At 38.6% G+C, this 124,587-nt stretch overlaps 10 protein-coding genes, 2 long non-coding RNA genes, 1 other non-coding gene and 2 pseudogenes across 14 annotated transcripts; 7 read left to right on the top strand and 8 right to left on the bottom strand.

The window, feature by feature from the left end:
* The first annotated feature begins 9,046 nt into the window (after positions 1 to 9,046).
* LOC133742696 (12-oxophytodienoate reductase 3-like) lies at positions 9,047 to 10,437 on the top strand. The gene has a single exon (XM_062170377.1). The coding sequence runs from the start codon at positions 9,181 to 9,183 to the stop codon at positions 10,369 to 10,371; it is 1,191 nt and encodes a 396-aa protein (XP_062026361.1). The 5' UTR covers positions 9,047 to 9,180; the 3' UTR covers positions 10,372 to 10,437.
* Positions 10,438 to 13,050: 2,613 nt separating this feature from the next.
* LOC133725634 (uncharacterized) lies at positions 13,051 to 19,153 on the top strand. Of its 2 annotated transcripts, none has more exons than XM_062152972.1 (11): positions 13,051 to 13,258; positions 14,036 to 14,136; positions 14,501 to 14,657; positions 14,737 to 14,970; positions 15,063 to 15,156; positions 15,325 to 15,776; positions 15,970 to 16,087; positions 16,646 to 16,701; positions 17,499 to 17,605; positions 17,748 to 17,835; positions 18,531 to 19,153. In XM_062152972.1, exons 1-11 carry the CDS (start codon positions 13,124 to 13,126, stop codon positions 18,816 to 18,818), a joined length of 1,830 nt encoding a protein of 609 aa, XP_062008956.1. In that variant the 5' UTR covers positions 13,051 to 13,123; the 3' UTR covers positions 18,819 to 19,153. The 2 variants fall into 2 exon arrangements, with proteins under 2 accessions (XP_062008956.1, XP_062008955.1); XM_062152971.1 differs by having other exon boundaries at positions 14,734 to 14,970.
* A 6,181-nt stretch (positions 19,154 to 25,334) lies between these two features.
* On the top strand, positions 25,335 to 26,109 carry LOC133742688 (26S proteasome regulatory subunit 7-like). Its single transcript, XM_062170366.1, has one exon. It carries the CDS (start codon positions 25,401 to 25,403, stop codon positions 25,923 to 25,925), a length of 525 nt encoding a protein of 174 aa, XP_062026350.1. The 5' UTR covers positions 25,335 to 25,400; the 3' UTR covers positions 25,926 to 26,109.
* On the top strand, positions 25,935 to 26,956 carry LOC133742678 (26S proteasome regulatory subunit 7-like; annotated as a pseudogene).
* Positions 26,957 to 28,615: 1,659 nt separating this feature from the next.
* LOC133731312 (SNF2 domain-containing protein CLASSY 3-like) lies at positions 28,616 to 31,469 on the top strand. The gene is made up of 4 exons (XM_062158716.1): positions 28,616 to 29,773; positions 30,458 to 30,859; positions 31,086 to 31,244; positions 31,383 to 31,469. The coding sequence occupies exons 1-4, from the start codon at positions 28,616 to 28,618 to the stop codon at positions 31,467 to 31,469; spliced, it is 1,806 nt and encodes a 601-aa protein (XP_062014700.1).
* Positions 31,470 to 31,631: 162 nt separating this feature from the next.
* Positions 31,632 to 34,885, top strand: LOC133731303 (SNF2 domain-containing protein CLASSY 3-like). Its single transcript, XM_062158708.1, has 4 exons — positions 31,632 to 31,706; positions 31,964 to 33,873; positions 34,031 to 34,103; positions 34,761 to 34,885. Exons 1-3 carry the CDS (start codon positions 31,632 to 31,634, stop codon positions 34,032 to 34,034), a joined length of 1,989 nt encoding a protein of 662 aa, XP_062014692.1. The 3' UTR covers positions 34,035 to 34,103; positions 34,761 to 34,885.
* A 588-nt stretch (positions 34,886 to 35,473) lies between these two features.
* Positions 35,474 to 38,471, bottom strand: LOC133725633 (exocyst complex component EXO70A1-like). Its single transcript, XM_062152970.1, has one exon. The coding sequence runs from the start codon at positions 37,702 to 37,704 to the stop codon at positions 35,731 to 35,733; it is 1,974 nt and encodes a 657-aa protein (XP_062008954.1). The 5' UTR covers positions 37,705 to 38,471; the 3' UTR covers positions 35,474 to 35,730.
* A 124-nt stretch (positions 38,472 to 38,595) lies between these two features.
* Positions 38,596 to 42,395, bottom strand: LOC133731296 (coatomer subunit beta-2-like; annotated as a pseudogene).
* A 13,351-nt stretch (positions 42,396 to 55,746) lies between these two features.
* On the bottom strand, positions 55,747 to 57,450 carry LOC133731289 (uncharacterized). Its single transcript, XM_062158698.1, has one exon. It carries the CDS (start codon positions 57,448 to 57,450, stop codon positions 55,747 to 55,749), a length of 1,704 nt encoding a protein of 567 aa, XP_062014682.1.
* An 11,218-nt stretch (positions 57,451 to 68,668) lies between these two features.
* LOC133725632 (uncharacterized) lies at positions 68,669 to 71,874 on the bottom strand. The gene is made up of 2 exons (XR_009854511.1): positions 71,212 to 71,874; positions 68,669 to 69,161 (listed from the first exon to the last, which is right to left on the bottom strand). It is a non-coding gene; the product is annotated as an uncharacterized LOC133725632 (long non-coding RNA).
* A 5,092-nt stretch (positions 71,875 to 76,966) lies between these two features.
* LOC133725631 (coatomer subunit beta-1-like) lies at positions 76,967 to 82,370 on the bottom strand. Its single transcript, XM_062152969.1, has 4 exons — positions 80,222 to 82,370; positions 79,111 to 79,620; positions 78,103 to 78,188; positions 76,967 to 77,512 (listed from the first exon to the last, which is right to left on the bottom strand). The coding sequence occupies exons 1-4, from the start codon at positions 82,268 to 82,270 to the stop codon at positions 77,308 to 77,310; spliced, it is 2,850 nt and encodes a 949-aa protein (XP_062008953.1). The 5' UTR covers positions 82,271 to 82,370; the 3' UTR covers positions 76,967 to 77,307.
* Positions 82,371 to 82,862: 492 nt separating this feature from the next.
* On the bottom strand, positions 82,863 to 88,737 carry LOC133725630 (coatomer subunit beta-1-like). The gene is made up of 4 exons (XM_062152968.1): positions 86,557 to 88,737; positions 84,836 to 85,348; positions 83,804 to 83,889; positions 82,863 to 83,397 (listed from the first exon to the last, which is right to left on the bottom strand). The coding sequence occupies exons 1-4, from the start codon at positions 88,609 to 88,611 to the stop codon at positions 83,193 to 83,195; spliced, it is 2,859 nt and encodes a 952-aa protein (XP_062008952.1). The 5' UTR covers positions 88,612 to 88,737; the 3' UTR covers positions 82,863 to 83,192.
* A 1,184-nt stretch (positions 88,738 to 89,921) lies between these two features.
* Positions 89,922 to 91,527, bottom strand: LOC133742673 (uncharacterized). Its single transcript, XR_009862669.1, has 4 exons — positions 91,193 to 91,527; positions 90,480 to 90,615; positions 90,303 to 90,349; positions 89,922 to 90,225 (listed from the first exon to the last, which is right to left on the bottom strand). It is a non-coding gene; the product is annotated as an uncharacterized LOC133742673 (long non-coding RNA).
* Positions 91,528 to 106,493: 14,966 nt separating this feature from the next.
* Positions 106,494 to 110,012, top strand: LOC133725629 (protein MANNAN SYNTHESIS-RELATED 1-like). The gene is made up of 6 exons (XM_062152967.1): positions 106,494 to 106,923; positions 107,479 to 107,620; positions 107,731 to 107,801; positions 108,229 to 108,314; positions 108,535 to 109,111; positions 109,379 to 110,012. The coding sequence occupies exons 1-6, from the start codon at positions 106,822 to 106,824 to the stop codon at positions 109,655 to 109,657; spliced, it is 1,257 nt and encodes a 418-aa protein (XP_062008951.1). The 5' UTR covers positions 106,494 to 106,821; the 3' UTR covers positions 109,658 to 110,012.
* A 1,466-nt stretch (positions 110,013 to 111,478) lies between these two features.
* On the bottom strand, positions 111,479 to 111,551 carry TRNAK-UUU (transfer RNA lysine (anticodon UUU)). The gene has a single exon. It is a non-coding gene; the product is annotated as a tRNA-Lys (tRNA).
* Positions 111,552 to 124,587: the final 13,036 nt, after the last annotated feature.

Genomic DNA, 124,587 nt, shown 5'->3' with positions numbered 1-124,587 from the left:
ATCAAAGCAGGAATTCAAAGCCTGACTCTGTAATTGTTCTTGTGTAGTTCCCAAGCTTGTCAGCTTATTATGGCTGGGAAATCTGGTTCAAAAAATGAGGATTCTCTTCTAACCTCAAATTCTTCCGATGTTGAGTTTAATCCGAACCAACGTCTTAGCTCTGTTTTGTTGAATGAATTCAACTATCTTTCTTGGGCTAGAGCTGTTACACTTGCTCTTGGAGGAAGGTCCAAGCTTGGTTATGTCAATGGAGTTATACAGATGCCAGAAGCTGACTCCCCTACATATAATTCTTGGCTGTGCAAGGATCAACTTGTTATGTCTTGGTTACTCAATTCTATGGAAAGCAGAATAAGGGAGATTTTTAGTTTTTCTGAGTCTTCTATGCATCTCTGGAAATATGTTAAAGAGATGTATGGAAATCAGAATAATGCTGCTCGAGTGTTTCAACTCAAGCGAGATATTGCTGATCTACAACAAGAGGGTAAGCTCTTTGTTCAACACCTTGGTAGCCTTACAAGCATGTGGAATGAGCTAGATGTTTACAGACCTCATACCACAGAGGCCAGTGTTTTGTTAAAAAGAGCAGAGGAGGACAAGATTTTTCAACTCCTTGCAAGTTTAAGCTCAGATTATGAAGATTTGAGAAGCCACATTCTCATGAATTCTGAGCTTCCATCTTTCAACACCGTATGTGCTACGATTCAAAGGGAAGAGGTTCGAAAAAAGGTGATGAATATGGAGAACAAGTCTAGTCTGTCTGAAACTAGAGCCTATGTTTCAAATCATAGGCAAGTTGAAGAGAGAACATACAAAGGCAAGAGAACTGATTTGAAGTGCACTTACTGTGAAGGTGTTGGGCATGTCAAGGACAGATGTTGGGTTCTCCATCCTGAGCAGAAGCCAAAGTTTTCAAAAGAAGGCAAAATTCTTCAAAAAGGCTGGAGTACTCCATCACACAGAGCAAAACTTGCTGATGCTTCTTCTACTGGGAGTATGATGAATTTCACCTCCAATCCCGCTGCGCTTATTAATGAATTTGCTGCCTATCTCAACAAGAGGCAGATGCATGGTGGAAAAGAAGAACCAGCTATAACTGGGAGTGAAAGCCACATTGCACTCCTTGGAAAGTTTGCTGGCTTTCTTGCAAAAACTGATTGTGTCTCACATGAAGAAGCTTCAGGTATTCTAAAATCCTTCTCAACTGCTCTAAATGTTTGTGCTATGGATGATTATTGGATTATAGACTCAGGAGCTACGGATCACATGACAAATAAGCTAAAAAATTTACATGACTTTGAAAAATTGTCCACTCCTTCTAAAGTATCAGTAGCAAATGGCAAAGGTGTTTCTGTTTTGGGAAAAGGAAAAATAAAATTACTTTCTAGTCTCATTGAGTCAATTGCTCTTTATGTTCCTTCCTTTCCTTTTCAACTTCTGTCTGTTGGAAGAATTATACATACCTTAAAATGTCTTGTCATTTTCTCTCCTTACAAGGTTATATTTCAGGATCTCATCACCAAGGAGACGATTGGTGAAGGTTTCTTCTTGAATGAACTTTACTATTTGTCAAAAAAACCTTGTACCTCTAAGGTTTTTCAGACTAGTTCAAGTTTAGCTCAAGATCACCATCTTTGGCATCAACGTTTGGCTCACCCATCTGAGAAAGTGTTGTCTTTTTTGTTTCCTAATATGTGCAAGGCAGCTAATCAATGTGATATTTGTCATTTATCAAAATCCTCTAGATTACCATTTACTTCTTCTTTGTCTAGGGCTAATAAACCTTTTGAAATCGTGCATTCAGACATTTGGGGTCCAGTTCTTGAGTCCTATGATGGTTTTAGGTATTTTGTAACCTTTGTAGATGATTTTACAAGGATTACTTGGTTGTATCTTTTGAAACTAAAAAGTGAAGTTGTGGATGTTTTTAAAGATTTTCATAAACTTGTCATCACTCAATTTTCATCATCTATTCATATTTTACGATCCGATAATGGTTCTGAGTATATGTCCAATAACATGTCACAATACTTGAGCATAGAAGGCATTGTTCATCAAACCAGTTGTGTTGGTACTCCTTAACAGAATGGGATTGCCGAGAGAAAAAATCGAGACCTTCTTGAAAAAACCAGAGCCCTTATGTTTCAAATGAATGTTCCAAAAAAATTTTGGTCTCAAGGTGTTCTCACTGCCACATATCTCATCAACAGATTACCTAGCAGAGTGCTTGGTTTTAAATCTCCTCTTGAAGTGTTGAAAGGTAGAAAGATTGATTTGTCTCACTTGAAAGTCTTTGGCTGCACATGCTTTGTTCATATTCAAGCTCATCAACGTGATAAACTTGATCCTAGAGCTGATAAATGTGTTTTCCTAGGATATTCATCTACTCAAAAGGGGTATAAATGCTACAATTATGCTACTAAGAAACTCATTGTCTCCAGGGATGTGAGATTTGATGAAGATACTCCCTATTTCACAAGAAAATCATGTGATACTGGTCAGGGGGAGTATTTATCAGATCTGTTTCCAAGCCATTATCTTCCTATTGTTGAGGATTGCAATCCGTCTATCAATCCTGCTATTCCGGTTCAAGAAGTTCCAGCTGTCCTTTCTGATCCAGAGATTGATATGCAATCTGTTGATGAGCCCACTTCTCCATCTGCAATTGTTCTTCGTAGAAACCCTCCACGAGAACGAGGTCCTCTATCAATGCTCAATGACTATGTAACCTACAATGCAAGGTATCCGATGACACACTTCATCTCTTATAATAAATTTTCATCTGCTCATTCTGCATTTCTGAGTGCCCTTGATAATACTCATGAACCTCAAAGTTTTGAGGCAGCCAATCATCTTGCTGAATGGAAGCAGGCTATGTCAGATGAACTTCAAGCTCTCAATGATAATAATACTTGGAGTATTGTTCGAATTCCTAAAGGGAAGAAAGTTGTAGGTTGTAGATGGGTTTATAAGACCAAGTTTCACTTTGATGGCACGGTGGAGAGACATAAAGCTCGTTTAATGGCTCGTGGTTTTACTCAAACATATGGGGTAGATTACAAGGAAACCTTTGTTCCTGTTGCTAAAATGAACACAGTAAGAGTTTTGTTATCAGTTGCAACTAATCATGCATGGCCTCTCTACCAAATGGATGTCAAAAATGCTTTCTTACATGGTGATCTTGAAGAGGAAGTCTATATGAGGTTACCTCCCGGTCATTCTCAATCTCATGATCCTGATATAGTGTGCAAGCTTCACAAAGCCATCTATGGCTTAAAACAATCTCCACGTGCATGGTATGCCAAACTTAGTTCAGTACTTGAAGAAGTCGGTTTTCACAGAAGCAATGCAGATTCTTCATTGTTCATTCGCATTGGCTCAACCAGTAAACTTCTGGTGCTTATCTATGTTGATGATTTAATCATAACAGGTGACAATGCTGAAGAGATTGAGTTGCTCAAACAATCACTTCGAAACAGGTTTGCTATCAAAGATTTGGGGATTCTTAAATATTTTCTTGGTATCGAAATGGCTACTTCTCATAAATGCCTCTTTCTTAACCAAAGAAAGTATGTTCTTGATTTGCTGCAAGATGCAGATATGAAGGATTGCAAACCAGCCCGCACTCCCCTTGACAGTAAGCTGCAACTTGATGCATCAAGTGAGTCTCCCTGTAATCTAGCTGTCTATCAAAGATTAGTTGGTAAGCTTATTTATCTCACGATCACTCGACCTGACATTGCTTACGCTGTAAGCATTGTCAGCCAATTCATGCATGCTCCAACTTTGGCTCATCTTCACATTGTAAAGCGAATCCTTCGCTATCTCAAAGGTTCCATTGGTAGAGGCATTTTGATGAAAAACAATGGAAACACTCACATTATGGGATATATTGATGCTGATTGGGCAGGCAACTCCCTTGATCGTAAATCCACTACTGGCTTCTGCACATTTGTTGGTGGTAACCTGGTTACTTGGAAGAGCAAGAAGCAAACTGTTGTTGCTCGTTCTAGTGCAGAGGCTGAATATCGAGCTATGGCCACCACTGCTTGTGAGCTTATTTGGCTAAAAGGTCTCCTCTCTGATTTGGGGTTCCCTAGTAGTCAACCAATGTCTCTTTTCTGTGACAATCAAGCTGCAATGCACATTGCTTCTAATCCAGTCTTTCATGAAAGAACCAAGCACATCGAGGTTGATTGCCATTATATTCGAGCTCAAGTTCAATCCAAAATTATTGATACTCATTACACTCGAAGTCATGACCAGCTGGCTGATATTTTCACCAAATCTCTCTCCACTGCTCAGTTCCATCGAATTCTTGGCAAGCCTGGCTCAATAAACCTCCTTGATCCAGCTTGAGGGGGAGTATTGGAATATTGGAATATATCACATGTTGATCTACTTTGTTCACATGTTGATCTACTTTGTTGCTGTCCACCTTCTGTACATAGCTCCACACGTTGTCTACTTTGTTGCTGTCTACCTTTCTGTACATAGCTGCGGTCCACGTTCCAGTACTCATACCACCTTGCTGCAATCTGCTTTCCACCTTGCTGCAATCTGCTTTCGTCTTCTATTTATAGTTTTAGCTTGTAAAATGTTTACACGAATATGATATATCAGAATACATTCCACAAATATTTGTCCTTCATTTTCTATAAAAATATTGAAACAAAAACTAAAAATGAATGAAGCTAAGTATATACGATTCAATCACCGAAACCTCATCCACATCTTAAACTGAAACACACCATACATACAGAAATAAGAAAAGATACCAAATTAAAATTGGTACTTCTAATCCACTTCACTAAAGAACCCTAGAAACCAACTTTCTGCTCAAAAATTTCAAATACACGAATCAAAAACAAGCTCTAATCAACCAAAATGAAAGCTTTCCCAGTGAACTTCTATATATACATCAAATTCCAACTAATCCGAACACAACTGTACATTCAAAACCCAGATCCAAATCAAAATAAGCTTCAGAAAATATAGGCACTCACTGGAGTTGGAGTAACAGTCTTGCAAATGGGCATCGTGGCCTCCATTTCTCCAAAGCAAAGAGACCTAAGTAAACCCAGTCAATTCAAATCAAACAAAGAACAATATTAAAATAACTAACCATCACAAACAAGTGAATTCTTAGATCTTGAACAAAATCTTTCAGAGACTCTGAAAAGAAATAAAAATCAGAAGAGACGGAGAGAGAGCAGGAAGAACCGGGAATCTACAAACCCAGAAACAAAGAACAAAGTGTGTATGAGTGAGTACCTGATGCTTGTTGCACCGTCGTAATTGCGGTTGTGTTCGGTTCCTCCGTCGCTGGCATTTGGTGCTCGAAGTCGCACCAATCGAGAAGGATAAACTCCTTGGAGGCAGGTTGGACCAGTTGGGGTTCGGATCTCTGAGCAACGACGTGGTGGAGTTGGAAGAGAAGCACCAGCAGAGGCGATGGCGCCAGTGAGGGGACGGAGGCAGTAGTTCAATGAGGGAGAGACAGTAGCCGTGGAAATAGAGCAGGAGAGGGAGGAGAGCGCTAGGGTTTCAGAGAAGTGTTGGTGAAGGATTAAAGATCAAGGCAGAGCCGGCCCTGAGGGCTGCCAACTGAGGCAGCCGCCTCAGGCCACGGGCTGCCGGAGGGCCTCGGGAAATCTGAGTATCGATATAGTTCATGTATATATATAAGATATTAGGTTCTCCTGTGATATAAATGTAAAGGTTTGAGTTGTGGTTTCTCATAAATTAAGTAGTTTTTTTTTTGGGCAATTGATTGACCCATGCTTTTTATGCTTTGATTGATCCATTCTTTCAAATAAGAGTTCAGGTTTTGTTGGGCTGGTTTACATATCATCAACATCTTCATTATTTAATAAGGTGTGAGAGATGAGCCACTGACTAATGGTGCCAAGCCCACTCGGACTCACCATTTGTGTTGATTAGTGTTAGACTGTTTCTAAAACGCACTACTATCAAATAGTGTTCCCAATTGGTGTCCTAAGGCCCAATTTGTAATAGTGAATATTGGCATGTATTTTTTCCCGTAGGTCATGAAAACCTAGCTGATACAGAAGAGAGAGAAGAGAGAGAGAGAGTACTTACCAGAGCTTAACTCCTTCAGGCTTGTATATATAGCAACTTAAATCTGTGCTCGACTCAAAATTGATATACTATATATGATCAATGCTTTCAGACTCTTGCTTGTCACTGCAATCCAAAGACTCTTTCTTGTCACTGCAATCCAAATGATTCAACAATACATTTTCGATCGTTGGTTGTAAAGGAGGCCAAATATAAGAGCCTCAGTCGCACCTCGATCAGTTAATTGTACGTACAGGACGTAAAAGCATATATATGCATGATTCATGAACACATTCTGCATGCACTGAACAGAGCCGTCTCAAACTTTTCGGAGGCCCTGTGCGAAAGTTTAAGATGCGGCCCTCCAAGCTTCAATCTTATATGAAATTTATAGTTGAACAAACTCACAATGTAAAATCAAATAACCAACAATGTATGATCAATATATATCATTAGATGAGCCTACAAAAGAGGCTAAATATTCAATACAAACATAAAGTTTGCAGCAAAAAATAATTACAAAAAGATGCTTTGATCTGAAACCCTCAAAATAACACATTCTAGCAGTGTTGATTGATATTCATTTGAAAATCCATCTCCTTGCCTTCTTACGTGCAAACTGATCGATCAACCCATTAGGAATAACCCATCAAAGAATCATTACGGGATCGAGTAAATAACGTAGCAAACATTGATTAATTTGATTCAATCATACCTGAGTGGCTGGATATAGAGGTACTGAGGTCGACTGGTCGATGAGAATTGAGGAGAGGAGAGGAGAGACAGAAGTCACAGACTCACAGAACGCAGAAAAAAGAGAGTTTAATATTTTGGTACTTTGGTTGTGTTTGTGTGGCTGGATACAGAGGTAGGCATGTGAAATCTGAAGACTTTAATATTTCTTTATTAAATATAAAACCATTAAAAAAATTGGGCCCTCTAAAGAGGGTATCAGGTGAACGTAGCAAGAGGAGTAGAGGACCATGGGGGCCCTATTTTATATTATTTATAATTTTTAATATATATTAATATATATATAAAACCAAAAAAAAAATTTTGGGGCCCTCTCAATTGGGGGCCCTGTGCTGTCGCTCATGTTGCACGCCTTGAGAGCCGGCCCTGGCACTGAACGACAGACAACCCGTGTTTAAGAGTGACCCTATGTGATGGTTGGTTTGATCCTCAAGCTATACATTGTGTGACGGCAGTGACGCACTATAGAATTGAGGTTAACCATAAATTAAAATAAGATTACCAGCAGTTAATGATGAGGAGGATTTAAACTTTGATCTTGAATGATGCATGATTGCATGCAATGAATGCCTATATATGTATATATTATACTGAACACTGAATAAATAAATTGTTCTGTTGTTTACTTGTTTAGTTTTATGCCATACTGAAGTAAACATGCACAAACCACAGTGCATATATTAAATTCACTTTACTCCTAGGAACGTTAGTTAAAAGATTATAAACTGCATGCAGTTCCTTTCAATGATCAAGTTTCTTTAATTATCCCCTGTATACAGCAGATTTATAAGAGCCGATCGACAGTTTTACAGCTTTCCCATGACTCCCATCTATGATTGGGAACCCAAATAATGTCAAGGTGTGGACCTCTGTTACATACCCATGCAAGCACGTCAAGAGAAGGAGACATCTATAGTAAATTTTAAAGTAATATAAACGATGTTATAAGGATTAAAAGAATAGAAAAATCAAGTTTTTATTTCAGTTTGCGAGTCATCATTTTCGTCTTGACCCAACTCAATACCAGTGTACATAAATGCAGTAGGGCATAAACAATAATGAAAATGAGAATTCACGGCAATCTGCAGAAAGAAGAAGAATCGTTTTCTTTGATCGACAGACGACGAAATTTATTTAGAATAACACAAGTTCGAACTTGTGTTATTTCCTGTCTCCTAGCTAAGTAGCTAATACCAACTTTTGTACGACTGGTTAATGTAGTTGGGGTCCTTCACCGCCCAATCGGCATGACAGATCGAAGAAGATCCAGTAATATCTCTAAAATTGAATGATATACAGTCCTGGAAGGCTTAGCGCTAAAGCGCACACAACTGAATAGTAGTCCAACACCAACGCTCTGCTTTTGAAGTATGAGAAAGTATAGGGGGCGCGTCCCACTAACTAACCACACTCCGGCCAGAGGAATGGAACCCGACCAATATTATTTGCAAGCATGTTGGTCAAGCTGTCTGACCAAAGAGCGACTTCTCAAGTATGAAGGGACAGAGGCAAATCTATATATCTCCAAAAAGAAGTTGTAAGAGATATGCTTAAACAAATTCATGACCGTTTGTGATCGACTGCACGTAATGAACAAAATATTGATATGCATGCGTAGATATATCGGGTAATTCGACTTTTTAAAAGTATCTAAGGAAATATCAATATCTATAGTACATATATGAGAAATGTTAACATATCATAACCTTGTTATGTACCATAAATGCTTAAACTCATACTTTTCAACTCAAATGGTAACTAGAAAAAAGTCATCATTTAGGGAAGTAATTAGGGTCATCATTAGGGTAAAGTAGGGTCTCGATTGAATAATTAAGTTATAAAAATGATAATTGTACGCATATCTTATGTTACCAAATTGTAAAACTTTCAAAAATTATCTTCACACTTATTAAGAGTTTAAGACAAGAATTTATACATGCCACGCAATTCTTTATGCATGAGAATAAAATACACCACCTAAATAATTACTCTCTAAAGAGCTGAAAAGACGTGGTATAAAAAAAAAAAATCAAAGACGTCGGGTCGTGGTCTTACGTTGGAAATTCATTCCATGGAAAATTCAAAAAAGGTACAGTTTAAGACCCAGAAAACTTCATTGCGAGCCGCCTCTGTACTCTCCGCTTACCACCGTCGGAACCCACCAGAACATACATTAGAGTCATCGCTTACGCTTTTTTTTTTTTATGAAAATCATCGCTTACGCTTTTAGAGTGCCTCTGATTTCCTATATAAACCTCTATCATTTCTTTCCACAAACACAGCTAGCTTTACTCACCTGAGACTGAGATTCTATACCTCAAACATATATAAGAAAAGATATCAGAAATGGCGGATTCTTCATCAAAAGGACGCACCCTGTTCTCTCCTTACAAGATGGGCAGGTTCAATCTCTCTCACAGGATAGTGCTTGCGCCACTGACGAGGTGTCGAGCACATAACGAAATTCCGCAGCCAGCGATGGTCAAGTATTATTCTCAGAGGTCGACCCCCGGTGGCTTGTTAATCAGCGAAGGCACTTCGCCCTCCGACACAAGCGCTGGGTATCCACGTGTTCCTGGGATTTACACGGATGAACAGGTCGAGGCATGGAAAAAGGTTGTCGACGCCGTTCACGCCAAAGGTGCCATTTTTTTCTGTCAACTTTGGCATGTAGGTCGTGCTTCTCATCAAGTTTACCAACCTGGCGGGGGCTCGCCGATTTCTTCAACCAACAATCCCATTTCAAATGGATGGAAAGTTCCGATGCCAGATGGATCTCAAGAGACTAATTACCCACAGCCTCGACGCCTCGAAACCCACGAAATACCTCAGATTGTTGAGCAGTATCGCCGCGCTGCCTTAAATGCAGTTCTAGCAGGTTTTGATGGAATTGAGATTCATGCGGCACACGGCTACCTCATTGATCAATTCTTGAAAGATGGAATCAACGATCGAACTGATGAGTATGGTGGGTCGCTTGCAAACCGTTGCAAATTCTTGATTCAAATTGTTCAAGCAGTAGTTGAAGCAATTGGTGCTGACAGAGTTGCCGTCAGAATCTCACCAGCTATTGATTTTCATGATGCTACGGACTCCGACCCGATTGGCCTAGGCCTTGCAGTGATTGGCAGGCTCAATGAGCTTCAATACAACGTAGGTTCAAAGCTCGCTTATCTCCATGTGACTCAGCCTCGTTTAGCTACTCAAATGAACTTAGGCAGGGCCGAGATTGATCAAGACAGAGAAGCTCAATTCATGCGGACTTTGCGACAAGCTTATCAAGGTACATTCATGGCTAGTGGAGGGTTTACGAGAGAACTAGGAATGGAAACCGTGGCTTCCGGTGATGCTGATTTAGTGTCGTTTGGCCGAAATTTTATCTCAAACCCTGACTTGGTGTTGAGGTTTAAGTTGAATGCTCCTTTGAACAAGTATATTAGGGAGACTTTCTACACCGATGATCCTGTAGTTGGCTACACAGACTACCCTTTTCTGGAAACAGAAAGTGTGAAAGAGGATGACCTCTCCCCATTTTGATTGTGATGCTGTTGAAATTGTTCTTGTTCGTTTGGTTGAATAAATAAATCCTTATTGTGATTTGAATGTGATGGAATAAAATGTGTTTAAACAAATTGAGTAATGCTTAGTGAGCTGTGACCTGTTGGTAAGTTATAATTTCAACATTGTAAAAGTCATGAGTTTGATTCTCACTGGCATATGTAAGGGTGCCGGTGGGTTAAGAGTTTTCTATTTTTTAAATTCAGAATCTTCTTGAACTTGATACTTTGAAGGACCCAATGTTGTTACTGCATCTTTGTGAGCATTCACAAGCTTCGCAAATGCAGTTTCTGTTGTCAAGAGACTCTCGTAGCTTCCGGATTGAGTAATTTGTCCATCCTCAATTACCTGGAAAAGGAAATAGTGAAGAAAAAAACTGTGTTCCTTTTGTATCAAACACAATATATTGGAAAGAAAAAAGAGAGTAATTTTACTCTCATCCCCAAACCCTAAGCACAGCCGCCGGGGGCTTTCTGCACGATCACTTTCTTCGTCCGGTGGTGGCTCTAGGCTGGCCTTTGGGCCTCGTCGACGCCGCTGCCGGACGGGGATTGCATTATACGATAAAACTCTGTGCGGGGTTGCTCGAAAGTTTTTGCAAGTGGGTTCAGATTTCGGTTTCTGGTTTGCCTCTCGGATTCTGGTGGCTTTGTGTCTGCGGGTTTTGGTGGAACTCGATTCGGGCTTCTTCGACGGACGGCGGTTGCAGGGGTTTGAGATTCAAGATCTGCAGCGGCGTGGGTCGGCGGGGTACTGGATTGAGGTGGCTTCGGTGTGAGGAAGGTGGAGGTGGCATGTTCTGCGGTGGGTCTGTTCTGCGGCAGCGGGGATCACAGCGGAGCGGCCTCATGCAAAGCTTCACTGGAACTGTGTGAGGGGTTTCAGGAGCGGAGATGGCTGCGGGGCTGGAGTCCAGCCTGGCCTGCTGGGCCTTTGAGTGGGCTTTCCGTTGGAGTTCTTGGATCTTGGCTATTTTGGGCTAGGGTTTTGGCCTAAGCCCAACTCTATGTTAGTAGTTATGTTTACTTTCAATAATTCCCTATATATTTAGGGATCCTAGCTTTGGTACTTTGCCTACAGAATGATCGGTGATTCTACACATCTAAGTGCAAAGTTCTTTGGTGTACCGCAATTGAGCGCATTGGCACCGGGAACTTTGTCTGCTATTGTTTTTAGTATAGAATTATGTTGTTCTGCTAGGCTCCGGAAAAGGAGCGGAATTTTTGTAAGTGTAATGGTACCAATGTATCGTGCCATTCTGGCCTGAGCCTCCTATTAATGAAACTATTATCTTCATTCAAAAAAAAACACAATATATTGGAGGGGAAATAAAATTTGAATATGAGCTTAATTATAATAACTAACCAAAATCTTGTCAACTTGTGAGAGAAATTCAACTTGATGAGTCACCAGAATTACGTACAGTTTGCTCTTGCAAAGCAGACATGACACAATCCTGCGTTAAGTGAATCGTTCAAAATTGAATGAAGTAGTACTGGTTCTATAAATAACATTGAATTTGGTTATGAAGTTATGAGAATACTATGAATTTGTAACCTTTCTTACATGAAATAGAATTGCAGCTGTATTTGCATCCACTGCACTAAAGGCTAGGGGTCATCAAGGAGATAGATATCGGCATCATTATAGACAGCTCGGGCCAGCTGAATCCTTTGCTTCTGTCCTCCACTCATGTTAAGTTCCCTCTGCCCTATTTCAGTAAGATCACCATGATCAAAGCTAGTAATATCTTTATCCAAAGCACAAGCTTTTATGGCCTTCTCATATCTGCTCTTGTCCATTGGCTTGCCGAAGATCGAGTATGTTATCACGAACTGTCCCACTTTGTATCCAAGAAGTCTGAGAAACATAGGCTATGCTTCCAAATATATCAACCTGTTTGCACGCATTGAAAAGAAAGCATGTGAAGTAAAATGCAAAAATTTAATTAGTGCAGGATATTCGTATCCAACATTTGTCATCTACTTTAAATTGTCTCACCATTCCTGACATTTTTGGCATCTCTCCAAGTAAAGCATGCAAAAGTGATGATTTTCCAGCACCAACTGGTCCACAAACTGCAATTTTCTGCTCCCATTTTACTTCCAAATGTTGAGTAATGCTAGGTGATCGAACCATTTTTTAAATTGATTAATGCTTGGTGATCGAATCAATTACTCTCAATGAGAGATGAGACACCTACAACTTTACACTAAAAAAAATATAAAACTTAGGACTCAATACTATTGTTGTCGCTTCAGTACTCATCATAATTTTTGAGATTTTAGGCGCTAGAAACTTCATTGGAGTCTCACCTTCCTTGCATTCTTTAGGCTTGATTCATATTAAGAGGTCGGCCACGATGTTTAGTCTCTTGGTTTTAGGTACTTCGACCTCTTTGCTTCTTTAATTGGTCCACCTCTATTTGTCCCATGCTTTTCGACACCTAGTCTGGTTCTTGTTCTCGTTCTTATTACCTTTTATTTTAAATGTAGCTATGCATTTTATTATGTTTTTCGCTTTCTTAATTTTAATAATTGTTTACATCATCGCATTATACTCCTCAATTTCATTTATCATAGATTATCATCTTTCCTTGAAAAAAAAAAAAAAAAAAGGGCCTAGCTGGACCCCGTATATAATAGGGAGCGCACTTCATATTGATGAGCATCGTCACGAAGTTCTTCACAACGAAGTGAGAGAGAGAAAGAGAGACGATAGCACATTTCCGATGGATCAACTTTTCTCGGCGAAACCTAAACCCTTCCGTATCCACAGAAAATCACCTATCGCTTCCAAGATCAAATCCTCCATCTCCGTCAAGCTCTCTGAATTTCTCGGTGATTACACTGACGACGTCTTCCTGGTAATGCTCTTCTCCTCTTTCACCTTGAATTGCAGTTCAATTGTTGTTCCTTTCAACTTTCCGAGCCTAAATTGAAGAAGCGATTGATCTTTTCGGTAAAATGCGTCAATGATTTTCCTGATTACTCTTTCGCTTGGTTGCTGAGAAAGTTTTCCAAATAAATTAACATGTTCTGGTAGATTGCGCTAGTAATTTTGGCCGGAATTTCTTCGTTTGGTTCTGAGGAAATTAGACAAAGAAATTAACATTTAGGCTATGTTTCGTGCTTCTATTGCTCTCAGGTAACCAATTAGCACGATGCGATTGAAGTTATAGTCTCAGAGTTACATACTGTGTATATAGAATAGAAGACGTTTACTTAACATCGTCTAATTCGAAAGAAGTTGAGTGCACAAGAAGGAATCATGTCCTGATCTATTAGGAGTTAAGATATTAGTAATCACTTGATCAATGTGACTGCACAGAGTTTCTGTTTTCTTCGGGATTCAAAAGTGTTATGACAGAAGAGAATAGTTTAAGTCTCCACTTGTAAGGATTGTATGGCTAGCACACTCACGCGTGCACAGACGTTAAAAGGGAATTTGGATCGCTTTTCCAGCATTGATCAATAGTTGATGTAATACTGCAATATATCATATCTATCTGTTCATACAGTTGAACTTGATTTGGAATTATTTGTTGAAATGCACATTCACATTCTTCTCATTAACTATTTATTAACGCTGGATCAAATTACTGTTGATGAAGTATACTAAGAGTACTGTTTTATTCGTTTAGGAGTATATTACAGTGCTGGTTTGTAATGGAAAGGATCAATATCAGGCAAGAGATGACTTAGAGGCATTTCTTGGTGAGAGGAGTGAAGAATTTGTATCATGGTACCCTGTTTTCTAATCTATCTTTATTAATTCTAAGTTCATAACTATTTATATATAAAGCGAGCTCTACTTTGGAAACATGATAATTGTCTTCAAGACCATTGGTTATAATCTAGACTTCGTACTCTGAACATTATTTAATGGTAATAAGGCAAGTTATTCTTATTTTTTCTTATTTATTTCTCTTTTTCTATTGGCTTGTAATAACTGCCACTCATCCAAGTGGCATAGTTATCACAGACAGGAACCTGTCCATAAGTTAAAACGTTGGTATTGGTCTTGTTCTTGGAGAGTGTATTTCTTTGTCTTATTGCTACACAAGCGAGAACGGCCGAAATAAGTTTCAAGTTATCTGCCTATGTAGGTTATGGGACCTTCTCTTCAAACATGCTGGAAAGTTTTGTAAGGATACTGACTATCTCGATGAAGTTCCTGGCATTAGTCCCCCAAACAGTGATAGCAGCATTGGTGCAAAAGTTGACAGGTGTACAGACTTCCAGAGCCATGTTAACAAACTTTTGGTAATTTGAGCTATCCAACTTTATTACTTTATGCATGATAGAGTTCTAGGAGGAGTTTTAATATAGTTGCCTGCAGCAGATGAGGGATGATAAAATGCGACATTCTGCTTGTGATCCTGCTTCCTGTAACGATATGAAGCTTGCTAAAGGTTCTCAACATTACCCCTCTGTCTCTGTCCCTTCAACTGAGGTGAATACCAGGGTAGCGTTGTCACATGGACGTAGAAATGAAATTCTGAGAAGATATATGGCAAGTGGAGATATTGATGGTGAGGGAGATCGAAGAACTCAGTCTAAAAATCAGATTACCCAGGTTGGCTTAGTAGACTATTTAATAGGACTCTTGGTAATAATAAACAACCTTTCCTTTAATTTGTAAGTTCAAATTTACTTATTGTAGAGCAGATTGTCAATCATAAATGCAGTGGATTGCCTAGAGAGCGGTTACATTTACCAGAAAGAGAGGCCATGGCTAAGAATACAGAATTGTCCGTATCAGGTACATACTACATTATGGTGATTAACTACATACATGCTTAGAAAATACAGATATGCTGAATGTCTGTGTGCTTGGAAACTGAATTTCGCTATACGCTTGTTAATAGGCATCATGTATGTCTCCTTTGGCTACCAGACATGCTGAAAACTTTGATGGTTCCTTATGCAGGACGCCAATTTTCTGCACAGATTTGTGCCAGTAACAAGTTAGGAACTAGTCTGTCACAAAGATCTGTAGGTGCAGGATCCATACGTAGTAAAAAATCTCGGGGTAGTGTTTGGGATAGATTGGGCAAGCCATGTGAGGACATATCTGGGGGACTCAAGAGTGTTGATTTTTACGGTGCCGGGCATAACAAGCAATATGACAAAGTTAATCAGCTTGCATTAGTACTTCCGAAGAGGAATTCTGAAGTTCCTGCTTTTGATAAGAAGAGGTTGTACAGTAATCCTGTTGAGATGGAGAAACTGGAGCTTGTTGATAATGCAGTGAGTGAACCTCATTTTTCAAATAATATTGGGCGGAAGAGGCTCTTTGGTCAAATCAGTCCTGAATGCGAAGATACCTCACAGAATTTTAAGAAATCAGATGTGGCCACAAATGATTTGAAGACCATACAGGTACCTACTTGTCCTTTTCACGCTACATCATAGTTGATTGGAAAGAGTTACTGCTAGTCTCAAGCCTGGGCTAGCTATGAGGATTGAGTTTATGCAACAGATTTTACTTTAAGAATGAATTTCTCCTTTTCCTCCTTGACTGGGTACAAGTCTTGGCAAAATGTTGACCTGCTGAATTTTTTTTTTCCTTCAGGAATTGCTTCATGTGAAAGAAAAATTGAATCAAGTTGAAATCGAAATGTCAAAGCTTCGGTCAAAGCAGGTGGAGTTTGAAAAAAATGATGGGAAAACGAATCACTTGCTGAATTCTGGTAAAGCCTCTCTATCACTTGGACCAATTTGCCTTACTTTGCTTGCAATTTTGTTCAGAATCAGAAACTGATGTGTGTTTCGGGTCCAGAAAGGTATTGAGGGCGGATATGCTTGTGAAAGAATGAAAATAGAGTGATAGTGTTTGCAATATCAGGACACAGGAAAAACAAAAGTTTGTGATATCTTCATTCTTCTTGTCTTGTTATTAAAATCTTTTGTTCCTAAATCTTCTATGCAAGAGAGGATTCTCAATATATTGCTATAATTTAATAAGGTCTGTAAGTGTGCATGAGAGTTGTTGTGGAACTTCATGAACAGGGTCATATCTAATTGTGTGTGTTGTTGAGGATTCTTTAAAATGTTGTACAACAAAAAAAATTCTTGGAAACCTGAACATGTGATTGATATATGTAATCATTTTATTCATATTATAATATTTCTATTTTTTCTCATCCAAAATGTAAAAAATGACTGCTGTAATCTAGCTCTAATAATTGGCAATCAAGTTGTGCCCAAAACCTTTTCACTGATATTTAGTGAGCTTGTTACACTTGCAGGGGCACCGAAAGATTCAGAGGAAACTTTTGAGTCAAGAACTGTGTTGGTGACAAATGTAAGCTTGACGGAGTCATTGTATATCTTACTCTTATATTTCCTTTTTTCTCGTTGAATAACACATTAGTGACATAACTACCAACTCCAGAGAAAATTGCATCCTCCTTTTTCTCTTTATATATCTTGTTTCTCTAAATTCAAACTGTGAATTCTTCTCCAGAGTTGAGTCATTTGTTCTTGATAGCAAGGCTTGTTACCAGACAGTCTATTGTGACTATCATTCAACTCAGCCCTGGCCTTCTTTCCTTATTATTTCATCCTTTCGTTTGGTCATAGACAGCCTATGCATCAGAATGATATCATCTGATATTTTAGAAACTAAGATGAAGGCTTTTTTTTCGGACATACCATGTATTAAAGTTGTCATTGGAAACTAGGCACAATTAAAAAAAGAAAAAAGAAATACTAGATACAAGAGTCATCTGGAGTTCTGGACAAGTATTGCGTACATGAGTAATGCTGTACAGACGTTCCGTCATATGTAAACTCTCTATTGTAACTCATATGGGTGTTTACAGGCAGTATCAGGCGCAACTCTTTTCTATCCTGTCTAGGAGATTCTTACCTAATGTGTCAGCTTTCTTGCTCATTTGTTCATAAGTTAAACTAGAAAACAGGGTGAAACCTAAACTAGAAAACAGGGCATTGTAGAATTTGTTTAAATGAAATATGAAATGGTCACGGTTAACTTCCATGAGCCTTAATTATAACACTACTATATTGAAGTTCTTTTACTGCTGCTTTTTGGCTCTACACATTTCATAAGCATAGTTCTGATATACTACAAAAAAACAGGTACATTTTGCAGCAACTAGAGAAGCTTTGTCACTGTACTTTGCCAAGTGTGGAATGATTGTTAACGTAATGATCTTGACAGACACAGTGACTTCTAAGCCAAAAGGGTAAGGTTTAATTAGTCATGTATTCTATTGTGGTTCCTGCTTACTGACGAGTATAAATTCCGTTTTTGTGTTCTATCTTGGGTCTGGGGCAGTTTCATGAGAATTTTTATTATTAGCTTGCTTATCTTTTCTGTCTGGCTAGGTCTGCTTATGTTACTTTCGCTAGCAAGGAGTCTGTTGACAAAGCAGTGGCATTGAGTGGGGCGACATTCTTTTGTAGGACCTTGAAGGTAAGCACTTCCTTGTATCTCAAAGGATAATTAAGTTAATGGTGTGGCACTGCAAGATAAAAAGTGAGAACCAAAACAAAAAGTGAAATAATTAAGGACTATGGGAGGTCTAATAGAATGGAATTGGTTGAGAGTAGCAAACCTTTTAGTCGTATCTTCTATCACGTTTATTAGGCATGGCAAAAATAATACACTGGATAGCTTGGTAATCTTGAGTGTTTCGCTGTAGGTTAAAGGTTTTCTATTTCTTATTAATTTTTCATTCTTTATTACACTAAAAATTTGTCATCAGGGTGATTCTCGTTGTAAAGTGTTTGGTGAAGTCCTTGCCTGACATTGGCCATGTATCCTGATGAACATGAGGATTTATTTTGCTATAAATGAAAAAGAATCCCCAAGAAGTATTATTGTTTCTGTAGACGTTAATATTTTGTAGAGGATGCAAGCTTTCAGTCTAATAGTTGCATAAGTGAATCGGTGGAACTTTTATTTGTAATGAAAATAATGGTGCAAGAATGATAGATTTTCATATTATCTTGCATATGGCATTTGGTTTTGGGTTCTCTGCCTTTTGTTAGTTGTCCTGATTCTAGTTCCTCCATGAAGCTTCAGTGGTTTGTGAAGGAAGTATTGTTGAGGCTAGGATTTGAATATGGGTCTGTTTTTTTATTTCTGCTTGTATACTTTCTGCATAGGTTCTAAGGATGGCAGGAGCAGCTGTGGAGGCATCAGCACCAACCCAGCTTCCCGAGATGACTTCCCTCAATATTCCACATGGCAATAGAATTGCTTTCCCCAGCAAACCACATTATATGAGGTCTACTCTGCAGTGGAGAAGAGAGCCTGGCGCTGTCCCATCAGAACTTCCATGCCCAGCTAGTGTTGGAGTTTCCTCTTCTGCCCACGAGCAACATATTTCTATTTCCAACAAAGACCGGAAGACATCATCATTAGAGCCCCATGAAGCAACCACAAGCACATAATGTTCTGAGATAGCATACGGATGATTAAAGTAGATCCTGACTATACTAGAACACATGCAATATGTATGCAAGTTAGAAGGATATTAGCTTGATCTAGACATGTGCTGCAAAACATTTAAAGGCTGTTTGCTGCTTTTGTTTGCTCGGGTGGAATCACTCTGCAAATCTTAGCATGACTTCTCTTGTACAAGCTCAAAATACCTATATTGGCTATGTTGTTGCAATTTTCAAGGCTTATGTCCATGAAAATATTGCAGCAGTACACTACTGAGTACGTTCCACACTACCATGTGAAAATTATATAGTATCATCTAGCTTCTGTGAAACTTTTGATCTTTTGGAATTGTTTCAGTGGAGCAATGAGCAATCAGGATCATGGTTCTCAACAAAAAATGAAAAATAAAAAAGAGAATCCACAACAAAAAATGAAAAATAAAAAAGTGGATCGATCATGGTTAATAACCGAAAAGAATTATACCCCTTTTCTTATTTGGTTCTTTGGTTGGGTAATAATAATGCACGTAGTGTTTGTATTTTTCTTCTGAATACAATAATCCAAGCTAGACATGTAGCATCCCAAAAGGGGGATGCCAATTGTGCTGATCTATATAATATCGGTAGGCTTAGCTAGCTAGGTTTTCGCTGCTTGTATATAATTTATGTTCTGCATAGCAATCAATACTTTTACTGACCTTCTTTACTAGTGATATGGCAGAAAAGATATGGTATGGTAAATATCTTGCATGCTATAACTAGTAAAATAACAGTCTCGAAGAACCATATGACCTTGGAGTGCTTTAATTATTTTGGTGTAAGAATTTATCGTAAATTGTAGATAGATACGCATGCAGGTTTCCCAGCACGGGAAGCTAGCTAGGAGGTAACAGAAAACGAGATCAGATCAGAAAGATTGTGCAGGTGTCCCTCATACTCTATAGCTAGTAAAGACTAAATTTATTCCAACCAAGGTATATATTATATCTATAACCTTGGCCAACTGGCAACTCCGATTATATATATATATATATACAGTCCGTCTCAGGTGCGGACGTCCGTACCGAGCGGACGGTACGGATTTCCTGTTTTCAACCACTTTCCGGCCACATTTTTACATCTTAACCGTTCAGTTTTTAGGTCCTAGTGTATAGATCACCTCTGCAAAATTTCAGCCAATTTGGTGATCGTTAAGGCATCCAAAACTGCAATTTACCATTATAAATACGAACGGTTCCGGTTCGACAGATTCGGTCCGTTCGTGTAAAATGCAGTTTTGTATGCCTTAACGATCACCAAATTGGCTGAAATTTTGTAGAGGTGATCTATACACTAGGACCTAAAAACTGAACAGTTAAGATGTAAAAATGTGGCCGGAAAGTGGTCGAAAACAGGAAATCCGTACCGAAAATTCGGTACGGACGTCCGCACCTGAGAAAATTCCTATATATATATATATATATATATATACGGAGCGGTTTCAAAGAGGACGTCCACACTGTTGCTAAAATGCGGACGTTGACGTAGCAGCCTCGATCAAGCTTTGACGGCGCGGCGCCGCTTACCAGTAATGTGTCCTTGACCCTTGATTTCCCAGCAAAGCACCCACCTGTTACAGAAGGAGAGTTGGCTTATTAAGAGCAAACCAAGACCACGACATCTTACCTTGCTCAAGTTTTACTCATAAACCAATTGCTTTTTTTTTTTTTGAGAAGAAAACATAGTCCTTTATTCAACACCAAACAAACAGACTACAAAGTACGGGTGTGACAAGCTGCAACTCCATCCTCGTCCACAGGTCGAATGAAAGATGAGTCGCGCACAACCCCAGAAAAACCCCAAGAAACCGCGGTTACAGAGACCATCAGGCCAAAGGACCCAAACTCTAACCACCAAACGCCCTCACCTCGGGCTACAATATGAGACCACTTCCGAGAGTCACGATAAGACCCTGCATCCAACATAACAAACAGCCACCTATCCACCAACAACACCGTGTCCCAAACCAACCAGACCACGTGCATGAACAAGTGACAATCACGTTGACAGCAAGAGAACATCGATAGTAAACCAAATAGTCCCCGGAAAAAACACCATGTCAATGGCACAACCTCCATACTCCCCCAAGAGACAACGCACATCCCCGCGGCCAACCTCAAGAAGACAGCCACTCCCTCAAGCACCATGACCCAATACCGCCAGACCATGTGCGGGAGCTTCTCCCCATTACTTTGACCACCAAGATATAAATTGCAATCCTGAGAATAAAATAACACACCAAACAAAACAAGACCGAACCGGCCAAGACACCATAACAATGGCATCGACGCAGCACGGAAACACCCAAACCCCCGCTCAACAGAGGGGGGACTTATTTTCAACCATGAAACAACAGTAAACACACAACAGCAAACCAAATTGAAAACAACCAAAAAACTCCAACAAGGCCCAAGAACATTGGCCCGGTCCAAAACCCATTCTCCCCCGCAAAAGCCACGCGCTGCAACCAGCCACACCCGCCTCCGGCAAGTCCCATCGCCATCAAACCGCCGCCACACAGCAACAAGCCACCGCGCCGAAGCCATCCGTCGCAGCACCGCCCTGTCGCGCCATAGCCAGCCCCTACACCAGACAACCAACCACCAGACGAACCCAGACCAAATCGGAGACAGATCCGATCTGAATCGCCACAGCCCCAAACCATGTAGGATCGATGCCGCCAAAAACCTCCACCGGAACACCGAAGAACGTCGCTGCTGCAACGCTGCCTCCGCCCCGGATCCGAGAAGGACAGATCGAGAGCGATCTGTGCTGCCCGACCACGGAGAAACCACCACCCTCCCTGGACCACACCGCTGCCCCGAAAGCCTACTCCTCCTCTGAACCATCAATCCTCTCCCGGACCGGAACGCAGTGGCGGGATCGCCTGCCGTGTTCGGCCGGGAGAGGAACACACTCCCTCGGGTTTTTCCTTTTTACCTAGGCGCGTGAGGCGCGTTCCACCAACTTAAGCCACTCCCTGTGACCTCAAAATGTTTAGTCATAAACCAATTGCTTTAACATATAACTTAGTTACTAACTCGGCACTATTCTAATCTTATTGTCAAATCTAAATAATTTTTTCTCCACATCAGTAATTCCATGATTTCCATCCAAATGACACATTTATATGCCGATAAAATCATATTAAGGGAAAGACCTTCACTAAGTTTAAGATTAGGAGTCATGCACTATGCATATATAAATTTCTCATTCATATCTTTTTGCCAATTTTCTTTGCTACTGTAATTTCTTGGACCCTCCAATAGATGTCATTATGGCTAAGAGGGCCTTTGGATTAATGGAATCCACAAGTACTTAGCTAATTTTAGGACTTTGACAACTACGCTCTCACCCAAAAGCAACAAAACCCAACAACCCATAAAACACAAAAGGAGAAACTAAGAAATCATAGCTTTAGCTTTGAAGATGCAACTCATGGTAAAATACTAAAATGAGAGAGACATTTGCCGGCTCCCATGTACTTTTTGGATTCCGTTTGAAGATGCATGTAATCAATAGATCAAAGAAAAAAGGAGGAGATTTCCAAAAAACAGTAAACAAAAAGCTTTGAAGAATCATCTGAGAATTTTGGTGACGGTGAAAGTTAATACTTAATACATTGAATATATGAACTGTAGAGAGTAAAGCAGTTTGTATTGTGTATGCAGACTAGTAATTAAGAGCTAATAATAACACTAAGGGCACGTTTACTTACTTGGAATGGAATGGAATGATTACGGAGTAAAAATACCCATGTGTTTACTAACACATAAAGGAATCGGAATGATTCCAGGTAAAAGAATTCATGTGTTTACTAACACATGAAGGAATGAGAATTGGTGTAGGTCCCACCTATTTATCAGGAATCGATTCCTGAATACTCAGGAATTCGATTACGAAGGGGGGAGATGAGTTTAGGAATCATTCCTCCGGAATCAATACCGATTCATTTCTTCTCCCATTCCACTTGTCTCCGATTCATGATTATTTTCCATTCCAAGTAAGTAAACGTGCCATAAGGGAACACTAAGTACAGAGGTAATAAAGACTATAGGTATTTATTGAAGCCTTTTGACAATGCTTCACTGGTACTACATATGGATACTTTAAGTGAAATTGCAAATCTTGGGAGGTGATCGGTTGAAAATTTACAGTGGTTTGATGTTGTTCATGTAAATTTTTGATGTGCCATTTGGTTTGAAAAGTTGGTACTCAGTATTTATGGTTATTTTAAAAACGATTAAATCCGGCATTCAAGAGATTAACTTATTAAGTATTTGTATACTAGCGAGATTTTCTCTTGAAACCCTAGTGACTCTCTCTCCAAACCCTAGCACTGTAGTCGACGACTTTTGCCGTCTTCCTCTTGTTTCGACTTCTCCACTCCTCAATGGCTTCAATCGATGCTGTCACTGCTAGCTTTGCTGCCTCTCTGGCACTTGCTGAAGGGGGTAACGCCACGGATCTGGGAAAGATTGGAGGAGGACCCGTTCGTAAGTCTTCCCAGTCTTTTCTTCTTGGAAAACCGCTCACTCGCAAATCGGTCAACTCTGCTGCTTTCAAATCACACTTCCTCCGGACTTGGATGGTGGAAAAGATTTCAGGGTTGAAGAACAGGCTGATAATCGTTTCTTGTTCTCTTTTGATTCGATCCGGGATCGGAACAAGGTGCTTAGGGGTGGTGTGTGGTGTTATGATCGAGCTCCGGTTTGTCTGGAGGAGTATGATGGTTTTCTCCCCATCGCTGACGTCCCCATGAAGCACATCAGGATTTTGGTTAGGGTTTGTGGCATCCCTCCTATCTACGAAGAACTTGATAACTTCATACTCATAGGGAATCTTTTGGATGGTTATCTGGACTATGATAAGAAAGAATTTCATAAAGGTACCATTTGCATTCTTTTCTCTCATGACATCTCCAAACCAGTTCTTCTTGAGCGTCAGATTTTTCTGGCTCCAGGCATTGAGCCTCTATTGCAGTTTCAGTTTGAACATCTTAAGGGAAGATGTTCTCAGTGTGGACTCATTTCTCACTCTGGGGCTAAGTGTGAGGAACCCAATGCTGCTATATCTGCTCCTAAGGTTTTGAAGTTTGGTGGCGGCCCCTCTACTTCTGGCGGCACCTTCTCTTTCTCGACCCAGAATAGCCAGCACTTACCCAAGCCTTCTTCTTCCATACTGAAGAAGAAGAAGAAGTCGGTCATTCGACGTTTGGAGCGTTTGACTTCTGAGTCTGTTGCAACTGAGGATACTGTGCACACCACGGCAAAGCTGGAGGTTATGGACCAAGAGACCGTGCTGCAGGATGAGACCATTGGGTTGGCCTCAGAGGTACCTTTTGGTTCCAGAACAAAAGAACTAGCTGCTACCTGTAGAACTGTCATGCAAGCTGAGCAGAAGCAAACCCTGACCTATAAGAAAAGAGGCTGACAGGAAGCAAGTGTTCCTTCTCCTAACAAGTTCAAAACTATTTTGGGTGGTAAGCTCCTCACACTTCATGTTGATGCTCTTGGCTTGGTTAAAGCTGAGGATGATGTTGTGCTTGTGACATTGAAGAAGAAACTAGGCAAACCGCTTGGAAGTATGAACAAGAGTTCTCGGTCTCAAAAGAAAGTGGGTTTGACTCCATTACGCCTCACCTATGCTTCTACTACTACTGCTCAGGAAGTTGGCCCTAAAGATAAGGGCAAGGGGAAACTCTAAGTTTCCTGCTTCTATGCCTAGCATTTGATTTAGAGTTTGGTGCTATGTAAGTTTAGCTTCTCTAATTGTACACCAATTGAGGTCTCTAGGCGATTAGAGTTGCTATGGCATGAACTTAGATAGTTTTGGGTTTTGTTTCATTTGGCTAGGCATAATAATTGTGCGTATTTGTTTACAATATTAAGGTTACTTGTCATTTGTTTGGCGGCTTGTGCCATCTAGAACTTTTGGCATGAGACAATTTATGATGTACGTGCCTTCTGGCTATGGATAAATAATGAAGTTATCTATTTTTCAAAAAAAAAAAAACTGATTAAGTATTTGTATTAATAAAAAAAGCCACAAAAAAATGTAAATGGTTAACTCTTTTTGATTGAGTTGAAGAGAGTAGTGGGATTTTTATGGTTATTTTAAAAACAATTAAAATATGCATTCAGGAGATTAAGTATTTGTATTAACAAAAAAAAAATCAAAAATAATATAAATGGTTAACTTTTTTGATTGAGTTGAAGAGGCTAACGTAATAAATGGGACACCAACTCCGTAACAGGTAATTAATCTAAATAGCAATGTTTTGTTGTTCTTGGAACTCGAGATGATTATCGAGATTTTAAAAGATAATGTATCAAGCTAAACAAAGTTTGTTAAATGAAAAAGTCTAAAAAAAATAAACCAAACATATACTTTTCTAAGCGTTAAGTGTTATGTCAGGAAATTGATGTTGCATTGTCAAAATTCATTTGTTCAAGATTTACGTCTCAAATTGTTGCATTGGCTACTTAAGCAGAAAGAAGGTCGATACCTTTCAAGTCTCTCTCTTCTACTCCAATCTCTACTCTTCCAATGGCGCCAGAACCTGAAGATATCAAGGACGAGAAGAACCCTAGACTCCTCGATGAGGACGACATCGCCCTCCTCAAGACCTATGGATTAGGGTCTTACTCTACTCATATTAAGAAGGCTGAGAAGGAAATTAAGGAGATGGCTAAAAAGGTCAATGATTTATGTGGTATTAAGGAGTCTGACACTAGTCTAGCTGCTCCCAGCCAGTGGGATCTTGTTTTGGATAAGCAGATGATGCAGGAGGAGCAACCTCTGCAGGTTGCGAGGTGCACCAAGATTATCAGTCTCAATTCAGAAGATGCTAAATACGTCATCAACGTTAAGCAAATTGCAAACTTTGTAGTCGGCCTGGGTGACAAGGTTTCCCCAACAGATATAGAAGAAGGCATGCGTGTCGGGGATGATCGAAACAAATATCAAATTCAGATTCCTTTGCCTCCAAAAATTGATCCAAGTGTGACCATGAAGACTGTGAAAGAGAAGCCAGATGTGACGTATAACGATGTCAGTGGATGTGAGGAGTAGATTTAGAAGATGCAAGAAGTTGTTGAGCTACCCATGCTTCACCCTGAGAAATTTGTGAAGCTTGGAATTGATCCTCCTAAGGGTGTTCTCTGTTATGGTCCTCCAGGGACTGGTAAAACACTTCTAGCTAGAGCTGTGGCTAACAGAACTGATGCTTGTTTCATTCGTGTTAGTGGGAGTGAACTTGTTCATAAGTATGCTGGTGAGGGGGCTAGGATGGTTCGAGAGCTATTTCAAATGGCACGCTAAAAAAAGGTGTGTATTGTGTTTTTTGATGAAGTTGATGCCATAGGAGGGGCTAGATTTGATGATGGTGTGGGTGGAGATAATGAGGTCCAGCGCACTATGCTTGAAATTGTGAATCAGCTAGATGGTTTTGATGCGTGTGGAAACATCAAAGTCTTGATGGCAACAAACAGGCCTGACACACTAGACCCAGCATTGTTACGTCCTGGACGATTGGATTGTAAGGTTGAGTTTGGCCTCCCACATATGGAGAGCAGGACGCAGATATTTAAGATCCATACACGAACAATGAATTGTGAAAGAGATATTAGGTTTGAACTTCTCACTCAGCTGTGCCCAAATTCAACTAGAGCTGATATAAGAAGTGTATGCACAGAAGCCAGAATGTATGCCATTCGTGCACGAAGGAAGACAGTAACTAAAAAGGACTTGATGCTGTGAATAAGGTCATTAAGGGTTACCAGAAGTTCAGCGCTACTCCCAAATACATGCATGGTTTACAACTGAGCATATGATGTTCTCTTCTATTTCCTGAAGCCGTGAGACAGTGATACATTCTCAAATAGAGATGAAGATGGCCGGTGTGTGCCATGTTTCTCTTTTTAGGGTCATTTTACCAACTTTGTGCCCATTGTTTGAACGTTGTATTTGTATGTGTTATCAATTTATCTGCACGCATATTTTATAAGATCAAGCCTATTGGTTATGAACTTAGCTTTTGATTCCCAAAACACATTTATCTTGATGCTTGTCTATCTGAATCATTGTGAACTTGTTACTTGCCAAAACCACGAAATTGGGTTGAAAATTTTCAGTTAGGCAAGCGTGACAAATTTTCAAACAGCAGACCGTTTTGTAACGGAGATTATTCTAGTTGCAAGCTATCAATTTGACATAAAAAAAAAAATTTAAAAAAAAAAAGAGAGTCTCAAATCGTGCAATTATCATGAAAAAACCAAAGTCTCTTGAACTGTATGTAAAAAGTTAACATTGCATTAAAAAAAAAAAAATTATTCCACGGCGTGGAATATCCCCTAACACGAGAGAACTTATGTCTCTTACCGTGTTTAGATTTACACTCCTCTTTTTTCTTTAGACATGAAAAACCTCATTTGATTTATTTTAGTAGAAATAATAATAATAAATAAGCTTTTCTTGGAAATTGTTAAATTGCTTCTAAAACTTGCTTGATTGCGACGTTTAGTCCAATCAAATTGAACTCAGCTGAATTGATTAATTGAATTTCAATTGGATTCAAAGTATAGCAATGATGATAGACTGATAGTGATAGTGTGGTCTGTTTGGAGGAAAACCAATAGTCTGTAACTTGCAAATATGGTACTAATTTCCACTCATCCTCCCTTGACACGTGTACACCATGAAATACCAATTCTAACCTCACTATCCCACACCATATTACCATTGTCAACCCACTTTCAAGACCAGGACTTCAGAGCAATGAAGGGGTGTTTTGGTCAAACAAAGATTGAAGACTCCATTTGACTCAACTCTTGCTCTTCCAGTAAGAAAAGAGAGAGAGAGAAACACAGAACCCAGCTAGTACTCTCTGCATGCTCTGCATTTTCGTCTTAGCACCTATTTGTATACCCTGTTCTGTCTCTACTGTTTCTTCTCTCTACTCTGGTTTTATCTGATACAAAAGCTTGCATTTTGTCCGGTGCACCCATCTTTCTTTCTCTAAAGCAATGTTTCCTCTGTTTCTTTCCATGTTCATGTCTTCAATGGTGTGTGATCTTGGTGTAGCAGAGATAATTTTCTGATGCATTTTGGTTCTTTTCCGTAGAAAAGATTGACCCTTTATGATTATTTTGTTGTGTATGTAAACTATGATCGTGTGTGTGAGAGAAAGACTGACCTTAACCTTATATTTTTTTTCATCTTTATGTCAAAAATGTTGAGTCCCTGTGTTTAGTATTCAGGTAGGACAGATAATAACTAATTAGAGGGTAGCCGTCTTCTTTCTGATTGTTGGGAACTATCACTCCTCTTCTTGATCCAAGAAACAGTAGCGGTAAGTGAGTTGCGAACTAATTAAAGACAGCAGACAACTCTGACCAAAATTGGTGTTCCTTTTCCATCTGCTTCCAATAGTTCAACCTATCCAGAACTTGAAACTCTTTGTTTTTTTGGGTAGAAAAGTTGAATCTTAAGGTTTTTTGTTGAATGACTATTCTACAAGTGTGGGTTTTGGTGTGGAAGTACAGATTTTGGTAGTAAATGTAGAACCGTACCTTTGATCTGTTGTATGAACGTTCTGTTATTTTTTTTGTTCTGTGGATGTTTTGTGTAAAAGTGCTCAGTTTGTGTACCATACCAAAATTCTTGCTAGAAATGTAAAAGTTTTCTTTGCATCTTCATGTCCTGATTTTGTGATGATTTTTATGTTTTTGGCAGGAAAGTGTGGAGTCCTTGTAGATAAGTCTATGGATTATAGGCCTGTATCAAGCAGAACAAGGTCGAAGAGAGACAAAGCTATCATTGAACGTCATTTGGAAATGAAAATTAACAGTGGGGTGAGTCCAGCCTCAAGGGATAAGAAAATGAGGAGGTCCAACCAGGCTTCTGTTTCTCATATGGGTGAGTCCAGTTCTAGGAGACAGAGTTTTGAGTGGGTTGCTGATCATGTGGAATCCCTAGAAAACCAACAGAATGATGATGATTCAGAGAGTGTTATAAAAAGAAGTGGGAAACAGGGAAAGGGGAAAGGAGTTGCGGTTGGTGTGAAGAGAAAGAGGAGTTTAGGATTAGATGTGTCGGCTGATAGCAACAAAGATGGTTGCCATTGGAGAGCTGTTTCGGATAATGGTGTGGAAGTTGTCGATTTGGTGGATAGTCCTGATGATGATGAGGTACTAGTTTCTAAAGGTAAAGAGGGAGGAGTAGGAGTTGATGTTGATGTTGATGGTGTGAGTGATGATGAAAGTGATGAGGATGTTGAAGATGTTCGTGATAATAAGAGTGATGAGGATGTTTCATCAGCAGAGGAAGATGACAGTAGTGACGAAAGTGTGTTCTCTATAGAGGAGAAAAATGAATGTGTTTCCTCATCAGTTGAAGATAGTAGTGAGCAGGAAGATGAAGAGGAGAGTGAGGTGACGGAGAAGAATGAGAAAGCGTGCAAGGGAGAAAGTGTTGAGGTTGATTGGAAGGGAAAGATAAATGCTGATGGTGATGTTCTGCATTATTGTTCTGCTCATGATACTGATACTGATGTCAGAAGTGAGCAAGTGTGGAAGGAAGAAAGTCTTGGGATTCATCTGAAGGGAAAGATTAATGCTGATGGGGATGATCTACATTCTTCTTCTGATTATGATATCAGTGACAGAAGGGCAAAATTGGGGGAGGCAGAGAGTGTGTTGGTTACCTCCCGAACTGAAAAAAAGAGCACGAGGGTACCAAAACAGAAAAGATTACCTACTATTGCATTTGAAGCCCCAAAAGTTGAATGTCTCCCTTTGAGATTCAGTTTTGCTAAGCAGCCAACTATTCCTGAGAAGCCAGATTATGAGAGAGAAGTAGATGCCCTTCTTGCTGAATATAGATTTTCTATAGCATATGAGAATGCTTCTGCTGATTCTAAGGTTTGCATTACTTTATCTTTATATGCTCTGTTCTTTAGAAGTAAACTCCTAGTCCTTATAGTGTTTCATAACTATAGATATAATGTTTACTTGGGTGTCTGATATCATTGTAAGTCAGTATACACTTATACTGCAGTATTCCTATCATTTCATCCTGTATAGCTGAGTTCAAAAGCATAATTATGTTTTGCACCCTTGGTTTAGAATCATTAGCATAGTAGGCAAACATAAATTTCAGCAAAAATGTTTCTTATGCATCATACATGGAAGCACAAAGTACGAATGGAACTGCATCATATCAGTCAGTTTTATTTATTTGGTTCCTTCATTATACTAATAAGTTTAGCAGCTTCTTTATTTTTCACTTCTCATTTAATGCCACTCTGGTATCAAAATAATAATAAAAAAATCTCGTGCTTCTGTTGATGTGTCATACTTGATGGTCTATTTGAACTGAATACAAAGTAATCACTGAGGCATGCAAATAGACCATCAAGTATGACACATCAACAGAAGCACGAGATTTTTTTATTATTATTTTGATACCAGAGTGGCATTAAATGAGAAGTGAAAAATAAAGAAGCTTGGGAAAAGGAAACACAAGCAAAAGATCCTTCATCTTTTGTCAACACAAGCACATAATTGTTCAACTGTATTTTGACATGAACTTTCCTGATTATCCAGGCCAAAGGAAACAACTTTTCAAGGTCCTTTAATTCACGAAAGGATGACAAAGATGAGACATATGGTGGTAGTCGTCCAGAAACATATAAGAAGAAAGAAAGGGTGGGGAATCTTACCAACAAAAAGGGCATTACAGCACCAAAAGATTGCAATGCCTTTATGATTCTTGTAGATTCGATTTATGACAAGGGAGAAGTGTCAGGGGAACTACCTCCGTTTGGGGATGAATCCCCCCAAGATGAAGCTCCAAGAGATGAGCCTCTTCCATTGTTTTTCACGCTTGGTCATCCTCCAAGTCCTGCACCAGAGAAGTCAGCTTCTGAGATAGAACTAGAAAACCTTTTTGAAGAATATGACTTTGTCCAAATGTCTGAAGAGATTGGTTCCACTGATTCTAAACTGGTAGGTTGGCTTAAACAGCACTCCTATAAATCTACTCATTAAAATTACATTCCTAACTATGCTGTTTTATAGCCTATTAGTACATGCTTAATTATGGCATATTTTACTTGTTGGTCTCTGCTGTAATAATACGTATACTTGAAACCAGTTATAAATTGTACTGTTTCACATCATCTTATATTGTTTCTTCCATAAGATTGTTCATAGTTAAAAGTTTGGTTGGCAGGTTGAAACTAATGACTCAGTCCCTCCCGGTACGGAAGTTACTCAGTATATGCTTTGTAGTCAAGGGAAACACGATCTTATACTTGATGAAGAAATTGGACTCATATGCCAATTCTGCCCTCATGTGCATCGGGAGATCAAGTATATTGTACCAGACTTTGTGAGTCTTGCAATCTTTTATTTATGTTCCTTTCAAGTTTTAATTAAGATTCATCATGTTAAGTATTCAGGTGTTTTTCATTTGCACTAAAATCTTTTAAAGTCTAGTGTTTAAATCTGTTGATGATGCTGAATACAGAGCACTGTGTTGGCACATGCATCAGTATGCATCTTTGTAGGCTTTCTTTTAGGTTTTAGAGATGTAGCAAGGACTTACGGGCAATAAGTGGAATTCATTGTTTGGATACTGTATATTTCTATTTCGTTTTCTGTACCTTTAGTTTGCTTAGTTTGATTTGATTTCACTACAAACGGCAAGCTCAAGTGTTTTGATCCAATTGGTATTTTCAATTGTTGTTCTCAAGTTTTAGGTTTTATTGTATTGCTGATGTTGTTTGTGAATAACTCTGCCATTATTGGACTTGACAAGTTCTTTTCTATATCTTCTAATTTGACAAGTCTTGTTTGTCCTCTGATATTGGGAGGATTGAAGGATGACACTTCTCATTGACCTCATTGGTGCTTAATATTATTAAAAGCTTCAATTTGTTGATTTTAGTCTTTCAAATAGAAATATCAAGTTAGGTGTGCTGAATGTCCTTGAATTTTTCTGCCGTTTGATTACTCCTTTGCTGCGTCTAGCAACTTAATTTCTTATTGCTAAAACTTTGAAGTAGCTGATATTTATTTTTCCCTTGGTTGTGATTGTGATCATTCCAGGCTCCAAACCCTTATGGAAAAGCTGGCCGGAAGAGATTTTATGAAGAAGACAACCGGTCTATCCTTGATGATCTTCAGTGTAATGACCCTGACAATTGTGGCTTTAGTTCGGATGCTCATACTGAAGGCACGGTGTGGGACTTGATCCCTGGTGTGAAAAGTGATATGTACCCTCATCAGCGTGAAGGTTTTGAATTTATTTGGAGTCACTTAGCTGGTGGAATTCAGCTTGGAAAGTTGGCAAAACCTAGTGCTTGTGGCGGTGATGGATGCATTATATCACATGCACCTGGGACTGGGAAGACTCGTTTGACTATTATCTTTATCCAGTCGTACATGAATTTTAACCCATCAAGCAGGCCACTCATTGTTGCTCCACGTACCATGCTTCTTACTTGGGAAGAGGAGTTTAAGAAATGGGGTTTTGACATTCCCTTTCACAATCTTAACAATCCTGACTTCACTGGCAAGGAGGATGAAGCAGCTCGCAATCTTGTGAAGGATAGTAAAAGTTCAGAAATGATAAACTTGACCCGTATCGTGAAGCTAAAGTCCTGGGCAGAGAAAAGAAGCATCTTGGGTATTAGTTATTCACTGTTTGAGCAGATTTGTGGAGCTTCTACCAAGAAAGGAAAACATCCACTTTCTCCAAGACGAAAGCTCGAAGCTGAGCAGATGTGGAAAGTCCTTGTTGAATTTCCTGGTCTTGTAGTATTTGACGAAGGGCACAATCCTCGCAACGACCAGAGTTACTCATGGAATGCTCTTTTAAAACTGAAAACAAGAAGGCGCATTCTCCTCTCTGGTACTCCTTTTCAGAATAATTTTGAGGAGCTCTACAATACAGTCTGCCTGGTGAGGCCAGAATGGACCACCAATCCTACCTGCCTTGGAGCTTTTGACAAAAAGCAACGGACTTGGGGCCAAATGCGAAGCAGAAAAGGCAATGCTGGGAAAGGCCAATTTGCTGATGATAATACAAAACGAGCTAAAGAGGTCAGAGCTATGATTTCCCCATTTGTGCATGTTTACAAAGGCACCATACTGCAAGATAAGCTTCCCGGGTTAAGGAACTCAGTTGTTGTTTTACAGCCAACAGCTTTACAGCAGAGATGTTCTGACAGAATTCAGCTGATAAAGAATCCATTTGAATATGAACGAATAGAGGCTAAAGTAACTATCCACCCCTCTCTCTTGCTTAATGAAAAGCGCTCTATGTTTCTTGAGGAAGACAAGCATTCAGGTGACTGGGAAAGGCTAACAGAAATCAAGTTAAATCCTGAAGGTGGAGTGAAGGCAAGATTTGCAGTTGATCTCATTCGGCTTTGTCAAGCTATGAATGAAAGAGTTTTGGTATTCAGTCAGTGGGTTGATCCATTGCTCTTAATAAGGGACCTGCTCAAATCTCAGTTTCAGTGGGTGGAAGGAGAGGAGGTTATGTATATGGATGGAAAATGTGATGCAAAGCAGCGCCAATCCTCAATGAGTTATTTCAATGATCCATCCACCAAAGCAAAGGTTATGTTAGCTACAACAAGAGGTTGCAACGAAGGAATAAGTTTAGTTGGAGCTTCAAGGGTCGTACTGCTTGATGTTGCATGGAACCCTTCTGTTGAGAGGCAAGCTATATCCCGAGCATTCCGATTGGGACAGAAAAAAATTGTGTTCGTCTACCATCTCCTCATGGCTGGGGCAAGAGAAGAGGACAAATACAACCGACAAGTTGAGAAGTATTGGTTGTCTGAATTGGTATTTTCTTGTTCGGATACAGAAGCTGATGCCAAGAAAATCCCAGCTGCGGTCGCGGAGGACAAGATTTTGGAAGAGATGGTTCAGCACCAGAAACTGAAGCATATATTTCAAAAGATAACATTACTGGATGAAGCTTCATATTTGGACGAAGAATTTGTGTAAATCTCCTCATCTCTGAAGCTGAATTCGTAGTTGAAATACAATTGTTTTTTTCTACTATATCTTGCAGTTACTTCTTTACATTATCTAAGCAAACATATTGCCTCCATTTAATTCTAATTCATCTGTTCTTATCTTATATTTTGGGTCTGACAGATGAAGATTCTAAAGCCTCTGGAGCTTTTTACTTTATAGAAGAGGTATTTTGAGGATGGGGAGGAATTATGCGGTACGATATTTGATTAAATGACTAGTCCAGTAGTTATGTATATTCTTACGGTGTTAGATGATATCTGCAAATTGATTAATTGACATAGTTAATTGTGTTCTTGTTGGTTATATTCCTGTATGTACACATACAAAACGCTAGTGGTCAGTGTCTACTCTGTGCATTCTCACTTCATGGAAAGATCAAGAGAAAAATCCATGCATTCATACCCCTTCCATGTTTTTCTTTTTTGATCAGTCCATTCCACTTATTTATGCACCTGGATTATAGTTGCCAGTTATTTCCCGCTGTATATAGAGTTGAATTAAACATTTTATTCAAACTATAGGATTTGAACCTAGGATCTATTGTTTGATAAGAATGTCTTAACAGAAAATAAGGACTGGCATAGTATAAGGATGACTATGATGATGAATTTTGTGCTCTTGTCACATAACCGGCATGGTATGTTGTGATATTGTCAGGAACTCAATATATTGCATCCCAGTATAAGAAATGATTCCTCTAATGAATGACTGATCTTTTGATTAATCAAAGACATATTGAAACTCTGTAGTCTTTCCAGCTATAATCTATGAAACTTTTGCAGTTTTTGTGTAGCCATATTGTAAACTTGATAAGATTTTAATTGTTTCCTCCCTTATACATCTGATACAGGTTCAGAGAAGCAAAGCATAAGGAGGATCATCAACTTTCTATCTTCCAGTTTCTTCCTTGTGTTATTTTCTTAGTTGTCTTTAGGCAGTGTTGAAGATCACAGCATCTGGATTGATCACACTCTTAGCTGTTTATATCATGCTTGACTTGGTTTAACAGTACTCTTCTCTATGTTCTAGTGTATCTATATTTAGGTTTTATGGAAGTATTCAGATCAAATTCTCAGAATTTGAAGATAAAAATTTGACAATATTTGGGGAACTGTGGATCTCATTTCAATAGCTCAAATATGTATTAATTTGGTTTTTTGTCTGTCACATTAATAGCAAGGACACTTATATCTAAGCACATGAACTAGCTGCATAAAAATGTTAATTGAACATTACTTTTTCATGGAGTCTGTGGTTGAACTCCCTAAAAAGGTATCAGATTCCTAATTGGTTAACTGAAAGGGCTACAACTTGCAAATGTATATAATCAAAGAGAAAAAAAATTAATCAATTCCAGCATAGATTAATGCCAGTTTAAAGTTTAATATCTTCTTTAGCATGATCTTAGAAACAAGCGTACACATTACCCCAGTTAACTATAAATCATTTTGTCTACACACTCCTTATTTTCGGCTACTTTTGCCTACTTTCTTTCTTGTTTCAGAACCCAATTCATATGCATCCACCTGCTGACCTATGCCATCAACCATGGCTAAGTTACTCTTAAGGAAGAGAATGAACATTACCATTTTTTTGTGGGACTATAACAAGTTTGCAATACATAATTGGTTTTCATATTTCTCAGGCACAGATTGAACACAACTAGTTTTTTTTGCTTTATCGAACAACAGAAACAGTAGCATATATACAAGTCACATTGTTGTATGTTTTACTCATAACTGATTCATCTGTAGCGTAAGAATCCAATAATCAATACTAGTTCTACAATTTCTTTTAGACCACATCACTAATAGAGGTGATCACATAGCTGTAAGAGTTACACGAAATTGATTTTGCACCAGGTTTCTCAGCTTACCAAAGCGTATATGTTTGGTGCTGCAATACTTCTTGACCAGTGTAGGCTGAAACATAGAACTAAGCATAGTCTCCAAGCTTTGTGCTGTGTGCTTCACATATTTACTAGCACTTGCATCTTGTTCAACCAAAACCCCATACTTTTGCATGTAGCTCCTATAAGCTGGTACAACCGCCTGCACCAAAATCTGGCATACTTTTCTCCTCAAGTTTTCGTCACATATGACCCAATTGGACTGCTCCTTGTACAATTCATCAAAACGCTCATTGAATTCCTTCAGCGTCTTCTTTTCAGACTCCTGAAATGAATTTAAATCCTTTTGACTTATAAGAGGCAGAAGCTTTCCCCAGCATTGTCTCAAGTAGAGAGCTGCACAATTGTTCTTGTATTGCTCATGAGCTCCTAACCAAGAATCTCCCATTATATCGCCGAGCTTTGTGCCTTTTAGCTGACAGAAATGGCAATGATTGTTCATCATGAAAAGGTAGGAGAGGCAGATATCTTCATATGCCTTGGACCATGCATCCAGATTTAGCGCAACTTCCTTCATTATAATAATAATGTGGTTGGTAAGGAAACCATCTCCATACACATCTTGATTCCAGCTTTGATGGATCTTCAAGACCTGGGCCAATAGTGGCCTATAGTCATCCCCTAGTAATTGGTCACAGTAATTAGTTATAAAGCTTACTAACCCGGGAATGCCACCGTCTGGGGGAGGAGAAAATCGCCGCTGCATCTCCACTTGACAAGGAAGTTCCTGGAAAATCTCATAAGCACCATTCACTACTGTCTTCACTAGTTCCCTTGTCAGGGTCCGAATGTCAGTGCAGGCTTCTCCACCAAAAAGGCGGTTAAAATTTGATCTTAGACTTTCCATAAGTGCAAACATATCTAATAGCTTCAAGAGCTTGAGAGGGTTCTTCTTCATCTTGGTGACATTCCTTCCAAACTGAAGGAAATAAATTAGTCTAAACTCCTCAGCCAGTCTTGCAACACAGTGCTTCCAAGCATCTGATCCTATCTTCTCAAAGACATCGTTGCAGAGTTTGTACTCCAGCTCGATTAGGTCCTTCACAACCAACTCCAAATGCTTGCACCATTGATCAATATGAGACTCAATGCTCTGGATGTCATCAAATTCGGTGACTTGTATCTCAAGGTAGTCCAGATCAAGAGCCTGCAAGCTTCTTACCGCATTCAAACTCCGAACTTCAATGTACAAGACTATGCACTTTTCAAGCCGATAATCACCATCCAATCTCCCAGCTATGGCTTGAAGCTTTTGGACTACAGGCATAGTTAATGGTAATAAAGTAGCACAGGTTGTTGTTGTAACACTATTCTCCATCAATAGACTCCTGAATTCAGTCTCAAGATTGTTGATTGCAGCATTGAGAGCTCCTCCATCAAGATGAGCACGCTCCTCGATTTCATGCAACTCCTGTAAGATCCTCAGAGATTTCTTCACATTCAAAAGGCTTTGATCATTGGAAAAAACATTATCTTCCAAAAACTCAACAATGTCCTCCAGCCACTGAATGGCCAGCTCACAATTGTCAGCAAGAAATCCCAAAGCTTCTTCGAGCATTTTCATCGATGAAAGATAAGCAGAAAGATCATCACACGACTCATAGAGTAGTGACTCCTCGAGCTCACGGACGACGTCGTAGACTTTGAGAACAGCAGCAGCAGGGCCAATGGCACCATTGATTTGGTCCCTGATTGCAAAGTAACTACATTTTTGCATGGAGGAAGGTCTAATTGCAGCTTCCAAAGATGGCAATCTCTGCCTAATATCTTCCAATCTAGGCCCGATTTCATCTAGCTTTGAAGAAATAGCAGTAGATTTCTCTAGACTAGCCCTCAAGATTTTTTGTGCAGCTCGGAGATTCTCAACACTTTCAACATCAGCCATTGCCAAAAGTGGTACCTATCTCAGAATCCCCAAGAATTGACTTAAACTAACTTGAGTGCTTTTTTATATGCACTAAAGACTTGAGAAGAGTGGAGTAAAAAGTTCTCTCAAGGTTTCTTCTACACTACTCATTTACTTTCCACCAAACTCACCAAAACTAAGGAAAGGAATACCATTTCTTCAAACCAACCTTCACTTGCAAAACAGAAACACCACAGGGGCCTCAACTACCAAGCAATGAATCTCCTTAATTTTGATACTTACTGCAAACAAACAAACATAACATTTTAGGGGACCTCAACCACCAAACAATGGACTTCAGTTGCTCATGATTAAACCTATATATAGAAATACATATATGCTCATCTGCAAACAAAAAAAAATAGGGCAATGCCCAAAATTTGCTTTCCCAAAAGTCCATGCAGTCTGATCAGATTACATTTGACATAATTATTGGATGAAAATGACAACCAACCCAAGGAAAGGTGACGGCTTTGTAGTTGCATCTTCTTCTTTTAATCTTCATTAGATATGGTTAGAACAACCATGATGCTTTGGTCAAAAAAAAGAAAAGAGAGAGATCCAACAATTATGCTCGAAAAGTTCTCGGTATTATCCATAGTTTTTGGCGTATAAGTAACCAACTCCAATGCAGCAAAGTGATGTGACAAACATTACCATCCTCATTTCTTAAGCCTTCATCGACTAGTCACAAAAAAGGCCATTAGCATTTGGTTATTTTCTTTTTCCCCCATAAAAGCTGGAATACCCAGGATTTATTCAAAGCTTCGTAAAGAATTTGATTCTTTAAATAGAAAACAAGACAACTTAGAGGCAACGAAAGCCGGCTTGAATTAATAGCAAAGTCAACCTGAATGAACAAAGAGGGAATGTAAACATTACAACAAATTTACTTTCAATATAATGTGGATATGGCAAACGTAAAGTATCTATAACAACCTCGACAGGAAACATATAAAAACAATTACAAGTGAGATGAACAAAGAAAAGCCTCATGCTGCTAGCAGCCTAGTACTAACAGAAAAGCAATCAATTAACATCCAAGGTAAGGACAACATAAAAAGAATCTATAACAAACTCGATCCTCGGGAAACATGTAAAAGCAATTACAAGTGAGGTGAACAAAGATGGAGCCTTGTGCTGCTAGACTAGTACTGACGGGGTTGAAGTAGGTATACAATGCTGCAAAACTAGGCAAGAGGTCCTCCAATCAAGGGCCGCCCTTCTGTTTCAAGGTGATCTTGTCCCCAAGACTCAGGGCAATACCTTGAGTCTTGCTTCTAATTCTGATGTATCCACTTAGCTTACCATCTGCTTGTTTCTCAACACTCACATTCACCAAAGCATCCTCCCCGAAAACACTCTTTGCATACAGATTGGCAGCGAGGACTCCACACTCTCCTCCCAGTGCCGATCTAATGTCATTTGAGAAAAGGATGAGAGGAGCAAATGAAAATTGATCATCAACCAAGAACTCATGAGGGAAATACAACAGGATGCATAGGACATTAGTACTCTTACATGCTGCCTACAATGCACCTATGGAAAATGTAGCAAGAGCACCAATATTGAACTGTGTATCTTGTTTAAAATGACATATGTAGCTAAATATTATAAATGTGTAGGTTTTCATAAATGATGTATGCTTGTAGTACAAATGTATGACGCATGTATGCATAGGGCATTATAAAATGACATATGTAGCTAAATACTCTTACATGGATGATGCATGCATGTGTGCACCTATGGAAGATGTCGACAGAACAAAAATATTGAACTGTAAATCTCATGTAAAAATGACATATGTAGCTGAGTTTTCATCCCCCACTTCTATGAATTTGGTATAACCACGACCATATGTCAACTTCTCAAGTATTAGTTAAATATGATAAAACTGTACATTTTTTTCATACATATTTTATTCTTGGGACACAAATCTGATTATGTATGACTACATGTATGCATGGAATAATCTACTTCCAAATGCATCAGAACGAATGATAAAAACAGTTTATAAGAGTCCTGAACTTACGGTGGAGTCAGGCACTTCATGTTAGTTGCTTTAACAATGTGGTTCAGAAAGTCCTTCTCGTCTTTGATAACCGTACTTATAGCAACCTGGGAGAGAAAAAGTGCATTAACATATATCAGGATCCAAGTGCAAATACCAAGACAAAGCAGAATTCACAATAACACACAAGAAATGTTAAACTGACATAACGTATCCAAAAACAAGTACATATCAAAATCAGGCTTGCAAGAACTAAATTTCATTGAGGGCATGAGATACGCTTTGTTATTTAATGTGAGCAAACACGAGTCTACAATAACTAGACAGACATATAATGAGCTGTGTACATGTTGGTGCATGTGTGTGTGTATAGATGGAAAGAACCATCTGAATGAGCCTCTCTTCTGAAGATACTGAAGATAGAAAAGATAAGCCAATTTTGATATTGAACAGTTATACTATTAAGATCAATTTGTATCATGCATGGTGTAGCAACCCCACACCACAAAATTGTATATGTATCCACTATAGCAATGAAAGTGATTGCTAGGCTGGACCCGTATACTGTAAAGATTTTGATTCCAATACATGCAATATGCATGACATAGCCACAGATATTTTGAATTAGGAGAGTGCCATCTCGTGTTGCAGAAATCATCATTGGTGAAAACCTCCAAACACTAAACATATTGACATTACAAAACTAACCAATATCACTATAAGCATGATTGCAACTCCTGCATTATGCGTCACTAGCTTTATAACCACCACAGCATCCACATTAAATAGCCAATCACATCAAACAATTTAACATCACTGAACAGATTCATCATGAAAGTGAATGTCATGAAGGCCTCATCTCATCAGTATCAATATCAACATAGTACTACCAACCTTAAGGTTAAAAGACATTATATCATTTTGGGTCATTATGAATTAATTTGTTGCAAAAGCATCGAGTCATTAGTTAGTGAAACATAACAGAAAGAATGATGTGACACTAACGTACCTTATTTTCCCATTCAAACTCGGCCCACATTGTCCGAAATAACACATCAGCACATGAAGAAGGAGAGATGTAATCCATTATATCAATATGGATGTCATTAAGAACAATAACTGTTCTCTCAAGCACATTTGACGTCTCATAAACAATGTTACCAAATATAACTCCTGTTTCAGTTGAGGAGACCTTAATGTTTGCCTTTATCTGTTTGGTTGACTCTGGAGCTAGTGTATAGTTCTGAGGACGCTCAACAAGTTTGAGATCGCCCATCGTGGCCAACTCCAAGCACAAATTCTGAAGGGTTCCCTTGGTTCGGTTGATGACGGTAACATCGAGAACAATGTCATAATGATTAACTGTAACATAGGCTTCAGCATAAACAGGATCGCTGAATCCTGTGAGCTGAAGAATGCGGTTGAGTTTATTTGCATCATCTCCATCCTTTACAAACTCTCCAGTAGCACGTTTGAGATCATCTTGAACCTCATCTTCCAACTCAAGCTGGCTCATACCCTGAGAAAAAATACGCATATAAGAAAAGAGTTCAAAACTATGTGATGCAAACAAAAAATTTACTGATAGACTAGCTATTTCTTTTTAAATTTTTCTTGGCCAAAAGTTTATCTTGCTCAATTCAAAAATTATAAACCGTAACAGCATGTTTGTTTTTCCTTAAAATGTTTGAATTGAACTGTTGATTTAGAAACTATACTGATAAACACTTTATGTCTTTCTAAGAGAATTTACAAAGAAACAGAAGCATTGTGCCTCAACATCAAAAACAATTTACAAGATGCCCCAAATTAAAACCAAACAATGAAACTAAAGAGGGGATGCAAGAACAGTGCAATATGAAAGTAAAAAGATAAGACATCAGTGCCAGGAGACCCTGCAATTATTTCATCCTAATTTAAAGTCAACCTAAATTATATCAGCGTTAGTAAAGTATGCAAATAGAATGCCAAATAAGACCAACTATATTAAGTATAGTTTGAAGCAGTCTTAACCATATCTATGCTGAAAGAAACATCCTAGAGTGTTAAGTAGGTGTCTCTACTAATTCCTAATTACAAGGAAAAAAAAATAGACAAGAGAGGCAATGCGACATTACCTTTCTGCTCTTCAGATGGTAGAAATCAATAAGGTCATCTGGTTGTGCATTTGATATCTGCGCCATAGCTCTACTTTCCTCTATTTCCCGAAGCTTCTTAACAAAACTCTCTCTACAAGACTTTAACCATATCTTCTTCATCTTTATTGCATAGTGTACGGATGCAAAGAACAATTCTGTCATTATCAATTGGATGTGGAAGGACTGATGATTGACCCAGTTGCAGCATGGACACCATGATCAACAAAGCCTGTGTGGCTGCCTTGTTAACTTCAACTTTAGAAGGCTGGACCTCACCAGTAACTGCGGAAGCCTATACACAGGCGCTGACGGCGTTCCGTCGAACAAACGGGTGGCGGTGCTCCAGAATCGACGATCTCGGCAGAGGAATCGGAGCGGGGAATTGTGTCGCCGTTGAGCAAGATCATGATTGCCTTCTTCATGGCTTCGACGTCGTTTCCTTCCAGAGCTTCCTTGATCTCGTTGGCAAGGGCCGATGTGCCCTTGTCGAAGTGGACCAGGAGCGTGCATGACTTCTCCATGACCAAAGCGCTGAGGGAGAAGAAGAAGGAGATCTGGGTTTGGAATGGATGGTCATTTTTATGTTCGGCTCCCAAAATACGTGTCACTCTATCCCAACTCTAAATATTTTCAACATTAAATCAACTCATTTCTAAATTGTTTAGAGCAACTCCACTGGTGCCCTCTTGACCGGTCTCCAGCTGGGCAAGGTGAGATGGTGACCTCCATTTCAGAAAAAATGGCTTCCATCGGTTGAAGCTTGATTGGCTGAATCATGGCCTCTGGCATCCCAGGTGAAGAAAAAGGGTAGCTGCTTGACTGAAAACTTGACATTTCTTGGTCAACTGCCAGCTCGGCCCAATGGCAACATGGGTGACGTCGGCGTGATCGGTGGAGAGAAGGGACGCAAGAAGCAAGGCGCGTCTTCTACAGATTCTTGGCGTGTAGCAGCAAAAAGTCAGGCGCGTGATGGCAGCGTGTTCCAGATGTTTGGCTCCAAAACCAGTCTGGCTGCAAACAGTCTTTTTTGAGCGTGTGCAGGCGTGCCAGCACCGTGGGGTGCAGTCGTCGGGGAGTCCCTTGACCTGACTTCTTGATCAAACGTTGTGGACGAGGAGAGCACCAACCTCGTCACAAGGCTCTTTTCTATGCCTTACGGATAAGGACTTGTGTTGTGATCTCTTGCGTCACCCAGTCGATACTTAGTGTTGTAGACTAAGCAGAGCAATCACCGGGAAGTAGGAGAAATCACGGGTTTTGCTAAAGCGTGACTTTAGCTTCGCTGGGTTGCGAGGGCGTTACCCTTACTTCGCTGGGTTGCAGGTAAGTTTGCTTCGGAGAGACTTTGATAATCGTTAAGATTGATTGATTGAGAGGTGTTTCCTGTCCTTGAAACCTGGTATTTATACCTTAGGGTTCCGACTGTTCCTTGCCATAGAAGGATTCTTGATTGAAGTTTCCTATTCAATCTCCGCTACTTGAGTCCAATAAGGGCTCGTTTTCCTTATGGATCTCGGAATGGGTGAAGCTGTAACTCAAACTCAAGTAGACTTATTTTTGGGCCGCAGGTATCGGCCCGCTATGCTAAATCCCCTAAAGGGATCTTGCCAAAATTACTTTTGGGCTCAAACACCAGAATTGAATGGTCAGTGGGGCAACACGTGGAAGCTAGCCGTTGGCTAGTTTAGAAAATTGAATCCAACGGTCAATTAATCTGAACCGTTGGTTTCAATTAATGTGAGGATCCAACAGCTTATAATTAATATGTAGGAATATTAATGTAACAGTAACAAAAACGGTAACAAACGCTACCTAAAAATATTGTAAAAAATTCTAAAATTTTTCCTATAAATACCTATCATTTATTTTACCTCTCACACCCAAAAAATTATATTTCATAGTTACACAAAGTTGTTCTTCCTCCTCTTCCTATAGTTCTCTTCCTAGCGTCGTTCCCTTTCCGAAAAGTTATAGCAATCACAATTCTAACATTAATTATCCATAAATCTCCATTATTACCATCTATTTACATCAAATTTATTTCAATTTTCCAATAATTTTTTTTTTCAATGAACAGTAAATCTGACTGGTCAACAAACAGAACGGGTGGAAACTCATGTCCAGTGGCAGTGAACAGTTTCTTGATTAGTCGACCCCTTGACTTTTCGACCTTGTCCCCTTGTGATGGCCAGCTGGCGAATTGGAGCACGATGACCAACTATCGCCACTTATTCTAACACAATTCATAAAATATTCTTGTGTGAAGTCAGTTAATATTTTTGTTTATTTTAACAACTGACACATGAAGTGAAGAAATTTTCTTTTTAATTCCAAGAAATTTGGTTGTTCCATAATAGGCTCACTCAATGGGAGTCAATTTTTTGAATAAACCTTCAGTCAAAAATCTACTTTTACGACCGACACTTCATTGAACGACTTTTTGTGTTGTTTTAAAAATTTGTCATTTTATATTGAAAGACTTTTCTTATTTTTTTTGGATAGAAAATCAACTCATTTTCTAAATAATTAAATACTTGTTACTCTTCAAACTTTTCCCTGAAAAACAGTTTAGTCCTGAACCTTTTTAAATTAAACTGGATAGTCCTTATTCTCTCTAATTCTCACACAACAGATCCACACAAGGTCCAAAATGACTATAATACCCCTCACTTCCTCTTTTTTATTATTTCTCTCTTTTCTTTTTCTCTTTTTTATCTTTTTATTTTTAATCATTTTTTAATTTAATTTTTTTTTTGCCTCTCTCTCTCTCTCTCTCTCTCTCTCTCTCTCTCTCTCTCTCTCTCTCTCTCTCTCTCTCTCTCTCTCTCTCTCTCTCTCTCTCTCTCTCTCTCTCTCTCTCCCTCCCTCCCTCCCTAATTCTAGCTCCGATCCCATTTCCAACCAGGACCGAGCTCCACTCCAGGATTCAAGATCGGAAAATCCTCATATACGGTATCGTTTTTCACTTTTGCTAATTTTCTCAATTGTCCCTGATCCTCTCTACTCTAGCTTCGAATAACAGAACCCTAGATTTCTAGATTTCAAATTCAATCGAATCAATCCATTAGTCGAACACTCATACCCAGCCTTCAATCCCATACAAATGATTCAATCCCCCTTCCAGATTTCAAATTCAATCCCTTAGTCGAACATTCGAACCCATGCCAGCCTTCAAGTCTCTTCGTCCTCCTCCGCCGCCGCTGCAAGTCTCTTCCAAGCAATCCAAATCTCCGAGTAAGATAGCCGCCGCAAGTTCAAGTCTCTGAGCCGCGCGCGACCTTTCTTCTCTTTTCCCAGCAATCCAAATCTCTTCTCCCTTTGGTTTTTCAAAGCCAAAGATCTCCATGAGCACAGTAGAGGATGAGAGCGCAATGCTGCTGCATCTGCACATCAGTTTTTTTTATTATTTTTTTTAAAGGATGGGTTGGGCCCAAAAGTCTGAAAACCGACCCAAAAATTGGAGCAACTCCGGTGAAGACGATGGTGAAATTGCTACTTCAGGCGAGACCGACGGGATCCTCCTTCTTTGGAGGATGACTCTGAAGTTGAAGAAACACCAGTGTCTTCTTTGGAGCTTCCCTGCCTCATTTTGCTCTTGCCTTGCGTTGCGTGCAGAGAGAGAAAGAGAGAGAGAATAAACAAATAAAAGAGAGGAAAAAAAAAAGAGGAAGTGAGGGGTATAATAGTCATTTTGGACATGTTGTGTGAGAATTCGAGAGAATAAGGATTAAATTGTTTAATTTAAAAGGTGAGGAACTGAACTGTTTTCTGGAGTAAAGTACAGGGAGTAACAAGTATTTAATGCTTTTTTTTTTTTTTTTGAATAAAAATTTAATTCTTTTCTAAATTATCTAACATTCATCTAAACAGATTTTTTAGCACTTCAAAATTCAGTTGTTCTACATAACAACCATGGATGTTGGAATGTGTCAATCGGGTATCTTTACAGCAGTTTGAGAAATTCATGGTGTTCTTGTGGGCGCTATGGAATAACAGGAACGCTGCCCTATGGGAGGATAAGCCACGACTGCCAGCAGATATAGCCATTGTTACCATGAGTTGGTTTAATGAATATAAGTTGGTACATGCTCTAGCTCATGTTAATCGTCGAGCGAATAATGTAGCTCATATTCTTGCTCAGACGGCTCTTCACTCTGAGCTGTCTCATTCTTAGTTTTTGTATGCTCCCGAGTTTATAAGGGATGCCATCTTAAGCGATATTCATCGCTAATTTCAATGAAAGTTCGTTTTATCAAAAAAAAAAAAAAACCATGGCTGTGATTGAACTATGTTTTCATTTGTAATGTTGGCTCTTCTTTTGGCCTATTTAATTTGTTTTACACAAAACCAATTAGGAAATCAAAATGCAATATAAGGAATGAAACAGAGTCAAAAAGACTGGTCTTCATTCGTGCATGTCCCTCCCAGAATGGTGAAAGCTGAAGGACCCATGCATTGTCCATAGAATAACAAAGTGCCGCGGCAAAAAACAATAGGGTTCATTGCATAATATACAGAGAAATAGAGAATAAGTGGTGGCTCTGCGGCAGCTCGTACCGTGGTGGTGGCGTTGTTGCACCCAAAACATTACTCTGCTCACTAGTGCTCACTAGCAAAGGGATCAGCTAGCAGCACCCTCTGATCACCACGTAGTATTCTACCTTGTCTCATTTTACCTCCCCAAATAAAATACCAAACTGCCCTTAAAGCGTAGTCATTGTACTATGCTGCCATTGCCACCTTGTCTCCATTGTAATGGATGAAGCCCTAATCCATATAATTAACTCATTTGATTCGATTCCCACCCACCCCTTGTTTTTTTTGGCCAGTAGAAACAAATAACAAAAGAAACAGAGGGCCGAAGACCCAGAAAGCTGCCTTCTCACGACGGAGGAGGCGGAGCACCATCATAGAAGCGGATTTGATTCCCCTTTGAACTCATGTTTTAGGATTTTGGATTTTTTTTATACGATACAAAGCAATAAAACTCACCAACAAACAATAAACACACAAACACATCGATCCATTAATATTTTATCTAATTAACAGCAGGGAATTAATGTTTTTTTGGTTTTCTTTTCTTTCTGGTCATTTGGTTGTTGGGTTCGGAGCGGAATAACGATGACAGAGGAAGAAAATCAGTTTGGGTTGGGGTAAAACAGCTCTTAGGTGTGAGATTTTTACCGCGTTATTGGAGGAGGATAAAACTGAGTTTAGAGAGAGAGAGAGAGAGAGACTGGGGAGATTACAGAGAGAAGATAGAGAGATTAGAGAATAACGGCGAAATTTACTGTGAGAAGGACGAGGACGAGGACGAAGACAAAGACGAGGATGAGTCTACCAGACTGGAGAGAGAATGAGCGATGAGGGAAATTTCGAGGAAGTTACCCATGCATGCGAGGAAATAAAGGACTGAACCGGGTTCATACCCACTAAACCGATTTGGCAATATATGAAAAAAAAAAAAAAGGAATATTTCATCGAAAATGACCAAACACTTTGTAACCAAAAAAAATTCGTGCAGAGGCTATTATATATGTCAGCAGCAGTGTCCGAGCAACACATTGTTTTCAATAGCTAGAATTCCAACTTGAAAAACAATTTTCATAATAATGCATGTATTATAATTAATTATGCCCCTACATAGTTTTAAAATCATTCCCCATGATCAGAGAAACAGCTTAAAATAAAGGAGAGATGAAATAGTACAAAGGAGCAAAGTCACTTAACCTTATATTTGTGAGTGATCATGTTCATGAATGAAGCACACCTACAACAGTGATCACTTCACACATGACGACCTATCTATCTCGCAATCCAAGCTAACTTGTTTAATTCTTATCACAGTTGTGAATTAATACAGTAACTTGTCTAAAGTATTTCAGGGCATAAGTCGGCAACCTCTAATGGGTCACCTCATCATGTCCAACGCTGCAAGTGAATGATCATTGATTAACTAAAAATTTTATAAGGGGAAATTACTGGTCCCCCCTTTAACTTTTGGTGCGTCGACAGTTCAGTCCCTGTTATTCCAATTTTAACCGATAACTCCCCAAACATTCAAATTTCACACAATTTGATCCAAAATTACCATTTTACCCCTCACTTCCTTTTTTCACACACACACACACATATATACATATACATACATACATATATATATATATACACACACACACACACACACATATGTATAAAATCATACATATATTTATATATCTACATATACATATACATATACATACATATATATATATATATATATATATATATATATATATATATATATATATATAGATATACACACACACATTAGATATATAAAAGTTGTGAATTTTTTTTATAATATGAAACATAAACATAGTATATAGACTTACCAAATACATAAACACATTAGATATATATCCAAATACATACATATATATATATATACATACATATATATATATATGCATATGTGTATGTATATATCTGCATATGTATATGTACACACACACACATATATACATATAAATATATATAAAAAGAGAGAGAAGAATAAAAATATACACACACATATACATACATATATACATACATACATACATACATATATACTCACACACACACACACATACATATATATATAAAGAGAGAGAGAAGAATAAAAAATATATATACATACACACACACACATATATATACATATGTATAAAAGAGAGAGAGAGAAGAATAAAAACAAAAACAAAAAAAAATAAGTGAGGGGTAAAATGGTAATTTTGGATCAAATTGTGTGAAATTTGAATGTTTGGGGAGTTATCTGTTAAAATTGGAATAACAGGGATTGAACTGTCGACGCACCAAAAGTTAAAGGGGGACCAGTAATTTTCCCATTTTATAATTAAGATAGGCAAATCACAAGTTGCGGCTTAACAACAAGACTCATAATTAAGAAGTCTGTCACTCTTTCGTGATTTCAAACCATATCTTGAACTCCAATCGTCAAGAGAACGTTATATTTGTTAGTTGCTCCATCAATATTATTCGTTTTGCAACACACTAAAATGTTTATGGAATCAAAATAAGATTGATTTCTTATTCAAATTTCATATGGACTAAGTTTTAATTTCTCATTTTTGATCAGTTTTCCAAAAGTGATTTTTGGTTTCAAAAAAGTGAATTTTTTTTCCCTTTCTAAAGCCATAATGATTTGGTAACAACAAGAGACACAATAAATCATGAAAGACTTAATAATGAATTTCTTTTTATTTTTTAGTAACACCTGCCCAAGTTCCATACTTATATTGTGGATGTATGTGACATGCATGCATGCTTGATACATCATTGCAACGTTATTATTTTTTCTAACCCAACAATGATTGAATCATGTCCATACCAAAACGTGCCCGTTCAAACAAACACTGTACGGATTCCTATTCGTGAATTGTGATCATGCGGACAACCCCACAGCAAAACCGTCGCAGAATTCGCAGCGAGGCGGTTATTAGACCAAATTGCCGAAAATACCTTGTCCCCTGTAGAATCGCTGTAAATCTGTATGTAACTAGGATTCTTATTTATTTAGGTTATCCTGTAATTATAGGAAGGATTGTTTCCTATATATTAGAGTTAGACTACTCCTTTGTACTTGTATATATACCCCCTTTGTGGGATGAATAGTATCATAACATTACAACCCTAAATCGAAGTACTCTTTTCTACTTGGTATCAGAGCAGGTTCAATCCTTTGAACTTGCCCTGCATCCTTTGAATCCTGAAACCCAAAGCACACCACAAACCGCTGCGTACCACCACCATTAAAATCAAACCATCCCTGAATTTCAAACCACCATTTTTTGGAAACCCTAGAAAAACCAGTCCTAAAAAAATCTCAAATTCCTCCATGGCCGGACCTGTAATTGAAGGCGAACAGTCAAGTCCTGAGAAGGCAATGGTGCCATCCTCACAAATCATCCATCACCACTACACCACCCAACAAGACAACTCTACTTTCCCCACAAGTGTTGTCTTAAAAGAATCCAACTACACCATATGGGCTCCTCTTATGCGAATGCGCATTGGAGCACGAGGGAAGGTTGGTTATCTGACCGGAGTAAAGGCTGAACCCGCCATGAATTCTGCAGAGTATGAAGCTTGGGCCACAGAAATGAAAAGGTGAAAAGTTGGCTCATTGACTCCATGGAATCCTCTCTTATGAACCGGTATATTCGTCTTCCTACTACAAAACATATTTGGGAAGCTGTAGAGAAAACTTTTTATGATGATTCTGATGAAACCCGAATCTTTGAGTTGAACAAAAAGTGTTTTGAAGCAAAGCAGAATGGACGACCCATTCCGACCTACTACAATGAGTTAGTGGCAATCGTTCCAGGAGATTGATCAAAGGGTGGCCTCTCAGAATGATAATGTTGCAGCTGTAATTCAAGAAACTTCAGCGATGTCCCGGATGCGTGTTCACATGTTTTTTAGTGGACTTGACCTAGAGTATGATCAGGTGCGTGGAGAAATCCTGCGCAAGGAGCCTAAATTCTCCTTAGAGCAGAGCTATGCTTACATTCGCAAGGTGTAATTAGAGAAACAAGCTATGGGGCGTTCGGTACCTACCGAATCTTCTGTTATGGCTGTTCAATGCAAACCGGGTCCTCCTCCAGGCTTCTCAGGTCTTTCTCCCATTTGCAAACAAAAAATGCGTAATCTGTGGGGAATTAGGTCATAGCAAGGAGCGGTGCTATGAAGTGATTGGTTACCCTGATTAGTGGGACTTCACCAAGAAACCGCGAAAGAATCTGGGCAAGGCGGCCATTGGTACTACAGAGGAAGAGCATCTAGACAATGCCTCCGCTAATGTAGTGCAGTCAGGTATGAAGGGTAAGGTTACTTTGAATAATACATGGATAATTGATACAGGTGCATCTGATCATATGACCAATGGCCCTAATCTTGTGAAAAACCTTAGACATTCCTCTCAAAATGTTGTCTCTACTGCTGATAGTACTCCAACTTTAGTCACTGGAGAAGGTTCTATTGCTTTATCTGATACCTTAACCCTTGAATCTGTCCTAGTTGTTCCATCACTAGCCGTTGGTCAAATTATTTTAGCTCTTGCATGTATTGTGACCTTCTATCCATCTTTCTGTATGTTTCAGGACATTCTGACTCGGCGGATTCTTGGTTATGGTGTTAGAAGGGGGAAATTATACTACCTTGATCTGACAGAGACTGGAGAGAACCAGAAGCATCTTTTGGGGCACGCTAATCAGATTAATGGGATAGAGAATGCAAAGGAAGCTGTATGGTTATGGCATCGCCGTTTAGGTCATCTATCTTTTAGTTATCTTAAGAAGCTGCAACCTCATTTGTTTTCGGTTGTCAGTGATTTGGATTTCCATTGTGACATTTGTGAACTGGCCAAGAGCCACCGTATTTCATATTCACCAAGTCTTAATAAAAGCCCTGTTCATTTTATGAAATTCACTTTGATGTCTGGGGTCTTGTAAAAATTCCTTCTCTTTCTGGAGCTCGATATTATGTAACATTTATTGATGATTGCACTCGCATGACATGGGTGTCATTACTAAAGAATAAGAGAGAAGTATTTTGGGATGTTTACCGAATTTCACAAAATGGTGGCAACTCAGTATCAACAATCCATCAGAGTGTTTCAATATGACAATGGTGGAGAGTTTGTGAATGGCCTTATGATTGAGTTTTTCCGGTCACATGGGATTCGTCATCAAACCTCCAATTCTTATACTCCTCAACAGAATGGTTTGGCAGAACGGAAGAACAGGCAGTTGCTGGAAGTTGTTCGGGCTTCCTTGTTTGGCATGAATGTACCTCGGTCCTATTGGGGAGAAGCAGTGAAATCAGCAGCATATCTCATCAACCGTACTCCTTCACAGGTAATTGAGTTTCAGAATCCTCATCAAAAACTTCATACACTTTTGACCATCCCCTCTATGCCTAATTTGGAGCCCCGAGTGTTTGGGTGCACAGCTTATGTTCATATACCAAAGCCACACCGGAGCAAACTTGATCCCCGTGCAAAGAAGTGTATTTTTGTGGGTTATGCCGAGTTTCAGAAGGGCTACAGATGTTATGACCCGTTCACCAACACAGTACATATATCTCTTGATGTCTCGTTCCGTGAATCTGAGCCATATTACTCATGGGGAGTTTCTCAGTCTTCCCTTCAGGGGGAGAGAGGTTGTGAAGGAAATCCTTGTCCTATTGTTGATTTTGATGTCTTTGAAGACTTGGAAACTTTGGAGGAACTATTTGAAGGAAGAGATTATGAAACAGCCAAAAATGATCGATCGTTTCCTGAGGCAGAAGAAGACGACGCAAATGATCAATCATTTGAAGCTAACGATCGATCGTTTCAACAGGCAGAAACAGAGGACTGTAAGGACATGCTTGGCACGCGAGCCAATGACTGGAAACATAAATAGCAGTGCTGCTCTTCACTCTCTCACACTCCCTCTCACTCATTCCCAGCTCCTTCCTCGCTCTCACCCCCAACCCAGCAGACGATACTCTTCGTCTTCCTTCACTCTCGCTCAGAAACTCTAGACGGTACGACTCTCCTAACTCTAGCTCAGCATTATGCTATTTTTTTTTTCATGTTCTTCTGCTGCTGGCTTACAGCTAAATTTCTTTGTTTGTTATGTTTCTGTGGTTAGATTTTCTAGATTTTGTGCTGCTGTTCATCTTTTACATTTGGAACATGGTGTATATATGGTATGCTTAAGATGGATATGACGTGTTTTATATGAGATTTTACTCGGTTTAAGAAAAACAATTTACATTCTTAGCTTTATACATTTGGAAAATGATTAAATACTGGTTACTCCCTATACTTATAGGGTTTCATCGTTTCAGTCCATGACCTTCGAATTTCACCTAAAAAGTCTTTGAACTCTCAATTTCCTCCCAATTAGTCCCTGCCGTCAAGCTCCGTCCAAATTCTCAGTTAAATTGCTGACGTGGCAGCCATTTTATGCCAAAATGTCTATTTTACCCTCACTTAAAAAAAATACACTTTTTTTTTTTTTTTTCTCTTTACCTCCTTTTCTCCTTCCAGCTCTCTCTCCTCCTCTCCTCCTTCACAAACGCCAACGCCACCCACCACCTCCACCATCTGCAAGAGAAAAGTAAAAACAAGCTGAACTCAAGTCTATAACTTAAGCGCAACCAAACCAGTAAATAAAGCAACAATCATCTTAAATCTATAAAATGTAATACAATATCCCAATCGCAAATCCAATACCACACAAGAAGAACAAAGCCAAACAAATGCTTCAGATCACAAATTCACAAACCAAAACCAGTCCGGCCCTATAAAGAAAAAAACTATAACAAATTCATATTCATACAATACAAATTAACCGTTTCTGATTCACATCTACACAAACCAGATCCCAGAATCACATAAAGAAAGAGAAAACCAGAGAAATTGAAATGAGGAGAGAGGAAGCATAATTGAATTACCTGAGATAGGGACAGATGAGGTTGATGAATCCGTTCTTCTTATTCTCGCTGCACTAGATAGAAGCAAATGAAGCTTAGATCAAACGGCAATCGGAAACAAAAACGAAGATATATAGATACCTGATCAGCGCTTCGATCTGATGGCGGCGGGGACAATGACGACCGCTGTCGGAGCTGCTGTGATTATGTACTACATGTTTGGCTGAAGCTGCTCACAGACCTCCCAAATATTTAACACCAACACCACAGCTCACAGACCTCCCAAATCTTTAACACATACACCACTAAATGATCTCCCAAAACCAAACCCAAGATGATCTCCAATCCAAGAATCATCACCCAAATGCTCGACTCGTAATGCTCGACTCGAATTTGACCCTGGTGGAGCCCCGGATACACCAGCACCGCCGGCCCGTACTTTTGCTCGACCTCACACAGTCTCTTAGGGTTTTCCATGGTCACAATCGTATCAAACGACTTCTAATCGTTGAAATTGAAGACGACGATCTTCTGGAGAAGAACAACTACGATTTGGTCTCGGTGAAGCCTGACCGACTTGACCTCAGACCGAAACGAGCGCTCACTGACGCAGCGGGATTGGCGATCTTCATAGATCATGACCTTGTTGGGCGGGCAGAACGAGGAAGTCACCATTTGTTTTTGATCGGAGCAATGACGGGGCTCTGGGGCCATGGTGGTGGAGGAGATGATTCTTGGATCTAGGTTGATTAAGATCGGGTCAGATTGATCAACCCTAATTGGACACACATATCGGATTCTCTATTGGCGGCGACAAGCACGAGGTGTGCTCGTTAGAGGCAGAGGACTTGGGTGGCTGGCTTAGCCATGCAGATTGGGGTGATGGTGGAGATAAAAAGAGGAGGGGAGAGAGCTGGAAGAATAAGAGGTAAAAAGAAAAGGGAAATTTTTAAGAACAGTACATGAACTTAGGGCGACTCTAAATTAAGGTGCCCAACTTTTATATAACTCAACATAAGTACATGGGCTTTGAAACCCGACCCACCTTCCATACATGCCGTTATCTCCTCTGTTACGGAGGGTGCCACCTGTCATATTTACAAGGGCAATTCTGTCCATCCTGGTTTTCCCGCCATTCGTATATGTAGACATGGCCAAGTCAGATGATTTCCCTCCAATAACAGATTGTCCTCCAAAATCTGAACCGACACATTTCATTTGCAATAAAAGAAAGCAAAAAAAAAAAATAGTGTCATTAATTCTAAAAAAAATAATAATAACATTGTCATTTCCTGTATAACCAGTCTGGGTTCCTATTGTGAGCAAAACCTGGGTTTTTGGGATGACAAGGAAAAGAACCATCCATTTACATATTCTACACCATAATATCCAAACCATTGTTGTGGAAACACAAAGATTGATAAACCAGAAACCCAGAATTCATTACATACTGACTAATGACAATGATATTGTTCAAAAAAACAAAAAACCATCTGTTAAACAAAAGCTTCTAAAAAGCATGGCATTTTCACAGTTCAAACAACAACAAAAAGTGGAGCAGACTAATGAAAATGCCACCATAACAGCTGGTTAGCTTGCCACAGTCACAGCAGTAGGTTTCCTATCAATTGCAATTTAGTAGACAGCCTTTCAGGGTCTCCACAACCGCCTTTGAGCTTGACTCTTTGGATGCTGAACAGTCGTTTTGCTTCTTTCTGCCAGTCGGGTTGATTTCCTTGGCCTAATCCTCCTTGCTGGCATCTTGTATCTTTTGGGTTTAGTGCCAGCTCCAGATGATTGGCCATGTGACATTGCAGTAGTCTAGGAATGCCAAAAAAACCACATTCATTAGTAGTGTAACTTGTAAATCATTGACAGTAATAGTGTTAAACCCAGATTTCGAAGATATAATTACTTGAGAAAGCACTGAGCCATCTTAACCTTCAGATTGAACATTGACATTGATATCCTCAGTCTGAGACTCTGAGTGTGTTGTTGGTGTGCTTGTTGAAAGACTGACTCTTGGGTTGGGACTTGTGCTTCATTCTGAGGCAACTCTTGAGAAGAATTCTAGTTAATTAGGAACAGGGGGGTCAACATTTGGTTCTTGGACAGCAGGTTCATTTGCACCCTGCAAAACAATGTTGAACATCATTCATGCCATTTCCAACTCCATCAATAAAAACACCACAATTAACTTGGCAAACAAACCAAAAATGAAACATAAATGAAGTGGAAATAAACCTGGTTCCTCCTTGCACAACTTCTCATATTATGGCCCTTCTTGCCACATAGTCCACATGAGACTTGAGAATAAAAGCTCCTGGGCAATTTTTCAGTTCCAGCTGGGGGAGGCTCTTCACCTACATGGTAATTCATTGACAATAATCAGTACTGGGCAAGTCAAAACACATACAACACTTGTGAGCTATCATTCATAGAAACTGTATCTGGTTCTTTGGTCCTCTTTGTTTTGGGCCTTCCTGGTAGCCTCCTGTATAGTGGAGGTGCAATGGGCCTCTCAAAATGCTCCCATTCAGCAACTCCAGCAATTGGGTGAAGCATAACCTCATAAGCCTCCATAAACTTCTTCTGGGTGTACCAATCACTGACAAAATCATCCACATTCCAGCCCTTTGAGTAGATTGCAGCAATTGCATGTCCACAAGGGATTCCACATAGATCCCACCTTCTGCAGGTGCATTTCTTGGTATCCAATTGTACACTATGCTGAGCAATCACTCCAGATTGACATCCCACTCCTCTGCCCTGTAGTTTAAACCTCCATTGACTAGACTCTAAAGCTCTGTACTCATTGGCCCATGCAGCATTTTTCTTCAACAGTTTTTCTATTCTTGGTCCCATCTTGCACCTCCAATTACTAGCAGAGTTCCTTCTATTGGCAAGTCTAATCATAGTTGAAACCCTGATTTCCTCCAAGCATGGTATGATAGGCTTCTTTCTTGCTTCTAGTATACTCTTGTTGAATGATTCACTATGATTATTCAGCAGAATATCACACTTGAACCTTTCAGCAAAATGAGACCTAGACCAATGCACAGCAGGTAGATCATTGCACCACTTCCAAGCATTAAAAAAGGCCTTGGCCATGTCATCCATTGCCTTTGTGTACTGAGCCATTTTTGTTGCTCTTGCCACTGCCCACAATCTTTGCTTCAATTCCAATCCACTATGTCCATCTGTCTTGAAATTATTGTGTAAATGTCTTACACAGTGCCTATGCTCTGAGTCAGGAAAGAGCTCCTTAATTGCTTGTTCAAGGCCTTTTTGTTTGTCCGAGATGAAGCAGTAATGCATAGAGTGATGAATCTCTAAGTCCTCCTTCAGAAAGGTCAAAAACCATGTCCAGGAATCCCTACTTTCCTGCTCTACTATGTCCCAGGCAATGGGATACATTCCATTATTGCCATCTATACCAACTGCAGAAAGCAATTGGCCCTTGTGTACTCCTTTCAAGTGACACCCATCCAGCCCTATGATGGGTCTACATCCTGCTCTCCAACCTTCTCTCAATGCAGCAAAACATATATAGATCCTCTTAAACCTTGTAACTCCCCCATCCAGCTCTGTTTGAATCCATACTGAACTCCCTGGATTCCTCTTCTTCAATTCATTTGCATAGGATTCTAGCAAGTTGCACTGTTCCTCAATGGTTCCCTGAGCCATCCTTAGTGCTCTAGCCTTAGCCCTATAGCATAACTGGTACCCTATCTCCATTCCAAAGTCTCTGTTGACAGTGCTTTGTATCCCCTCCCTAGACCACTTCCCATCTGCCATGAAAGTGTCCTTGTACTCTTCTGCCAAGAAAGGAGCATGGCAATGATATACCCTCTTCGCGACAGAGGAACAAGTGTGATTGGGTGTGTAGGTCTTAATCTGCAGGGTTGGGTTATTATCATCGGGACTGCTAGCATATAACCAGAACGAGCAATTTGGACTCGTAAAGCATCTGACCAACACCCTGTGCTTGGTGTTTCTTGGGAACCTGAGCTCCTTCTTGGTCAAAACAGCATGCTTCCTCACTACATGCTTAAACACCTCAAAGTTCTGAAACACCATACCAAGCTGAAACTTTGGATTCTTCATGTCCGTTTTCACATTGAATTCCTTCCAACCTGACCACCTCTTCTTTCCTCTAACCCTGAAAGGCCCACCATCTGATCCCTCACTGTCTTATTCATGGCCACTATGGAATCCATCTGACTCCTCACATTCATCTGAGATATGCCCTTCAAACCCCATTTCCTCAAACTCTAGGACCTGTTGTTCCATCCACATTCTGCTCGAACAATACCTCATCATCCTGTTCTTCCAACTCATAGTCGGAATCAACCATCCCATCATAGTTGGGATCATCAGAGTCGGAGGAGTCTTCATCAGAACTGAACCCATCAGGAGGAACATAGCTTGAACTCTCTCCACCACTTCTAGTCCCATATGACCTTTTCAAATCTTTTCTTGGTCTGCCAACCTTTTTCTTTGGGACCTCAACAACCTTCTCCTTTCCTTTGCCTTTATCCCGACTGACTTGAGAAGATGGTGCCCTCTCTGGAACAGCCTCATTCTTTCTTGGTTCTCTAATTTGAATTCCAGCAGCCTTCTTCTAGTACCATTCGCAGGCCCACTTGTAATCACATCTCTTGGCCCATTAACTCCCCTGCCTCTTCCTCCTCTACTCCATCCATGAAAAAGCTCATCGATCTCAATGTTGCCAAAAACGGCATCCAAGTCAACCTTCACCTCTTCTGTCTCCATTGCCTCATCATCAGTCAATGGTAAATCATCAATGTAGTGACCAATATACAACAAGTGGTCCGGGTCACCATCATTAATACGCTCCAATTCATACTCACTGAAATGGACCTTTGGCCCCAAACACACAATATATACATCCAAAGCTCGTCTGCTGGAAGGAACATACTGGATGAGGTCCACAGCATCAGCATCATTGGTTACTGGAAAGTACCCACTCCCTTCCTCGGACCCAGGTATCCTAAACCAGTAGGCAATTGGGCCTTGTTGGTAACCCAAGTCATAGGCCCAGTAGTTAAACCCAGTGAATGACAACTTGTCTGGGTCAACCCCATCAACAAAAACAGGTGCTTCTCCCCCCTGTACTGCTTATTCATTCCACCCCTAGAGTAGAACCTCCCTCCATGGTGTATCCTAACAGTAAAGGATTTTGGGTCTGCATTTAAGGCATTCAAATTGATTGTTAGCTACCAAACAGAAACCAAAGCTTCCAAAATGAAATCCAAATACAGAAACATACGGAATACACAATTAATTTGCTTTGTCAGTTATTACTTTCATTCAAAGCATCCATTGTACATCAGCTACCTATTTTCACAGCCCTAAATTGCAGTACCTAAACGAGACCACACTGAAACTCATTTATTTCGGAACCATTAATCTCCCACCAAACCACAAACCCTAAAACATTCAATATCAATTCCCAACCAATTTTTTTTTCGAAAGCTCAGTGTTCTATAATAATAGTTGCAGAAGCAGCCAAGAAGATAACCATTGTTTTTAAACCCAACCCCCCAAACCCTAGACAGTCAATATTTGACTCCCATAAACAAAGACCGAATCTTTGGACCACAATCGTGCAAAATTACCAAAAGAGGAGACAACGCCCAAAAAGGTAGGATGATTTATAAAGGTCACCACGTTTTCCTTACCTCCGTACACAGGTGGATCTCCATCAAGCTGAAAATATCTCCAGTAATTCGCCATTACTTCGAAAAAGATAATATTCGGGAATTAACCCTGCTGGACCAGATCTCTTTTCCTCTCTTCACTCTGAAATTATTCTCTGTTAATTATCTCTGTTTCTACAAGTGAGGTGAGGACAAAGGCGCGATGGTGAAAGGAACGGGATAAGGGTTTGACTCAAAATGACCTCGTGCGGCTCTTATGAAAGGGATAGGGTTTGGAAATGGGAAAATACATCTTTACCCTTCCTTGAATTGATAATGGCACCCTCCGGAACGGAGGAGATAACGACATGTATGGAAAGTGGGTCGGGTTTCAAAGCCCATGTACTTATGTTGAGTTATTAAAAGTTGGGCACCTTAATTCGAAGTGGCCCCAAGTTCATGTACTGTTCTTAAAAATTTCCCAAAAGAAAAAGAAAAAGAAAAAGACAAAAAAAAAAAAGGAGAGAAAAGAAAAAAATAAATTAAAAAAAGAGTAAATAAGGGTATAATAGATATTTTAGTGTGAAATTAATGCCACGTCAGCAAAATAACGGGGTCTTTGACTGAAAGTTGACGGCATGGACCAATTGGAAGGAAATTGAGAGTTCAGGGACTTTTTAGGTGAAATTCGAAGGTCAATGACTGAAACGACGAAACCCTATAAGTATAGGGAGTAAATAGTAATTAACTCTTTGGAAAAAGTTGAAAAATTTTCTAATCAATCAAGAGTACTTCTGTGATAGCAAGATGGTCTTACAACATCTATAGTCCTGTTGATTGTACTTTGCTGCTTTAGTTTGTTGTGTTTCTGTGGTTAAATTTTATTTTTTTTGCTGCTGTTCATATTTTACATTTGGAACATGCATGGTGTATATATGGCACTGCTGTATGATTTCCTTGCCAAAGTATCTTCATTTTTTCGTTCAATAATATTAGTTTGCAGATCATAAAGGATGGTGGATGTAGCAGGTGCTGGTGCTGGGAAGGCAGGTGGGAAACCAGATTTGATCCTACCACCTCCTCCAACCATTCCACCCAATCTTGAGAAATCACTCTAAATGACTCCAGGCCAGCATGTTGTGCACAAGCATGTGGAAGGAGGTACATCTAAACTGAAGAACCAGGATGAAGACCTTGCAGAGCTCAAGGGAAAGTTGGGTGAACAAGGAGCCACACAGGGAAAACTGTAGACTGTAGGCCAGAGCCTTGCGCCCAAGCTTGTAGATGAAGGTACATCTAAACTGAAGATTAACCAGGGAGATGAGCTTACAAAGCTCAGGGGACAACTGAATGAACAGGGAGATAAGCTTACAGCGCTCAGCGGACAACTGAAGGAACAGGGAGAAGAGCTTACAGCGCTCAGGGGAAAACTGAATGAACGTGAAGAATCCATAAAGAAATTGGACAAGACCATTGAAGATCAGAAAGAGCTGATTTCTGGGCCGAGTTCACATGCAATTGCTAAAACTGACCTGGACAGAGAGATTGATGAAGGGGTGGACTGGTGGATCTTTGTTCAGAGAGTGATGTGTGAGTTGGCACTCACTGCTGTTGAAACTCAGTTGAAGGAAGGCTCGTTAGTCTAGACTTTGCCAACTATTTCATATTTCGATATACTATTTTATGTAAATGCAATCAATCTTTTATTATTATTATTATTATTATAAGCGGTAATCCGGTGTAGGTAAAATCGTTATAGTAATTTGGTGTAGGCAAAATCATCTCTGAGCAAACCGAATTCAAAGGAGGTAAGAAGAGCACTTACCAGCTGTAGGGTTTAATTTTCTCCTCCCTCAAGGCACCACAGTCACAAAACTATCTCTTTTTTTTTCTCAGTTTTCAATTCTAGTTCTCCAAGCAGCGAAGAGAAGCAGCATGGAGATATCGGAACCCGTGGTGGCTTGCATTTCCGACTTGGCCTTCAAATTTACTGGTATTTTACTTAAGCTTTGCTGGTTTGCTTTGAAATTGAGAATCGAAAGTAATTTTGTCATAAATTTTTACAATTCTTATATGGTGCATAGCACCGAAATTTACTGAATAGTTAGGTTATTGTGTTTGTGTGATTAAGGCTCCAACTGGAAATGGAATGCCTCTTTAGATTGGGGTTTTTTTTTTCTTTGGGAACTTATTTTTATGCTAAAAGAACTGTGTGATTACTCGTTAGGAATTGGATCAAATTAGTGGAACCCCAATTGGTCCAACCGGCCTCCACACTTTGTTCTTTGTTTCTGGGTTTGCAGATTCCTGGTTCTTCCTGCTCTCTCTCCGTCTCTTTTGATTTTTATTTCTTTTTAGAGTCTCTGAAAGATTTTGTTCAAGATCTAAGAATTCACTTGTTTGTGATTGTTAGTGGCACTGATATTGTTCTTTGTTTGATTTGAATTGACTGGGTTTAAAGAATCTACCCATGCTAATGTTTTTCTTTTGGACAACTTCTTGTTACTGGCTTTGATGGTGAACTAATTAATTGAAACTTTCACTTCTAGAGATTTAGTTCAGTTTTACTTTTTCATTAAAAGTTCAAGAACTGATTGTTTTTTTATTTTTTGTTGGCTTATAGGTAAACACGGGAACAAACTAAAATTGTATGATACAACACGGCTCTTTTTATACCAACTCATTGGTACTTGGGGTCAACTTCTCTTTCTGAAGCCTTGGAAAGAGTTCAGGTTGTGGTACGACAAACATAAGATTCTGGTATGTACTGCTGTTTACTTTTCTATATGTAATTGCTGTCATTTTGGCTTTAGTAACTTCTCCTTTTCCTTCACCAATTATGTCTCTTTACGTTAATTTATATATTGAATTTGATGGGTTTGCATAGACTCTAAGATGGACACTTATGGGTGGATTGGTCTTGCCTTCATTATCCATTTTGCACAACTAGCAATACGTGGATGCTGTGATATGGCTATATGTTGACATTGGGTGGCATTTAATACCTTAAAGAGGTTCAATCCTTGTAGCGAGGGGTGGACGCTGTTGTGACGCGGAAACGAGGGACGCTGTTGCGTGATCTAGCCCAGCCAGGTGATGAAATTAATCCTTGTAGTGAGGGGTGGACAAGGAGGGGTGAGGCATCATGCATCTTAATTGGAGTGGAAATTTTCAGTATTTTCTGTGCAGATTTAGAACTGTTTGAGTATTATCGAGACTATCTTTGCATAATACTGATTTGAATATTGATGTGCATTTGCATTTGCATTTGGTTCTCTTGGGTTTTGTGCAGATTAGCTTGGTAGAAATGCCAGAGCGTAGCAAGAAAAAGTTGATGGCTTTGACCACTAATGTGATGAGAGATGATAGTGATAAGGTAAAGTGGTCATGCTTATTCTCACTTGGTATTCCGATGTGAATTATGTGTATTGAGATTCATTGCCTTTTTAGTACCTTTTAAGCTCAGTCATGTCGGTATTTCTTTTTGTTGAGTTTAGTAATACCAGAAATCACTGTCATTAGGTTTATGTTGCACTGTGAAACTGACTTTGTCATTCTCTTGTAGGGCCTTGGATTACAAGTTGTGAAATATTTGGCTGCCAAATATGAAGAGCTAGGGTGTGAAGTGAAATGGATGGGCAAGCCTGATAAGGTGATCTAGTCACATTGGTCTGGTTACCGCTGTTAACTTCACTTCATGTGAACCTTTAGCTTAATACATATTTCTCTTGCACTTGACTACCAAGATGAATTTTGAGCAAGGCTAGTTTTTGCTTTGAAGTAAAGTTTGGTGTAGAAATTTTGTAGATTGTTACTCATATGTTTCTAGGCTATGCTTTGTAGGTTTTGGGGTTTTCTTTTGTGACATATGTCCAATTATGAATTTGGAAAGAAAATTAATGGAAAGTCCCAATTTTTGGATGATTATGAAATGCATTTATTTTCCCAGCAGCAGATAGATGCAAACTTTTTTTTTTTTGAATAAAGGGCGGTGCGGCTGCCCTCAAGCCTTGATTAGAGAAACTGTCGAATACAAGGGGGGGACATTGAGCCAAAACCCCTGATTACAATAAGCATCTAGAGAACATCCTGACATACTATCATGAGTCTCTACTAAACAACTGTATTCAACAAAGCACCAACTAGCAAAGAGCGCTCTACTGGCGACTCTATTTGCTTCACAGCGGTGACACAACGGAAAGATAACTTGATCTGCAACTCGACTACAGCATAGCATAATGTCCATATACACAGCTTTCCCATCATGTTGCCACTGGAACATATATCCAGTGACACGTAGTTTCACCCTACCACTAGGAGGCAGCGACCATTTGACAAAGCAAGAAACTCGCCGCCTACCTAGAGCAGTCACGTTACTGTCACTAGGAGGTTGCGACCATTTGCTAACGCAAGGAACCCGCCGCCTACCTAGAACAGACAAGGCACACCAAGTGCATCCACCGGCACGAAGCCCATCGCGTCCTACCAACCTATAGCAGTGACTTATTATAAACAGTAAACCAGCATAAATAAAATGAAAAACACAAATAACATATTTAGCCCAAGCCAAGCCCAAGAAGGGAGCCCAAACCCAAGCAACAATCCAAGGAAGAGGAAGCCCATCAACTGCCAGCCGGGCCTGGCCCAACTCCCCCACAGCTGCCACTGTCGGGACCTGCACAGCGCCGCCCCGCCACCTTCGCCGGAACGATGTTAATGATCTGGCATCTCCGACGCACCAAGGAATCCTGTCATTCCAGATCGGAGCCAAGCCCTGCAAAAAGGCCGTCCTCGTTGAACCAGGGAGAAGCCATCGTCGTCGCCCACCCGAATCAGGATCGGACGATCCAACCCAGATCGGGACGCTCTGAATATACCCCGACCACGCCGCACCGCTTGGCCTCCGCCGAAACGTTGATCTGGACCGACGATTAGGCCATCGAAGAGGGAACCCGATCCAGCCAACAGATGTGATCTTCCTCCCCTCACTGACATCCACCGTGATCTCCCCAATCGAAATGTTGATTGATGGATCCGGCCTCACACCCAACTCACGTGGAGTCGACAATAGCCCGTCCGACGACGGCGTAGGGGCACGCCGCCGGACAGGAGGGGATTTCTCTCTGTTTCTCTTTTTTAGCACTCTCTAACTTTTATTCTCTTTTAAAAGTGTTGTCTGTACATAAAACAATTGCGATGCAAACTTAGCTCATCACGCTTGTCAAAATGAAGTGAAGTATATAAAAGCATAACAAAACAGTAATGTCAAGGAAAACGAAGTCACTTGAGAGATTAGAAATCAGTATTAAAATGAAAATCGATGTCTTATGATTATTAATGTATCGAGTCGTGTCTGCAGAACCGATGTACTCAAAACCAGTGCACATCGATTTTACAAAACAAAAGCGATGTCTACAATGAAACAACACATCGGTTCTAGAAAAAGCAAGCGATGTACATAAAACCATTGAACATCGTTTTTCTTAAATGAAAACGATGTGCTGTGTTAAATGAAACATCAATCCTTAAAAAAAAACTGATGACGCCTAAAGATACAGACATCGTTCCTAAGAAAATAATAAAAATGGCCACGAACAAACAATAATCATGGGAACTGATGTCTAGAAGTGTACTAGACATCGGTTCTGAAAATAGAAATCGATGCAAATGTTCACGTAGGTATTGTTCGACATATACTTTATTAAGCATAAAATGTGAAAATATGAAGAATTAGACATACCTAACATACAAAAATATGATGATTATAACGATTATACATCGATTTGTTTTTTAGAATCGATGTTGGTTGTTGTCTGGGACATCGGTTGAAAACGCGCTTATACTGATGTCTATACTTTTCTCTACACCCACTAAGACTTCGGTCGAAAATTAGTTTAACATCGGTCCAGAAACGATGTCTATGAACAAAATTCTAGTAGTGAAGGGAAACATAAACACATTTGTACAATTGTTTTTGGCGCTCTGGTCTTTCTGTACTCTGCGCTTGAATGTGTCCGTTCTCACAAGAAAAAACCATGGATTCAGAATGGAGAACTGAAAGTGAAAAATATTGTTTGGGAAACAGAACTTTACGGTCTGCTGCTCTCTTTTGTGCAGCTGGTTATGTCTATTGTGGCAATTTGGAAGCCGGTGGCCATCAGAGTATACTTTCAGACCATCCTTTTCAGTTTTCAACCTCTGTGTCTTCCTCGGCAAGATGTACAAGCGCTCCCACCGTATCAAAAAGGTCACTGTCGATGTTGTTTGAGTGTTAGGCTGTGATGTAGGACGAGAATGTGCCTGGTTTAACCAGAAAACCATAAAAGTAAAGAAGCGGCATAGAATCAAGAAGAGTGATTGGAAAATAGGTAACTCACGTGTAATGAGGTTACTAGCCGCTGGAATATTCAAGAAGATTTGGTTTTGGACTTTTCGGGTTACTCGTGCAAAAAGTCAGGTTTTAATTGTGAATCAGATTTGATCAACATATTTTGGCCTAATTCCGTTAGGGCTCACTAAAGTGATTCTTGAAGATCTCGTCGTTCCCATTCTGGAAAGGTATTATGCGTCTCAAACGGACATTCTGGCTAATGATACACTATTAGGGTGCTTATATAGCCATATTATGAGGCGTTTAGGGAGACAACTGTGGAGGAAGAGGACCTCCACATTGCGCCAGCTCCTATGGATTAAGAAGAAACCTCCGTCTGGCTGAAAGACGTTAAACTCAAGCGCTGCATGGGAAGCAACCCAATTCAGAAAAGTAGTTGTGGAGGAGATCATCAACGCAGATTTGCTCTCTTTAACTATATCTCCTCTATATCGATTTTTCTGATTGCATATGTTCTTCGCGTTTTTTATTTTTGTTTTTAGGATTTATTGTGTTAATCATTCCATTCACATGATAATTGTTCATTGCATGAATTAACTTGTTTTACATTGAGGACAATGTATGATTTAAGTGTGGGGGGAAGGATTAATGTTTGTAATTAGTTTTTGTGGTCATAAAAAGAACAAAATAAAAAAATCGGAAAAATTAGAAAAAGAAAAAAAAATTGCGTTATCTTTGTTTTAGGGTTTTCGTTTTAGGTTTTTATTTGCGTGTCTTATGTGTTTATGTTAGAGTCAAAATTGTTTTTGGGTTAATATCTTCTTCATCGTAGGCTCATCCAATGGAATGTGATGTCTAAGGTCTAGCTTGGATACGAGAAGTGCTGACAAAGGGTCTCGTCCCCTGTCAATCAAGTGAGCTGAGCTCTGCCAAAATCGTTCCTCTCTTCACCTGGTCATGTTCCAAAGGAGTTACCGAAAGGAGGAGAGAAAATACCCTAAGTCCAAAACGTTTTTGTCTTTCTTTTTGCGTCATTTTTGTTCTTAATTGTTTTGTCTTTGAGTCTTAGGTTGCCCTTTCAACTGTCTAGGATGATTCTATATCTCTGAAATTAAGGCTAAAAGATGATCACAAGATTGAGATAATGTTTGATGATATTCTTTGATTAATTATGATTTATGAAAAACATATGAATGTGTAGTAGATATGGTGAAATGTTAACTTTGGTACAGAATATGAACATGTTGAAGATGAGTATGATTCGAAATAACCCTTGTGAGTTTTTGTGCCTATGTGCTTTTTCTTCTGAGTGATAAATGAAAAATATATTCTTGAATTTCTTGGCGATGCTTAGTTGATCTCATTATTCTTTCATTTGATTGATTACATGCCATAGCTCTTTAATGGACTAAAGAATGCTAGAATTCACTTTTGTGCTTGTCGAAACTTTTATCAATACATACCCCTGATTCTGGAAAGGATAAAGGCACTTTAGGATTTATCACCATTGCCAAATAAGCCTGTATCCCCATTCGTGCTCGTCATGGGACTCCCCTAGTTTAACCCCTTTGAGCCTACATTAAGCCTTTTCTTTCATCACCCTAGAAATCCTTAACCTTTAACCTTAGTATAGTTACATCCTTACCCTTTGTTCTAAAGACTTAGTGGAGCTAATTTTGAGACTTTGCAAAGGAAGAATGCATCAAGGATGATTTTGAAGACATGAAGAAGCTCAAGTGTGGGGGTAGACTTGTCCATGAGAAATATATGTATGTAAATGCCGTGAAAAAGAAAAAAGAAAAAAATTGAGAAAAAATATGTATACGGCTTTGAAAAAAAAAATTATGTTTTATGGATTTTAATCCCCTATACTTTGTGAATTTGGAGTTTGCTTTGAAGGGAAGGCCCAATCAAGAAAAATATGGTCTTTGTCCAACTCACAATGAAGCCCAAAGAAGGACTTGGCGTCACAAGTTTTGGTGGAATTCGAAGAATATGTCTTGACTTGGATACACATTTACGCAAGCGTACGTATCATTGTCAAGATAGGGAAATATTATGCCCAAAGTTTATCGTACCACGGGGATTAGTGGCTAACCCACAATCCTTGGGTAATCGGAAATAAAGACACTTAGCAAACAAAGAAAAAGAAAAAGAAAAATAAATAAAAATGTTAATCTAAGGCACCAAGCCTTAGCAATGCTCGGCTTTAGTTTTCACCAAAGCCTAATCAAAACTAAGAGCCTAGTGGTGGATATGCACAAACGAGTCGAAATTTGTAAGGGGTTTTGAATTGGGAATTAACTAAATTAAATGCAAACTAAAATAAAAGCAAACAACTAATTATCAAGCAAGAAATTAAAATTCGGATTTCAAATTAATGGGAACATGGGAGTGTTGGGTGATTCACACTAACTATCTTGCAAATATCAATGCCAATTTTACAAATGCATGCATTTCCTATATGTGTCAAGTCCCGTATCTAGTACCGGTTAAGGCTACTAAACCAATTATCCTTTCGGTGTATCGATTATGCCGGTTAGGGCCACAATCAACTCTCTAATTTGGGCATTACGCCGGTTAAGGCCGCAATATCCAAAATTAGAGGCCTAGAGTGCAAGATAATAGAGACCCAAGCAAGCTTAGCTACAATTAAGCTAGCTAATGGTTACCACACTTAAATCCTAGATGCAACAAGACCAATAAGTTGTCAATTTATCAATCCATTCATCACAATTGCCCACAACATAATTTCAAAGGGTGACAAAGCCTAGAAACATGCTTCTAAGGACCAATAAATTCGGATTTAAAGCATACACAATGGAAATTGCATTTATTAAAATTAAAGCATCAATATTTATACAAGATGAGTTAGGGTTTCACAACCCTAACTCCCAAAATTGAACTACTCACTATCCATAGTTAAATACATCATCAATAGCAAATAAAATTATGGAATAAATAATAAGGAAGAGAGGGGAGAGTTAGCTTGGTCACTCCTAGCTATGGGCTAGTATGAACCAAGCAATTTCTTCACCCAACTACCCAAAATAGAGGTGTGGTGCTCTTGATGATGATTCCCTTGAAGCCTTGAGTGAGTCCTTCTAAATTCCCAAAATAAAAATAAAGAAACTAAAGAAAATAAAGAGGGAGGAGGAGAGGATGAGAAAGAGAGCAGCCCAAAGGGGCTGCCTCTGTTTTTGTGTTTTCGGCGCTGTAGGTCTGTAGGGTTTTTCTCTCGAATGAGAGATGGGATTTCCTTATATACTAGCAATAGGACCCGCGCTTTGCTGCGGGATTTGTATTGGTAATAATTTATAATAATGACACATGAATGAAAATGACTTGTTTCATAATCAAAGTGATAATATAAGAGACAAAATTTTGTCTCTCTAAAATTGTTTTGAGTTTAATTATTACAATTTACCATAACATTCTATTAAAGCATTCTATCACAGCATCAAGTATTGCAGGGAGCAAGGAATGCTGAAGTAAATGAATAGAAATGTTGTAGCAGCTGCCCCAAGAGCCAAGTAAACAAATTTCAGAGACTATAATCTTCAAGTTAGCACTTTTCCACACCAATTTCGAAGAAAAATTCCAGATCTACCAACGATACCCGAAAAACAAATAAATTAAGCAACACCTAGTTTGAAACTCTTGAGCAGAAAATATATTTGAACTTCTTTTTTGACAGAGAACATATAGAAACCGAGAATACCAATCTTGGAACACAATCCCTGAACTCCCATACCTCTGTCTCTAGGAGTTTACAAAACTTGGTCTTCACGACTTCTTGAATATATGCAACTTTTGAGCTCCAACTACACAAAGAACAACAATTCAAATTTTCAATAGCTAAAGACAAATAAAGAAAAAAGAAACAGCAACAACAATTGTGAACAAAACAAACCAAATATAGAGAACTCAGAACCATTTTACTCTTGACACGTTCTTCTGTTGTTTTTAAAGACGGCACACTTAATCAAACTAAACCCAAGAACCAATCTATTCAAAAACATCATGCAACCGTTTTTTTCAAAACATGTGTGATAGAAAAGAAAAACAAACAAATATTCACACAAAGAATACAAACATCTGAGAGCTTCCTCCCCAAATCAAAACCCAATAACCCCTTGATAAGTTTTTGTTAAATTAGAACTTTAGCTACTTGCAAAAAGAACAATCGAAAAAAAAAAAAAAGGCAGGTAATCATACGCAGAAAATAGTGGTACCTTTTGTATATACTAATGCATAAGCTGCAAGAATACTAATGCCTATATTCTTTTGTAATTGACCATATCCAGTCTATGGATATACTAATGCATAAATTTAATGCATAAGTGGTATGAGCATGCTTTAAAAATATAATCAAGAGGCATTGTATTTAGGGATGGCTAAAGCAAGAGAGACTGAAAGGGCTGGATAATCATACAAAAGCCATTTAATCCAAAAACCAACATAATCAAATCCAATAGGTTCTCTGAAGTAAGTAATCACTATGCACAGGAAAAGAATACAGATTCAAAAATATAATCAACCACCTTTGAAGAAGTCGTACAACCACATTTATAGTAAACTCAATAAGATGTAATGGGTATGGAAAAGCATGATTGGGCAAAAGGAAACTTGAGTAAATAATTTGTGAAACTATTTGCCTAGTATCATAATTGTGTCAAAGAAATCCATATTCCATAACTCAGGACAAAGGCATCAGATGCACTCTGGATAAATATGGTTATCAAAGCAAAGGACATTAATCTTATCTAGGCCAAAAGTTGTATCAATTTCAGCCTTATCACACAAAAAGAGCCAAGCTAGTAAAAGTTGCACCCTTTCCTGCAACCCTATGCCGATGCAAACTGCAAGGAATTCTTAAGTCATAAAAACCTTGATCTTCTACTTCCAAGTTTCAAGTAAAGATGGGAGAGAGAGAAAAAAAAAAAAAAAAGGAAAAACACATAATTCAAGCAGAACAGTAGATAATAAGAGACCAGTTTGAAGTAGAACAGTAGATCATCTCATCTCATTTCAACAATTAACAATAACACACTATCTCATCTCATTAACAATAAATTTAGAACCTCAATTAACAATAACAGTAGATCATCTCATATCAAACCTTGCAGAACCTCTGCCAACAATGAAGAAAAGATCCAACTAAAAAAACAGGGCAAAATCCCACCTTTAAACTACCTAATTGAAGGTCAGCAGCGATCGAAAAAGGCAAAGAACATAATTTTGAAATGGTAAAAATGCAGCTCTTTTTTCTGCCCCTTGGTTTGAGATAGGCTTTCACCAAGTCACATCGAAAAGAGCTAAACTGAGAAACAATTTCAATCAGTAAATTTCAGTCTAATGAAGCAGGCTGAGCTTCATAATTCAATTAATCATCCAGATTTGAAAGTGGTAAAGAAACAAAGCTTGTAAAAAATAAATACTCATGTGAATTCAAAATCAACAATAACAAAAAGCCCAATAAAAAAACCGCAGCAGATAAAAGGTAAGAAAAACTATAGAAGAGAAAAAGTTTAAATCTTGAATCCTCATCATGGCTTAAGAGACTGAAAGCACAAATTGATGATGCAGTCAAATCAACTGATACTGTAGCAATACAGATCAATTGAATACACCAAAAAAAACTCACAGAATTCGATGATGCAGTCAAATCAACTGAACACTGTAGCATGCCAGATCAATTGAATACCAAAAACAGTCGCAGAATCCGATACAACTCGCATAAAGAAATGAACTTGAGGCACAATTCAAAGCAATCAAAGGAACCCAGAAAGAGAAAAGGCTGAAGTACTGCAACAGTGATAAGAATCAGAAGATACAGACGACAACCTGAGAAAAGGAGACCCGATGAAGTACCTCAAGTAATAGAACAGCGAAGCACCGGTTAGGCTACAGGCAAATGGCAGGCGCGCAAACAGCGTGAAGGGCCAAAAGGTGCAGAATAACCGAGCCCAGAGGAACTCGAGTCGAGACAATATTCAGAGTCGGATGCAATCAGACCTGAGAATTAGGTGAGAGAATTACCGGATTAAAGGTTCAAACTTTGGAATCCAAGCTTGAAATTATCGGATTCAATTGGATTGACTGGGCAACGACTCTATGCTTTAGGGATTTGCCTCCGATCTCCAGAAAGCTCGAGCTTTGTCTCTCTTCGAGGAAGCTCAATAACCTCGTGCCGAGTGATCAAATGCAGGTTAGAGACGGAATATTGATTTGAGACGGAAATCAATCCCTTTGCCACAGAAATCAATATTCCTTGCCGCGTATCTAATCAAACCCTCCAGTTGCTAAATATCTGCTCCACCGTCAAGTTGATAAGGAGAAGCGAGAGAGCGAAAAAACCTGAATCTTCTGGAGTTCTAGCATTCTACTGTCGGCGGGTGTTTATAACAGACTGAATGGCAGGGATGTAATTTAATAAAAAATTAAGGGCAAAAGAGTCATTTACTTCGGGCTGAACAGTAACGCGCCAATGGCGCTTTAGATTATAGATAATAATGGCTGCAGGTGAGTGAATGCACAGTGGAGAGTAGGGTGTGCACGTGGCTGGTCACAAAGAGAGAGAAAAGAATTGGATGGGCTGGTCTTCTTTTCGTGAGAAAGAGGAAAGGAGATATAAGAGTCAAACTGCGACGTGGCGGCATGCTAGTGGCCAAATGGAGAAAATAAATAGATAAAAAACTAAATGGAAAATAAAGAGATGCACGTGGGTGGCTATGAACCTGATGAATTAATCATTACCCAATGCTTAATTAATCAAGCTATGCTTAATTAATCAAAACAATGATTAATTAAAACAAGTTCCTTCTTTTCTTTCTTCTTCCGGTTATAAAGCACATCCGAATGTATCAACATGGAATAATTCGATTCGGTTTCCTCACGCGTGTTGGCCATGCATGATTGAACTTGACTATCTCGTCCTTTTGTCGGAAACTCCAATTTGCTCCAATTTCGCACAATTTTCTCTCGTTTCCGCAATTCCGCTTATTTTCTACAGAGTAAATAAAAATGGATTAATTACATAATAATTAACTTGAGGATTAACTTATTTCTAGTGTTTTAGATACAATTACATGCATAAAAATGCGTGTAATCATGTCTCTCTACATCAACAAGGCTCTACTTTGTTTTTAGGACACTTTTGTGATTTCCATACCCTTCGTTTCTATTAATCCTAAACCTTGGCCCCATTACAACCCTTATTTAAGACATTTTTTATCCTTAAGATTGGGTAGCCTTTGATCTGTGGAGATGAGTTATGACTGTTGAACTTATGGCTTGGGTTCATTCGTGCATGTGATTGATATCCTTCATGAGATCTTTTGAAAAAATTGATATATGTGCTTTTCTTTCTTATATGTGAGCTTTTCGGAAAAAATATATCATCTCTCACATATATTTGAGTGAATAAGAAGCTTTTAAGCATACCCTTAAATTCTGAGAGAAGAAAGAGTGCTATATCCTTGTTAGGTGAATCATTACTTGTTTGATGCATGTTGAGCTCCAACCATCACCATTGTTACTCCCAAGTCTTACATACTTGTATGTGAATTATATCTTGTAATTAATTTTCGAATACTTGAAGATGTGATTCTTGGTTAAGTTTTATTTTTGGTGCCTTGAAAGTATGAGATTGATGAGACAAAATGTTGAAGGGCGTTAGAGTCATTGTTATTGTAGAACGTTGGAGTCATGTACTTAGTTAATTTTTCTTTGTTTTTGTCTTTGTTTTCGTTGGTTTTAGGTTGTCTACACTTAGTTGTTTTCATGTGTTTTACGTCTGTGTTTGTGTTTGTGTCTAAGTTGTTTTGATTTTGCTAAAGGCCTAGCAAAAAGCTAAGTGTGGGGGTGTGATTGGAGTAATATTTTCTATGTTTTTAGTATCATTTTCCCTACATTTTACTTAGTTATTCTCTTAACAATATCATTTCTAACTTACTTTGTTGTATTTAGGAAGAAATGAACTTCAAACACAAGAAATGAGCTAAGAAGAGCTAGAAATGAAGGAAATGAAGGCAAGGAGGAAATGTGGCGCAGAAATGGGAAAGAAATGGAGAAATGGAAACTTTCCTAATCTAAACAGGAAATCCCAGTCGAAGCAGGAATCCTAATGCAACTAGGATTGAGCTCGGAAAAATGATGTTGAGAAATGAAGAAATGACAGAGTCCCAGTTGGACTAGGAAACCTAATGACACTAGGAGTCCTGATGGTGCTAGGAGATGCTGTGGCTTCAAGATGACTCAAGATAGTTCAAGAATGTTCTAGAATGAACAAGGAATTTCGGAAACAAAGGAAAGGGATTTGAAATTGTCCAATTAAGAAGCCTGGCCCAAAGATTGAAGCATGTGACTTGCACATGAGTTTCTAGATCCTTCCATGACATCTTGAGGAGTTCTAACCCTAGATGAATTGCTTTTTGCCGTGAGAATTAAAGAAGAATCAAGAAGATTTCGGCAAGAGTCCAATTAGGGATGTTTTCGGATTTCTTTGATATTTTTGGAGAGAAAATAGAGGAAGAAGAATTGAATTATGATTCTACATGCAAGGAAGCCGAAATATGGACTAGATACATGGAGAATTCGGCCAAGAGAAGTTTACTTGTTCTCTAATTCAAATGGAATTTTCTTATTGGTCGAATGATGTCACAAATAGAGAATTCCTAAGAAACCCTAGCCCTAGGCCGTGCACTATATAAAGGAGGGGATAAATGCCGTGAAAATCATCATGAAACCCTGAATCAAAATCACAAATACCTCCCTTTACTCTCTCAAAGTTTCGGCCTCTCCAAGTGTTCAAAGTTTTGAAGCCGTGAAGCAAGTTCAACCTCCATCCTCCATCCTTGCCGTGATCCTCATCATCCTCCACCACCTTTGAAGATCTTCTTGCGTTCTTGCGTTCTTGAAGCTCCTTTAAAAGTGTAACCATGAACCTTAGAACTTTGTTTTCGGTTTTGTTATTTTGTAACTTAAAAATCAGATTGTGTAGCGTTCTATCTTTTTGGTTTTCTTGGATGTTGCGATTTCTTGTTAGATTAAAGTATATGTTTTGATGTTTAGTTTCCAATAACCTTGAAGCATGATTTCGGATTAGGATTTTCATATTATAATTTGCGATTTCTTTATATGTTCTTGAATGTTTGTTGATTTTGTTCTTCAATCCCACCTTTCATGTTTCGATTTCTTTGATGACCACCTTAGGTTTCGAGTTGCATGATTGAATCCATAATAAGATGCTAGCGTTCTAGGTCTTGTTAATTAAAGTGGAAAACCTATAATTACTTAGGTAAATCAACAAAGAGAATTGCATGCTCGATTAGCGTTCTAACTTGTGTGTCTTTCTTGAATCAATCAAACTTTCTAAGTGTTTAATGCGTTGAATATGTTTGTTATTGGATTGGTCACTCATTAACATAACATGTTTAATAGGGTTAACTATGGTGCGTTCATCTAGTTAATTTAACTAAGGAAAGTAATAAGAACTTATGCATGCGTCCATGGTTTGTTCTGGATTGATTTCATTCAAGTTTGTGTGTTGATTCGAAAATTATACTTTGTGTCCTTGAATTCGTGTTAAAGGTTGTTAACTTCATCCCTACATCTCATCCGTCCATCTTATCTTGATTCTTGGTTGATTGGTCATTGCAATTAGTTAATTAGATAATTAGTTTAGAAAATAAAATAAATTTCGAACCCCCTCTTTATTCTTTGTAAATTTTCGTAAATATTGTATATTAATATTCTTTGTTTGATGCTTGAATGACAGGAGCACCCTCAATCCCCAGATAAAATGATCCATACTTATTCTTACTACATTGATAGGGTTTTAAATTGATACACTAATTTGTGTACGTCAATTAAATTGATGCCTATATAAGCACCCTAAAAAGATAAATCTGGAATCCACCAGAGAAAGAGAGAAAAATCTCTCATTTTTATTAAATTTGATATGATTAACTGATTTTAGTACAAAGCATAATGGTGCTTATATAGGCATCCAATGGAAATTATTCTATGCACCGACGGTGCAAGTGACCCAACCCTTATAAAATAATCTCAACCCTTGATATTTATTATCAACTTTATTTTTAATAAACAAAAAGTGTATTTAATGCAATCTAACCATTCATTTATGTTGGTGCAAGTGCACGGCGGTGCTCTGAATAATCTCTCGGCATCCAAAACCCTAAATTATAGTCTAACAAGAAATCCTAAAGAATCCAAATTAAAAAGGAAACTAAAAACCTAAAATAAAAAGAATCATAAAACAAATGTAAGACAAGCCTAAAAATATTAAATCCCGAATCGGATAATTAAAACAAGATATTTTGGCCTAAATCCGTTAGGGCTCACTAAAGTGATTCTTGAAGATCTCGTCGTTCCCATTCTGGAAAGGAATCATGCGTCTCAAACAGACATTCTGGCCAAAAGTTGATCAAATCTGATTCACAATTAAAACCTGACTTTTTGCATGAGTAACCCGAAAAGTCCAAAACCAAATCTTCTTGAATATTCCAGCAGCTAGTAACGTGTAATGGTGAGTTACCTATTTTCCAATCACTCTTCTTGATTCTATGCCGCTTCTTTACTTTTATGGTTTTCTAGTTAAACCAGGCACATTCTCGTCCTACATCAGGCTGTTGGACTGTTAGGGTTTAACAGTTGGTTAGAACTTATTGTTTCTTGTTTTCTAAGTTTCAATTATCAGTTTGTTGAACAAGCCCTATTTATTAGGGACTTCGATTTAACTTTTTTGAATCATTATCTGTTTGAGTCATTATCTGGAGTAGATTTATTTATTCAGCTGTCTTAATAGGAGACTTCAATTTATCATAACTGCTTGAGAAAAGTTGTCCTGATATTTTTTTTTTTTGTTTAGTCTATCGTTCCTGTGATTATAAATTACTCTGTCAGGGGTCAAGACTGCATTATACTTGGACATGGTCTATGTAGTAGATAAGGAAGTTGAATTCAGGAGAGAGTTGCCTCCAGGTGAGATAATGATAATGCCGCTGAATGTAACTGTTGGACAGCTAAAATAGGAAGCTGAGAGTGTCCAAAAGGATGCATATTGTATGACAACGGCTTGTGGTGATGGAAATCAAAGGCTTGAAGAAATCGGATCATATGAAAGTATTTTCTGGAACAGTTCAATTGGGGACAGTTTGTCTCTCTTCACACAAATACTATTCCGATTAATGTAATATATGGTATTTTATCAGTTTGATCAAGAATATAGTCATTTTCAATTATATCTTTCATTATTGTAAACTATTACCAATAACAATTAACAAATCCCGCGGGTGCCATTACTAGTTATGCTCGAAAAGTTCTCAGTATTATCCATAGTTTTCGGCGTATAAGTAACCAACTCCAATGCAGCGAAGTGATGTGACAAACATTACCATCCTTATTTCTTAGGCCTTGACTAGTCACAAAAAAGGCCATTAGCATTTGGTTATTTTCTTTTTCCCCCATAAAAGCTGGAATACCCAGGATTTATTCAAAGCTTCGTAAAGAAATTGATTCTTTAAATAGAAAGCAAGACAACTTAGAGGCAACGAAAGCTGGCTTGAATTAATAGCAAAGTCAACCTGAATGAACACAGAGGGAATGTAAAAATTACAACAAATTTACTTTCAATATAATGTGGATATGGCAAATGTAAAATATCTATAACAACCTCGACAGGAAACATATAAAAACAATTTCAAGTGAGATGAACAAAGAAAAGCCTCATGCTGCTGGCAGCCTAGTACTAACAGAAAAGCAATCAATGTAACATCCAAGGTAAGGACAACATAAAAAGAATCTATAACAAACTCGATCCTCGTGAAACATGTAAAAGCAATTACAAGTGAAATGAAAAAAGATGGAGCCTCGTGCAGCTAAACTAGTACTGACAGGGTTGAAGTAGGTATACAATGCTGCAAAACTAAGCAAGAGGTCTTCCAATCAAGGGCCACCCTTCTGTTTCAAGGTGATCTTGTCCCCAAGACTCAGTGCAATACCTTGAGTCTTGCTTCTAATTCTGATGTATCCACTTAGCTTACCATCTGCTTGTTTCTCAACACTCACATTCACCAAAGCATCCTCCCCGAAAACACTCTTTGCATACAGATTGGCAGCGAGGACTCCACACTCTCCTCCCAGTGCCGATCTAATGTCATTTGAGAAAAGGATGAGAGGAGCAAATGAAAATTGATCATCAACCAAGAACTCATGAGGGAAATACAACAGGATGCATAGGACATTAGTACTCTTACATGCTGCCTACAATGCACCTATGGAAAATGTAGCAAGAGCACCAATATTGAACTGTATATCTTGTTTAAAATGGCATATGAAGCTAAATATTATAAATGTGTAGGTTTTTATAAATGATGTATGCTCGTAGTACTGTATGACACATGTATGCATAGGGCATTATAAAGATAGTATTAATACTCTTACATGGATGTTGCATGCACGTGAAGATGTCGACAGAACAATATTGAACTGTAAATCTCGTGTAAAAATGACATATGTAGCTCAGTTTTCATCCCCCACTTCTATGAATTTGGTATAACCACGACCATATGTCAACTTCTCAAGTATTAGTTAAATATGATAAAACTTCATATTTTTTTCGTACATATTTTATGCTTGTGACAACTCTGATTATGTATGACTACATGTATGCAGGGAATAATCTACTTCCAAATGTATCAGAACGAATGATAATAACAGTTTATAGAGTTCTGAACTTACGGTGGAGTCAGGCACTTCATGTTAGTTGCTTTAACGATGTGGTTCAGAAAGTCCTTCTCGTCTTTGATAACAGTACTTATAGCAACCTGGGAGAGAAAAAGTGCATTAACATATATCAGGAATTCAGGATCCAAGTACAAAGCAGAATTCACAATAACACACAAGAAATGTTAAACTGACATAACGTATCCAAAAACAAGTACATATCAAAATCAGGCTTGCAAGAACTAAATTTCAATAAGGGCATGAGATACACTGTTATTTAATGTGAGCAAACACGAGTCCACAATAACTAGACAGATATAATGAGCTGTGTGCATGTTGGTGCATGTGTGTGTGTATAGATGGAAAGAACCATCTGAATGAGCCTCTCTTCTGAAGATACTGAAGATAGAAAAGAGAAAAAGCCAATTTTGATATTGAGCAGTTATACTACAAGATCAATTTGTATCATGCATGGTGCCCCACACCACAAAATTGTATATGTATCCACTACAGCAAGGAAAGTGAATTCTTAGGCTGGACCCGTATACTATAAAGATTTTGAGGACCCGTATACTGTAAAGATTTTGATTCCAATACATGCAATATGCATGACATATCTGTGACTTAACTATTTTGAATTAGGAGAGTGCCATCTCGTGTTGCAGAAATCAACATTGGTGACAAAATCCAAACACTAAACATATTGACATTACAAAACTAACCAATATCACTATAAGCATGATTGCAACTCCTGCATTATGCGTCACTAGCTTTATAACCACCACAACATCCACATTAACTAGCCAATCACATCAAACAATTTAACATCACTAAACATATTCATCATGAAAGTGAATGTCATGAAGGCCTCATCTCATCAGTATCAATATCAACATAGTACTACCAACCATAAGGTTAAAAGACATTATATCATTTTGGGTCATTATGAATTAATTTGTTGCAAAAGCATTGAATCATTAGTTAGTGAAACATAACAGAAAGAATTATGTGACTCTAACGTACCTTATTTTCCCATTCAAACTCAGCCCACATTGTCCGAAACAACACATCAGCACATGAAGAAGGAGAGATGTAATCCATTATATCAATATGGATGTCATTAAGAACAATAACTGTTCTCTCAAGCACATTTGACGTCTCATAAACAATGTTACCAAATATAACTCCTGTTTCAGTTGAGGAGACCTTAATGTTTGCCTTTATCTGTTTGGTTGACTCTGGAGCTAGTGTATAGTTCTGAGGACGCTCAACAAGTTTGAGATCGCCCATCGTGGCCAACTCCAAGCACAAATTCTGAAGGGTTCCCTTGGTTCGGTTGATGACGGTAACATCGAGAACAATGTCATAATGATTAACTGTAACATAGGCTTCAGCATAAACAGGATCGCTGAATCCTGTGAGCTGAAGAATGCGGTTGAGTTTATTTGCATCATCTCCATCCTTTACAAACTCTCCAGTAGCACGTTTGAGATCATCTTGAACCTCATCTTCCAACTCAAGCTGGCTCATACCCTGAGAAAAAATACGCATATAAGAAAAGAGTTCAAAACTATGTGATGCAAACAAAAAATTTACTGATAGACTAGCTATTTCTTTTTAAATTTTTCTTGGCCAAAAGTTTATCTTGCTCAATTCAAAAATTATAAACCGTAACAGCATGTTTGTTTTTCCTTAAAATGTTTGAATTGAACTGTTGATTTAGAAACTATACTGATAAACACTTTATGTCTTTCTAAGAGAATTTACAAAGAAACAGAAGCATTGTGCCTCAACATCAAAAACAATTTACAAGATGCCCAAAATTAAAACCAAACAATGAAACTAAAGAGGGGATGCAAGAACAGTGCAATATGAAAGTAAAAAGATAAGACATCAGTGCCAGGAGACCCTGCAATTATTTCATCCTAATTTAAAGTCAACCTAAATTATATCAGCGTTAGTAAAGTATGCAAATAGAATGCCAAATAAGACCAACTATATTAAGTATAGTTTGAAACAGTCTTAACCATATCTATGCTGAAAGAAACATCCTAGAGTGTTAAGTAGGTGTCTCTACTAATTCCTAATTACAAGGAAAAAAAAAAAATAGACAAGAGAGGCAATGCGACATTACCTTTCTGCTCTTCAGATGGTAGAAATCAATAAGGTCATCTGGTTGTGCATTTGATATCTGCGCCATAGCTCTACTTTCCTCTATTTCCCGAAGCTTCTTATCTTCAAGCATTTTAACAAAACTCTCTCTACAAGACTTTAACCATATCTTCTTCACTTCTTCATCTTTATTGCATAGTGTACGGATGCAAAGAACAATTCTGTCATGAGAATCATTATCAATTGGATGTGGAAGGACTGATGATTGACCCAGTTGCAGCATGGACACCATGATCAACAAAGCCTGTGTGGTTGCCTTGTTAACTTCAACTTTAGAAGGCTGGACCTCATCTAGTCTCAAAACAAGCTTCGTTAAAGTGCAAGCCACAACTGACTCCAGGAAAAAGTCACCTGAGAGAATCAATGATCTCAAGTTGCCTACAGAAGCCAAAGATCCTTGAACAAGGACAGGTGCAGACATAGCAGTTTCCAGTGCAGCAGACTGGGTAGCATAGGTCCCATCTGCAAGGACTACAGGTCTCCTGGAAGACACAGTAGATGAGTTTACCACCTGAGAATTCTTCGAAACATCTTGTGCCTCGCTTTCCTCAGAAGCGGTGTAAAATGGGAGCTCCCCAAGACACTGCTTAATGGTTGCAATCCCACTCTCAACCTCAGAAAGTGACAGACAATACTCGCCTATTATCCAAAGAGCATAAGTACACACCCTTGAAGTCCGTATCTGGTAAAAAGTATCCAACAGCCTCGTAATTATAGAAACACGCAACTTGGGGTTGGTTTCAATAATCTCACGCACAAAAATAGCCACATCCATAGCTGAGGCCAGATTGGTATCCCCCAAGAAATCCATCAACGGATGGACCACCGTGCTCGCCACCGCAGGAAACTTAACTGCACATGAATATATTGCTTGTACCAGCATCTGCCTGTATTCCCCATTCTTCTCAAGCTCAGCACCCTGAGTCTTGACAACCTCCTTCTTCAACATCATCACAACCTCATCAATATTCCCAGGAGTAATCAAATCAAGCACAATATCAAGAGTCTTCCTTCTAATATCAAGATTTGGACTCGACACAGCCCTGAGCACATCCATAACTAACTCAACCAAAATCTCCCTATGCGAAGCCTTAAGCTCATTAATCCTATCAAGCACAATCAACTTCACATTGTTGTCGCTCTGCGACAACAACAACTGACAGTAAGTATTGGCTGCAGCCCGAATCGCAGTGGGGGCAGACGACAAGGACACAAGTGTATTGGCACACTCGTAAACAACAGCACTGGACTGAGCATTAAGCAATGATATAATGACCTTAATGTACTTCCCCTTCTCACCCTTATTGACTCTACAAACCTTCCTAATCAATTCCAACACAACCATCTGGAGCTGCTCAGCCCAATCAATAATCCTATCGATATGAGCAAACAGATAACTAACAGCTCTATCTTGCGCGCAATTAAAGAGCATAAGGAAAGCGTTTCTCTTACTGGACGGGTCTTGCTCGGAGGCCAAGAACCGATCGATAATCTCCGGCGCATCCACCAGTAATTGCTCACCCTGCGGAAGCCTATACACAGACATGACTGCGCTGACGGCGTTTCGTCGAACGAACGGGTGGCGGTGCTCCAGATTGGCCAGAATCGAAGGAATCAACGGCTCGACGATCTCGGCCTCGTTCAACCGGCAGAGGAATCGGAGCGTGACGCCGCGGATGTACTCGTTAGGGCTCTGGAGATTGTTGCGGAGGTTCTGGCAGATGAGGATCATCTCCGGGAGAACTTTGCCTCGGGAATCTGTCTTGTCAATGATCTCGAGGTAGAGGAGGAGAAGCTTCTGGACGGTGTGGTCCTCGGAGGGAAGGACGTAGCGGATAATGGTGATGAAGAGCTGGGGAATTGTGTCGCCGTTGAGCAAGATCATGATTGCCTTCTTCATGGCTTCGATCTTGGCTTCGACGTCGTTTCCTTCCAGAGCTTCCTTGATCTCGTTGGCAAGGGCCGGCGTGCCCTTGTCGAAGTGAACCAGGAGCGTGCATGACTTCTCCATGACCAAAGCGCTGAGGGAGCAGTGGGACAAGAAGAAGAAGAAGATCTGGGTTTGGAATGGATGGTCTCTGATCTAGGGGGAGTATCTAGTGACTTGGGAAAGGTAACGGGGGCCTGATCAAACGGGTCGGGTTGAACCAATTTACATTTTGTTATCGAGTCGTACTCAACTGCTGTTGGATTTAGATCGAATAATGAGACGGTTAGGATAAATTTAAATCTAACTATACTTGTACACGTACACGAGTGAGTACAAATCAGACATAAGTACAGTGTTTTCATTTTTTCTTTAGTGATAAATTCAATACATGGTATTACAAATTGCTGTCTTCTTGGTACTACCTTAACTCACACATCACAAGTATTACATATGTCTGAACCAAACAAGGTAGTTTGGTTTTTAAACCTCAATCCAGAAGGTCACATTTCTTTCATTAGTTAACTAAAGGGAGGGCAGCAACATTCCCGATCTTAAACACACATCATCGTGCACTGTATACATACGTATTCTTATGCCTTTTTTTTTAATCTCGCTCACAAACCACGGGCAGTTTTTACTTATGATCACACAACATTATTTGCATACAAACATCTTCATGTAGCACACACCTCATTTATTCATGATAAATTTCTCTATTTGAGGGTAATAGATAAATTTTTTTAAGTTCCTGCAACAAAATGTGTATACAACCAACTCAATTTCCCAAGAAAAAGCTCAATTATATGTACCTCCAAGTGAATTCTATGATTCCAATCAGTCTCTCATTAAGACTTGGGATTTTACCAGGCTCAAGTATTCTAAAGAATTTATGTAAAATAGGATATGCTCAAGAATAATACGAACCCTCGTGCTGCCAACAGACTAGTACTAACAAGGATGAATTAGGTATAAATGCTGCAAAATTAAGCAAGAGGTTCTCCAATCAAGGGCTGCCCTTCTGTTTCAAGGTGATCTTGTCCCCAAGACTTAGGGCAATACCCTGAGTCTTGCTTCTAATTCTGATGTATCCACTTAGCTTACCATCTGCTTGTTTCTCAACACTCACATTCACCAAAGCATCCTCCCCAAAAACACTCTTTGCATACAGATTAGCAGCGAGGACTCCACACTCTCCTTCCAGTGCCGACCTAGTGTCATTTTAGAGAGGGATGAGAGGAACATTGAACGTCAATCATCCATTGAGAATTCCCGAAGGAGATACAATAGGATGCATAGGACATATAAAGGAAATAGTATTCTTACATGAATGTGTGCATCTATGAAAAAAATCATGAAAACGACCACATTTTGAACTGTATATCTTGTATAACAATGAAAAATATAGCTAAATTTTTATCTCCCCCTTCCGTAAATTTGGGGCAACCACTATATCAACTCCTCAATTATTTGTTGAATATTTCAAATCCATATATGATTTAAAACTTTATTTCAGTCTCTATTACAATTATGTATGACTCTGCATGTATGCAAGAAATAATGTACTTCCAAATGCAGGGCAGATGATACAAACGGTTAATAAAGTTTTGAACTTACGGTGGAGTCAGGCACTTCATGTTAGTTGCTTTAACAATGTGGTTCAGAAAGTCCTTCTCGTCTTCGATAACAGTGCTTACAGCAACCTGAGGGAGAAAAAAATGTTTTAAGGCATAGCAGCATCCAAATTCATCTACCAAGGCAAGGCAGATTTACAATAACAGTGACACAAAAAAATTCTAAAGCCAACATAAGATATGCTTGTGGATGTGAGAGTCCAAAACATATCCTTAGAAAGGACATTGCTATCAGGCAGGCAACGAATACATTTTATCAACACAAAGATGCACTGCTCTTTGACGTAATAGGAAAATACACTAGTCTATAATATAAGATGAGCAGCACGCATTCACAAAAAACATATCAAGAAAGATGACTGAGAAGAAGCACAATCTAAATGAGCCTCATTTATGGAAAAACAGAAACCAAGTTTGAAATCAACCATATATATAACATGAAAGACTACTAAATTTGAATGGATGCATGGCACAACAGCCACACATCAATATATCAAATATGTAGTCCCTGTAATGTGGAAAGTGCTACATGAGATCATTGTCTTGTAGAGAGTTTGAACCAGCAGTTAGCAAAGAAGACAAGACTGTTTTATATTGCATGATATATCTGTGGCTTGACCCTTTTGACTTGGGAGAGCAACAGTGTCACCACATTGTTGCAGTAATCATTATTGGTGAAAATCTCCAAACACTAATATTGCTACATACAATCCATTATAAGACTCATCACTGTCGCTATAACCATAAGTGCAAAAACCACTTTAATATAACCAATACAGCATTGTCATTAATAACCACCAACAGAAAACATTTTTAGAGTTTCATCATAAAAGTCTGTCTCTTGTAGGCCTTAACTTAACACTGACAGTCATTACTAATTCATCATTACCGGGTACAAACACGTCATAACCTTTTGGGTCATCGTCAACTACTTTCTTGCAAAAGCACTTCGTGATAAACTCTAAAGATTAATTACAGGAACGATATTACAAAGCATAAAGTCAAATAAGCGTACCTTATTCTCCCACTCAAACTCAGCCCACATTGTCCGGAATAATATATCAGCACATGATGCAGGAGAGATGTAATCCATTATATCAATATGGATGTCATTAAGTACAATAACGTTTCTTTCAAGCACATTTGAAGATGTCTCGTATACAATGTTACCAAATATAACTCCTGTTTCAGTTGAAGAGACCTTAATGTTTGACTTTATCTGTTTGCTTGATAGCGGAGCTAGTGTATAGTTCTGAGGACGCTCAACGAGTTTGAGATCGCCCATCGTGGCCAACTCCAAGCACAAATTCTGAAGGGTTTCCTTTGTTCGATTGATGACGGTAACATCAAGAACAATGTCATAATGATTGACTGTAACATAGGCTTCAGCATAAACAGGATCGCTGAATCCTGTGAGCTGCAGAATGCGGTTGAGTTTATTTGTGTCATCTCCATCCTTGAGAAACTCTCCAGTGGCACGTTTGAGATCATCTTGGACCTCATCTTCCAACTCAAGTTGGCTCATACCCTACAAAAGACATGCATATTTAGAAAAAACACAAAAAACAATGTGATTCACCCAATGTTTCTGATCTATCTTCTGCTTTCCTTTATCTTGCCAAATGTCTATATTGCTCTATCCAATACTATAAACTGTGATGGAATAGATGTTTGGCACCAAAACGGTGGAGTTATATGAACTGCCAATTTACAAATTGATATAGCTGATCAAGAAACACATTGTTCCTTAATATTATAACTGATCAAGAAACACATTGTTCCTTAATATTGCAAATGATGCAAAAACACACACAAAAACTATCTACCAAACTGAAACTAAAGAGGGGCTAAAAATAAGAATGTAAATTTGACTTTAACTTTATCACTACTTGACTTGAACTTTGTCACTACACATACAGCTTAAAGCCCACATCTGTGTGACAGCTTAGGCCTAACCACCCCCAATTGTAGCCCTTTTTTTAGCCTCAGTCTCTAATAAGCTTTGTATGTATGATTCATATTCATGCCTTTATCTAATAAGCACCAATCACAAGACTACTTACTGTTATTTCATATCAGGACCTTACTGTTGTTTCACATCATAACTTTTGGGTTACAATCTCCATACGACTCCATAAATCAGTTTCATATGATCAACTTTGCTTTTTTGTTTCTTAATCAAAAATGAGCTGCCAAAATTTTAACTCTTTTATTTTTTGGTGACTTCTAATACTATATCAATCAGCTATGTTTTTCATAATAACAGAAATAAGCACGCGACATTTGTATAACAGATGCTAACAGAAATCTACTACTTAATTAAAAAGTTTCAAAATCCTATGTTAAAAGAATTAAAAAGAGGCTTCATTTTTAATTTGGTCCACATCAATCTCAAGATACTACATTGTACACGGTCCCAACACGGGTCCCTTGAAACCTTTGAGACGGCTCTGATCACTATTCATAAAAGTATGCATCAAACATAAATCAGGACAGACTTTCATGATCCTTAATTATATCTCAAATGAGCTGGTAAAAAAGACCGTGTACATAAGAACACAAGGAAACTGCATTAATAGAAATTTGTTGTCTTCAGACCAAATAAAAAATCCTCGTCTCGAAACCCAAAAACATAAAAAACAAAACAGAAAACAATAAAAAGAAACACAACCAAACAGTTCTTAGAACACGTAATCTTACAGCATGGAAGAGACAAGAAAAACAGTGCAGCCTTACCTTTTTGCTCTTTAGATGATAGAAATCAATTAGGTCATCCGGCTGTGCATTTGATATCTGAGCCATGGCTCTAGTCTCCTCTGCTTCCCGGTGCTTCTTATCTTCAAGCATTTTAACAAAACTCTCTCGACAAGATTTCAACCATATCCTCTTTACTTCTTCACCTTTATTGCATAGTAATCGGATGCAAAGAACAATTCTATCATGAGAATCATTATCAATTGGATGTGGAAGGGCCGATGATTGACCCAGTTGAAGCATAGAGACCATGATTAACAAAGCTTGTGTAGTTGCCTTGTTCACTTCGACTTTTGAAGGCTGAACCTCTTCTAATCTCAAAACAAGCTTTGTCAGCGTGCATGCCACAACTGACTCGAGGAAAAAGTCACCAGAGAGAATCAACGATCTCAAGTTCCCTACAGAAGCCACCAATGATCCTTGAACAAGGAGAGGTGCAGACACAGCAGTTTCCAGTGCAGCAGACTGGGTAGCATAGGTCCCATCTGCAAGAACCACAGGTCTTCTGGAAGAGACAGTCGACGAGCTTACAACCTGAGAATTCTTTGAAACATCTTGTGCCTCGCTTTCCTCAGAAGCGGTGTAAAATGGGAGCTCCCCAAGACACTGCTTAATGGTTTCAATCCCACTCTCAACCTCAGAAAGTGACAGACAATACTCCCCAATAATCCAAAGAGCATAAGTACACACCCTGGAAGTCCGAATCTGGTAGAAAGTGTCCAACAGCCTCATTATTATTGAAACACGCAGCTTGGGATTGGTTTCAATTATCTCACGCACAAAAATAGCAACATCCAAGGCCGAAGCCACATTAGTATCGCCCAAGAAATCCATCAAAGGATGCACCACTGTGCTCGCCACCTCCGGAAACTTAACCGCACATGAATATATAGCTTGCACCAGCATCTGCCTGTATTCCCCATTCTTCTCAAGCTCACCACTCTGAGTCTTGACGACCTCCTTCTTCAACATCATCACAACCTCATCAATATTTCTCGGAGTAATCAACTCAAGAACAATATCAAGTGTTTTCCTCCTAATATCAAGATTTGGGCTCGAAAGTACCCTCAGCACATCCATAACCAACTCAACCAGAATCTCCCTATGCGAAGACTTAAGCTCATTAATCCTATCGAGCACAATCAACTTCACATTGTTATCACTCTGCGATAATAACAACTGACAATACGTATTGGCTGCAGCCCGAATCGCAGTCGGGGCAGACGATAAAGACACAAGCGTATTGGCACACTCGTAAACAACAGCACTGGACTGAGCATTAAGCAATGATATAATGACCTTAATGTACTTCCCCTTCTCACCCTTATTGACTCTACAAACCTTCCTAATCAATTCCAACACAACCATTTGGAGTTGCTCGCCCCAATCAGCAATCCTATCGATATGAGAAAACAAATAGCTGACAGCTCTATCCTGCGCACAATTAAACAGCATAAGAAACGCGTTTCGCTTACTAGAAGGATCATGCTCGGAAGCCAAGAACCGATCGATAATCTCCGGCGCATCCACCAGCATTTGCTCACCGTGCGGAAGCCTATACACAGACATGACTGCGCTGACGGCGTTTCGTCGAACGAACGGGTGGCGGTGCTCCAGGTTGGCCAGAATCGAAGGGATCAACGGCTCGATGATCTCGGACTCGTTCAACCGGCAGAGGAACCGGAGCGTGACGCCGCGGATGTACTCGTTAGGGCTCTGGAGATTGTTGCGGAGGTTCTGGCAGATGAGGATCATCTCCGGCAGGACTTTGCCTCGGGAGTCTTTCTTGTCAATGATCTCGAGGTAGAGGAGGAGAAGCTTCTGGACGGTGTGGTCCTCGGAGGGAAGGACGTAGCGGATAATGATGATGAAGAGCTGGGGAATGGTGTCGCCGTTGAGCAAGAGCATGATTGCTTGCTTGAGGGCTTCGATCTTGGCTTCGACGTCGTTTCCTTCGAGAGCTTCTTTGATCTCGTTGGCAAGGGCCGGCGTGCCCTTGTCGAAGTGGACCAGGAGGGTGCATGACTTCTCCGTCATCGGAGATCGGTGATTGGGAAATACCGGATCTGAGAATGAGGAAGCAGAGTGGGGGGAGGAGGAGAAGAAGAAAGAGAGCTTGGATTGTGTGGGTACTGTGTTGGTTTCTTCGGGCTTAAAATTGAGGCTCAACAAACGGGTCGGGTTGGTCATTTAATTTGCATACGAATAAGTTTTTTTTTGGAAAGTGCTAGGCTCACACTCATTCTCAGCTTGCCAAGTGGCAAGAAGAAAAGCTAATAGAAATTTGAAACTGATCCTTCATTTATATACTACTCCCATAACATTCTTATTTTTCAAACTTCTTAGGTTTAAGGGAAACTAGCAATGGTAGCCGCGTGATGCTGCGGATATATTATCAATGCATTATAAGAGAGCGGTTATAAATGTTGATGAATTATATAGCTAGAGAGTTCTTTTATACATTCTAAAATCTGGTATCTTGACCCGATATGTATTTACAATTTTCCAATTAGGAGAACCTAACTAACTTTAACTAAAAATGTTAGACTTAGTCTTTGCATTTCCAAAATGGATTCAAAGCCATAAGATTATACGTGTTTCTGTGAGAAGGGTTTCGCCAAACCAACTACTTCACACTAACTTGCATCTTTGGCGGAGCTTATTTGAGGGGTTGTTGCTTGATGTCAGAAATTATGATTAGTATGAAAGTCAATTAAATGTTCAATTGCATATTTAAATAGCTGAATTGAAATGTGAGGTTCGCATATAAGCATGAATGTAGTTCAAGGTTATTTTATCAGCTCAAAAGGTATTATGCCAATAACTCCACAATGAAGAAGATAATTAAATTACTTATTCTAGTCACGTACACATATGCATATTGCTGAGATTTTTCATCAATGCACATTCACGTACTATCATATATCACTATATCCAATGTCAAATGAAATCAAGTGCTCTACTTTGGTGTGTTTTATGTAGTGAAAAATTTCCAGATTTTCATAACTAACCTGCAGTATGAAAAAGAACCAACGTAATAGTGATCGGACCCTAAATATATTTTCATGTATACTGACTCCAAACCCCGAGTCGATCTGAAATTCTTTCCTAAATTAAAATTCCTCAGTACTGTGCATTGTGCAAAACATGCACAGTATTGACAGAACTTCAATTCAGGAAACAATAGCTCATATTCATGGTTTAGCTAGAGTTTAGGGTGAAAGGTTCAAGTTTTCCAATCTTGGATGATCATAAGGCAATGTTGACTAATTGCTGCAATTACATGACAATTCAACGCATCCAATAAAACATCAAACAGTTGTCACCAATGCTTAAATGCCTGACTGCCTACAGATAACTGCATAGATACAAATTACTTTAAAATCACTTGAACAGAAATTTTTAGTGACACAAATTTCATTTAATAATCATGAATTCAAGAGCAGAGCTCTAGAATAACAAACAGAAAGTTGAAAGCAATAACAAAAGGTAAATTTGTTAACTTCCCCAGAAAAAAAACTGAAGTGCTGCCACTTAAATAAAGCATTGCAAACAAATGAGCTCAATTTGAGAAAGCACATTATCTTAACAACAGAAGCTCCTGTAACAAACTTCTCCCTAACTTCTCTGAAGCATCACTAAGCTTGACACCTGAAATGTAATCAAACATATCAAAATAAAACTATTACAATAGAAAACCAAAAGATGGAAGACAACAGACTACTCACCAAGAAGCTACAGTCGTGATCTGTTCAATAACCACTTTCAGCCTCTCCTACAGGAAAAAAAAAACAGCAAATGGAGTATGAATTATTCCGTATCACCATATTCATACGAAATGAAAACATGGAAGAAAAGAATTCTGTAAAATGAAGAAAATTTAAGGAACATTGATATATACTCACCATCATTTTATTTGAAACCCCAGCACTTGGCACTTTCTTTTCATCCAAATAACTCAAGAAGTCATTACCAAGTCAAAATGATCATAAAAAAGAAACAGAATTTCCCAAAATATTTTGCTGTAATTCTAAGCCTCCACTGTATGAAAGAAACTATAGTCAAATGTAATTGCTTCTACAAAGAAAAGACCTAATTCTTGACTAAATTTGGTATCAAATGGTCACCATGATCAGGAGAGCACACAAAAGTCAAACAACAATTCAGGATATACATGATATTTCCAGATTACCAAAAGTGGAATAGAGACCAAAAGGGAAGCCACTGCTAATACATTTGACTGATTATATATATGATACTTAATTGACTGATTATATACATGATATTTCCAGATTACCAAAGGTGGACATTATTTTTGTCATTTTTTTCCAGGCCAAAAAGAAAACGAAGGTAGAGAGATTGAAAAATACAGAATAGAAAACATAAATTTGTGTCAAATTATTGAAAGTGAGCACATGAAAGAAATTTCAAAATTCTATCATAGAGAAATAAGTGATTGCAGAGAACCAGAATAACCACAGATACAACAGTTGAATTGTAATTTCCACAACAAATAGGAAAACTGGTGCAACAGAAACACAACTAACAGAAAGCAAGGGCTTTATGCCACATATAATAGAGGTACAGAGTTCGCTCAAAACTAAGTAGCTTCAGTTACCTCTTCAAATGTGGCAGATACATCCTTTGTCATTTGTTGTCATTGTTTGAATCCTTAGGGGATGCTCACTGCCAATAGCCACATTTCCAACCATCATTGTCCTTGTCTTTCTTTTGACAGTTTTGTGTATGGATTCACAATACTTTTGTCTGGGAACTACTTTAAAGACAAAAACAAAAATTTAGAAAAAATGACCCATAGAGGAAGAAACACGTATATAGTTATGCTGATATCTACTAACAATTGCATCTTATCTGCTTAGCTAAATGAACAGAGAAGTAAACAATAAAGCAACTACTACCTAATATCCCATTCAACTGATGAGAACATATCAGCCTAATCTAACCAAGGTGAGGCTTAGTTCTACAAATCTAATACAATTACTTGGTTCACCTGAGACAATTACTTAATTCTCAAAAGGCTTCTACTTTTCAGAAATCAGAATGTTTTGGGAGTTACTATGTAGTTTTCTGTAGACAAATATCCAATGAAAGTAAGATCTTTTCCTACGCCATAAATGAATTTTTGACCAATTGTGAATGAACTAATAAAAGCATTGACAAAAACGACAGCTTCCACCTTAGCAAAACTGATGGGAAAACAAAAAACAAAACAAAAAATTGAAGCTAAACTTTCTTTAAGGCAGGAATAAGCATTGCCAAACTTGTTGTGCTAAATAATCCGATCGAATAAAAGTAGCAGAAATTAAAGAACAAAAGCAAAAGTACCCAATTGAAATCAAGACTGAAAGTTTAGTGTAGATGAATGGCAATGCAGATGCTGATTGAGCTAGTAATCTATCAGACAGGTCTGCTACTGTTTTCTGTTGTTTTTTGGTTCTGATCTTATTAGTTGTGCTGTGAAAGAAGTTATAGTGGCAGACTTATCCACTAAACTCAATACAGGGGACTTGCTGAACCAGTTATAGTGCACATGAATTCTCATGCAGCATAGAACCAGGCGACTGGTAGCTAAATTATGTAACTCCCTATTTCATGTAATCAGATCATTTAAAGAGATTCAAGTATTCATTCTTAACTTACTCGAATCTTACTAAAAACTTAAACTCAGATAGGACATCATGCCTGTATGCACTTTTCCTCACAAGACTCACAACTCTTAGGGCCGGGATCAATTCTAAGCAGTTGTAAACCAACCTAATTTTACATATTTCATCGATTTTTATTTTATTTCATTTAGGATTTTAGATAATGCAGTACAAAGCAAATAAGCTTTTTGTAATCACATTTATGTAAATCTTTAATTAAACATGACTCTGGTTACCTGTGAACTCCAAACCATTTGCCATTCCCCTTCTTGGAATTCCGATTCACCTATATTTTGATTTAAGGAGATAAACTCCTCGATTACCGGCAGTATTAATATGGTAGCCAGAAACCATATCAACAAAGAAAAGTTGCTTTGACATACAAAGTACACATTTGGATTCACAAATATTACCTCTTTAACTCTTGTACCAGTAGACATGATTGACAATAGTCTTTGCCTAAGTTCAGCTCTCTTTTGCAGAACAAATGTTGTTCCCTGCACTACAAAGTTATTTGTCGATATTCTTAGCTAGGAGCAACTGAATTTTAGTTTTAAGTAACTTTATATCACTATATGGTCAGATAAAATAAAGCAGTAAACAGTTAGAATATGGAGTGTGCTAGATAATCAAGTCACTATTACCTTATTTCTTCTTGAGATACGAAGATTGCCAGATTAGGACAGATATGTGGTATCCAACCAACCCTTTGCCTCATCTCCAAGAAGTCTGAATGGCATTGGCTATGGGACCTTGAATGGTAAAAATTTAAACGAAAAGGCTGCTTTGTCAAATCGACAAAGTATTCACTTTCCGTTTTTGATTGTTGCTTTTGCCTGTGCAAAAACAAAAAATTTGAACATAAAGGAGAAGAAATACGTACCAAATTTTTTATAAAACGCAAATAAAAAGTATTAAGCAGTTGAGGAGAGCAAAGTCATACCTCTACTTTCAGTTCATCTATTTTTTTTTTTTTTTTTTTGTTAGAGAATGATAGAATGAGGTAGATTATATTATTCAAATTGAAAGAAAACATTAAGGATGTTGCAAGGTACGGTACAAAGCCTGAACAAGCAGCCTAAAACTTAAGATGAGGGAAGAAATTACGAACAGCCTTAGAATCCGACGGCACAATTAAGCACCTGGCTAGTGAACTCAGCAAGAGGACAGAATCCATGTGACAGCACATGGGCGGAGAAGTGGATTGTTTGATCAGTGGTAGTAGTACTGGCATTGAGTATAAACTTGGACCAAGCAATTTCACACTGAGGAAGATCAGATTTAGGATGTCGGCCATAACCATCCCACAGCACAGCCAACCTGCGGTTATCGTTATTTCCGATTTGGAACAAGTATGGGGAAAATCTTCGGGGACGACACAATTCAGGGTTTGGTTTGTAGATGGTAGGAAGGATGGTTCCATTTGTCTCGAGGCCCTGAACTGGTTCAGGGAGCCATTGACCCCGTTCAAGATCAAATACATAAATTCCAGGAACCTCCTCCTCCTCATCAATGTCATAATAATCATCCAAGTAAGATGGCTCTTGCTCTTCTTCCTCATGCAGGGGTTCTTTGCTCATACTGGGTTTAGGACTCCGATCGCCAAAAGTAAACAAGTAGCGGTCATTGCAAAGCACCACTCCGGCAGACCATTCACCGCAGAAGTTGTCGTCAAGGAAATTCTCATCCCACTTGCGTGATTCCAAATCAAAAGAAAGCATGACATTGGCATGATGCAGACCACCTCCCATAGTATAGATAATAAGTTTTTTCCTAGTAACACCAAGAAGCCGTGTCTGGTATGGTGCACCATCTTCCCTGCATAGAGGAGGTGCCGGCAACCGCTCCCAGTAATTACGATCAGGGCGCATCATATATTGACTATATCCCACCGAATAAATACAACCATCGTGGCCAACAGCTGCTCCCCCAAATTGATGGTCTTGGTAACCACCCTCTAACACCCAATCTGATATTTTTTCCCCAGTTGCCAAATTCAAGTGGCGAAATCCCATAACTGTTTCATGTTGACCATTACCATGATTTCGTGTATCCACATCTCCACCAATCAAGTACAAGCGAGATTTTAAAACAACAAGGTTGTTGGAGAAAAACCCCAAGGACAGAGGAGAAATAGGTGCATATAAATCGAAATATGAACCTGCAAGAAAGAGTTGTCTGATTCTATCACATTCAGATCGACATTCAATCATTATGCCCTCGCTGTCAGATAATGCTTCCCCTGTCTGTGGTTTATCCTCGATCACGTACCAGAAAATCTTTCCCTGGCCGAGTACCCTAACGTAAATCGACTTGTCCTTGCCGTTATCTCCGACTGCCATTGCCCTCCTGTTTGTTTGGTTTCTTTCTCCGATTGTGATTCTCCTAACCAAGAGACTTGTGTTTTCTTCTTCTGTAGTGATTTCCCTAATATATAGTAGGCTGTTAACCTGTTATTCCTATTCGTATTTAGGGTTTAACAAGTGGAGGAGGCTGCAGGGAGTTTATATAAGGAAAAGGAAAAGACTATAGTACCCCGCAGAGACAAAAATAGGAGAGTGGCTACGTTCGGTATTTATCACGTAAATCGGCTTGTCCTCTGGCATTTCCATTGCCTCTGACAGTATGTCATCGCCGACAAATTCAGACATATCTTTCTCCCATTGTGGTGAAAGAATACGCTGCTCTCAGTTCATCTATTGCATCAAAGCACTTTACAATATTAGATACACGTTGATTCTTCGTCTGAAGATAAACTTCTTGAAATATGCTAAAGAATTCAGTTCACCCCCACAAATGCTCACTGCCAATTATTTAGGCATCAAGCAAACATCGATCACCACAAAGTGAAATCAAGTATTTACTTTACAAAATTGAAATTCTGATCACCTACAGATTAGTCCGCACAAAAGTTCTTGTTTTCAATTTCGGTGTTCATTACTAACATCCATATCTTTACACGTAACAGATTGCACGTATTCATCTTTTATATAGCTAATATTTTCTGGATCTTGATAAACAAAATTTGATTCAAACGCAATATTCTAAAACATAAGAAGCAGTATGCTTAAACGTCTCTGTTACTCTGTATACAAACATAGATATACCGCAAGCTGTCCATGGAAATAAAGCAAAGGAATGACAACATATGCAATGAGTCATATGTGAAATTGTATCCTCTCAAAAACTCCTTCTTTCCAACATCGTAATCGGCAGAGAAAATAGAAGGGTCGTTGATCAGCAAAAAGCTATTAGTGCGGACTATATTGTAAATCTATTGAAGATGAAAAATAATACATAAAATTATTTGTATTCAAGCAATCAAGATTAATGTTTCTATTACATGCTTCACAATTCTTTATCATCTTCTAAGAAGACAACAATCTTGACTTGTCCGGAGTTTTGTGTAAATTGTGGTAATGTGTAAATTGGCTTTAGGTGGCCAAGTCTTAACCTAGATCTTTTTTTTAGTTGTTTTGGGGCAGCTGGAAGAACTATCTACTTTCACACTTGGACTGCAAGAGGTGTTTATCCGTATGCTTATGAACATACATCCTTCTATGTGTCGCATGTCAATATCCATGCTGGCACAAACGTGAAGTAAGTAGGGTGTAATGTAAGTCATCTATGACTATATTGATAGATACCAGTTTTGTAAGAAACAGCTCCAAGTCATAAAGATTTACGACATTTATGACAATGAATTCTTTTGAAACTGGTGATAAAGAGGAATAACTAAATGATTCAGAAACTGCATAACCTTTTTCTTTTCTTTTGCCTCTTGTCTGTCATGGTTTTGGTTATGGATTCATGTTCTAATACTTCATCACTTCATCTACTCAACATCCATTACTCTAACGTTCTCTAGTTGTAGTTGATCAGTTTCTTTTCCATTTTGTATTTTAGGCAGATATTGGTCTATCCATGGGCATTCGAGGAACTGAAGTTGCAAAATAAAGTTCGGATATCATTATCTTGGATAATAATTTTGCTTATGTTGTAAAGGTGAGAAAAGTATCCTTCACTTTCACAACTTAACCAAAGTCTTGTTATCTCTTCCTTTTTCACTGCTGTGCTTCAGTTTTGTATTCAGAGCAATTAGTTCCTTTTGCATTTAGTTTCATTATTCCTTTTGCATTTAGTTTCACTAACATAAAATGGAGTAAAATATGTTCTCGAAGTTCTTAAAACTCAAATAATTGAACTAGTATGTGGATTTCAAAAAAAGGTTTGTGGAAAAGGCGTGGCTCAAATCTTGACAGGTCTTGCTCAAGTTTTGTACACTTCTTCAGTTTTTCGTTCACTTTACCTCTAGCCCATAACCATATCCCAGTGGTCTGGTTTCAGAAAATTGGTTAAAAAAAGGTCGGGAAGTTTTCCTGTTTGCATATGAGTTTTTGACTTTCACTGTATTTACCTTGGGTTACCCTTATAATTATACGATTGGGATGGTGATTTTATTTTCTCTGAGTGGTTTTCTCTTTCTGCATCATGTAGGTTGTTCGCTGGGGACGTTCTGTGTATGCAAATATTCAGAAATTTATCCAATTCCAGCTTACGGTTAATGTTGCTGCTCTTACAATTAATGTTGTTGCAGCAATATACTCTGATCGAGTTCCTTTAAATGCCATACAGGTTGATCTCTCTCTCTCTCTCTCTCTCTCGATCTGACATAGACACACACACATATATATAATATATCCTCGTTATGGATATCAATTATTCAGTCTTGACATACAAGTCTTGTAACAATCTGCATTCAAACCCTAGGCATTTTATAACGTTATTGCAATGTGTTTTAGTTGTCACATTTCTTCTCACATATTGGCTCTAGGTAGCAACGGGCAAAGACACTGTAGATCTTGTTTTGCACGCCATATACTTGACTTTCAGACATGTTAGAGACAGAAATTATTAGACTTAAATAAATTGAGATTCCTGGTGTTAGTTCTATGAAGTTTTCATTGTGCTTTGTCATTGAAGATTTGAAAAGTTAAATTTGATGTTCCTTACAAATACTTGAATATCAATGATTTGTTTTATGTTTTTCTTACAGCTTCTGTGTGATATGGATACTCTAGCTAGGAGCACTTGCATTGGCAACTGAACCACCTACAGACAACCATATGCATAGAACACCAGTTGAAAGAAGGTGTGAGACTGTGCATTAATATATCAATTCCTAAGAAAAAAAAGAGTTGGAAATAGCCTTTCAAAAAAAAAAAAAAAAAGAGTTGGAAATAGAGAGACATACAATATACTGATAGTTGTTGCTCCACAAGTTACAGTGTTGTATTGTGCAACGCCAAAACTTAAATAGAAGAACAGAGAACTCAAGAACCCAGAATTGGAACGTTGAAACTGAAAAATTGGAACGTTGGAACTCAAGAATTGGAACGTTGGGGATTTTACGTGAAGTCATATTCTCTCTCCACTCTAGCTAAATATAGCTAGAGTGTTTAGCTAAAGCTAAATTTAGGTATTGGATAGCTATTCTATTGGAGATAGATCTTATCCTAATATTTGTTAAATTTCAAATTTTTTTTTAAAATAGCTACTCTGTTGGAGATGCCCTAAGTTGCATACCTTACAGACTAAGCAAATAGACATTCTTAGTATTCATTGGTTCCATGATTGTTGCCTATTGATATCAGTACTTATTAAAGGTTACTTTGCTAATGAAGTATACCTCATTGCATATGGAACAGGAAAAGGTTGGCCTAAATGTAATAGGATTAGGAAACCTTTATGGGAGGCACCTAATCCTTAAAGCCTATATATGGACCTTGATCCCTGCTCTAGCAATCACACAAGCATTCAAGTTCTCTACCCCATTATTGAGATTGCATTCATCAGATTGCTCAGAGGAGAAGATCAAGCATGTCCTATCTAGGTTTGAATTCTTAATTCATAGATATTGCATATGTGAACGTGTTCTTATATTTGAGTACAATGTATATTTATATGACTATCTAATTAATTTACATCTTACAATTGGTATCAGAGCCATTGTGCTCAATTAAGAACCCAAAATTGAAAACAAAATCGTTTTTTTTTTTAAGAAAAAAAAAAAAAAAAAAAACCTTTTTCTTGTCTAAAAAGATAAGTTGCTAGCGGAACAAAATGAGAAACTAGCGGAACAAAATCAAACGATAGAAAAAATGTAAGAAGATTTGAAAAAACTCTCTGACAGTGGAGAGGATTCTCTATGTAATTGGGCTTTGTTCCTAGTGAGGTTTGCTCTGGAAATAACTCTCTCCGTTCTTGAACCTTTCACTTTAGGTAAGCATAATCTACGCTTTTTAATCCCAGCAATGGTGATTTATGTGGTGGTTCTTGGGATGAACTGTGTTGAGCTTTATAGATATCACAAGAAAAAATCATGGTTCAAAAATGACAAGCAAAAGATGAGAAGGGTCTTGTGGATGCCAGAGACCTACGGGTTCCTCTCCACGGTTGCTGAAGTAGTTCTCTACGGCGTTGCATTCACTAAACCTGGGGTCGTAAAGATCAGCATATATACATGTTTATTCAATGCTTGTCTGCTCGACAAAAAGCTCACTAAACGTTGGACGAAGAATGAACGTTATTTTGAGGTGTGACTAATACATTCAGAACGAGTGCCAATTTAAATCCTGAAAAATGTAGTTATTAGTATAGAATAAATAGGGATCGTTGGACGAAGAAGGAACGTTATTTGAGGTGTGACTAATACATTCAGAACGAGTGCCAATTTAAACCCTGAAAAATATAGTTATTAGTATAGAATAAGTAGGGATCGTTCAAACCGGTGATTGAGCGTACTTACATGTAACACGAAAATAAAGAAGAGAACATACATTTTACACGAAAATTATAAGTATATAATCCTACTCCTACTAGAATACAATTTATAAGTCATAGTCAAATTAGCAATCCAAGTCAAACAAGTAATACTAGTCATACACAAATTAGGAATACAAATCCAAATAGGAAACAAATTCTAATCCCAGTCAAACAAGGAATCCAAATACAAAACAATCTCTAACTAAAATCCCTAAAAAAACACCAAAGACATTCCTAAAAAACACCAAACTAATTCCTAAGAGCAACTCCAACAGCTTCCCTATAATTTCTGTATTATAGGGAAGCAAAAGTCAAAGATTTAACCTCTTTTTCTTCTCCAACTCCAACAGATTCCCTATTTTACAACAATCTCAAAAATCTCCATATTCTTCCTTAAAATTTTAGAGTTTGCTGCAAATATAGGGAATTTGGTTTTCTATTTCCTCACTTTCCCTAAAATAGGGATAGTTATAGGGAATCTGTTGGAGCAAAAGAGACTTATTTTTCCCTAAAGTAGAGAAAAATCAAAATATAGGGAATCTGTTGGAGTTGCTCTAACAAACACTAAGCATAGAAACGTCAAAATTAAATCCTATAACACATATTTTACGATTTCTAAGTATAATTTCATATCATTAACATGTTATTTACGGTTTAACGAAACAAAATCAAATCATATTATTTACAAGTATGATTTACGAACTATGTGCAAAACCTAAAACGAAAACACATATGCATAAACATTTAAACGTAAAGACAAAGGGGTTTTTAAAGATCAAAGTTGAAATTTTCAGAAAACAATAAAGAAAGAAAACATTTTTATTTATAAAGGTGGGAAAAGAAGAATCTTTGGAAAACAATTCATCAATCACAATTCAAGGTCAATTCATTCATGCATCTCTTAATCCTTTACTAGTTACCATGGAAAGTTATCAACCAAGAAACAAGATCAAAGCAACCAATGTCCCTTTAATTTACTTTCTTCTTTAATCAATTGAATTAGCAAAGCACCAAAACAATTTATTTTGAAATTAAACATGCATCAACAATCAAGGCAACCGTGTTGAAAATCAGAATTCAAATCACTAAGTTCATGAAAGTTAATTGATAAACATGCAAATCTAAGCACTCAAAGAAAGTCAATTCAATGCATGCATAATCTGATTTCGACTCAAAGCAAGCTTTTACTACTTATTCGAATTAGGGTTACAAAGCATAAACCTAATTACTAGCTCGATTACATGCAAGTATTCCTATGTTTCGAACCAAAGAACAATCACATGCGAAATCAAACAAAATCAGATTATCAATCCATGTATTCGGCAACTAGCAAGAATCAAGAACACATAAACGAATCAAACATTGAAAAGAACACGGACTTGGGCCCTAAAACTGATTTGGGCACCCAACCACAAAGGGGCATCCGATCTGCAGCCTCACCGTCTGTGCCTATGACTTCCGCATATCGCACCGTCACTGCTTCCATTGGTGCAAGATCAGACTCATGGGCCGCCTCATCTCTCCACTCCGTGATCCTCCTCACAATCTCAGGCAGCAAATTCATAGCCAGACTAGCCTGTCATTCCATTGTCGATGTCGTCAATCTCGCCACTGCCCTAGCATGACGTTGTACACCGTCTGTCGCCGCCTTGCTCTCAGTCGACGCATGTTGACGCGCCGCCTCAGCCATCAAGCCAGCCCATCTAAATCCGGCCAGGTCTCCATGCCCAGACCACTGAGATTTCAAGGCTCTGTTGGGATCAACTAGAGGTTTGAGTCGCCCTCTCTCCAGTCTGGTTTGCACACCAGGATCCCAAGTCCGCCTATTCCCGATCTTGATCAGATCTGCCCGGCAATCACCCTCATTCTCATCGAGTTCCCATGGTCGAGGAGTTGGGCATGTTTGGGCAGTCACTGGAAAAAAATGGCTCTGGAGTGCAGGTACTAGACTGCAGGTCGCCACTTAGGGCGGGGACCAGAGGCGATCGCCAGAATGGAGAACCATAACCTGGGCGGCTAGGTTTTGGAGAGAGCCAAAGTCTCATTAATTGCAATTGCATTTGTATACAAAAGCAATAAAAGACATATTATTCTGCTAAAATTCATCTTCCTAATAATTTATATTTAATCTCATTGCTTAAATAGTCTTTAACTCAACGCAATTGAGATTAAAGAAAATTAAGTATGAATACTATTAACAGAATTATTACCTAACACAAAAATAAGGCGCAATTGCCGTATATATCATGACTGAATACTAGACTGAAAATTTGAAATATTATTCTTTAACCTCTTCAACAATGTAATAAAATTGAAGCGGCGTCGGTTTGACCAGGCGCAGTGCTTCTCCTTTATGGGGTTGCTTCTCAAGCGGAAGGAGGATCGCAGATTGTCGAAGCGGTGGCTGGGATTTGATCGGGGCAAAGTGACGGTGTTCTGGGAAGCAGACGACTAGTTGGAATGATCTCTATGAGTTGTTCTAAGACGTTTCTAGTTGTTATTTGTACCACAATGGCGTGCTGGAAAATTAGACTAGATGAATGATTTTTCCTTAGAATAGCGAGTTTGTTCTTACTCGTTTTAGGCTTGCTTTCCGGCGAGCGTTCCTTTAGACTTTAATGAGTTTAGTATTGGCTTAGATAGGTTTATCCGGTTCATCGGATTCTTATGTAATTGTATGTTAGACTCTGGCCTGTTTTCATGGCTTTGATATCTAATAACATCAAATCCTATTCAAAAAAAAAAAATTATAAAATTGAATAATCCTCGATCAAGTTTTATTTAGAAACTTTCAAAAGGGGGAGCGAAATTCATACTCTTTATTTTACAATCCACACTTCATGTTTCCATTTTTAGTAACTTAAATTTTTGTCTTTAGTAACTTTTTTTTTTTATCAAGAAGAACTTCATTAATAATGAACAGCTTACAATGAATTTTAGGCAACATCTCTTACACAGAAATGACCACTAGACTTCACACGGGAACTCTATAAAGGCTGACTCAAAACTTGCACTACAACTATATGGCAATGACAACAAGCGCAGGAGCAGTGAATCCTTGACATCGCACCTCTCACCAGCCAATAAGAACCCTGAAACTAGACAACTCACTTGTGTCAACACTAACTCGCCACCCATAATCCACCTAACCAGCTTTTGATCGACCAAGCCAACACTCATTGTGACCTAAACCCAACCAAAAGGATTGTCGAACATTCAGACCTGGGACTATAGTGAATCGAGACACTGTCACCACCCTATTGTCAACACTGTCAATTCACCACTACTCCAAATAGCCATCGCCTCCGACCCAAAACTAGATAGGAAAGACCCACTAGAATGCCAAAAATGCTCGTCTATGGCACAGCCAGACATTTTCGCTAACCCAAAACCAGAAAGGAATGTCCCACTAGAAGACCGAAGAGAAGATTGTCACTGCCACATCCTGTAGTGCCTTATTACCAACAAAACAAAAACAAAAAATAAAACCAAGTCCTACCCTAGTAACAGCGACCCACCAAGAAGGGCCCAACAACACAACCCCGTCCCAACAAGCAGCAGAACGACCCCCAATCCACAACCCAAATTTCCGGTGCTTCATTGACATCGATCGCCGCCGGCCAGTATCACCCCATCGCTGCACCTCACTTGCGATCACCCAGGATCACCGATCGAGATCGATCTGCCCACCTCGAAATCCAACAGCCATCCATCATCCTTGATGGACCGCCGCCATCATCATGCCATCCTCCCGTCCGAACCATGGAACCACGCCAGCCCAGCCTAACAAACCCATTCCCAGATCAGTTGATTTGGACAGAACAGATCCGCTCCGCCATAACCACGATCCCCCCAGCATCATCCTTCCATCCTTGCCTTGCCATGGAAACGTACGATCTCCGAGCCACGCCACCACGGACCCAGCACGATCCAACATACTCCGACCACGCTCCACAGATCTGGATACCGGCGAATCACTCTAGAAAAACTAAGAAAACAAAGAGCCCCTCCCGGACCGAGACGCAGCGGCAGGTGCAGCTACGGCCGGCCGGGAGAGCCAAACCACGAGATCTGACTTTCTTTTTCCTGGGCGCGTGAGGCACGTACTAGAGAGAAGAATTGAAAGCGACTTTTGTCTTTAGTAATTTAATTTTGTCTTTTTATAAAAACTTCAATCAAAAAGAGAAAAAAGAAGTGTGAATTGTAAAATAGAGAGTGTAGATTTCACTCCTCTTCAAAAAAAGGAAGGAAAAACATTGGAGTACTAAAACAAGAACCTCTGTAACCAAATAATACCGTGCCACGATCTATGAAACTAGAAATCAAATCCTTCTCGTTTCAAAAAAATACTCGAAGGATCTTGAAGGGAAAAGGAACCATCCCTCCAAACTGCACTATGTCGTGAAATCCAGTCCAAAAGTCGAGGGGGAATCATGAAAGCGCTAGATTGCATGATCTAACCTAAGAGAGATAATTGTTGAGGTTGTTCCATGACGCCAAATCAGAATGGACGTCTAATCTAATTTCTTCAAGCCTCCATATGCACCATTCACCGCAACTTCAATCGGATTCGGATCCAGATGATATTCGTCAACGTCCATAACCATGAAGTAAGGATAAGAAGGAGGGGCGGAGCCACCATGGAAATCTATAGTCTAAGGAATCCTATGGCTAGAGGCAGTGGCCAAGCCAGAAATTAATCTCAGCTAGCCTATAGCGATGAAAGCATGGTCGTGTTATATGAAAGCAAGAAGATTTTGGCCCCATGACATCTCTCCATCTGGTGGAATCCCAGCCATGTCCTCCCCGCGGTCGACTTTGATGCTAGTTTAATTTTCACTGTTATGCGTCACTGCTTGACCAATTTGAAGGCTCGAGGTTCTACAACATGCCAGATCACAAAATATATGTTTGTTGTTTGCCAAATCAACCAATTGGCACGGGTTGGGTGTTGCTTGGCGCGGTCGTCATGACACCAAACTCTACTCTCAATTCGTTATTAGATCTACAAGTATGAGATTCATGTGGAAAGCATGGTGGTTTAGGTTTCTTTGTTCTACCAAGTTCATCTTGAGGCAGAATGCTTTGTGACTTGGTATTGAAGATGACTTAGATTTTATATTAGAATTTCTAGTAAATTTCATTCTCTGCTTGTGAAGTTTCTCGATTATTTAATAAGTTTCAGTTGAATTAACGTGAGTACCATAATTGTGTGCCTTAGCGAGTAGAGCAGTATGTTTTTATAGGACAAAGATAGTCTAATAAACTTATAATTACATTGTATTTCTATTTCACAAAGATAGTCTAACAACGACGAATTGGACAATGATTTTATCATGCACTAGGGTTTCCTAGCGACAACTCTAGATTAATGTAGCTCCTATTGATGATCAAATTGCTCATCTTAACAATTGTAATCATATATTAGACTATTTTAAGTGTAATGACGTAAAATAAATAAATAAATTCAATTATCAAGACTTTGGGTAATGACGTAATGTTGCCAAAATTTAAGTGTTCCTAACAATTCATGTGATACTACTATATGCAAAGCATGAGAAGACTTCAAGTCAATTGCAGAATGCAGATCAATCTTTGATTATTACAAATGGAAACACATGTTGAAGAAAATAAATTAAGTGAACAAAAGCATTAGCATTTCCAAGGATTAAAGACTAGTTTCATGATATGCAATACAGTACCCATACAAATTGAATGATATGGACTGATCCCCTCAAAAAAAAAAAAAAATGATATGGACTGATGTATAGTATGGTGCACCCCAACCTAATTAACTATCCAACTATGAAAACTCTCCCAATTTGTTTTTTTTTTTTTTGGTTAGTTCTTCTCCCTTGGTGAAAAGAAATTTCTGCAAAGCAAAAAAATGGTAAGTCCTAGATATTATTTAAAGCAAGCCTAATACAAGTTGAAATCACCCTCCACCTTAATTAGATCATCTGTTATGATTCATTTACCATTGATTCAATTGACTAACACAAAGATTAGTTGAGCAATCTTGCTCCTCTAACTACTGATAGTTCATTCAAACCAAGATTTCCTTAATTAAAAAACTGAAAAAAAAATCATCCAACAAATTAAACAAAAGTCATCCGAATATTCTACGAGTTCATTACACATCACAACTTATAGTAATCTCAATGCAAAGTAAATTGCTTGCAAAAAGTCTACCATCTGAGATATTAAACACTTTCGCTTAACCGCTAACGCAAATACGGTTAATGTCTGAAATGACGGATCCGGAGTAACAATAATTAAGTTGCCCCTAAACGTACAATTTTGATTTTGTTAATACAAACTTGTATGTCTTTGTTGACTTACAATCCGCTGTCTGAGGCGGATGATTTGCAGGTCCTCACCATATTTGCCACTTCACTATCCTACAGATTATTAAAAGCTATAGCTCAACTTGGAAAAGTCTAAAAGACAAAGCCATACTGTAGTAGTGGAGAAAGCTTATTCTTTGACATTACCCTCAAGGCATGAGACACTAGCAAAAGATACAAAATAAGTAATCAATGATTAACAAATCATCATGCTTTTATGTATTCGATTAATGAATAATGAAGGATAGAAACATCCACATACTTATGAAAAGTATAAGGCTGAGGCAGGAACACAACCGACACGATAATTCTCTTTATAATTAAACAAAGACTTAATCGCATTCCAAGCTTAAATCCTAATGGTTGCCCCTCTCTCTAATCAAGTGATCATCAAAACAAGTTTATTGGTTTGTACAAATATTTTTCTTGCCAACTTTAGTTCTTGATTCAAATTTATAAGAAGTACTATATCCAACTCACTTATTATGAAATCTCATGCATATCAAAAAAGCTTGGTTAATTTGGAAATGTTCTTTGGTCAACTAATAAATGTACTATTTATATAGATCATGTAATTTCAATGTGTAGCTAGTAGCTAAATAGTTTCCTCAAAACAAAAAAAAAGTGTACCTAAGTAGATTCTCATTGAATCTGATTAGAATGGTTTAGATTGAGATTGGTTGCTTTGAAATGGTTCAAGATTTTCATTTAACAGTTACAAATTTCTTCATTTTAACTGTATTAATCAAATTTCTTTAACGAGCGACACATACATTGACTTCTGATTTCATTAAGACGTTTTATATAGCGATTGCAATCGCTTTCTCTAAGAAAAGATAACCGGTATTTAAGGAAATATGATTTTATTTCAATACCAAAAACATGGTACTTTACCATTTTCAATTATTTTCCCTACCATCCAAGTCACAAAAATCAAAAAACACCAAAAAGAAAAAGAAAAGAAAAGGAAGAGAAAGAGAGTGAGAGTTGCAGAAGCAAGTTTAGGCCAGGCGTCCCTATCGTGGAGGAAAGTGTCGGTGCTGTAAGAAAGAAAAACCCAAGAAGTTACGAAGCATCATTATTCAATTGGCGTAACAAATGGTGTTGTGTCTATCACTCCTTCAGTCCTGCATCACAAAATGTCTGTTTGTCCTTTCTTTAAAGCTTTCCATTTCAGCTCCTTCCCAATACAATAGTCCTCTCTCTCTCTCTCTCTCTCTCTCTCTCTCTCTCATATCTCACCATTTAACCCCAGCTGCTTCATTTTCTAGTGCTCCCACACCACTAGACACTAGGGTTCAATCTTGATCTCTCAAGGCTCTCACTTTCTTGGTCTTCTCACTTTCTCTATTGGTTAGAGTGAGAGTGTGGAGTAGGATCTGGGTTTGTGAAAAGAGAGAGAGAAAGAGATGGGTGTGGATTTGAGGCAGGTAGTGGCAGGGATACTGACAGTGACAATGTTTGTGATGCTTGGGCATATGATCAAAAGAGACCATTTTGATTATGTTGAAGTGAGTCCTCAATACCCTTTACAATGCTTTACTCATTGCTGTTGTATCTGATCTACTTTGCCTTGGTTTTTTTTTTTGGCAGAAGAATCACATAAATGTCATTGCTTTTATCTCATTCTGTCTGTCTGGAGTTTTTTTGTTCCATTTGAGTTGTTTTCTCTGATGGGTTTTGAATGATTTGCTGTGATTTAAGTTGAGTCGTGACAAAAACGATTACTGAGTGTCTCTGTTGGATTTAGCCCCATTCAGTACTGTTTAGTTTTGTCAATTCCCATCCTTTGTTTGTTAGCAATAGAGAGGCAAAATGGATTTAGAGTTTTGAGTTCTCCAATTGTTCAAGAAAGATTTTTGGTCAACTAAATCTGCTAGTTATAATGAAATCTCTGTAGAGTGATAATTTTTGAATTCAATAGTCACTCTTAAAAGATTTTTATAGAGTTCTAATGGAATTCATGTGGATTTATGAATTAATCGTTTGGTTATTTATAACGAATAAATTGGAGCATTTGTTATCTGGAATGTTCAATTCATTTTCTTCCGGTTTGCCTTGTGTAGGAGAAATTTCCTGGAGAAGGAAGAGATGCCTTAGAGAATGCCAAGATTTCAAAGGAGGGCCTTTTTTCCCTTGCTAAGAAGGGTGGGAATTTTAATGATGATGGCGAAGAGCTAAAACCATGTTGGTCTAAGCCAGCTTTGGGTAAGTTTGCTTTACATTGCTAAATGACTGATAGTTTTCATCACTTCATTGTGATGCTGATCCAATCTGGTGTTCCCTGATTCATTTGAATGCTTATGACCTGACTGCAGATGATGTAGAGCAGACGGAGGGGTTTGTCCTTTTCTCGTTAACAAATGGTCCTGAATACCATGTTTCACAGGTATTTAAAAAAATAAATAAATTAAGATTTGAATTAGTTGATTGTGTTTTCTGTTCTTTATGGTTGTTGACCTCCTTAACTGGATCTAAATTTCCTCAACATAATCATTTCTTTTCAAAATATGCATCCTTTTGTCAATTAGTGGACAGTGTTACAAGTGTATCTCTACCGTCCAGTCCCTGGATCTTCTTTGTTAAATTTATTCTCTACCATCCTCTGCAGGCCGGTTTTACATTTATAAAACTTAAATAGTACATGTCCATGCCGGTCAAAATGATTGTTAAATGTGATTGGAAATGTGTATTGCTTCTTGGTGGATGTTGTATATGTTTATTAAGAAATTTTTGTTGTACTTTTTTTTAATTATCCATTGACTTTGTAAAATTTCCCTAATTCTTTCAGTAACCTTTTCCTTTGTATTCTCTAGATTGCTGATGCAGTTGTGGTGGCAAGGTATCTTGGGGCAACTCTTGTAGTTCCTGACATTAGAGGGAGCAAACCAGGGGATGAAAGGTTAGTTGCAAATGCTCAGTTTAAAATCTTGATTTGCTATGACTATTTCTAGTTTTAAACTAAGAATACCCCTTTTGTCTTGCTTGTGTAAGTCTTTGGCCGTTAGTAATGTAGTAAACAAGGCACTGATAAGTGAACTTGTTGAATGAACAATACTATGAACTAAGTGATTGTCTTTTATATCCATTGAAGTCTTAAACTTATTTGGATTTTCTTCCAGGAGCTTTGAAGAGATTTATGATGTTGAGAAGTTTATTCTTAGCCTGGACGGTGTTGTTAGAGTAGCAAAAGAACGACCTGGTAAACTATCATCAAGGAATCTTGCTGCTGTGAAGGTCCCTAATCGGGTTACAGAAGATTACATTGTAGAACATGTGGAACCAATTTACAGATCCAAGGGCAACATAAGGCTGGCGACTTACTTTCCCTCAGTAAATATGAAGAAGACAGAAAAAAAGAGTGCTAGTGATTCGGTTGCATGTTTAGGAATGTTTGGAACTTTAGAGCTGCAACCAGAAATTAGTGAAGTAGTTGATTCAACGGTTGAGCGCCTGAGAACTTTGAGCCGCAAGACAAATGGCCAATTTATAGCAGTGGACTTGAGGGTTGAGATGTTGGAGCAGAATGGTTGCCAAGGAGATGAAAGTGGAACAAAAAGTTGTTACAATCCGCAAGAGATCGCTTTATTTCTGAGGAAAATTGGATTTGGTAAGGATACTACCATTTATGTAACTGAATCAAAATGGGACAGCAGCCTTGATAATCTGAAAGATATCTTTCCTAAAACTTACGTAAAGGTACATGCTTCTTCTGCTCTTCCTTGATGTTTTACCTTTTTTCTATTTGTTTATTTATGTATGATTAGCCAGCTTTTAACCTCAGTTGATAACTAATGGATACTTAACTTTTAATTTAGAGTAGTCAAAATGAACTTTGATCTATTTAAAATCTCTGGTGTACTTGCTGGTTATTCTTTTGGAATGGTCATACTCTTCCTAGTAATCAATAACATTGATATTTAAGTTCTAGATTTATGTACTCAACACCTCTGGAATCTGTTGCAGGATGGCATTATCCCTGCAGACAAAAAATCAAAGTTCCTGGGTTCAGAGGGTTCTGAATTTGAAAAGATCATCGACTACTATGTATGTTCTCAGAGTGATGTATTTGTACCAGCCATCTCTGGCTTGTTCTATGCAAATGTAGCCGGCAAGAGAATTGCTTCCAGCAAAACTGAAATACTTGTGCCAGCTGACATTTCCAGCTCTTCTGCATCTGCTACCAATTTCATCACACATTATGTGTCAAAGAAGAACCATTTGGCCTATTCATGCTTTTGCTAGTGACTGGTAGAAGAAACCCAGAAAAGGAAAAGGCATCATGGCAGATGAATTGAAGCCTTCAAAGAGGGTGGTGTTAGGTATCGTATTTATCTAAATCGAGCATTATGGTTAAGAAGATGGACAGGCTAGTTTGTATAATGTATACTCAAATCTGTGTTACATACAAGAAAACCCCTAAACAGAAGTTTCTCTGTTCTGGTGATCTTTTATGACACACTTTGACAAAGTTTTCAACCGATTGTGATTGCTTCATATGTTTGATATATTCCTGAACAATTTTCTTCTATTCTTTGTAATATTGTCACATTTTCCAAATTGGGTTGAAAAGAAGGATATTTTATGATTTTTCACTGAACTTGCCCCGTGTACTGAATGGCTTTGATTTGTCCATGAGCTGCGCAGAGTCGAAACAACCATCTCTATTTGCTAAGCCATTACATTAGTCTCTTTACATGTTCAACAATGTTCAGTAACTACGAGGAGAATTCCCCAACTAGTTTGATTAGCAAACACCAATAATCTGTCGGTTATTGATAAGGAAAGAACTAAAAAAAAGACTGGATTGCAGTGAATAAAACAAATCTGAACATGCAATATGAGACTTTTCGGGTGGTTATTGGTTTTCATTGGATCATATAGAACCAAAACAGAATAGAAATAAGAAAGAGTTGGATCAAGATCCAAGGGTGTCCATAATAATACTGAGAGACAGTTACACAGTTAAATAACAATTAGTGATTATAGGTAGATGTTGAAAGAAGAATATTCGGATCTAAATCTGTGTCACATTTCGTATTACTTCTTGGTCCACTACTCCATTCTCTCTTTGAGTTTAAGATAGAATAATAATCAATAATTCATAGTGCTGGTGTATACCCTACTCCCACGAGCTATACTTCAGAGACTTGTCCCTTTTTATCATCTTGGCTGTTGTTGTGAACCTTAACAAATGTTACATCAATGACTTCCCCATGTTTCCATAATTTCATGAACTGGTCCAGTTCTAGCGGGTATATCAGTCTAATAACTTAAATTGTGGCTGGACCTGAGGGCTTTATAAAATGTATGACAGAAAATATAATAATAATTAACCTCATGAATTTCATGATACAACTCAGATTTTTGTCGAAGAAGTTGAGTATAGAGATATCAAAACAAAGAAAAGATCGGCACATTTTCACCAACAAAGGCACTAGCTGTGCATGCTTGTAGCACATTTGGAGTAGTAGCACATGTATGCAGTGTTTTCCACAACTCTTTGCCATTATAGGAGATCTCTTGAGGAAAGACCTTATCAACTGACAGAAAGCCGAAATTTAACCTGGATGATATGTCGTGTCGTCAGTTTTACTGTTTACGATGGAGGTTTTTGTGGTTACAGAAGGCAAACTTGGCAATGTATTCGGTTCTGAGCATGTAAAGACGTAAAGTAGACACTGTGCTGGAGAAATGATTATTCTGAAAATATCTCATACGAACTATAACTTTGTTCTCAAAAGTTGAAAAAGACTTGCACATTGTGAGATTAGCTAGGAGCAAGTATACTGATGAGATACGAGACGCTTCACGTACATGTTTTTACCTTCCAGCTTCCACCACTCCTGAACTTGATTAATCCAAGTAGAATTACTTGGATTCCACACTTGACATTTTGATAAGAAAAAGACACCAAATTGGGAGAATAAAACAAAGTTGGACCTGCGTTATGAGATTTCTGGGGTGGTTAGTGGTCTTCTTTGAATCATACTCATACAGAACCAAAAAAGAAAAGAAAAACAGAGAGAGTGAAAAAATTCAGAACGAAACTAAAACAAAACACGACGCCGTCTGTGGGAATCGAACCCACGACCACGTGGTTAAAAGCCACGCGCTCTACCAGCTGAGCTAAGACGGCTATATTGTTTGTTTCTCCTGTATATCTTACTTATAACAACTAGTTAGGGGTTCACGGTTCCTCGCATGCTACTGCATACCTTTTTACACGTGCATTCATCATTTCCGTAAAGCGTTCAATGACTTGCTGTAAAAGTGTAAGTTCTGATGTGTTACGAATTTTCGAGAAGCTCTTTTGAGAATGGACATAGAATGTTATTGTACTTCTCACCTATGATTATCTATATTATTTTTTCACGCTGATGTTCTAGCGATTATGGCAGCTTTTCGTGTGACTCGTAAATGAACACATATATGGGTTGAGATTGATTTGGCTTGGCTAAATTGTATTCATATTGCTGGTAGCCATAATTTTCGTGTTTGATCATATTTACCAGTTACCACTGATCGAAAGCTGAGCTATGAATCAAAGACAAAGGAAGAAGAAGATGAGAGAAAGGAAGAGGGAGAAAACGTGAGAAAATTGACGACACATTGTGACTGGAATATTTTGATTACAACCATCCATTCTCTTTATATACTAAAGCAAACTAAGTAAAAATAACAACCAACACAGTAAAAATAACCAACACTCCTATATTACCCTTAACAACCACGAGGATAATACTTAATGGTTAGCTAACTATGGTACTACAAATGATCGATGGTCTGCGCTATTTGGTGGAGATCATTGCCTAATTTCATTGCATCTTCGTGTGGTCGAGATTTGGCTTCAGTTCCACGTTATTGGTTCTCTTGAATCTTCATGCTTGCATGGAGTTGGTTTCAGTTCCTCGTTTCGGACCTTTTTAGAGTAATATAGTATTACAGTCAAACGACCCAAATTTTTAAGTCTGAGGACAGTTGACTTCCAATGCCAATACTTCCAACCAATCCAAGAACTTGCCCTGCCCTTGGAACTGGTAACCTGTACTGGCAATAGTGTGTTACTGCTAGCTCAATACACAAAAACCTGAGACTGATACTTCTCAACGAAGTGGTAAGGAACTAATTAACCTATGTAATTTAAAAGAGTTAGTTCCATAACGATGGACTGAATCGTTGTCCAATTCCTTTGGCAAGTTGATGATTTGAATTGCATTAAACGGCCTCTACAAGACTAGTGACTACAACCCTCATATGATAGAGTGAAAGTAATGCCTCCCCTAGTTGTGTTCAATATAGTAAATGAAAACAGGATCAATCAAACTAACTAGACTCATTGACATACATGAGCACAACCAAAGCAGGAATTGAACCACAACATGAAAGCTAGAGAGAAAACGAAGAAGATGAAGCTATAAAGGATCGTAAAGGATCGTATATTTCTGAATAAAGATCAGTACAGGAGCACTACAAGTATTTATAGTGATGAGCTGAGCACTTAGATGCTTACACACATACACGTGTCAAGCATCCACAGTTCATCATAAAACCACCATAACAAACTAATTAACAGACTAATTAACAGTAGCTCTAATTAACACGCTGACTAATTAACTGTAGTATCCTAACACCCCTCCTCAGCTTGATGAGGAGTAAGCAACATCAAGCTGGAACACAAGTAAGAATGTTGAGGTGAGCAAAGGCCTTTAGTGAAGAGATCAGCCAGTTGATCCTTGGAGGTGATAAACTGAAGCTTGAGAGAGCCAGCCTTGACCTGATTTCTGGTAAAATGAACATCTACTTCAATGTGCTTGAGTTTGGAATGATAGACTGGATTGGTAGCCAATGCAAGAGCAGAGATGTTATCACAATGCAACACAGGAACATCAGCCAGTGTGACATGAAGGTCACGGAACAAATGCAAAAGCCACAGAATTTCTGAAGTTGTATCTGCCATGCTTCTGTATTCTGCCTCAGTAGAAGATCGAGAAACAGCAGTTTGCTTTTTGCTACACCATGAAATTGGAGCATTGTGGAGCAAGATGACAAAACCTGTGGTAGATTTCCTGTCATTTGGATCCCCCGCCCAATCAGCATCACAAAAAGCTTGAAGATATGGCAAGGAGTCACTGGAGGAACCCCTCCTAAAGTAAATGCCCTGATGCATTGTATGCTTGACATATTTGAGAATTCTTCGAGCTGCATAGAGATGGACATCTGTAGGACAATGTAGGAACTGACAGACAGAATTGACAGCATAGGTAATGTCTGGCCGAGTAAAAGTAAGGTACTGAAGACAGCCAACCAGACTTCTAAAATGAGTGATATCATGGGATTGCAATGGAGTACCAGCAGTCTTCAACAGTTTTAGGCCTGACTTGCATGGAGTAGTGTGAGTATGACAGTCATCAAGGCCAGACTTATGCAATAAATCTCTAGCATATTTCTTCTGTGTAACAAATAATCCATCTGGCATATATTCAATTTCCAAACCAAGAAAGAAGTGTAGGGTGCCCAAGTCTTTCATGTCAAACTCATTTTGGAGAGCAGTTTTGGTAGCAGTGATAAGAGTGGCACAATTCCCAGTAATGATGATATCATCTACATACAGTAGAAGAAATACAAAGTCTGTATTGCAGTGCTTGACAAAAAGACTTGGATCAGCATATGAGGCAGTAAAGCCAAGAATGGGAAGAAAATTAGTGAATCTTTCATTCCAGGCCCTAGGAGCTTGTTTTAGGCCATAGAGAGACTTATTGAGTTTGCAGACTAATCTGGAAGTAGATGGATCAATGAAGCCACCAGGTTGAGTCATATAGACTTCTTCATTCAACAGGCCATGTAAGAATGCATTCTTAACATCCATCTGATGTAAAGTCCAGCCATGATGAGCAGCAAGGCAAAGAATAAGTCTAACAGTAGTATGTCTAACCACGGGAGAAAAGGTTTCATCATAATCTACTCCATATTCCTGACTAAAACCCCTAGCCACAAGCCTGGCCTTATGCCTAGCAATTGAGCCATCAGCATTTCTTTTGACTTTGAACAACCACTTACAAGATACAAGGTTCTTGTCAGCCGGTAAGGGAACAAGAGACCAAGTGTTTTGCTGTATAAGTGCATTGTATTCTTCCTCCATAGCCTTTCTCCATTCAGGAATTTTAAGTGCTTCTTTGTAGTTTTGAGGTTCAGTGGCACCGGGATCGAGGCTAAGCTGTGTAAGAAGAGCACAAAAACATTTCTTCTTTTGAATGCCTCTCTTACTCCTAGTAAGCATAGAGTGAGTGTTAATATCTGAAGGAGAGATGCCTTCAATAGGATGAAGAATATTTGACTCAGACACTTGAGCAGATGGATTATAATTGGAGTCACTGTTAACAATTACAGAAATGTGACCATCCCCAGGTGCAGTGGTTAAAGCTAGAACACCATCATGTTCAGCAAACCGAATGACAGTATCAACTGAAGGATCAAAAGCATTACGTGAAGCAGAAGGATCAGTGGATGATGGTGAAGAAATGACAATGTCAGGGTCATTATCCACAAAGTCACATTCAGTACTTACAATAGGAGATTCAGGATTTTCAGTGAGACAATCAGGTTCAATAACTTGTAAAGAGTTAGAAGGATGCAGACCTGCATGATCATTTGTTGATGATGTTGAAGAAGAGAGGACAGGTGCAGGCATATGTTGTTGAGTGTGGGACTGAGGTTGAGGTAATGCAACATCAGTAGGAACACCAGTAGTAGTCTGAGAATGAACATGAACTGTAGTGGACTGATCAAGTAATGACACAGACACATACTTCTTATTTTGAACTTTGTCAATGCAAGCAGCATAAGGAAATGAGTTTTCTGAGAAGAACACATGTCTTGACATAATGTATTTTTTAAGAGATGGACTGTAACATACATAGCCCTTGTATCCTGCTGCAAAGCCAATGAACACACACTTGATAGTCTTCGGTTGAAGCTTGTTTGATCTATAAGGTGCCATGAGAGGATAGCAGGTGCAGCCAAAAACTCTAATCATTTCAACATTTGGCACAGACTTATATAACACTTCATAGGGTGATTTCATAAGGAGAACTGTTGTAGGCATTCTGTTGATCAAGAAAGCTGCAGTAGCACAAGCATGGAACCAAAACTGATTAGGAAGAGAAGCATGATGAAGAAGTGTGACAGCAGTTTCCCTGATATGCCTGTTTTTCCTCTCTGAAATGCCATTCTGCTCAGGAGTGTAAGGACAAGAAATTTGATGGATGATACCTGATTGATTTAGGAATGCCTTGAACATGTTGCCTGTGTATTCACCACCACCATCACTTCGAAGGGTTTTTATGGAAGTATTGAACTGAGTTTTCACCATTGCACACATGGATTTGAAGTAACCAAAGACTTCATTTTTATTTTTCATTGGAAACATCCAAGTGAACCTTGTACAATCATCAATGAACAATACAAAGTATCTATAACCATCGAGGGAAAGATATGGAGCAGGGCCCCAAACATCAGAATGTACAAGTTCAAAGGGTGAACTACTGCTAGATTGAGAGCTAGAAAAAGGAAGCTTGTGAAACTTGCCTAACAAGCATGGCTCACATACTACACTATCAGTATCAATAGACTGTGCTATACTACACTTCTCAAGCATGACCTTTATCACTTCATTAGTGGGATGACCAAGCCTCTGGTGCCATAAAAACTGCTTGATTTTCTGACCAAGATAAGCTGAAGCTGGAGGTGCGGATGAGACCTTATTCTGTGATTGAACATTATTGAAACTTGTTGAGGAGGTTGCTGCAGATTTTGGCAGATCAAATGGTATAGGATATAACCCTTGTTTACTCAGTCCCTGGTACAAAATTTTGCCCTGCACCTTGTCATGTATGATACACATAAATTCATCAAACCAAACAGAACAGTTGTTCAGTTTGCAAAGTTGATAAATGGAGAGTAAGTGGGCAGCAAGTTCAGGTATTAACAAAACATTGTTAAGTTTGAGTGAACCAAGCATAGCATCACCAGAATGTGTAATATTGAGTTGTGTACCATTACCAATCTGTACACCATCATTAGTTGGATATGAAGTGATGTTATGGAGGAGTTGCAGATTATTGGTCATATGGTTTGTTGCTCCTGTATCGGCAAGCCAGTATTGTGGTGCAAGATTTGTTGCAGCAAGCATTGCTGTAGCATTCTCAGTTTCAGTGTCATTTTGCTGCCCAGGGAAACCAATGATAAAATAGCATCTATCTGCAGTATGACCAGGTTTTCCACAATATTGGCAGCCACCTTGAGTGATATTGTTGCCTTGCTGAGCATTAGGAAGAGACCTGCATGTTTTGGCACTATGACCAATCTTGTTGCACCACTGACATGTAAGAGAGTTCCCATTATTGGCATTGTTCCTGAATGCTTCATTCTGATTATTGAACCCTCCATTCTGCTGATTGCCTCTTCCTCCAAAGTTGTTGCCATTGCCTCTTCCACCATTGTTATTAAACCTGCCATTACCCCTCCCAGCATAGAAGCCAGCAAGTGCAGGAGAAGGGTTGAACATGGGAAATGATGGTATGGATGTGAAGCCATAAGGCATGGCAGGGATTGGAACATAAGGATTCTGAGCAGATAAAGGATATGGAGGTAAGGTAGGAGCTGCAAAACCAGGTGGAACAGTAGGAGCAGAAGAGAGTAGGCCTTGAGTACTATAGTTTGAAGAGGCAGCAGAAGACACAACAGGTTGCATAGGTGAGGAGGGCTGCACAGGATGATTCTGTACAGATGTTTGGACTTGAGTCTGCATGGCTGAGAATGGATGCACATGTGTCTGGGACTGTGCAGCAGGGAGTGAGGAACTAGGACATGACTGAGCAGACGATGAGGAGGCAGCCTGAGTAGTAAGAGCATTGAAGTTGCAGTTTGCTAACATAGCAGTAATTAGACTTTGAATACCAGGCACCTCATTACTAATATCCATTTCAGCAGCTTTAAGCAAGGTCTTCAGTTGACTTAGAGGAGAACAAGTAAATTGAGCTCTTATAACAGTCTTGATTGCTGCAAATTCTGAGGGAAGTCCATTAAGCACAGTCACCACAATGTCTTCATCATCAATTACCACACCAACAGTTTCAAGAGCATCTTTGGCAGCTTTTATCTTATCAAGATATGTCTCAATATCATCAGAACCTTTCTTTACATTCTGCAGATTAGATTTCAATTGCAAGATGTTTTGCTTATTGGCATCTGCAAATTTCAGTCTTAGCCTGGTCCATAAATCTTGAGCAGATTTGCTTCCCACTGCACAGTTCATAGCAACAGCACTAAGAGTTTGACCAATCATGTTAATAATGCTTTGATCCTGTGTCTTCCAGGTAATGTAATCAGCTGAAGGAGTGCTTGTGGTGCCATCAGTGGAAAGAACACACTGAGGTGGGCAAGGAATGGAGCCATCCACAAATCCAAAGAGATTTTGGCCTCTGAGAAAGGACTCCATCCTAAACAGCCAGGTAGGGTAGTTGGACTCATCGAGTAGGATATTAGGAAGGTAGACAGTGGTTTGTGTGGTGTGAGAGGAGTTCTGAGTTGTAGAAACTGTCATGATTGTAGGTTGATATGCAAGAAAACGAGCTACAGAGTCAAGGTATAGCAGATCTAGGGTTTCAGCTTGGATATTCTTGTAGAACACAAGAAAAGCAGAATCTCAGTACACACAAAGAAGTATGAGTCACAATTTCCACAAATTTGTAAGCTCGGAGTGTAAACTAGGGTTTGAGAGCTAGAAAATGTAGATCTAAACAATTACTGATGCTTCCTTTGAGTAAAGTTAACGCAAACAACTCAGAAACAAGAATCACAGCTTCGATTCAAGTGTGTAGTATCAAATTGCAGATGAATCATATAAACTCTTCAAGATGAACAGTAATCTCAACCAAATTTGAGGATGAAGATCGACTTATCTGAATTGCAGAGCTGAAATCAAAGCAATATAGCAACGAACTTGTAGATTTGTATAAGAATCTTTGAAATTTTAGGGCTCCGAGGTCGCAGCCTGGGCTTTGATACCATGAAAGCTAGAGAGAAAACGAAGAAGATGAAGCTATAAAGGATCGTAAAGGATCGTATATTTCTGAATAAAGATCAGTACAGGAGCACTACAAGTATTTATAGTGATGAGCTGAGCACTTAGATGCTTACACACATACACGTGTCAAGCATCCACAGTTCATCATAAAACCACCATAACAAACTAATTAACAGACTAATTAACAGTAGCTCTAATTAACACGCTGACTAATTAACTGTAGTATCCTAACACAACACACCGGTGACCTACAAATCTATGGTTAAATAGGTAAGATATATATACGAATATATGTTGCAGTAAAAGACATAGAAATCTATCTATTCAAGATATAAAGCAGCTCAATCACACAGGTTCCTTATGAGAGGAGTAAACAGAACAGTCACCATCACCATGCCAAGACTTGTGCATTAACGTACCCGAAGCAATCATAATAAGTTTTTCAATAGTGATGAGTCAATGATATGTGAAAAAGGTAACTATACATGACTCCTCAACAGGATACTCCATCTTGCATTCTTGGCGGCAGATCCTGGGCTTGCAGCTGTCGGAGTTCACGTTCGATTCTATTGCTATATAGGACTCAACTCTTGTGCCATCTAAGAGGGGAGCAAAATGTTTACAATGTTGGGAAATTAATCCCCCCGTCACGCAAGTACTACTAGTAGAGATGGAAATAAGAAATAAGCAAACCAATAAGACAACAAGATTTAACGAGGTTCGGCCAATTTCCTTGCCTACGTCCTCAGAGAGTTTTCATCTTCACTCTTGAGAGAATTACACAAGTACAAGATTACACCGCTCAAATTTCTACACAACTTGAGCACTCGTGTTTATACCCAACCCGAGCCTTGTATCCAATCGGATACCCCTTGTACACCCTCTCTCAATCCTAGAAGATTACTCTACCGTACCCCAAGAGCTATACACGCCCTTGAACACACTCCCCCTATCTTCTACATCTTGAAGACCCTTGGAGTTGCTACTGAAACTCTCCCTATCTGGAGTTTGGGCTCTCTGCCCTCTCTCAATCTCTTTGTTGTTGCCGATGGGGAATATATAAAGAAAACAAAGCTCTGCAGCTCTCTCTCTCTTCAGCTACAAAAGAAGAAAAGAAGTGTGAAAGGGACAGGAACTATTCCTTTTGCTTTCACTTTCACTTTTCCTTTTTCCTTTCACTTTTCACCTTGTCTCCTTCTTTTCCTTGTTTGCTGCCTTGTTTGCCGCATGCTTTCTTTGCTTTTGTCTTCTGCATGTTTTCCAGCCACTTTGTCTTCCACATGATTCATCTTTCTTCTTTCTTTATCTCCTCCAATTAAGGAGGGACCCCAACATACAACTCTACATGACTAACTCAAACAATAACAGATAAGCTGAAATTGAAACAAAACTAGCCAGCCGAGGATAAGTTGACTCCATGCCTGTGGGAGCAGATAGAGTTACTCTTAATAACACTATGGCTTCACTCATAGATTTATTTTTTGAATATTAAAGTCTCCGGCTTCTCTTTTTAATCAAATAGAGTGCAAATTATTAGCGCATGATCTAACATTTGATTTCCAAAACCCCTAATTCAAGTGATGACATCAAGGAAATATTCAAATTTCTTGGTCAAAGATACATTTAAAACGTAAAGAAACAGTGATTAAGTATAAGAGGTCATAGAACAGATCAGAGAATCCGAGAAATTCAACAATTTCCACAATGCCATGTGAACTATTGAATTGATCAACCTTGAATCTTTCAACTGACGGAGGAAAAACCGAAGCAAATAAACAGCAGAAGCCATTAAAACATATGCATATGAATATAGAGAGTGGTTGAAGAAGAAGACTTTACGATGTTACAAAGGATGAAGATGATCGCTTTGCTTCACGGAGCATCAAGTGAGGGACTTTTATTTTTTTCTTTTTCAGAAAATTGATCAATAATGCTTTATATAATTTTCGCGCGTGGCTTTTAAACGCCAAGTCAGCGGTTCGAAGCGCGTTTGTGTTCGTTGCCATTTATATATTTGAATTTTGGCGGGTAAACCCTTCCACGTCCCTTTCCCGCCACTTTCATTCAGCAAATTGAAACCCTTAATCTTCTTCAACCCAGAGACGGAAAATAGAGTGAGCATTAGAAACCCAAGCGCAAATGAAGACTAATGATTAATTATATATGAGTATATGACTAAACCCTAAACCAAGAGTCTTTAGGTTCTTTTCTTTCAGCTTCTATGGATCGGCTGCTTGTTCTATATCTAGCTGCAATCTATAATATTGTCTGGCAGAGCTGAGCACTAATTAATCACAGACGTACCTACCTCATCTACCTCCCCCTCAATATCTTTACTTCAGATCGAGTACTAGCACAAAACCCAAAAGTTACGTACTTATATTATATACAACGTACATATCGAATGAAGATCGAGACTAGTTCATTTGCCGTTTCTTTTGGGCCATATGAAAGTCTTTTTCTTCTCGTTTATTTTCTTCTAAATCCTCCGAGGCCAATGTGAGGCTTATAACATAAGGACTCAATTGTCTTATAAGTTAGGCAGAAGATAGTTACAAGCAAGAAGTTTTCTTCAACTTGTCCAAAGGGGAAGAAAGTAGACTTCAACTGATTGCCTCTTTGATAAGTCAGGGTTACTATGCAACTTGTGAACTACGTACTTACACAGTTACACTTTGTATTTATTTGTGGAAATCTCGGTCAAGTCAATGCTACTATGCTAGTTCTTGACTACTTGTGGAAATTCATTCAAAAACATTGATTTTTAACGAATTAACGACGAACAAAGAACCAACATGACTGTGTAGGGTGTATTTGCTCAACAAAAAAAATTGTAAGGTGGCAATAGCTACACCCTTTTTGTTATATACAAACAAATATAAATACAATTAATTTTGGGTGTAGCTATTGCCACCCTACAATTTTCTTTGTTCACCCTATTTGCTTATTACACCCTATATTTTAATTTCAATTATTAAATTTACTTATTTAACCCATTTCTCTTTCCAATAATATCCTTATATGACATATCTAATTAAAAAATAAATATTTTTAGTGAAACTCTCTCATTTAATTTATACTCATAAAAAAATTAAAATTTATTAAAGTTTCCTAATAAAATCATAATCTGATTTACTCCCATTTTTTTAATTTTTTCTTTCAATTTCAATGTTCTCTATTTCAGTCTATGTAAAAAAAAAAAAAGAGTAAATTTACAACTATGATCAATGAAGAAGAGATTGATTTTTTTTCTTCGTGTTTTAAATTTTTACTTTCGGTGTTCACAAAAAATATTGCAAAGATTTTGATGAAGTTAAAGGTAATGGTTTTGTGAATTGAATAACGAATTAACGATGAGGATGCAACAAAAAGACCAAAAAATAGTAATAAATTCAAATTTGGGTGGAGAAGATAAAGATTAATATTATCCAATGAAAAATTAAGTAGTCTTTGTATTTGTTAGCAGTATTAATATCACACATTAGATACCAAGCCACGTGTCATCAATCTGTAAATCCTAGCTCTAGTATAAATAGTTGTACTTAGCTCAGCTCCCATGTGTAGTTCGATCCATCAATTTCTAATTCCAGTCTCTATTTTTCTCCCTTTTCTTGATTTTCTGTACAAAGCTATCATGGCATCAGAGCCATGTTCGATCGGGATCAAAATCTTGCTGCGTTTACTTTGCTGCTTGAAGATTATGAAGCTGCAGTTCATATCTATCATTCTGGTGTTGATTTTTTGGAAGAATTCAAGCTTGAAGATAAGTTCGTTTTTTCTAGATCTGAAATTGTGATTGTTCTGGAAAACTAAGATTAGTTACTGATTTCTGCTTTCGAAGCCTTGATTATATGATTGAAGTTGCCTGCTACTATTTTTAGTACAAGATTCAGTTGGAAATTGAGATTTGCTTGAGATTGAAGTTTGTTGAAAACCTAATTTCTGTTCATTGAAGATTCAGTTCTAGAATTGTGCATCTCACAATGATTTACTGGAAATTGAAGATTGTAGAAATACTACTTTGTGATATCGGAAGCTTAAAACTCTTGTCTCTCATTTGAAATTGTTCAAGTTCCAGATCGTTGAATTCTTGCTGGAATTATTTGCTTCTAGCTGTGAAGATTGGTTACTACTTACAAGGTCTATATAGTTTCTCCTATCTGCAATTGAGTTTCTTGATCATTAGTATATTCTGTTTGCAAAAAAATTTTCTACTATGAGGATTTAAGTTGGTTGGACAATTGTTACAAGTTGGTCATACTACAGTTTCCTCATTGAAATGCATTGCTAGTATATAGAATGGTTATGCTACACTTTGCAGAAGCTGGAAATTGTTAGAATTTGGTTTTATTCATCTGGACATTGTTAGAGCTTGGTTTTGTTAGAACTTGGTTTGGGTCATCTGATTCTCATTGGAGCTCACTAGTGGTGATTATTGACTGCTGATTTCTGGTCATCCTCAGTCAAGATATTATCTTTTGTGTTGCCTACCATCATGAATGACTTAAGCAATTGTCTGCTGTCCAATTTCTGCAATTTGATTCTAATCTGTTTAGACAACTCGAACTATGTCACATGGAAATTTATGTTAGAGACAATGTTAAGAGGTTGTGCCCTAATGAAATATGTCGTCGGATCATTTCCTTGTCCTTCACAATACATGATCACAGAAGAAGGTAGTGTCTCATCGGAAATGGCAGCAGAGTATCTTACTTGGAAACAAAATGATTATGCTGTTATGACTTTGCTTGCTGCTACTCTATCCAGTGATGTCCTCTCTTTTGTTGTTTGAAGTAATACTTCTAGAGAACTTTGGAGTTTGCTTAGGGAGAGGTTTGCTTCTACTTCATGGTTTAACAAAGAGAAATTAAAGACCAACTTTTACAAACTTCAAAAAGGGTCAGATTCTATTGACAAGTTCTTGGATCGGGTGAAGATAGCTTGTGATCAGCTGGCTAATGTAGGAATTCATATGACTGATGAAGACATTATTGTCTATGTTCTTCTTGGTTTGCCATCAGACTATACTACCATGAAAACTATAATCAGGGCTAAGCATAACCCCATTTCAATACAAGAGTTGAGGTCTCTTTTGCTTATTGCTGAAGCTGAACTTGAAGAAACTAACAATTCTATTTCTGCTCCTACAAGTCTTCCTTTGTCATCATTGAATGCAATGGTTGCACACAATCCATCATCTACTTTGCCTACTATTGGTGGTCATGTTGATGTTCATTCCGGGTTTACTGCATCCAATTCACATCCACCTGTTACTCAAGTTGGGGTCACCAATGGTTCTTGTCCTATCCAAAATGGATATGTGATGTGTCCTGCACCTCAAGTACACAATAATGGCTATAAGATGCTAACCAATGTTCCTTTTCCTAACCCTGCACCTGCACCTTACGGAGGGAATACTCAGATGAATAGACCTTACTCTCCTCAATTGCATGGAGCCATACAACATTCCATCTTCACACAATTTTCTGGTGGCTTTACTCAGCCGCAAAATGGTGGTTGTCCTTCACTGCAAAATGCACAATTCACTCAGCAACAGGGAAGCTTTACACAACAAAAAGATGGTGGAAATTCTTCGATGCAAAATGGAAATTTCAATCAGCATAATGAAACTTTTATGCAGCGAACTGTCAATGGTGTAAGAATTCAAGTACCATATGGTAGTTCAATTCTCAGGTGCTGGGCAACTTTCAGATTTCTGATAACTCTAATGGTGGGTTTTCCACACAACAAAATGGAGATTGTACAGCAAATACCAGGTATCCTAATTTTCTTCAGCAGCAACCTAATAGCTCTTCTCCAAATGGTGACTTTTTCAACAACAATCAGAATTGTCAGCTTAATGAAGGCTGCTCAAAATCAGTTGTGTGTCAAATATGTGAAAATCCTGGACACTCTGCCCAAAGATGTTATCATAGACATTCTCAGCCTCAGAATATTGCTTTCAGCTCATATGTGGAACATCAAATCTGCTGGAGGTCTTGTCACGTTGCCAAAATGTGCATATATAAAAAGCAGTCAGACAATAACTTCACTCAACTCAAGTCTGCTTCCATTGCTGCTCAACCAA

The sequence above is a fragment of the Rosa rugosa genome, chromosome 1 (genome assembly GCF_958449725.1).
Source record: "Rosa rugosa chromosome 1, drRosRugo1.1, whole genome shotgun sequence".
Taxonomy (NCBI): domain Eukaryota; kingdom Viridiplantae; phylum Streptophyta; class Magnoliopsida; order Rosales; family Rosaceae; genus Rosa; species Rosa rugosa.
The sequence above is the reverse complement of the archived record's forward strand: the minus strand, read 5'-3'. Positions and strand labels throughout refer to the sequence as shown.

What these genes read in the sequence shown, in the direction of transcription:
- LOC133725631 (XM_062152969.1), bottom strand. Translation starts at nt 82,270, where the DNA reads ATGGAGAAGTCATGCACGCTCCTGGTTCACTTCGACAAGGGCACGCCG. An exon ending in AGTTTGAATGGGAAAATAAG is followed by an intron (nt 78,189 to 79,110) that starts GTACGTTAGAGT and finishes TTTCTCTCCCAG; the next exon opens with GTTGCTATAAGTACTGTTAT. An exon ending in ATGAAGTGCCTGACTCCACC is followed by an intron (nt 77,513 to 78,102) that starts GTAAGTTCAGAA and finishes AAATGACATTAG; the next exon opens with ATCGGCACTGGGAGGAGAGT.
- LOC133742688 (XM_062170366.1), top strand. Translation starts at nt 25,401, where the DNA reads ATGGCGCCAGAACCTGAAGATATCAAGGACGAGAAGAACCCTAGACTC.
- LOC133742696 (XM_062170377.1), top strand. Translation starts at nt 9,181, where the DNA reads ATGGCGGATTCTTCATCAAAAGGACGCACCCTGTTCTCTCCTTACAAG.
- LOC133731312 (XM_062158716.1), top strand. Translation starts at nt 28,616, where the DNA reads ATGGATTATAGGCCTGTATCAAGCAGAACAAGGTCGAAGAGAGACAAA. An exon ending in GTTCCACTGATTCTAAACTG is followed by an intron (nt 30,860 to 31,085) that starts GTAGGTTGGCTT and finishes TTTGGTTGGCAG; the next exon opens with GTTGAAACTAATGACTCAGT. An exon ending in AGTATATTGTACCAGACTTT is followed by an intron (nt 31,245 to 31,382) that starts GTGAGTCTTGCA and finishes TGCTGAATACAG; the next exon opens with AGCACTGTGTTGGCACATGC.
- LOC133731289 (XM_062158698.1), bottom strand. Translation starts at nt 57,450, where the DNA reads ATGAAGAATCCAAAGTTTCAGCTTGGTATGGTGTTTCAGAACTTTGAG.
- LOC133725634 (XM_062152971.1), top strand. Translation starts at nt 13,124, where the DNA reads ATGGATCAACTTTTCTCGGCGAAACCTAAACCCTTCCGTATCCACAGA. An exon ending in AGTGAAGAATTTGTATCATG is followed by an intron (nt 14,137 to 14,500) that starts GTACCCTGTTTT and finishes CTGCCTATGTAG; the next exon opens with GTTATGGGACCTTCTCTTCA. An exon ending in CTAAAAATCAGATTACCCAG is followed by an intron (nt 14,971 to 15,062) that starts GTTGGCTTAGTA and finishes ATTGTAGAGCAG; the next exon opens with ATTGTCAATCATAAATGCAG.
- LOC133725630 (XM_062152968.1), bottom strand. Translation starts at nt 88,611, where the DNA reads ATGACGGAGAAGTCATGCACCCTCCTGGTCCACTTCGACAAGGGCACG. An exon ending in AGTTTGAGTGGGAGAATAAG is followed by an intron (nt 83,890 to 84,835) that starts GTACGCTTATTT and finishes TTTCTCCCTCAG; the next exon opens with GTTGCTGTAAGCACTGTTAT. An exon ending in ATGAAGTGCCTGACTCCACC is followed by an intron (nt 83,398 to 83,803) that starts GTAAGTTCAAAA and finishes AAATGACACTAG; the next exon opens with GTCGGCACTGGAAGGAGAGT.
- LOC133725633 (XM_062152970.1), bottom strand. Translation starts at nt 37,704, where the DNA reads ATGGCTGATGTTGAAAGTGTTGAGAATCTCCGAGCTGCACAAAAAATC.
- LOC133731303 (XM_062158708.1), top strand. Translation starts at nt 31,632, where the DNA reads ATGTTGTTTGTGAATAACTCTGCCATTATTGGACTTGACAAGTTCTTT. An exon ending in CTTCTAATTTGACAAGTCTT is followed by an intron (nt 31,707 to 31,963) that starts GTTTGTCCTCTG and finishes TGATCATTCCAG; the next exon opens with GCTCCAAACCCTTATGGAAA.
- LOC133725629 (XM_062152967.1), top strand. Translation starts at nt 106,822, where the DNA reads ATGGGTGTGGATTTGAGGCAGGTAGTGGCAGGGATACTGACAGTGACA. An exon ending in TTGGTCTAAGCCAGCTTTGG is followed by an intron (nt 107,621 to 107,730) that starts GTAAGTTTGCTT and finishes ACCTGACTGCAG; the next exon opens with ATGATGTAGAGCAGACGGAG. An exon ending in AGCAAACCAGGGGATGAAAG is followed by an intron (nt 108,315 to 108,534) that starts GTTAGTTGCAAA and finishes ATTTTCTTCCAG; the next exon opens with GAGCTTTGAAGAGATTTATG.